This window comes from Haliotis rubra, unplaced genomic scaffold, assembly GCF_003918875.1.
Source record: "Haliotis rubra isolate DU_JTF1 unplaced genomic scaffold, ASM391887v1 Scf38, whole genome shotgun sequence".
NCBI lineage: Eukaryota > Metazoa > Mollusca > Gastropoda > Lepetellida > Haliotidae > Haliotis > Haliotis rubra.
The window spans coordinates 375,748-519,926 of record NW_025767057.1 but is presented as its reverse complement, the minus strand read 5'-3'; the positions used below and the strand labels follow the sequence as shown (position 1 = coordinate 519,926).

Genomic DNA, 144,179 nt, shown 5'->3' with positions numbered 1-144,179 from the left:
TGAGATTATGGACCATAGGATGGCGACGGAAATAGTGCTCAGCCTTTTCACGTGCCTTCCTTGCTTGTTTGCAGTTGTCATCAAACCATGGTTGTCGTATGTGAGCAACAGCAGAGGACTTAGGAATACATTCATCAGCAATTATATTTAGTTCATCAGAGAAACATTTTATGGGATCAGCGGTGCCCATGAAAAGTTCAGGTTTCAACTTGTTAGTGCAAAGAGTGTCATATAAATGCCAGTCAGCTTTTTTAAAATTCCACCGTGATGACGGAGGAACATCAGATGGGGACACAGCTTTCAAAATAGTTGGAAAGTGGTCACTTCCACAGAGGTCATCGTGGACTGACCATGTGAATTCACTCAACAAAGTTGAATCTGCAAGTGGCAGATCTAGTGATGAATATGTACCTGTACCAGGATGTAAGTACGTTTTTGAGTCATCATTAAAGATGCAAAGGTCGTTATCAGATATGAAATCTTCGATCACTTTTCCATTTTGATTAATATTTGAACTTCCCCAAAACGGATTATGTCCATTTAGGTTGCCCATGATGATAAAGGATTTAGGGAGCCGGTCGCACAATTTTTGGAGTTCAAGCTTCTGAATATTTGAAGAAGGTGAAGGGATAAGGAACAAAGTGTGAAGGTAATTTGCTGTGTAAGACGAACTGCTACAGCTTGGAGGTTTGTGGTCAGGGGAACAGGACTGTGAATAACAACCTGTCGCACCAGAACAGAAGCACCGCCGGTAGCTTTATCACCCGGTGGAGAAAAAGAATGAAAAGAATTATAGCATCTTACATCACAATTATCGGTATGTTTAAGGTACTTTTCCTGTAAACAAATAACTGATGGGTTTAGATCTAATAACTGCAGTTCATGGAAATTATGCCCAAGTCCTCTGCAGTTCCATTGAAGAAGACTGGAATGGCTCATGGTGGGTCTATAGGTGATCGCTCACGTGAACGTGAAGAGTAGTTATTACTACTCATACGTTCTGAAGATGGAGTAAAATCCATCTCGAGAGGGTAAAAAAGTTGTGTAGATCTACTGATGTTTCAGTAGGAGTGGCAATCTTAGTTTTAATTTTCTTATTTTGTTTTTTCTTTTGATTTTTCGACACTTAACTTGATACTTTTATTGGAGCTGTTGTTGCAGTAGCTGGTGTAGACTGAGACGCTGGAAAAGTGGCATATTGTTGACCGTCTTAATAATTCGTCTGACTGTTAGATGCTTTGGTAATAGGCTCAGTGTGTTCCGTTTTCGCCCACGTCAAGTCAGTTTGACATTCAATTGATCTAGTAGAGGAAGTGCGGGAAACAGCAGCAGCATAGGTTTGTGTTGAGGGAGGTAGCCGGCTAGCTACAACCATTTTAGCATCTTGAAAAGAAATATTGTTTTGACATTTTACAGTCAAAACATCCTTTTCATATATCCAGGAAGGTCATGTTGACCCTTATAATTAACACAGTTCAGTTCTGCTTTGCAACCAGAGCTTTCATGATTCCCTCCACAACGATGGCATATAGATGGACGATTGCAGAATTTGGAACCATGTCCAAATTTCTGACAATTGTAACACCGGAGTGGATTGGGGACATACACCTCCACTCCGATGTTAAAATTGCCTGCTTTAATGGATTTGGGGATAGCCGTCAGCGAAAAAGTGAACAAATAAGTATTTGTTGGGATAGATACATCTCCATCTTTTCTCATGAAACGTTTCACTGAGGTCACATGTTGTCCAGAAAGTTCTTTTAGTATTTCTTCCTCAGTCATTTCCGCGAGACAACGGGCTCTGTCGCGGATGATCCCTCGACTGGAATTTAAAGTTCGGTGTACTGAGACAGTGACTTCAGTATTTGCAAAAGTGGTACATTTCAAAGGATTAATAGCCTGTTGTCGTCGTGCACACTCCACCAAAAGAGAGCCGCCTCGGAGCCGTGAAACATTAGTTACTCCCCACATATGCCTTCAATTGCTTTGCTAATAGCGAAAGGGTTGATTTTCAAAGGAAGTCCATCTTTTGAGTAAACGACAATAAATCGTGCCCAGGAATTCGAATTTTGAGGAAGAGAAATATCATCATCAGATGACAATATCTCAGCATCCAAACGTCTCTTCTTTTCACTGCGAATAGAACTAGAATGATTGTGAGCCATGGTGATATAAAATTGATTCGACAACCCTGCTCCCCACCCACCATGCAGTGTCAACGAGGACGGTGTCTAACTGCATCGGGTCTCCAGCATGCACCAGGGATACAGGGATGTTATACTCAAGCAAATATAACTTGAATAGCTATATTTGTCCACTAAGTTAATTGTCAGGGTGGTTCTGCCCATAACAATAACTTAGAGACATACATTATTCAGTGGTCAACATCGCCAGATTGGCCCATGAGCCACCGCCTTCTGGCATAGGACTCTAGGCAAATTTCAATATCACATTTTATTGATGACATTCATTCTAATCAATCACAATAATGTTGAAATAACACAATTTCAAAATGAATGTTTCCATGCGAAGGGCATGGCATGACCAGCCGATTGATAGAACCGTCTAGGTGAAGTAAGGGGCGAAGTGGTGTGTTGGGCAAAAGGAGCACGGTTACAGGATCCTATTGCCCTCAACCACCAGAATCCCGTCCTCCACCGACACAGGGGCGCAACCCACGGCAAACGGTATGGTGGACCAAATATGGGGGTTGAAGAGCGCTTAGCGTTACCCAGCACCCACCACGAGGAGGTGGCTCTTCACGGGTGCCACAAACTGCTAGTGCATTGCACACCTGATGTACTTCCCTCATTAAAGAGAGGGGTCCTGTCCTGTACGGCGTAACCACATAAGGGCTGAATACGCCAGAATCCATCTTTACCTTTGCCCGTGCATGCACCTTGTCCAGTTTTGAAGGTCATATAGAGCGTGACTGTCAAAACGTCTTACGGTCAGCCTTTCTGACAAGATTAGCGTGTTAGATACACGATTATCGAAGGGTTCTATTCAAAGAGAATCCCCTAACCTATTTAGAAAGCTTTTATCAGACAAAATGGGAAGCAGGTGCCCCGATATTAGGCTATTTGGAACACTGAAAGGTCTTGATGCTATCATCCGACTATTAACCCAATTCGTGTCATTCTAGTCACTCTCTCTATCTTGCTAAGAAGATACTCGTGGGTCCCGTAACACAGTGAGGCATTTCCTTACTTTGCCAGTCAGTGAAGAATTGTGTTTTATCGTAGGACGCCAATCATGAGGATGACGTCGAATGGAGACGTTTCATTCTGCCCAATATTCTAAGAAACATTCAATGATTAACACTGTCCTTTCAATTTCTGGCTTCAGTCAGAGACCTTCACTGTAGCTTCAAGATTTCATGTTGTGGATTAAATCTATCATGAGCTGATAATTACAAGATTACATATTACTTTTGGAAATACATTTTGTAGACACAATAGGCAAAGTTTTGAATTCGTGAAAGGGTTTGACACTATATCATTTTACGGTAGAGGTTGCTAATGAAATACAGAAAAGAAAAGAAACCCTTATTGACATAAATACTGGAACGCAACTAGGCACATATGAGATATATCCGAATAACACGAGACTTACGCCATCCCGATGATAAATGGGAAAAAATAAACATATGGGACATGTATGACTAAATTGCTTTACTGTTGTAATGCATTTGCTTGATTCAATAGCAACTTGTATGCTATTCGGGTCCTGAAAATGGCCAATATGTGAGATCATTGCAGAACGTATTTTCTCCTTTTGTCTCCTCCACTTTCAAGAAAATAAACGTAAGTTTGACCTGTTGGATAACTGAAGTTTAGCTAATTAGATTATTGCACAGTTCTATCTTCTATCACAAGATTAGAGCAACAAATGAAAAGGAACCCTCTAAACCGTGTTCACCAAACGGTTGCCTTAACTGATGCTGGAAATAACCAAGCTTCATTCTTCGATCCATTTCAAGGCTTAGGCACGATAGATACAAGGTATATAAAACACTCACAAGTGTTGTGAGCACTTACTATGAATCCTATCATTTTTTCTCGTTGTGACACACACACCTTATACACGGGCAGTAGAGCAGTAATCTTGCGGTTAATCTCCGAAGACACATTGTCCATTGTGTGAAGACCATTTGTAGAATCCCTCATCGTGGCGTTGATGATATTGCATAAAGCAGAGGAGAACCACAATCAAACGCCCAATTTACAATAAAACATGCTTGACGAACGAATAGATGAACGTAAAAGAATATAAAACAAGAACAGTTTGGAAGTGTCATTTCAGAACCAAATAAGCATTATCACAGAACAATTGTCTCTAAATCATTGCAAAAAAGTGTATGCAGCACTGCCAGAAGTTCAGTCCAGCTCACTATATTTCCGTAATTAGGTTACCGGCCAAAATTACAAATCCGAGAAAAGAGTGTTAACAATGCTTGAGCACTAATGGTTATGTTGGAGGTGTTAACATATCATGATTTTAAATATTTAAATATATAACGCTTTCTTTATACCAAGAATTATGTATTTGGCAAGGCAGTTGAAAACAGCTGAATTATATTCCATGAATTGTATTATTGTTTTACGTCATGAATGATTTTCACAGAAATATTTTGGTAATATTACACATCTTAAATTATCTTAATTATCTTAAAATGGACATTAAATGATATGTTGGTCTTCGTACAAAAATGCATACAGGATACAACCTTTCTAAAGCTGGTATGTTTTGCTATCTATCGTCTTCAATCATCAATCCATACTACATCTAAATTTACACAAAGCTTTTCTGTATGCTTTCACCTTTATGTGTAATAAATATGATTTAGAAGGAGGATACAACTGGATAGTACGGTAGAATTGTAATTTCGAATACTAAGTATTTTTGTAAATCAGCTATCCACATTTGACCATCAATATTAACACATCTTTGAAACACTTATAAATTCAACACCTTGTTCTATCCAAACATATCCACGGCCTTCTTAACCTTAAGTGCCAAGCAGTCTATAAAACTGTTTCATAAAACTTTTCACTTTGGGTAACATTGTTTTCCCATGTACTTGCTTGATAGGTGACGGCAATATATCGTGATTTTTAAACAAAAACATCCCCAAAATTGTTGACCTTAAACTAAATTTCGTTTTGATTAATGTCCGACAGGTTCTAAGTTGCCGGGGAATTCCTCGATACGTGAGTCATCCTTTATTGACAATTGGCGATATGTTAACAGGCTCCCGGTAGAGTTAGAGTCAGACGGAACTCTGATTTCTAAGAAGCCTTGCCTAAAGATCAAAGACGCCGACAGTTCTTTACGTTGTGATAAAGTCCTCTTTATAGTTACGTCATGATGGGCTGACGTCACGACGGTATTCAAATTACCTACTGCCTGATCTAAAGTGTGCTTGAAAACAGTTCTTTTACTCCTGTCAATCAAGGTCTACAGTTATATTTCGAGCCGCGAAATAGTACACAGTTAAGGAATATTTTCAATGGAAAGAACGATGGCAAACTGAAGACAACCATAGCCCATGCAAATGTAAACCCTCATACTAAAACCATAACAACTAAAAATACCGCGGCTTCCACAAAAATTGTCAAAGGCCGTGGTTTCGACGACCGGTTGTCCGACTTCTTGTTTTTGTAGAAAATGGTGGCTGAGTGGGTTAGATTACTGACTTTCAGTGCTGGCGATTAGATGCCTGACTCTGGGTTCGAATCCCGGATGGGACTCAACCTAATAAAGTACTAGAATGTGTTCTTTACCGAGAAAGTGTCACTCTAATTATAGCGTGTGTTACATTTAACCACTTTCTAAGTGGCATTGTGTATTTATAACAGTTCAAGTCAAAACTATTCATTGTTACACTGCACATGGCGGTAGAGCAAAACTAAACTGACAAAATCGTGAAACCTTAGAGTTGTTCATTTCTTTTTCGCTTACTCTCGTATTCAATTTAAAGTGGTTAATTGTTGTTAAGCACTGAATACCTGCTTGCAAACGAGCCATAATCTCTATTTGTTCCAATGGTTACAAAGTAAATATCACAGGTAATATACAGTAACAACAAACACAGAAAAGGTTAAGAAAACATTGCTGTAAAGATGTAATCATAATTAGTTGCTGAATATTGGGATGAGTGAATTCCATTTATAATTGAATTTTTCATTCCATTCTTTATCTTTAATTTGTTTTCAAGAGAAATATCCCTTTTAATACTTTTTTTTTATAATCAATGGATTTTGGAATTGATTTTTAAATATTACATAAATTGACATTTTAGTTTTGGAAGACATAATGATTTGATTTAGCAATACATCATTATGTAATGCACCAAACCAAATCAAATATTTTGTATCTTTTACAAACTATGTGCGGAGTCATCTGGTGTTACATGTTTTACAATAGATGTACCACTGGTTTACGCCGATATTGGGGGTACAAGACGATTGAGCAAAACAGAAGACAGTATAGTGAGCATCACTGGCTCCACGTTGAAAAGCTCTCAGATGTGTATTATTCATATGTCTCAGTACACACGTGCAGGGGATTAAAACTTGAAACAATTTACTATTGTCATGAGTACAGTAGATGACATTATCCAACTGAATGATGAGTATAGATAGAAATATGTGAAACGTAATGTCTGCAGCCTTTTAGGAACGACATATATGTACAGAGCAGTGACGAGAGACACGATTATTTGAAATAACTCTTCTTTAGATCACTAGCTGTCATTTGAGAAGAAAGCGAGCGATGATAATCGTGATTTTATAAATCTTTAAATAAACTTATGGAATTACTCTGCTCAAAAAAGGTAACGGAAATATGGGACAATACATATAACAAGGCATGAAACATATTAAGCTCGTCTGGAGTCATCAGTATATATTATCTCAAGTTATCCGCTGTCAGCATCGTCGGAAGCAAAGTTTGGTCACGACACGGCGATAACACTGATTATGAATATGTACTCGCTCGCTCATTTGGAACCCAAATATTTTACGAAAATACAAACACATCATCTCCTTAGAAACCGCTGGATTACTGCAGCACTGTTTACCTCACTGAGATTCGGGACAGAATGGAACCTCTCTGGCAGGTTTCAGGTCACTGCTCGAAGTGTTGAATCTAAGAATGCAGAATCCTTTAAAGGAACTAACCTGTGAGAAGCATTCTGAAGTTATTTTAATACACAAGAAGAGTTTGGAACCTCTGAGTCCTTTGAGAGCCAACTGACATGAAACGGAGACTAACATGAGTGACCTGCCTGTTTCTGTGTCGTCCGTCTCCGGTCATTGCTGTGTCTGGTCCGGGCTTAGTTACTTACTGCAGATAAATGTAGTCTTGGTTACATTGGCTGTCATATTTGTCTGGCTCAACACATTAATTCACTCACTACCGCCACATACAAGTCATGTCCAACAGTGACATAAAGCTCTGCTATTGAATATCAAACAAATTCAAAATGCCGGATGTGTGAGTCTCAGAATATATCATGGTCAGTTGAGTCAAAAGCATTGAAATGAAATAACCTCTTCACTTAATACCGCTATGTACCGCCCAATATGAATGTACATGGCTTGAGAGGTTAGACGTGAGAAACCTCTTCAATTCGTGATATGAATTAAGGTAAAGCACAAATATTCCATTCTTGCCAAGAATTGTCGCCCAGTTTAACAAAATCTCCGGCTTAACGAATCATAGCGGTGGATTAGTGTATTTGTGAAGTCTGTACAAACAGTTATCTACCTGTAAGAGGGGTTCACTGCTGCAACTTGAATATTGCTCAATACGGCCATAAACGACATGCATTCTCTCCCGTAGCTATTGTGCAATGTTTTCACGACTACTCATAGTGTTCCCGGGTGTCATGGAGCGAATGATTACTTGCAGCCAACTTCCTTGGACGGAATATGGGGGACACTCTCCCATCTCGTAATTGAAATATTGGGCATGCCAATGTGAGAACATTTGATCAAGTCTATCTGCGGCATATCTTTATAACTAATTGGGTCCTTTGAAATATGAAACAGGGTTGAATTGAAATGATAGGTTATTGCAAGATTCAACAAAAAGATATTGAAAGTACATTTCGAGTTTACAGCTAATACCAAAAGTTCCATCCACAAAGTTTCCCGTCTTAAGAACCAGTCGGAATTTAGCCAATAGTCATTTTTCAACAGAATATATATTTATGCCTCGGGAAGATCTGACATTTGTGATGATGATATGTCTCTCAACGAGTAGAGCTACTTTAAATTCTTGAGTGAATGGGATTTAACGGCGCTTCCTTTCCAACAATAATCTGGCTGTAAAAAATAGCAATAGATTTCAAAACTTCTATTCCTAAATCCCCATCCTCCTGGAGAATACGGCAAGCGTCAGAAGAAAAAATATTTATAGAAATAGAATCAATAACTACTTAATCTTAGGTACGTATTCTTTCATTGTACGAAGTCGTGAATGAGTCTGACAAGGTTTCACAAGATGGTATCACGTGTGAACTTCTGGTAAGCATATTAATAAACGTTCTCAAAGGCTTTACACATAATTTACGGTTTGTCTGATTCTATCGTCACTGCATTTAGACCTTGAAACCATACCCTGCTCGTGCGTCAAATAGTATATCTGCTTTAAAATATCATGCTATGTAATGTTTCGAATGTTGTTTAGAAAGCAAGGGTTCACATCTGTTTTCGACTATAAGTTTTCTTTAATGCGTTTTATGACTCTTGCTTAAACTTAACAAGGAGTGTTTAAATGAACGTGGAGTTGCACTGAAAGCGTAAAACACTCAAAAGAAATATGTTTGTAGATGCACATTTGTAGCATGTTTCTATACCATATGAATGTAAGTACATATGCTGTAAATGAAGAGTTTTACTCCATCAAGAAATCACATAAAAGTACCGACGGGTCTCTCAGAAACCTTTCATGGCTCTAGTCCAATACGTGATCACCATTTCGTCACGTAGGTTACATTTATATCTCAAGAAATCTGCTTTTCAAGAAACTGTCCTTCTCATATAAATATTTTGTGCATTGTGTAAAATGAGGAACTCAGACCATCGTCCACATACAACTGAAAGGTTTCCATCACCTGGAAACATGTTCGGCTTTCACTCGCCGATCAACTGGCCTGTAAAGCTCGATGATGTACTAATATCCGTCTACTATGTAATGTTCCTAATACCTTAAGCATCCTTTTCTGTGGAAAGATTTTGAAAAGTATCAATGAAGCAAAATATGTAGTGTAGGCAAGTAATCCTGACCCCAAAAAATTCTAACCTTACTATCATGCTCTCGTCTATGGCTGTAGTTTTCTAGACTTTTTTATATGTCATTTAATGGTAAAGAAGCCGAAAACGTGTCAGAACTGCTACAGCTTCCGTCGTGAGGTCAGCTGAATACCCCAGGGCACTGTGCTCTGCTCTTTTTAGATAACATGTACACTCCTGACAGGCTATTTCCCCAGGCCAGTTGTCAGCGGGACAATTGAAGCAAATTGGCTGTACGAATTCCAGTCATTCACTTTTGATTCATCTGAGGTATTTATGGTCCATACCTTTAAAACATGCACGTTTACATGTACTCTATGTTGACATCATACTCACGTGTCGAGCGTTTTTGCCTACACCATTCTATTGTCTGTATATTGTTTTAGATATCTTATGCCTGTGTGGATTTGATATGGTATGTTTAATTATCCACGTCAACATCCAGCAGCCATATAGCCACAGCACAATCGAGAGACGAAGCCGAAGAGGCAAAACTCCCCATGTTTTCATTAACTCTATCGGTGGTCGATGGTCGGGTCTTTCGATCAAACTTATTCAAAACTATTTGTGTTAATCAATTGATTATCTTGCACCTTAAACGGTGCATATGAGCAAAACTTACCGTGTTAGACACGTCATTAAACATTTCATTCATTTCGTACATTGTTAAAATCAAATTAAATGTAAAATAGAGTTTAAAGCAAAAGCCAAGAACATTCGTTCCAGATCTTCTACATACTGATTTGCAGTTTATCGACAAATGCAAAGTTTTTTATGAAAATGGTTATTTGCCATTTGGAAGCCAGACAGATCCTTTGGGATACAGTTATGGTGCCTATCACTCCTAGCAGCGGGTCAAATGATACAGCGAGAAACTCTGAGGAAAATCTGATGATGGCCAAATGGCCAAGGCTCTCATCATCTAGTGAGATGGCCATTCACCTCAATCAAATATTGTGGCAATTCTATTCAATAAGTCATCCATTATGAAAAGATGTAGATAACTAAAGGATTGTAGACGCGCAAATTTGCGCTTTTTCAGATTCTATAGTTTTATTGTGTTCAAGGTTTGAACATTTTGAAATCTACCAAATGCAGAATACTTCAAATCCTAACTTTTCGCGATAGATACTTAAACTTGCACATAACTGAATATATTAATTTATTTTGGGTAAATACGGTACAGGTTTGGCTAACGCAGCAGGGTTGAGTTGCACGTGAAAGTGGTGTCACGAAGTCACGTGAGAGACAATAAGGACATAAAATGAAAAACTTTTCAACGTGAGATTATTGAAGAGACTGAACAAAGATCTCTTACTGCATTTAAAAGAGCTTACAAAGATTCTGAAATTCCTTTGTTCCGATTCAAATGAAATCAACTACAGTACAAGTTCAATTTTGGCCTATTGGACAAGATAGACACATCTTTCAGACTTATTAAAACACAACGTTATGCAGAGGGTTTAGAATCTCTGCAAACACTTTCTGCTGACATCCATAGGAGAAACAAACATATTAGGCTGGCTGATCGTTCTCCTTCTGGTTGGGGTGTTGTATCAGAGTTGGAAGGTGATGAAATTGCTTCAGGTTCAGAGGAAGAACGTAGGTTTGAGAAAGCGGAGACGAAAGCCTTGCGCAAACGACGTGCTTCCTCCTTCAGGCCTAGAGGAAAGTATCAGAATGTGTCTGCTACTGTGTCTTCTCCTCCTAATAATGATGTTAATGTTAATGCTCCAAGTTTATACCCAATGCAGAATCAGCCCTTTCGTTCTATCAAACGAGGCCCTTCCCCAAACCAACAATGTTTCTACTGCGGTGGATTCGGGCACTGGAGGGCGTCTTGCCCCCTTGCAGCTTCACAACGCGCAGCCCAGACAGCAAGTACAACCCAGCGTGAGCAGTCAAGCGAAACACTCAAGAAGTAGTACAACGTCAGATCGTAGAACAAGTTTGTCGGACCCAAGAGCGGCATTTGATATGAACCCATTCAGTTTGGACAAAGCGAACGGTCAAGTTCAGGAAAATGGAACAGTTGGTGGAAATAGCGTGGACATGGAAGGTACTTTTGCAAAACAAGATTCAGTTTGTTTACAAGAGTTTAGAACATACGAGTTTGAATCCAAATCTACAGTTATTGTCAAAGGTAGTTTAAGGAGGAATTTGTTGTTTTGGATTGACATAGGTGCTCCAAACTTTGTAATTGACACTATACGTGATGGCTACATCATTCCTTTTATTGAAAGTCCAGCTTCACATTTTGATTATAATAATCGTTCAGCCATAAAAATGCAGAGTTTGTTACAGATGCTATTCAAGAGCTCCTGAAGAACAAGTGTATTATTCAGATAGATACATTACCTCATGTTGTCAATCCTTTATCGGTTTCCATACAACGTTCAGGAAAAAAGAGGCTCATTCTAGACTTGAGATTTGTAAATCAGTTTGTGTGGAAAGAAAAGATTGTTTTCGAAGGTCATAAAACCGCACTAGATTTTGTCAAGGAGACCGGGTACATGTTCAAATTTGACTTAAAGTCAGGGTACCATCACATTGACATTCATCCTAGCCAGCAACAGTTTCTGGGGTTTGCTTGGAAGTTTAATGGTTGTGTAAAATATTTCTGTTTTACAGTATTGCCTTTTGGCCTTTCTTCTGCCCCGTACATTTTTACAAAGTGTTTACGTCCATTAGTTAAATACTGGAGGAATCATTCAATTAACATTGTGGTGTACCTTGATGATGGTTTTGGATACGATGAATCTAGAGAAATATCTTCTCAAATTGAACAAATGTGGTTTCGTACATAATGTTGAAAAATCAGTATGGGTTCCAAACACAAAAATGGAATGGCTCGGATTTGTTTGGGATTGAGATCAAAGTGTTCTTTCCGTTTCTGAGAGAAAAACAGAGGATATAAGATGTGTTTTTGAAGGTTTCGTTGCTGCTTTACCTAGATTTACAGCGAGAAGTTTGGCCAGTTTGACAGGGAAGATCATATCACTGACTCCAGTGTTTGGCGATATTTGTCGTCTGCTTTCAAGACAGATGCATGCAGAGATTCAGAAGTCTTCATCTTGGGATAAAGTTCTGAAAATGAATAATCCAGAATGTGTGTATGAACTTTTGTTCTGGAGAGACAATATTCATTCCTTAAAGCCTAGATCGTTGCCAGTGAGCTGTATTCCCATGATTGCTGTTTTTTCTGATGCGAGTGATATCGGTTGCGCAGGTCATATTGCAAACTCTGAACATGTATTTCAAAGTACGTGGGACTCGGAACAGGCCCATTTAAGTTCAACGTGGAGGGAAATGAAGGCTGTTGAATTAACTTTGTATGCCTTTTCAAATATATTGTGCGGAAGATCTGTAAAATGGTTCACGGTCAGTAAGCCTTGCTGTCACATTGCCTCGTGTGGAAGTTTAAAAAAAGACTTGCAAAAGCTTTCTATGTCAATATTTGTTACAGCGAGTGTTTACAATATAAGGCTAAAGTTCAGTTGGATCCCAAGATCGGATAATGAAAAGGCTGATGCTTTGAGCAGATTTCAAGATTCTGATGACTGGAAAATAACTGATTTGGTTTTCAGATTCCTGGATAAAAGATGGGGCCCACATTCCATCGACCGATTTGCAAATCACATTAACACCAAGTTAGTGAGGTTTAATTCCAGAGTTTGGGTTCCTGGCACAGAAGCAGTAGATGCGTTCACACAGCAATGGGTGGGAGATAACAACTGGGCTGTTCCGCCAGTACATCTTATACGAAAGACTATTCGGTTTGTTTTGAGTTGCCAAGCACAAGTAACTTTAGTTGTTCCTATGTGGACGTCTGCCCCGTTTTGGCCAATGCTGTTTTGGAAGGACAAACCTAGACATTTCGTTTCAGATATGATACAGCTTAGTGCTAACAATTCCATTACAGGTGGCAGCAGAAAAGGTCTATTTGATAAATTTAGTGGACACATTATTGCAATCAGAATTAACTCTCTTTGTTAAATTTGCAGATTTGTTTTCCGCTGGCATATGGAAGCAGCGTGAATCTTTGGTCCATGAAGACTTAATAAATCTGCCAAGGGAAATGCCTCATATTGTCTGTCAATCGAAAGCAACTTCTACAGTTCAGAAATACAAAAGAGCTTTTAAATTATGGCAAAAGTGGGCATCAACGTTTGATGAAGTGAGCAGTTTACCAGCAACTTCTTTTCATGTAGGGTTGTATCTTACTTCCCTAATTCAACAAGGCAAACATTCACCGACTGTAGTTGAAGCTATATATGGTATAAGCTGGGCTCACAGAATGGGGTTTGACAGATCCGTGCCAGAACGATCTTATCAAGAACATTAGAGAAGCAGCTATGAGGCATTATAGTGAACCAGTGCAAAAGAAAGAACCGATTGATACTGATATGTTGAGAAAGTTGGTTTCTGAGTTTGGTAAAACAGATTGTTCACTGTTAGACTTAAGGTTTCTTGCAATGTCACTTGTCTCGTTTGCAGGCCTTTCAGATTTTCTGAGGTTGCTAGTATAAGAAGGTCAGATATAACTTTCTGTGATGGATATATACGCATTTTTATAGAAACAAGCAAGACTGATATCTATAGAGATGGTAAACATGTTTTGATTTCAGCTTCTGGATCCGAACTCTGTCCTGTTGCTATGCTACGTCGTTATATAGTGAAAGCTGGAATTTGCGAACATTCACAAGAATACTTATTTAGAAAGTTAAGTTTTTGTAAAAAGCGTGGATATCACATACTGAGGGGAGACGCACCTATTTCTTATTCTAGAGCCAGAGAAATATTTATTGAAAAATTCAAAGTTATAGGGGAAGATGTTAAGAAAATAGGACTGCATAGTTTTCGTTCTGGATGCGCCACGACTGCAGCTAGTGCAGGTGTACCAGACCGTCTGTTCAAAAGACATGGCCGCTGGGCTTCTGAAAATGCAAAGGACGGGTACGTGAAAGATAATGTCAAAGAATTGTTGAGTGTAACATCGTTGTTGGGTTTGTAAGAATAAAATGTCCTAACACAAACACCCGTTCTTTTAATTTCGAGCTGCGGTAGACATAACCCTAATGTGTGTTTTGTTATACAAAATAAATATTTTATGTTCGGTTGATCGAAGAGAATTAGAACATAAATTAATTTATTTTGGGTAAATACGGTACAGGTTTGGCTAACGCAGCAGGGTTGAGTTGCACGTGAAAGTGGTGTCACGAAGTCACGTGAGAGAGGTTTCTTGGTGTATGGAGAAAAATGAACAATCATTCGAGGTCTTCGCACTGTGCAGGCGAGCAGCCATCTCCATTAAATTGACTGAGTAAATGATTCCGTATGGAAGTTGTTCATGTTGTTTGGCAGTTGAAACCTTATGGTACTTTTGCGTAAGTTCAAGTGTTTTTGAAGAGTCATTATCAGCCAGTAGACCATGAATGGGACGGCGGAGCTGGAGACGTCTGACGATATCTCGGAAATTTACAAGATAAGTATTCTTCTTTAAAATTTGATATATATATATATATATATGAACATATGAAATGAATATACAAATTATTGTGAATTGGAGTTTTATCCTAACGTGTATTAAGTGTTTTAATCATTCTCTTAAATATTGCAACTATCTGCTAATTCAAGTTAATTTTGCATACATTGTTTTGCAGGAAGACGAATGTACGGCCTAAGCATCGAGTAAACATTGCACATGTACTTTGTAAATAAACCTGCTCGTCTGCTCGTTGAGCTGCGGTAGACATAACCCTAATGTGTGTTTTGTTATACAAAATAAATATTTTATGTTCGGTTGATCGAAGAGAATTAGAACATAATTATAATTATGCTTTCTATACACGCGTATTACAGCCATTTGAAGGTGGTTTGTATGTAACAAATCGAGTCTTGGAATGACACACCTGTGACTGATATTACGTGCGTCCTCGGAGTTACGATGAGCCTGATCACTCAAGTATACTGAATCATTCGGTGCCCGGAATCTCGACGGAGCAAAATGTCCAGGCATTCAAGAAATCGTGTGTCGGGGGATTTCGATTATCACATAACTGTCATTTCTGTAATATATTCACCTGTTCTATGGTTCTATGAACCCACGCGCCTGTGAACTAAATGCTGATCCTATATGAGATATCATGTGTCGAAGAATTCGTGACTACTTATCACAAATTGTCATTTAGGTTATATTCATTGCTCAGCGAATGTACACGCATATGCACTAAATGTGAGATCATGTTCGTACTTGGCTTGAAATCGTAGTCCCTTTTGACTAATTGATCACAACGCTTACTGAAAGACCCGACAAACTGGGATCAGGTGTCACATTATTTGACCTTCCTCTTGGACATAAATTATGATAATAATAAATAATAATGTGTCCATTTATACAGCGCCAAACTCCACACCAGATATGCTCCAAGGGCTAACAATGAATAGCACAGCACATTATTACCCCGGATATCGCAAGCTGCCTGTTAGGCGCTAGAAGGTTATATATAGTCACATGACTTATCCCACCGGGTACCCATTTTCTGCTGGGTGGACAGAGGCAATTTTTGAACAAACCCAATTGCCCAAGGTAAGATCACATGTATCACATGTGCTTCGTTGTGGGGCAGGGCTGAAGTCCTGGGAACTCTCTGGATTCAAGCTGCCAAACACGGTCACCCATCCAAGAACTTTCCGCTCCCAACGTTGCTTAACTTTACTTGATTGTGACCTGAGCTCTATGCACATGACCACACACCACCACAATATACCACCTCGATATCATGAATCTGTGCGAATACTTTTATCCATTTGTTACTTGACCTCGGATTAGGCAACCTCTATGATATTGAAGTCAATGAAACTTCAAACATTATCTGCTGATTTAAGAATGAATCCTTTGTTAATGTATGCAAAACATATCAATCTGCTCCAAGTACTCATGACTAGTCCTCATACCGTGATTCAAAATGCAAATTGTTGAACATCTTATCATTGATGTCCCTCATCAAATGACCGACTGCCCAATAAAAGTCAAACATGCCATTCCTCATTACCAAGAGCATGAAGTGCTACTGTAATGCACAAATGATTTGCTGACCTCATTAAAGAAAGAGGAGGTGCCATTTACAGTATAGCTAAATTGAAGAGCTATAATCCATCTTGACGGTTTCCCGCACATGCACTTTGTCAACGTTTGAAGGTCATAGTCTAAACGTCTTATGATCAGCTTTTGTATCACGGTTAGCGTATTTGATGCATGAATATCGTAATGGTCAAAGAAAATCCTGTAACTGTAATTTCTTTTCATTCTTGGCAGTTTCTCAATGACCATATTCGTGAAGGTCAAGTGACATAGTGAGAATTTGTTTTATCCTTGGACGACGAATTATTCTGTAGAGAACAATGAACGGGTGATAATACATATTTTTTTTACTAAGATAAAATTTGCTTTCAAACATTATTTCCATGGCACGTTCTCTCAATTTCTGGCTTCAGCCCGAGAGTTTCACTGTAGCTCCGAGGTATGTTGTGGATTAAAGCTACATTATGTGAATTACATTACTGAATGTTACATTAGAAAATACACTTTGTACATTTGCAGAAGGGATATGACGCTGTATCATGGTACAATAGATCTTGCTAATGAAGTATATAAAAGGAAGGAAAGTGAGTGAGTTAAAATTTTAAGTCACATTGGCAATATTTCAGCCATATCGTGACTATAAACAAGTTGTGAGTTCACCGTAAATACATATAAATTATAAAAACCTGCCGACGAAGGACAGTAAATCCAACTAGACTATCACAGATATATACTTAAAACTATTAATTATATCTAAATACTTTAACTATAGAGGACGATACAATATAAAAACAGGCTATTGATCGCCAACAGCTGAAGGTAGATCACCATACTAGGGTCCATGGGGACTTACATTACTTTCGCTACCTGCATGGATCCTAGCTGGATTTACACCATCCCCTCAGCCGTTGGTGATTGTAGGATAATTTAGCCGAAATTTAAAAGAACAAAAATACTACGATTAAAATGTGGTAAATTTACATTTTACTTTGAAAGTTTTGGGACTTGCGTACCCTCTCAGGAGGACAAAAATTTGACAGTACTTTAACCCCCTTTGAGGGTACAGCCACTAACAATCTAAGTTACTCATCTAAACTACCAATAATAAAATATACATATCTATTTACAACTATTCATCAAAGTTTATCTAGCAAGTCTATTTCTTTTAAAAATTCAATGATTAAATGATAATTAACACTAAAAATATCCTTCACTGTTTTGACATTAAAATATTTATCCCTTGTGATGGCAAAATAAAAGGAAGGAAAGCCTTATTGACATAAATACTGAAAAGCAATAGTAATGACATGAAATATATCAGTCTCTTCACAATGCATAAACCGTCGGAACTCAAGGGTGTGACAGACAAGTTATGTTTTCTGTCTCTGTTCACCAAAGCATGAGATCGTCAGTGAACATGACTAACTCGAGACTCTAGCCATCCCGCTGATAAATGCAACAAACTGCATAAGGGACGGGTATGACGGCATTGCTTTGGTGTTGTAATATATTTGCCTGTTTCAATAGCAACTTGAATGATAGGAAAGCCTTATTGACATAAATACTGAAAAGCAATAGTAATGACATGAAATATATCAGTCTCTTCACAATACATAAACCGTCGGAACTCAAGGGTGTGACAGACAAGTTATGTTTTCTGTCTCTGTTCACCAAAGCATGAGATCGTCAGTGAACATGACTAACTCGAGACTCTAGCCATCCCGCTGATAAATGCAACAAACTGCATAAGTGACGGGTATGACGGTATTGCTTTGGTGTTGTAATATATTTGCCTGCTTCAATAGCAACTTGAATGATATTCTGCACATGTCTGGGTCCTGCAAAATGGCCAATATTTGAAATAATTGCATACTCCCATTTTTCCCCCACGGACAAGCTAATAAACGTAAGTTTGACCTGTTTGATAATTACAGTTTAACTAATTAGATTATTTTGATTCGAAATCGGACGCCATGTCCACATGACCAGAGAGATTAACCCCGTCAGCAAGCTGACAAGGTAAGGATATCATGTGTGGGGTGACTCCACGCCCTGTTACGTGAAGACTTGACAAACAGTAATCCACCTGTAAGAGGGATTCACTGCAACTTGAATATTGCTCAATGCGATCTTAAACGACATTCTGTTCCGTAGCTATTGCAACGCCTTCACGACTACTATTCTCATAGTGTTCCCGGGTGTCATGGAGAGAATGATTACTGGCAGCCAACTTCCTTTGAGGGACCATTGAGGACACTCTCCCATCTCGTAATTGAAATATTAGGCATGACAATGTGAGAACATTTGATCAGCTCTTTCTTCGGCTTATCTTTATAACTAATTGGCTCATTTGAAATATGAAACAGGGTTGAATTGAAAGCATAGGCTACTGAAGGTAATGAAAGTACATTTCGAGTTTACAACTAATACGAAACGTACCATCCACAAAGTTTCCCGTCTTAAGAAATGGCGAGAAATCAGCCAGTAATATACACAATCATTTTGCGACAGACTATATATTTATGCCTCGGGAAGACCTGACTTGTGGGATGATGATATGTCTCTCACAGTGGAACTCTCTCTCTCTCTTCAAGACGCTTTTCTTAGTAGCAAACTGGTTTCACTTCGAGAGTGAATGGGGTTTAACGGCGCTTCCTTTCCAAAAATAATCTGGCTGTTGAAACTAACAGTGGATGTCATAATTTCTATTTCCTAAATCCCCATCCTTGTGGATTATAAGGCAATATTTTATCCAAGAGGCTACTTAAGGCATCAGACGTCAGAAGATAAATATTTATAGAAATAGAATCAATAACTAAGTAACCTTAGGTACGTATTCTTTCATTGTACGAAGTTGTGAGTGAGTCTGGCTTAGTTTCACAAAGATGGTATCACTTGTGAACATCTAGTAAGCATAATAATAAAAGTTCACAAAGGCTTTACACATAATTCTCAGTTTGTCGTGATTCTATCGTCACTGTATTAAGACCATGAAACCATGCCTTGGTATTTGTAGTATAGTATAACTGCTTTAAAATTTCGTGCTATGTAATGTTTCTGGTGTTGTTTAGAAAGCAAGGGTTTCTTTATATTAACGACTTTTAGTTTCCTTTAATGAATTGTGTGACTCTTGCTTAAACTTACCAAGGAGTGTTAAAATGAACGTAAAGTTGCACTGAAAGCGTAAAACTCTCAAACGAAATATGTTTGTAGATGCGCCTTTGTAGCATATTTCTATATCAAATGAATGTAAGTACATACGCTGTAAATGAAGAGTTTTAGTCCATCAAGAAATCACATAAAAGTACCGACGGGTCTCTCAGAAACCTTTCATGGCACTTATCCAAAAAGAGATCATCATTTGGTCGCGTCAGTTACATTTATATCTCAAGAAATCTGTTATACGCAGCGCTTTTCCAGAAACTGTCCTTCTCATATAAATAGGTTGTGCATTGTGTAAAATGAGGAACTCAGACCATCGTCCATACACAACTGAAATGTTTCCATCACTTGGAAACATGTTCGGCTTTCACTAGCTGGTTAACTGGCCTGTAAAGCTCTATGATGTACTAATATCCGTCCACTATGTAATGTTCCTTATACCTTAAGCATCCTTTTCTGTGGAAAGTTTTTGAAAAGTATCAACGAAGCAAAATGTGTAGTGTAGGCATGTAATCATGAGAAAAGATTCTAACCTTTCTATCATGCTCTCGTCTATGGCTGTAGCTTTCTAGACCTTTCTACGTGTCTTTTAATGGTAAAGAAGCCGAAAAACGTGTCAGAGCTGCTACAGCTTCCGTCGTGATGTCCGCCGAATACCCAAGGGCACGGTGCTCTACTCTTTTTAGATAACATGTACACTCCTGACAGGCTATTTCCGCAGGCCAGTTGTCAGCGGGACAATTGAAGCAAATTGGCTGTACGAATGCCAGTCATGCACTATTGATTCATCTGAGGGATTTATGGTCCATACCTTTAAAACATGCACGTTTACATGTACTCTATGTTGACATCATACTGACGTGTCGAGCGTTTTTGCCTACACCTTTCCGTTGTCTGTATATTTTTTCAGATATCTTTTGCCTGTGTGGAATTGATATGGTATGTTTAATTATCCAAATCAACATCCAGCAGGGAGTGGGTGGAGACGTAATAACTGGGGTGGCCATGTAGCCACAGCACAATCGAGAGACAAAGCCGAAGAGTCAAAACTCCCCACGTTTTCATTAACTGTATCGGTGGTCGGGTCTTTCGATCAAACTTATACAAACCTACCTGTGTTAATTAAATACTGGATGTTTTCTTAGCTTTTGATCTTGCTCCTTGAACGGTGCATGTGAGTAAACCATACCGTGTTAGATACGCCCTTAAACATTTCATTCATTTCGCACATTGTTAAAATCAAATTAAAATTTTAAAGTCAAAGTCAAAGCCAAAAATGTTCGTTCCAGATCATTCACGTAGTGATTTTCAGTCTATCGACAAATGCAAAGTTTTTCTATAACATTTTTATAAAAAGGGTTGCGTGCCATTGGGAAGCCAGATAATTCCTCTAGGCTGTCAGTTATGGTGCCTATCACTGTAGCAGCGGGTCAATTGAAACAGCGAGAAACTCTATCTGATGTTGGCCAAATGGCCAAGGCTCTCGTCATCTAGTCAGAATGAAATCAGTTTGATGTTGCTCGAGCAGCAATGCCAAAGCTACCTCATAAACCAAGCCCGGATCAACTCTGACTTTGTGAAAATTATGAACAGTTAATCGGTATTGTTATTGGCTAAATCACCTATGGCCCTGTCACCTGGTTTGATTTTCCTTCTACACCTCGGGGTTGAACGGTTGGCCGTTGACCTCAATCAAAGAATGTTGCCATTATGTTCAATAAGTCGCCCATTACGGAAAGAGTTTGATCAGTTAATAACTTTAGGCACGCTTCTTTGCGTTATTCTTAGATTCATTGTGTTTACGGTAACGTTTTGAAATTAACCAAATCCAAAATGGTACGAGTGTATGGGGAAAATAAGGTTGTAAATATAAAATATTTCAAATACTCACCATTTGCGATATATACTTCAGCTTGTACGGTACTGAATATGTATCATTATTACAAGGGTATTCCAGCCATATGAAGGCGGTTTGTAAAACCTCTTGGAAAGCTACACCTGTGACTGATATTATGAGCACCCTTGAAGTTACGATGACACGTGAGTCTGATCACTCACATATCCAGGTATATCTTACGAAATTTCAAGGCAATAGAGAAATCATGCGTCGTTTATCACATAATTGCCATTTAGGTTATTTTCACCAGGTTCTCTGTGATTCTATGAACCCACACGCTTGTGGACTAAATGCTGAGCCTATCTGAGATATCATGTGTAGGGGAATTTGTGACTACTTTCTGCTCAATTATCACATAATTGACATTCAGGTTATATTTACCGCTCTGCGAGCATACACGCATATGCGCTAAATGCAAGATGATGGTTGTGCTCGGCGTGAGATCATACTCCATTTTGACTAACTGATCACAACGCCAACCGAAAGCCACGACAAATTGGGATATGGTGTCAGATTATGCTCTCGTACATATACTATCTCTGTGTCATTAATCTGTGAGAACACTTTATCCATTGGTTACTTGACCCATGATTAGGCCACCTCTGTGATGTTGAAGTCAATGAAACCTCAAACATTATCTACAATACCGTTTGTGTACCAAACACATCAAACTGTACCCACAACTGGTCCTTATACCATGGTACAATATAAATACTGTTGAACATCTTATCACGACTGTCCCTCATCAAGAGACCAACTGTCCAATAAACGTCCAACGTGCCATTACTCATTACCAAGAACATGAAGTGCTACTGCAATGCACACTTGATTTGCTGAGGAGGTGTCGTGTACAGTGTAACCAAATTAGGGCGGAATACGCCATAATTCATCTTGGAGGTTTCTCGCACATGCACTTTTGTCAACGTTTGAAGGTCATTGTCTAAACGTCTTATGATCAGCTTTTGTATCACGATTATCGTGTTAGATACATGAATATCAAAATGGTCAAAGACAATCCTGTAACCTACTTAGAAATCTTTAATCAGGTAGAATGGGAAGCAGGTGGCCCGATGTAAGTCTGTTTGCAACATTGAGAGGTCTTGATGCGATCATCCTACTATTAACCTAATTTCGTTTCATTCTGGGCAGTTTGTCTGTCTCACTGAACATATTCGTGAAGGTCCAGTTACACAACGAAGAATTTTCTTACTTTTGCAGTTAATGAAGAATTTAGTTTTATCTTAGGACGACGATTATGTGGATGACGTCGAAATGACACGGGTCTTCGGCGTGACGAGCGAACGCTTCAACCTTTAAGCTACCCCACCACCCCTGTTCTGTGGAGAATAATGGAACGATTGCCATTCCTTTTCACTCAGATTGAAGTTACATTTAAACGTTATCCCCATGACACCTTCTCCAATTGTCTGAATGCAGTCCGAGAGCTGCATTGTAGCTCGGAGATCATGTGCATTACATACACATTGCAGATTTGAATTCGTGCAGGGATATGACAGTTTATTGTGGTACTATAGATCTTGCTAATGAAGTCTAGAAAAGGAAAGAAACCCTAATTGACATAAATACTGAAAAGAACCTGTAACAATATGAAATATATTCGTCTCTTCACAATACATAAACTCAAGTTTGCGAGAGACAGGGTATGCTTTCTGTCTCTGTTCAGCAAAGCATGAGAACGTCGTTGAACATGACTAACACGAGACTCTAGCCATCCCGTTGATAAATGCAACAAACTGCATAAGTGACAGGTATGACGGCATTGCTTAGCTGTTGTAATGTCTTTGTCTGATTCAATATCAGTTTGAGTGCTACTCTGCACATGTTCGGGTCCTCAAAAATGGCCAATATATTAAATCAATACAGAACGAACTCTTCTATAGTCTCCATCACTTACAGGCCAATAAACGTAGGTTTGACCTTTTGGATAAATGAAGTTTTGTTAATTAGATTATTGAACACTTCCTGACCATCTTCTATCATTAGATTACAGCATCAAAGGCAAAGAAACCCAGTAGACTTTGTTCACCAAATGTCTGCCTTCTCTGACGCTGTGCGCACCCAATTCCCATCCTTCGATCCACTTCAAGGCTCAGGCAGCGTCTCATTGCCCTCTGTACGATAGATACTAGTCATTTTCTAAGGTGTTTTCAGGACTTACTTTGAATCGCACCCATTTCCTCGTTGTGCTGTGCATAGGGATGACACACCACGTCGACGTTTAAGGGCAGAAAGGTAGCCTTGTTAAAAAATGTTCGCGCGTCTCCCTGAAGGGTTAACGGCAAATGCACAAATCTCTTAATCTCACGAAACGAATTGTCACCTGCGTATCGGGTTCTCAGGATGTATATTTGCAATAACATGCCATGTTATATTCATGAATGATCAAGTGCAAGATATGTTTATCCCCTTAAGTTTCAGATACGTTTTTTATCATTTTGTAATCATGCGTAATTCCTTGATTCTCGTTGCTCTTTAATGTCATTGGCTGTGTACTATTTGGTGGGTATTAGCGATATCGTGATGAGAAATATATCAACAGAAAAACGGATTTCTAAATGTTGACCTAAAACCTGCTGATAAAAAAACAACATGTCTGTGGGGTTTAAGTCGATGGGGGAATAGCCGACTTGACTCAGTACATAGAACGCAGCAGAGAAACTGTCTCCCCGCCGAAAAGCTAAGAGGTATATTCCAATGTTTCAATACATGTGGAGGAGATTAAGAAATGGAAACGATGTACCTTTTATAGCATGAGACATGTCATGATGAGTAGAATAGATGACATTTCCTGATGGACTGTTTAGTATAAGGGATGGTCATATGAGACACTTAATGTCTGCAGCCTTTTAGTAACGACATATATGAACAACATCTATACACGAGGGATATGTTCACTTGAATTATGTACTCTTTTAATTACCAGTTGTCACTTGGGAAAAATGCAAATGAAGACCACAATCATGTAGCCTTTTAAAATACTGTTTCACGAAGTATGGCTGCTGTTAGAAAATACTGGATACGAATCTGAAAGACATACTAGAAGTTTAAGTAAAACGCAAATATTATGGATGACAACTTCTTCTTTATCACAAACTAAACTCTAGTATGGGGTTCTTGAAGGCATTTAGAAGTTGGTGTTCACGTAAAACGCAATATTATGGATGACAACTTCTTCTATTGTATATCACAACGTTTCTGGGCTATTCCTTGCCCCTTCGTTAGGTGAATTGTAACAAACAAGATACATCAATGAGTATATAAACTAAATGTACAAGAAGCCAGTGTTGCATGTATATACAATAACTTGGATAAGAAACGGGAGATGAAAGAGTGAGATGTACAGATGATGGGCATAGTTTAAGAAAAGTATATATACTCATTGATGTATCTTGTTTGTTACAATTCACCTGACGAAGGGGCAAGGAATAGCCCAGAAACGTTGTGATATACAATAGAAGAAGTTGTCATCCATAATATTTGCGTTTTACTTGAACACCAAGTTCTAAATGCCTCTCAAGAACCCCATACTAGAAGTTTAGTTTGTCTGGCCTTAAATGTGAGTTTATGTTATCGCAACGCGTCAGTTGCCAATAATAGCCTTTTATGAAATAGCTGGATTTATTCAGGCAGTCGAGTGGAATGAAACTTGGCGAAATGGTCACCTTCTGCTCTATGGTATTTTGGGAGTTTTGATCAGTACCCAAAATTCAACTGTACGTTTGTGAACTACGCCAGTTACCGAACGTGTGACGAAACAGATCAACATTTTCATTATCACCTGTCCGATTCGTGTGTATGACTGCCAGTTGTCACATTAAACAACACATTGACATCCTTTCTTGAGACATCTCTCGACTAGTGAACTGCGATTTCACATTCATAGTTGCCACCAATGACACTTGATGTCAAACACTGGAATGTCAGGTCCAGATTCAATTCTTTTGCAGACTGCCGCCATGTTGTTGGACATATTGCTGCGGTGTGGAACAGTAACCAAGCAAACAAAGATTATACCTGCATCTTTGTAAGAAGTAAGTCGGTGATTTTCAACCTTTCCACCCTGAAATGGTCGTTATTCAGTGAAGTAAGGTAGGTATTTCTACTATACTGAAAGCTGAAATTTCTCAGCCACTGCCCTTAAACTTGTAATGACGTTTGGTAGATGGTAGATGGACCGAAGACGTGTCTTCAGAACTTTAGATTCTGACCTTTACGTGACATTTGAACTTTGCACCAGGTACTTAAATTCTCTCAAAATGAATTGGCTTGCACTTTAACATTTCCTGCTCAGAAGCCACTTGGCTAATGATCTGAAGCTTCACATGCTTGTCACCAAATTAACACGTTTTTATGGCCTTTATTCACTACTTTTTTATCAATATGTAATAACATTTGGTACACGTGTAAGTAGTTAGTACAGTGCTGAACATACGTTTTTGTTTGTGTATATTTTGACCTTGTCTTAACTTTGCTTAAGGTGTTGGATGATTGGGCCAAAGAACTGGGTTCAGTTCCACACGTAGGTATAGTGCGTGCAGACATGTTGGTGTGTTCCCTGTCGTTCCACTGCAGAAGAGGTATAAACGCGTATATTGACTTACTATATTTTGCGACAGTGCAACATTCATGCAAATGAAGGCTTCATGAAAGATAATTGTGGCACAGCACCTCAACTCGGGCAGCGCGTGTTTATGTCGATGGGCAGTGTTGAATACGATGTACAGATTAGCTGTAAATTGAAACCCGGGGCAACACGGGCATCTTCAGAGTCAATTGGAAAACAAAGCTCTGTGTTTCAATGATAAGTTCCGCTCAATCAAACCGACTCTATCAGCCTGTTCGCGTCGCTCACTTATTTAATTAACGTCCCTGTTTTCCATGAACACTTACCCCCCTTACCTGTCAAAGCCAGTTTCTAACCTCTTATATAAATGAGATTTCGAGCAATGGTGGTTCGTGTTTGGCACTGTCGTTGTAAAAAAGCTGTTTGCTTTATTCGAATAGTGAATGCGTTTCGGAGATGTATGGCCAAACATTTCTGCGCCTTGTTACTTGTGAATGTAATTAAAGAGAGTGATAAGTGATAGCACCGTGGAGAATTGTGCTGGAGGGTTTTACTGTAAGGTAATACACTGTTTATTCATGGACGTACGTGGTTGCTTAGAGGCATCATTGTTTAAGCTAAGAACACCTTTTAAAAGATCTATTTTTTCACAGTCAGAACAATTCTTTTGAGGTTGCATTCATTTAGTAGCTCAGAGAATTGCACGAACGTTTTTCGAAAAGAACCTTATAAATACTACAAAGACTTTGATTTTTGATAATTACACAAATGTACTGATTGATTCTGGTATTTCGCTTTCCCTTGCTCAAATAATGGGGTTGTTTAAATATTGCGCGTAAATTTGGTTAAAGTGTCTTCAGGAAGACACGGGTGAGCAATTTAACGTATTGGAACCTGTATTTATTTCAAAGGGTTTGGAGAACGCTTTGCGTTTCCAATCTAATTATTTGCTGCATGTGCAGTGAAAGGTTTACGTTTCCGTGACCTTTAGATCTCTAATCATAACTCGGTGTTGAGCTTCAGCAACAAATCCACTATTACATTTAAACTTAATCACGATCATAGTGACGTTCAATTTAGGATTCACTGGATGCTTAAAAATTAAACATTTTAAGACTTTTAGTTTAATTATGTAGTTCTTCTATTTCTGACTAACTGTTTCGAAATACAAATTTTCTTGCGTCCAAGTGAGTATAGTTTTACGCCACATTTAGCAATATTCCAGAAATGTAATCTGCGTGTGACACTATAAATTGATTATATTTATTGTACCTTAGTATCTTCAGCGTGATGAGTCTAATCCGAGAGGCTAACCCACCGCTTCCATATCGTCTTAGTTACACATTATATGTCTCCATGTACCCTCATTGGATAACCACGAGTCGATTTGATTTCATTATGTGTTTCGTTAGGTTTAATCATTTGCGTGTTTTCGTTTTTCATTCATATGATATCTACCCACGCCTTCCATGGTCAACTGGAAATAATGGCCGAAAATAATAGAAGTCAGGAACAGGCGAACCAGTGATTAATATAGTGAACGTCATATGATTACAATGGTTACTTAACCAAGACACCGACCCTGACTAACCAATTATTGTTGTTCCCCTTTTACGCCCAGCATTGTTTGATGAGGACGTGTTGACCTGAAATTCACACATCTATGACCTTGAGGCGGAATGTACTGAAAGGTCCTGTATTATGCTATCGTGAGATGTTTTGTTTTGCCACGTGTAGAGTCTATTTCTTATGCATTGGAGGTCATAGATTCTGAATCATCCTGCAGAAGGTTCGGTCATTTCGGGAGATTTGTGTGTGTTTGATGTTGGTTTCTGTTTAACCTGATTTTCTTTTGTGGTTCGTCAGACTGGAGCTTTTGGCTCCGGTTAACGAAGGCATGTCGTGGGATGTTTCTGTGAGTGTACGTAATGCAAATACTTTATGCCGGTTGTGATTCCTCGTGAGTTCAATTAACCCCGTGATGGATGTCTCTATTTCAGCACACGGGTCACAGCTGGCCACAAAGCACTGGATCTGCAGAAGCTGTTGTGTAATTAATTATTGAAATGTAAATGTTGATTTCGTATCTTCCTGCTTCCCGTTTGCCGGTGTTTCCACCGTGTTTAATGTCCAGCTATGTATCGGAGCATTGTAGGATCATCAATCCCTATGACACAAAAACATTTCCTTCAATGTTGGAAAAAATCCAATATGGTAATAAATAACACTTCTGTATTTTGAGTCTACATATCCTTTGGCAAGCATATTGATTTTTCCTATAAAGTCAACATTCTCGAATGCTTTTTAAAGCGGATTTGATTTTCAAATACACCAACCCGTGTCTGCTCGATGCGGTAGGATAGACCGAAGTAACGCAAGATACAAACTATATTCTAAATAGTACTGAATACTTGTGTATTTAATTAATAACAAAATCATCACGTAGACCAATACAATTTACCTGTGATGCCAGGCACCAACTAAGTCAGCAAGACTGTCCACCCGACCCCGTTACTCACACTACAAGCATGCTGAGACTGGATTATTTTGATATCTTGCAAACCAATGTTCAACGTACTCCGTGAATATACATACCACGAATCCATCCATGATGTGCATATTCCCGGAGTACTGTTATTGATGCTTCTGGGTTTGGGTTTCTTCTACACCCATGTGGTAGTAAGTGATGTATCTACTGACTCTGAGAGCCTTTTAGTCCCTGGACAATTGTTCTCCTTCTTTCACAACAGAATTTATCAATTAGTGAGCAATGAAAACAGTGAGTTGTGTCGACAACCGCTTTCTAAGCATGAGCAATAGACAGCTCCTTAAAAGGTTTCAGATTTATCCAAATACAATGGATTTCCTATCTTAAGACCAAATTAAACTGTACCTTTCATTAACAAAAACCCCAAAGGAAGGCCGACTGTACACAAATACACCAAGTCATATATGCCAAAGGACACAATCAGCGATTAGCGTGAGATATATGTGAGATAGTTACTTTCATGCCTGTTACGTTCAACCTTGTACCTAGTTTGTTTGCCGATGATATAAGTCCTACTTTGACACTTGCTTCAGTCGAATTTACTTCATTTCGACCATATTGAATCTAATTCAACCAGAAATCCAATCAAACATCAAAAGAGTAAATTTGCAGTAGCCAGCCAGTGCCTGACTATGTTTGTTCAAGACATTATCCCTGTCCATAGAACGATTACTGCCATTTTCTTTTGTCTTGGGGATTTTTTCAACCTGATCAGATTCGTAGTTCTGATCTTTATCATTTGTGTTTTCTCTTATTACTTTTCATTTTAAAAATAATTGGCAATTGTAGAACACTTAGTTGCCAAGCAATGCTATACATAAACGTAAATGATACTATAAACGTTTTCAATTTCGTTTTTAAACAAAAGAAACGTGTGGTTTTATAAAGAAGCATAAGTCGTAGAAATTTGGATTGCTGGACATGTAAATGATAAATGTTTTCTTGTCTTTGTGTGCGACGTTGATGATCGTTTAAATCCAGTAACTTTCAAAAGAAGTTGTCATATTTGCTTATTCAGAATACAAATTAAACATGACGTCAGCGGTCATGTCAAATGTTTTCAAAGCGAAAGTGATGACAAGCGTCATCTCAACGTCTTGTATTTTAGGTTAAGTGAACCAGCGGTCCAATGCTCCTGTTGTTTACAATTTATATGTTCATGCATAAACATCATAAACACACAGTTATGAATGTAAGTTCCGAAAGTAAGCCTAGTTTTGATGTAAATCGTATTTTCGGATAGACAAGGCTGATTTAGAGGGTTGTATGCTGCCTCCATGGCTGTTGCCGTCGTTTCTGGACAGCATGTAGCCATGTCGCACGCACACATACTAGCACGCACGCACTCACGGACACACGCACACCCTTTCGGTTACAGAAGCTTAATGATCACAATGAAGCTGACAACTACAATGTACAACGGCCCTTGCACTGGTAGGCTGAGGGTGACTACCACTAAGTAAGACTGAAGCATCCGTTTCGCAGCAAAATCTTTCTCCAGCCGTATCCAACCATGCAGTATCAGGTCGAAATGTACAATGTCTTCAACCAAGTCAGCAAGCATTACCAGCCGATCCCATCAACCCTGATCTTCTGAGCACGTATGACATAATGATTTTATTCTCTTTTTTTTCCTCTAGCTTACCAGCGGTACCTGCTAGTGAATTGCTAAAGGGCACTTGTCTCCAACTGTGTGTATATCTCAACTATTAGATGATAACCAACGTTTCCGAAAACAACGACCTGCGAGCGTATGATTATAATGTGATAAAAGTTTGCTTATGACAATCGGCCCATGACATGCAAAGCTTGAAATTACAGAAATAATATCATATGTGAATAATTTATTAGCATTCTTTGTTTGAATTATAGATGATAGGTGTAAAAATAGTTACTGGTGTGTAATTAGAGTCTGACACTGTCGACACGAATACAGGTGAACAGAAACAGATACTGGTGTGTGGGGAGACTACTGATGCGACACGAACAGCAGGTGAGGAAACAGATACCGGTGTGTGGGGAGACACTGTCAAAACGAATACAGGTGAAGAAACAGATACCGGTGTGTGGGGACACTGACACACGAATACAGGTGAAGACGAATACAGGTGAAGAAACAGATACCGGTGTGTGGGGAGACACTGTTGACACGAATACAGGTGAAGAAACAGATACCGGTGTGTGGGGAGACACTGTCGACACGAATACAGGTGAAGAAGCAGATACCGATGGTGAAGAAAGACAGATACCGTCGACACGAATGGACACTGTCGACACGAATACAGGTGAAGAAACAGATACCGGTGTGTGGGGAGACACTGTCGACACGAATACAGGTGAAGAAACAGATACCGGTGTGTGGGGAGACACTGTCGACACGAATACAGGTGAAGAAACAGATACCGGTGTGTGGGGAGACACTGCCGACACGAATACAGGTGAAGAAACAGATACCGGTGTGTGGGAGACACTGTCGACACGAATACAGGTGAAGAAACAGATACCGGTGTGTGGGGAGACACTGCCGACACGAATACAGGTGAAGAAACAGATACCGGTGTGTGGGGAGACACTGTCGACACGAATACAGGTGAAGAAACAGATACCGGTGTGTGGGGAGACACTGTCGACACGAATACAGGTGAAGAAACAGATACCGGTGTGTGGGGAGACTGTCGACCAGATACCGGTGTGTGGGGAGACACTGTCGACACGAATACAGGTGAAGAAACAGATACCGGTGTGGGGAGACACTGTCGACACGAATACAGGTGAAGAAACAGATACCGGTGTGTGGGGAGACACTGTCGACACGAATACAGGTGAAGAAACAGATACCGGTGTGTGGGAGACACTGTCGACACGAATACAGGTGAAGAAACAGATACCGGTGTGTGGGGAGACACTGTCGACACGAATACAGGTGAAGAAACAGATACCGGTGTGTGGGGAGACACTGTCGACACGAATACAGGTGAAGAAACAGATACCGGTGTGTGGGGAGACACTGCCGACACGAATACAGGTGAAGAAACAGATACCGGTGTGTGGGGAGACACTGCCGACACGAATACAGGTGAAGAAACAGATACCGGTGTGTGGGGAGACACTGTCGACACGAATGCAGGTGAGGAAACAGATACCGGTGTGTGGGGAGACACTGTCGACACGAATACAGGTGAAGAAACAGATACCGGTGTGTGGGGAGACACTGCCGACACGAATACAGGTGAAGAAACAGATACCGGTGTGTGGGGAGACACTGCCGACACGAATACAGGTGAAGAAACAGATACCGGTGTGTGAGGAGACACTGCCGACACGAATACAGGTTAAGAAACAGATACCGGTGTGTGGGGAGACACTGTCGACACGAATACAGGTGAAGAAACAGATACTGGTGTGTGGGGAGACACTGTTGACACGAATACAGGTGAAGAAACAGATGAATTAATTGCACATCGAAAACCTGCATCGCTTCGACTTTACATAGTGTGGAGTGATCCAGGTATTGCAATGCTCAAAGCCTCGAGGTGTGTTGGGGTAGCTGCGTAGTTCCTGGTGCTCCCCATACTGCTTTTATTGTTAAAACCATCACTCAAAACATAACACTGATGTGTTTTATGCATTATAAATACATGTATTATATTATTAATGATGACAGACTGATGAATAATCACTGTATTCACGAATAAACTTGAAAACTTTTTCTTGCCTGTCATGTTAGAATCGTTTCATATGCGACAGTTTTCATCAGGCATATGAATGCTTACCACCACGCTATAGAATGTTTTTTAAAAGAATGCAAATGTGGAATCCAATTTGAAACTCACGCTTACAGCAGTGTTTATTTCGTATCATCGAGACCTGTTTGAAATCTGATGCAGTTTTCTCGACAGCTTTGTACTTGTCGAGGCTCTGGAATCATTACGACAAACAGTCATACACAGTGATCTGAAAGGGCATCCTACAGGTGTAACAGTATATCCTGTGTTTATTTTTACAGCAAATACAAACAGGTTTCAGCTGGACAGTTTAGATGGAGATACAAAAATGATTAACCATACACTCGCGAACAGTTTTATAAATGGAGAGAAACACGTTTTGCACGATCTAGCTAAATAAACAAGGAACGCGTGTTTATTTGTAGTCGCAACATTGGTGTTTCTCCAAGATATCGGATAACATGTTGTTGATTCAGTGTCATTTGAAGGATGATATTGACTCTGCACCTGAGTAATGAAGTTCGCATTAAGGAGCGTAGTCTGGGTGTAGTTATATAGGGTTAATCGATTGTTGTACTCCGCGCATAGATATGGGGTACACAACTTCAAACACTTTACACCAGCTTTTGTTAGAATGTGTGGTATTTCTATCTGGTTTCCATTTTTATACGTACGGCACGTTGACTTTGAAAAGAACACTTGGGCTTTGGAATTCTCCAGGCAAGGACGATTACATCAAAGCTGCGCGGTTGAAATCACCACTTTCTATCTAATTAGAAACCTATTTGATTACAAGAATTCAAGACAGGTTTAAGAGTAGGGAAAAGTTTGTCAAAATGTTCTAATACAACGATACCTTAACATCTTGCTACGTTTGCATTAATGATAACTGTTATTCATACAGTCAACACCACCCTACAGGTACAGGAAACATAGACGTCTTCATCAACTGAAACTAATTACAGTATCAAATGAATTATAAATGGGATTCAGATCGTATAGGAGAATAGAACTCGTGTTGTCACCATTGTGTGTGTAGACATTACAAGACTTACAACGATCCTGATAGTTAAACAGAGATTCGGATAACTGTAGTGAACATCGTATGGATAGAAGATGCCATCAAATACGTCCATGGCTGTAGCAAGCTCCGATCTAATTTTAGCTACCTCAGCCTTGAGGGCGATCTCAAATTCAGTATGCGTCATAAAACAGCTGTGTATTTCACAATGAGTGAATTATTCTGGAATACGTGTCCGGTTGGTTGTAGACAGGAATATGCCGTCTTAAGAAAACATTTATATAGGAACAGTAAGGCTTTCTGTGATCATTCCGACACATCAACGTTCTTAGGATCCACTTATCATAAGTTCAAATTCCAGATTGTACCCGATTATGTCCCTTGGTTGGCCAGCACAAACCAGTTCGGTTCTCCACAGTGGCAAATGTGTTCAGTCAATTATAATACTTTGTTCTCACTGTTCACATTATACTGAAACGTTCTGATATACTTTACTTGCAGAGAATATAATTATGTTTTCATAATTTATCATTACTGGTTTTCAGTTATCCATTTATATATATGTTGCTTTCCACAACAATTGGACGAAATCTGTCTTTGGTTACTTGAGGCTGGTTATTTTCTGGCAGCGACGTTATATATACTATTCACACTTTGCTAATGATCAAATCATGGATTCAACAGAAAACTATGATGTGGGGTCAAATTTGTTTAAATATCTAAGCTTATTGTAAGCATGGTTCCTAGGTTCCAGCATGTCACTGCATCTTGTGGATCCCATACCTGTTATTGGCAGGTGTTGTATATTTGTCAATGACTCGTTCCATGATTTGCAATATGGTTGATTGGTGCCATGAAACCCACTTTTATGGTTACTCTTGTATCAAGCGTATAAGGTGAGAATAAAGTGGCTGTCTGCCTAAAGAAGGGTTGCCATATTATTATTTATCCAGTTTTAAACGGATACAATTTCAAATTATAAATCTACGTTTAAGTAAAGTTGTGAATTTTTGTGATCCTTATCAAAGTGTGGGTAGTATATTAATATAATATATTCAAAACGTCCATAACAGATAATAATCAATCTCTGTCACCTGTGAAAAAGCACATTTCCTGCTCGAATAATATGAACGGCTCACACAAAATCAACGACGACACCACCTGATTGTGAAAAGTGTTATCATATCCTGCTCTGTCTGCAGCACCTAGTCTGAATGCGAACTTTATATTTTCATTTAATTGCCAAATAGTGCAACCTCTTAATTCTAGGATGATCGCGTTTTGTAAACATTAGCATGCTGCAACTTGCTGACATTCGTATTGTTTGTTATCACTTAATTCTTGTCAAAGTTCCATCAAAATGAAATCATTATCCCCTGCAGATGAAACCAGATTCATAATCATCAGGATGCTGCTTTGGGCACTACCGTAATGTGATGACCTTGTTTTCTCCACGAACTGTATATGCAATAACTCGTGTGTATCAAAAACATATTATGCGCACGCATTACTAGTTACTATGCATGTGTGTGTGTTCACCCACGTGCTCGAGTCTAATCCTGCATTTAACTGTGTCTTCAATCCTCTTTATGAGGATTTGTATAACAAAAAGTCTTCTCTTGTTCCGCCTCTTGGGCACAGAATTAAACCATTCATTTCTGCTGCCGGCATTGAGCTGGAGAATATATCTTCTTCTCGTCTTCTTTCTTCTCCACCTTGGCAATTAGTGAGACCACAAGTTGACCTCACACTGACAAAGTTTTAGAAAGCAGAAACTAATGAATTACAATATAAACAAGAATATAATCAATTAAAAAATAACTATAATACATACAAATCCTTATTTACAGATGGATCCAAGGATGGTGGCGCAGTTGCTTGTGCCACTGTCATTGGATCCCGAACAATATTTTCTCGACTACCAAATAACAGCTCTATTTTCACAGCAGAAGCTAACACCATATTAACAGCTCTTCAATACATTAATAAACACCGTAAATATAAACAATACATCATTTTTTCCGATTCTCTTTCGTGTCTGCAGGCTATTAAAAATCTTTCTTGTAAACATCCACTTTTATTAGAAATTATTGAATTGTATAATGAGCTTGCTATTGGCCAATGCGACGTCGTCTTTTGTTGGTTACCCAGCCACGTTGGCATTTCTGGGAATACAATGGCCGATCTTGCTGCTAAGGCAGCACTCAATAAATCTGTGACACCACTTCTTATTCCAAAATCTTATTACAAAGCTAGCATTAGAACTTACATCCGTGATCTGATGCAGAAGAAGTGGGACACACAAGTAGGTATTAACAAATTACATGAAATAAAACCTTATATTGGTTACACCTACTTGGGTTGTCAGTCCAGATTTGAGGAGGTCATTATACATACATACATACATACATACATACATACATACATACATACATACATACATACATACATACATACATACATACATACATACATACATACATACATACATACATACATACATACATACATACATACATACATACATACATACATACATACATACATACATACATACATACATACATACATACATACATACATACATACATACATACATACATACATACATACATACATACATACATACATACATATATCATACTCATACTCTGCATACATCAAAGGCATACATACATACGCGTTATACATCACATAATACCTATTAACATTTGTATAGATATCCAGCTCAGCTCTGTTTTTGGCCATATCCTCACAAATACCTATTAAAAGGTGAAGATCCTCCGTTTTGTATCCCTTGTGATGAGAGAACTACAGTCAAGCATGTCCTGCTTGACTGTGTTGAATTCTCCATCATAAGGGATAAATAATTCAATGTAAAAACAATGAAGGATCTTTTTACAAATGTTAATTATCATTTAATTATTATTTTTTTAAAAGAAATTGATTTGTTTGATGAATTCTGATTAATGTGGTTTGTAAATAGACATATTTTAAAGATTGGTAATTTAGATGAGTAACTTAGATTGTTAGTGGCTGTACTCTCAAAGGAGGTTAAAGTACTGTAAAACTATTGTCCTCCTGAGAGGGTACGTAAGGTCCAAAACTTTCAAAGTAAAATGTAAATTTACCATATTTTAGATGTAGTATCTTTGTTCTTTTACTGCCGGCTACATTTTCCTACAATCACCAGCGGCTGAAGGGATGGTGTAAATCCAGCTAGGGTCCATGCAGGTAGCAAAAGTAATGTAAGTCCCCATGGTTCCTAGTATGGTGACCTACCTTCAGTTGTTGGCGATCTATAGCCCGTATTTTATACTGTATTGTCCTCTTTAATTGAAATGTTTTAGCTTTGCTCGCTAGTTTTATTCATATCTGTGATTCTCTAGTATTTTTACTGTCCATCGTCGACAGGTTTTAATCTTCAAAACGTTTTCTCTTTATATTGTATAAATTGTTTTCGTCACGATATGGCTGAGATATTGCCGATGTGACGTTAAATATTAACTCACTCACTCACTCACCAACGTGCTGTTAACAGAAATAATTCATGTTAAGATATTAATGACGAAAGTAGAAGCAAGAAGTAGAAAAAAACACAGACAATATTCAATTTACAACTGAATTACCACACAAAGTATAAATACGCATGTCGCTATATATTGCTCTCATTGCTCTCTGTATGCACAAAACAGCACACTTGGAAACAATTGAACCTTAGGTATATGACAAGATCACGCTGATTGAACTAAGTGTTCTGGGCCTTAACGGTGATAGAAAACTAACGAAGTTCAGCATTTGAGGCGCTACACGTCTGGTTATCTCGACAAATCTTTGGGCCCGTAGGGGGGAGACGCTCTCATTATCTGTCTACAGTTCATGTAAGTAGCTCAATCCGGGACGAGGCACGTCCCAACTCGTGTAGGAAAAATATAAATCGTGGGTGAATATCTAAGCAAGGTAATCATGTGGGGAAAAACTCCAGAGCGCTACATCTTGATATTATGGATGCATTTTCGTGTCAAGTTTCATGTCGATAACATCTCGACGGGCCGATGTAGTGCCTGGGTTTCGCCTCAGTGTAAACGAAGTCCTAAATAACATACATGATTTTTCGTTATGTTGTTTTTGTTTGTGTGTTTGAAGATTTGAAATCTCATCTTGTCTTAAAGATGTCACTTATTCTGATGGTCTATTTCCTCTCTTAAACATTAATCGCAGCTGTGTAGCAAAACGTTTTCAAAGGGAAATGACGATGATTGAAAAATTGAGGCGACTTGCTGGCTAGTTGTAAAGTAACATTTATAACTGGATTCAAGGGTAATGAGTCGTAATTTGGAATATTTTTCACCTTTTAAACATAACCCATGCTTGCCGAAGGAGGAAACTAACGGGTACGTGTGCTTAGGCTCCCGAATTCGGTTGTCATCATAACGTAAAGGTTGAATATTTTGCCTCAGACCTTTTAACAATTAGCCCAATATCCTGCCCTTTACTAATTATATATTATAGTTTTGTTACCCAAGGCACTGGTGCCATAGGTCCGCAGCAACAGTGTCCAGCGAATAGCCTGGGGCAAGGGCAATAGGTCATATTAGGTACTAAGAACACCGTACGAGTTTGTAAAGAGGTATGTAATTGAAATAAATTCCAATACATAGTTAATTCATTAACATAAGTGATTTTGGCTGTTTTTAAAGTAATGTATTAGGTAAACCAAATTCAAAACATGTGTTTTGTCACTGTCATCAATCATTTTCACTGTACCATTCATCGCTGACTGTCCAATAGTACACTCAGTTGTAAAAACATATTCATTGCAATATATATTCTGCCTGGAACTTAATTTTAGTAAGGTAATTTTTGTGTTTAGAAATATCTTCTTAATTTTATCTGCCAGTCAGAATTGTCTCTAACCCATTACTAAATTCAAAATTCTACTTATTTCGAACCTCTTGATGTTAACAACCAACAGAACTCTGTTGCCATTTTATTCGAAATTGAAAAGTGGCTGTATCCTTGTCCCGTTTCTAAATTATCTTCTCGGTCAAAGCATCATGTTATCATCTGGAAGCAATAACTGCAGTCACGTCTTTTGGCTCTCTTCGGCTATTCTCGGCTATCCTCGACATTCTTCGGCTCAGTCCGGTTGCATTACAAAATAACTGCACCGGATGTAAATAATACTGGGCGTCATCGTCTGCTTCATATTTATCTTAACATATCAAAGCCTTGTACAAACTGATATCATCTTATCCGTTATGTACTGATGGATCCCGCTGCATATTTACAGCACATTTTTTTCGGCATTTGAATATCTTCAAACTTTGTGTGTTTTCTGCAAAGGGCAACTTTCACGTTCTTGGCGTTACGCAGTCAAACGATGACAGCAGGCTCTGTATTGACTATCAAACATACTAATTCATTCTGTGAAATAATAGACATTATTTCACAGTATTTTCTTGATCAATGTGTAGTTTTTCTACGTGATTTGATGTGAATCGTATTTTAGTTCCCCCCCCTCCCCCTCTCCCCCTTGCATTCAAGAGTAATTTGATACAGCCAATGATCTATGTGCAGATTGTAGTAATATAGATTATATCGACTGCTCTGATCATCTGACCCGTGAAGATCCGGGGTAGAATAGGTCTTCAGGAACCCATGTGCTTGCCATAAAAGGCTTGTCGTAAGAGGCGACTAACGGGATCGGTGGTCAGTTTCGCTGACTTGATTGACACATGTCATCGGTTCCCAATTGCGCAGATTGATGCTCATGCTGTTGATCACTGGATTGTCTGGTCCAGACTCGATTATTTACAGACCGCTGCCATATTGCTGGGATATTGCTGAGTGCGGCGTCAAACTAACCTCACTCACTCACTCACCCACTCTGACCATCTGACAGACAGTCATACCCCATTTCTCTTACCCACGTTTGTTCTGTCGTGGTCATTATTTCTGCCATTTAAAACCGCTTTTGTATAGCATATATATTCCAAATGGGTTGGGTAACTTTGGGTTTATGTATGTATTTGTATCCAATCCATTGGCCCATGTTTAAGTGACTTTTACCTCACCTCAGATGGGATCCTGCATGTATTCTCTGATAGAAGGGGCGTAACGGTTCGTTTGGAGGAGATTATGTTAAAATCATTGATGCAAATACTCATTGGGGTTGTGTGAATACGTATGTACCTGTGTGTTTTGCACCAGTAACATATTCTTTAACAATATCGTTTTCTCAAATAAGCATTATTGTTACATCCTATGTATCGTTTGAATTATTGGTAACTCTCAAAATTGTATTTTAACAATGCCTCTTTCCGCCTGCTCTGTCGAGGTGTCAACATACCATATAAATCTGTGGGTTGTATCTTAGGCGTCATCTGGACTGTACAGTCGCAACTTGCAAACTGTAACCGAGACTTCTATTACAATGCATTATTATTACTGTGTTTTTGGTGTGTTATCTTTGATTGAAGTACTTTGCGCAGTTAGCACACTTGCCCATCCCTTTTCCGTGAGACAATTTGGTTGTTGCTGGTTTATAGCCTAGTTTTAATTGTTACGAATGCATCTATTGGATCTACTCTCTTCTTATTTTAATTATGGTCAGATTGGTTTTATTTTCAAAACTGTGATATATACACCTATTTTACTGTCCTTTGTCGACAGATATCTTAAAATGATTACCTTATTTTCATCGCTATATGGCTGTAATATTGCCGGCGCGATGTAAAATTTTAACTCACTCACTCACTCACTCACTCACTCACTCACTCACTCCGTGATACAGTTATTACGTAACAATAGCAATTCACTAGGTCGTACAATAGATCACTGTTCATGATGTCAATCCCTGGAATTCCTGGTCCAGGCTCGATTATTTATAGACCATATTACAGTTAAACAATCGATTCTTATTACAGGTCATATTTGTAGGGTTTTGAACAAATCGTTCACAATTCGGCTTATGTTCAATAGCTTTATTTTGAGATGTTAGTGTCTTGAAGCCATTATCTCCGAACAGAAAGTCTAGATATAATTTAAAATCTATATTCTGTATGAATAGCATTACTTTTCCAACAATGTGTGTTTGAGATACAGATGTAAGCACATTTACTCACTAAATGTCGAGACTATACCTGTGTCTTGTATTTACCATACTGCAGGACCATGGACAACTGAAATGCGTCAACAGTTCGATCACACTGTTCATATTTATTTTGTAAACCCTAAATTGAGCAATGTTAAAGCTGTGTGAAAATGACTTGAATTTAATCGAAACTGAGCCAGACAATCATATGATTGATATTGAGAGCCGTCTGTGATCGATGACACGCATGCACCAACATCATACTATCCAATTCTCGCCTCAATCGGCATAGTGTGCTGTGGTTCAAGTCTAATCTGAAATTCCGACGTGGATATATCCGTATTCCACAATGCCTTTTTAACAGTATTCAGATATAACAATGTAATATTTGGGATTATACTTTCTCAGTTACAGATTCTAGTAAGGCACCTAAACTCCAGCACACAAAGTCTGCGATCTAACCCACCCAGCCTCCATATCTTCCTCTGGACACTTCCACTTACATGCAGGATATTTATATCTCTTTAACTTCACATGTTAATGATGAGACTATATGCGCAATTATATTCCTTGAATAATACCTCGTTGCTCACAGACATGTGGTATCCATAACAACATCAACGTCGATCTTTATGTGTAGGAACTTTCAATCATGAGTTTACTTGTAACCTGATCAATATAACATAAAATTCAATAGACAGTTGCTATATGTGGATGTCATTTGATATAGAGGTCCACAAACGACGGTTACAGGTGTGCATTCCATTGTAATAGTACCTAGTGATACCTAACAAATCTTTGCTAGTTCTTCTTACTTAGAGCAGACTTTGATATATCACGTTTCAGCATTTCGCTCCAATGAGCTTTATCTGCACTAGAATCCCTGCGTTGTTTTTTTAACAAAAGCAATACTTTCTGTTATTCTAGTTACGAGTCGATGTTATCGTTTTATAACAAGATAAATACATGTAGTTATCTCATAAATGTGATATCATATTTCAAACTTAAGCCAGTATTGCACGATTTAATGAACAGTGTAGTAACAAACACTACTTGCATAATGTACACAGCACAGGCATAACAAAGAGGAAATGATTGCGAAATATTCTTGACGCATCGGGTGAGAATTTCAGTTGATGTTGCGCTGCAAATGTTTCTAAAAAGCCACGCTGATACTAGTAAAAATGCAAACACACAAGGAGGTACAGCATGGAACCCAGTCTCTACGGTCTAGAATATATATCTATTTTCCATACCGGAAAACCTCAACCGCCATCACGGTCAAGGTGACAATTCACCCAAAGGCTTAAAACGTTTACGGTACAGTAAGTAGGATGTTCCAAAAAGGTAATTGTACAGGCAACATTATCGCAATGATCGATGCATATTTAATCTGTTTGGATAGGCAATGAGCATAATCGTAAACCTTCACAGAGTGCATATTTCTTTTCAATTCATTCTGTCCAAGGTGTCATATGGATTGACATATTTTATGTATTTGTTTCACTAGCACAAAATATCATTCTGATGCACATTTGGTTACATAAATGCGGCTGCTTGACGGTAAAACAGATCCTTTCTATCCTTTCTTCCAAATAGTGTTGGCAGAGAAGAAATGAAAGAAGTTAGGATTGCTTTTAACTGCATCCGGCCGAGGAAGTAAAGTGCACGGCAAAACATTGATAGTTTGACTGACTGCACTCTTAACGTCAAACACAAATACTTACATTGTTGAGATTCCAATATTAAATTCTGAGAAACGATGAGCAGATCACATAAATCTGGCATATTTTCATGCTTATGGCCTCCTTGACATCTCGAATATTCTTATCGCTGCCAAACATTTCTGTTCCAAACAATCCCGAATGTGGATTGCAAAACGTTTAGGATAATTGGCACTGTCATTCAAGAACGTATGACCAATGTTAAACAAAGGCATCGGAGATTTGTGTTTACTTTCCATCTGATTGTCGTTGATTAGAAATTTGAGATCAAGGCATTATTCTATTTTTGTCCCGTTTCATCTCGTCGCTACAAGCACGATCATCACGGTGTGTGACCGAGTTTCAAAAGCGCAGCACGATAAGTGTTTTTAATTTATAACTATGTAGTAGTAGTAGAGGTGGTGATGGTGATGGTGATGGTGATGGTGGTGATGATGGTAGTAGTAGTTGTGTGAGGATAATGTTCTAGTAGCAGTAGTGGTGGTAGTAGTGGCAGTAGTAGTGGTGGTGGTGGTAGTGGCGGTGATGTTTTTGGACGAAATATTATACGATAAATATCACACAAACGATCCCAGAAACCCCACTCTTTCGCAATCACGCATATTTACCCACTGTAATGGGATGGTCTTCGTGGCATAAGTTTATATTGCAATTTGCACTCATTTATTTGTCTGATCATCATCCATGTGAAGCATTTGCAAACTTCATTTTCTTAAACGTGCCAAAGATGTGACATAATCTCAATGTCAATGTTGATTTTGTCGACGGTTCTGTACTGATGTACGTTACAAACACGAATGTCAAACAAGCGAAGTGCCATATGAAATCAGCACAGGCTCTGATTGTCAAGTGAAGGCTCTGTTAACGACCATTGCATCGAGCGTGCACTGCGTTGGAGAGAACAGCAACACTGCGGAATTCTTAGCTCAGATCAAATCGCCTGGCCTGAAAAGTGAAACAGAAGGCGTTCCCTTTGCTGCCATGAACTTATTGAGACTGCCCAACACCTTGTCAGTGGATGTTCGGTTTTGACAGACACAGACACAGACACAGTAAGCGACGTAATTGTATTACCATCTTTACCATTCGTGTATATCGAATCTTTGAGGAATCCAAGGAAATCGTCATTTCACAAATTCCTTGTCACTATTGACACCAATGTGATTCAGGGAGGAACAGGGCAAATACCTCGCTTACGAAATGTAACAACTCAAGCGCCAAGTATCCCACCAAATGGATTTCACTCGTCACAAATACATTCAAGGGCAAGTCACCTGAAACTATACGGTACATATATTATACAATAGGGAATTGACTCGGACATAACATTGTCACTGATACAAATACTATAAAACGTTTTGAAACCTTTACGGAGGTCCATGATGCTGTTACTTTAATCACACAACGTTCGCGCAAGGGTCCTAGGGAGCTGTTTGAAATCTAGGTAGTTTTAGCACAACCGTAATTCTACGTTGAAGTGTGAGTTTGTTTCTTTTGTTTGTTGTTTAATGCTGTATTCAACAACATTCCTGCTATATGGTGGTGGTCTGTAAGATATTCTTCCTATCAAAGGTTTAAACTCACTAGTGTAAATATAGCCACTTACTTAAGGCAAATGTTCTAAACTAAATTTTGCACAATATCGCATACTGTTTAAAGGTACTGTTTACACATGAACTGATGTATTGTAAACCAAATTTGTAACGTTGAAAAGACTATTGTCCTGAGTTAAATAAATGATAAAAATCAGTAAAAATTGGCGAATTCTTAACAAAACTTTACACCACAACGCAGCTGTTCACGTGCACAATATTTGCACATGCTTTTCAGCAATTTGATGCATGATCCTCGTGCAATTCATCTGCATAAGGTTTGCAGTTGGTTCCGTCAAGTTAGAGGAGAAATCAATGTTCGATGTATACATAACGTATAGTGAGTGTTTTAAGTGAGTCTAAACTTTTGACAGGAAGTATATAATCCAGTCTGGAATTGAAGTGTTAGAGTTCTGCGTACGCATATTTTCATTGGACATTACTTCATAGCGACGATTCGTCAATCGGTTAGTTCATTAATGCTGATGATGTAGTCATAGTAACGGAACCCGTAATTTACGAAGCCCCGTTACCACAGAAATAGCAGTTAAAGTAAAGAATCCAGTCCACTGTACGCAGGCATTCTATAATATATTTACAGGATATGGTTATCGTTTTCGCAATCACCTGGTGTCATATATATACTTTCTACCTTTAACGGCTAATGAAATATCTTTCGGCAGACACTTCCCTGTCGTGGAGGTAGTGGTGGTGGTGATGGCGTGAAAGTTTTAATTCACAAATACAACAAGCAGGATCAATACCGTCCACAACAAAGCTGCTGGTAAGAACTCGACGTATACAAAGACACTAAGGTATAGGTGTCTAATACTGGACATAAGACGCGAAATGATGCGGTGACAATGTTAGTACATACTTCGTTACTCCAAACTTTTAATTTAATTAAATACAAGTGACAAAATTATAATTATAAGAAATCTCCGAAACCATTCCATGAGCAGGTGTTTATGAATCACTATGAAATAGTGATATTAGTAATTATACCAGGATCATAATCTTCTTGGTGTGTATTCAACGTCTTGATATTACCATAAACTAATTCTTTTGTAAAATCAATAGTGTTTGTGTCTATTGCTTTACTGCAGGTGAACTGCACATTGGTCATGCATACCAGACAATGCATATCACCTTTTAAGCATGCATTAATCGTCTCAAAGATGTATAGAGACGAACAAAGCAGAATCGCTTCAGAAACCTTCAGGTTGCTTTTTTTATGTTTACAAGATTCTTTAATACTGCGTGACGGGTCACGAATTGCGTCTTTATATAATGCATGAATGGTCTCTTAAAATAGGGGCAAAATACCTATACCAGTGGTGGTGGTGGTGGTGGAATTGGGTTTAACGTCGTGCTTGAGAATATTTCGCTCATATGACGACGTGCATGCGTGTGTATGTGTATGTGCGGCTGCTTGTACTAGCCCAGACTGAAGCTGAGATACCATGCCGCAGTGAAGCATGAATACCCCACTCAGACACATCATACTGACTCCGAGCCGACCAGTCCTTGTTGTACCCATTAATGCCGAGCGCCAGGCAGGGACCAACAAGTACCATAATTTAACGTCTTTTGGTATGACGCGGTCGGGGATCGAACCCGCGACCTTCCGCACTCCGGGCGAACGCTCTAACCACTACACCACGGAGGCGGTCCCTATACCAGTGATGCTAATATTCTCAATGTGATTTTCGTATAGATTACTAAGAATGCATACAAACAATTTGAACAGATATCAACGTTAAATTAATATACCGTTGAAACAGAATGAAAGGCGAGATTTTGAAGTACAAGCGTCTGTGGCCCGCAGCACTTCGTGTGTGTTCCTACTAGAAGAGAGCACTCCGTACAACTGAAACATTACAATTTGAGACCCCATTACGTTATGAAAGCTGAAGTGGAAACAAATGGAGTAACAGGACATGCATCAGAAATAAGTCATGACAACTGAGACATTTGGAGAACTATACATCCTTGAAACATGGCGACTTCATCAACAGACCAACACATCGACGTATATATGTTTTCAGTTTCATCTTACTTACAATCTACTGTATCACATTCATTCATTCATTCATTCATATATATATTTATCTATTTGTGAAGTATACTTACAGTACCAAGTTACTCCTAACTCAATCAGTATTATATTGTAACTACAGTTCAAATTATTTGACATTCAACGCTAATTTCCTGCCGCTCACAGTTAGAACTAGGAAGGTCCCACACTGAGCACCAGTCATGGAAACGTCAGCACGTTATGCTCTGCGTCGGAAGATACAACCGGCAAGTCTTTTATCTGCAAACGTTATTCCACCTCACAAAGTATGGTCTTATCTCCTAACAGCTGGCAGAATAAGCACGTTATAACGAGGCGACGGAAGAGGCGAGGCATAGGCCCGTGCAGTATTTCACTGTGACGTGGCACACTCTTACTGGGGGAAACAAAAGCGGGTGCAAAGATAGCAACGCCTTTGGTCTTCCCACGCTGACTGCTCCGAGCAATCTGTCATACCCAGCTTGCAAGGCTGCAGTCTGGAATCTTATATTACTCCCTGATTAAATGAAGAAAGCGAGAGAACTCAATCTCGTGCCTTCAATGCCCGCTCCCGTTGAGATATTGGCTGTATCGATAAGTGAACATTAGGGAAACAATATAGACTTCCTCCGTCGATTTGTAGCACGGGACTTTTCCTTTGCGTTCTCAATTCCATTTACAGCCTCTCGAATCTGTGCTAAAAGACCCAAGCGAATTCACGTATCAACTTCATAGCTGAAAAAAGACAGAGCGTAGACTTTTCCTCCGTTCAGTCTGCGCCGTCAGGGGGCGCTACGTCGGATTTATGAACCAGAGATTGGTTAGATTGAAGTAGGTGCTGACTGCTCTGTCAATGGTAAGACAAATGTGATTTGGAAGTTTATTCGTGGACGTTTGTAAAGAGCAGGGAGCTCTTGGATGAAGCTGTGGTGAAGGATGTCGACGAAGATGCTGTGTGTCTTGTTTGTGATGATACACCTATGCCTCGCTCAACACTCAGGTAAGTAGAACGCTTAACACCTGTTGCTTTGATGTTGCCGACGGCTTTAGGAAACACTGAAATGTTAGGCCTTATCTGTATAGATGGGCACGGCCGGAAAGTTAATACAATACAGGTGCGCAACATGTTGCAGTGATCACTGTGTATGTATTCCTATATTATTAAGCATGAACATCGTATACATTAAAAATATATAGACTGGGTACATTACCTTTTCTTTATCCGTCATTATGTCATTGATCACATCGTAAATAGAAGTCACATATTTTACACTTTTCTTTTAAATTCTGTGTGTGTATCTAAATTGGTGCTACGAACGTATTGGTAAATTAAAAGACTCATCTTGATGTCTCTGTGTAATCTTCAATTACAACCATATATGATAGATTTTCTCTACTGAATGAAATTGTAACGTAATAAAAATAATCAAGATTGTTTCCCCTGGCATATTCTAATCAATACTGTCCAAATCGCCATTTGACCACTTGCGTAGTCTGTGGTCAATCTGCACCGGAACGTATAGAGCTGCTGTTAAGTACAAATAGATATTTATTACAGATAAACAGTTCTCATATCACACATTCATCTAATCTGTAACAAACCGGAGCGGGTACTATCAACATTGTAAATGATGTTGACAAAAGCGATCATTCTACCATGTATAAAAACGACAATGATAGCTTTGTTCATGAACATCGCATCAACAGCGCACCATTGCTACACACCGGTATGGTTAATAGACTGTGCTGTGTTGTCTTAATGGAACATCTCGTGTTTAATCTATAGTGCATTCCTTATTCCTACAGATTTATTCCAATTACAAATTACACCGTACAGAGCGAGCTGTCAAGACGTGAGAGACACATCGCTGTCTCTCTACGATACACACTTCGTGTTGTTGATACTACACAGCCTACGGAAACGGTCGTTCAGTTCCATCCAATGTCATATTCTTTTCATCGATCAGCTTCCTGATTTATGTTGGAAATTAAAACCGAAACCTTCTCACATGGACGATGATAGAAATTAGATATTGATAATCCCATTTCTCAAATTGACTGTGCAAATACACAGAGCCTCTTGTCTTGTCTGTGTCAATTGCACGCTCGAAGTATGGCGCTAGATTGATCCGAACCGGTTAATTAATGACCTATAGAGAGCTCATATATCGCACAGTGTAGGGAAGTGCAACCAAATTCATCCCATCATGATCCAGACGAGACAGCGCATCTATTATATTTCTCTTCGGACTTAATCAGACGTGGAAGAAGTGATGTGAACAAATTTACCCAGATATGATATGAAATGAATTCACCATAAAAATGAATGTTCTGCGTGGACACTTTGGACAAGTAATTGGGAGTTAAGATTACAATGGTGGAGAGGCGTGTTTGGTTACATGTACAATTTACCAGAAAAGGCAACCATGAATCAAGGCAACCTCGACAGTCGCATCATGTTAATATTTACATAGGTCACAGAAACCGCAGGTAAATATTTACACAGATCCAGCCTTTTACCCTTTTATCTACGTCCCCGCAGTGTTGGCTGCAATGTTGCATTACAGTCGTGCTTCTCGGTGTCGGCGATGTTGCTCGGCACCGATGATGAAGCTGGCGCTGAAGATGATGGGGATAATAGTTCGCTCGTTACTGTGGTGAAAGTCAGTACATGCTTCCCTCAATTGCATCATTACTCCCAACTGTACCATTCCAAACTACCTGTTTTCGACGAGTCTTTACGTGGTACTGAGCTGTACTACGCGGTACTACGGATGTATGTGGTTCCCACATTGCTACCAGTGCGAGGAATCGAGCCTGGTCTCGGCTTAGTTAGAGAACACGTGAACTACTGGCCCTGCTTCAAGAATGCAATACAATACACACCAATCTTTGTGAGAGAATAACACGACAGGAAATAAGACACCAACTATTCTAATCCAAAATCAAATCGTATAAAGGCAGTAAAACCAGACATTATAAGTGACATCTTATGATTTTCTTTAAATGGAGTTCCTTCAAATATATTATACACAATAAAAGCAATGAATTAATTTTAACAGGAGATACCGATCCGCATATCCTAAATTGAATGAGACAGATATTATAACTTATTACTGAAATGAAATGTTTTTGCCGCTTAATTCAAATTCTACATGACCGTACGTAGGAACGTAGGAAAATGTTGAACCTCATTTTCCTATATTCAGGCTATCGAACGCGTGGTTACGCAATGTACCAGCCATAAAGACAAGCATTCGACCTTCTTCGTTATCTCTACACAATGCTGCAACCAAGAGTGCTTTGAAGGGCTGTTCAACCGATACTACCGTCTACGTGCTCAATCTATATTCAGTATTGTACTTAAAACATAAACACGGACGCAATAGCAGCCTCTATAGTTCTCTATAAAACTCCACCAGGGATAAGGCGATGAGCACCTATAGTATGACGGTCGTTATACATGAAACTCGGGTTATAAAGAAAGTACACGACCCATGGCAGTGTTTGCTTAAAAGCATTTGATAATCTGAACCTTCTTCAAGAAGACCCTTAGAGGACTTTGTATGCCTAATCTCCGACGTGATCTCTTATTATATCATTACAACGGGTTTGGAAATGGCTTCAGGTTAGTATGTAATGCCAAGAGTAGTGATTTATATGTGGTTAAAAGCGTTGATAGGACTAGAATCCGTATATCGCCAAAGACTAAGCTGAAACATTGTCGGTAAACAAGTTTAATATCGGGTTTCGAAGATGCTGTAAAGAGAGGAGTAGATATGCGCGTATTTCCAAAGTGTCACTACGTACACGTGTCTTCTTTAATTAGGGCTTGATCCACAATAATGTATGTCTAGAAAGTTGGAACTCTAATGTTGCATCTTCAGCATGCTCAGGAAAGGGCTCATGCTATACTGCAGCTGTTATTGTTTGTGAAAAAGTTTCAGAAGGCTCTACAGGTCTACCAAGATGTGATGCGATTAAAACCCATGTGTCAAAAGGTGTACCACGCCACATTGACTATACTGTTACAATGCATCTTGAAGGAACATCAAAGAAACGTTTCTCCTTTGGAACTGTCTTACCCATAACACAGTTTTAGTGTTGGTACTACAATACTTATAATTTCTGCTGTATACAGTACACTACATCGAACACGGTTATAACGAACAAACTAAAGCAAATTACGAACTGATGTTATCCCGAACTCTTTCTTTAGTCGAAATGAAATTTAGGTTATAAAGTTATAAATTCAAGGTAACCTGGGGATCATTGTAACCACAGTTCACTGTATATGATTCTCCTACTGGACTAATGCCATGTAACCTGCACGCAAATTCATTCAATCTTTTAAATTTTACGATAAGACGGCATGAATATTTGAACAGATATGATGTTGGAAACAAAGCGACTGTCAACTTTAATGCATTATCTAATTCAAGGTTTATATGACAGAGTATCACAACAGTAGCGGTTCTCTTCCTAAAGCTAAAGATCTTAGACAATCCCAATCATGTAGATGACAATTATGGGAAAAACATGTGGATAAGAACCCGTTGTTCCTGGAGGTAGAAGTGATCATGACAACGAAGCATGCTGTTCAGTTTGGCAACACTAATTAAGCAAGATCCGCGTGATAATGTTTCCGTTATTTGTTTTATTTAGTTAGTTTTTTTCTTTAATCCATCCGCGATAGTGCTGTTTGGCAAATACAAAATACATGCAGCTACAGTAAAATAAACAGTAGGTACATATCTGTACTTTCACACTGGTCGAATACAAAATATGAACAGTGTTGCCTCTCCAGTGATTATGTGATTCAGTTGTAACGTTGCATCATCATTCCAAGGTTCTTGCCAACGATAGTATGTTGACAGTTTCCTTCTACTTACTCGTCTCCTTGAAACCTGACCATATTCAAACTTTTGAAAGTTGTTTAGCAAAAAGAAAAGCTTGTTTCTAGTATTGAAATGAGAATTCAAATCACATCACATTGTGAAAACATACATGTCCATGGAACGCAATTATCTGAGGCCGTTTAGGACCAGAATAACCCAGAAAAATACCGCAATTCTCTGTTATATAAGTGTTAATGTACCAAGAGTTACATATGTAGAAAACATGCATCTGGATATTTGAAACAAAAATATTCTTTAGAGGAAATTGTCGGATGTTTTTAGGCGCTTCAAACTCAATTAAACACAATACGCGTTGAATCCGATTCTCTATAATCTCAAGCTGGTTTATAATACGGTACCTGGGTGTTTTTGTCAAAACTGACACCCGACTTTCAGCGCTAATGAGAGGAAACGTACAAAAATGACACAATGCTTGCAGGTAAAACCTACCAGGGTTATGTAAACACGGTATTTACACAGATTATGTTCAGAACAACGTACAGAACATCATTATTAACCCTTTGGTTTTTATCGAACATTTGGCATTTTGTGTCAGTTACAAAAACTTTATTTCAAAACTAATATTAATTTTACGTATCACATATAGCTATGTATGTGAAGTTCAGGTTATTGTATATCATTTGAAATATTTCGCGTATTTTAATAAACATTATAATTTCGTTTGAAGCTTCAAATGCCCAGAGCCAGACATGGACCCCACAGGATGGTACAGAGCAAATATTAACTTCTTTCTGTCTTAGCCTAACGCAGCGTTATATAACAGCATGTCACTGTCAACTCCCTCCGGCTGCTCTGAAGCAGATATAAGATGTGCTTCGTGAAATATTGCATTTTGAATGTAGATCCCGCTTCGTCATTAGAGCTTGACATTTGGAGCAATTTCCACTTTTTCCAATATGTGTGGGTGCACTGAGCTCCGAAACACCATCAAACGCCTAAAACTGGGATAGCGGTAGGTCTTCTCTTGCAATCGCATTGTGGCATCTGTAGATCGTCAATGTGTCAGCAATTCATAGTCGGTCGCTTATCTTGGAAGCAAACCCAGAAAATACAAAGGGAGGTTAATCTCACGGAATCACCCTAAGCATTTAGATAAATCGTCCCTAAAAGCTGCAGTAGACAACTTGATGACTAGATTTATCATCACACAGTTATAGGAGAGAAGGGAATCGGTATGTTATCACGACTTTCAGTAAGACAACAGGCGTCCTGGACTTTCGTCGCATTACCAAATACATATTACGATATTTGAATGCCCTCTGGGTATCCTCGAATATTATCAATAACTAAAAGTGCAACGGTTGGGAAATCCGTTCGTTGCAGATGTCTTTTTAGTTCATGTTCAACATAGGTATACATCCATAAATGTCTTTTGTAGCAGTTTCAATTAATACCAAGCGTTGAAGGATATTCAAAGTAGTGCAACAAGTGTAAGCTCTCCTCTCGGAGCATTCATTTAACACATCTCTTTAATGCTCAAGTGCGGTGTATTATCACTGAATCTTATCTCAAGTAATCTTTGGGGCACACTCTTTGAAGTCAGTGACAGTGAAACCCTTAACGAAGACTGCTTGTCTTCTGTGAGAGACCTGTGTGATAACAGTGCATTTATATTCTTGATATGGATTGGTTTTCTCAAACTGTTGAGTGAGCATTGTGAATTTTGAAATTAAACACTATACCGATTGTGAGTAGAGTGTTTTGCGGGACATTTTCCCCATTTGAAAGTTTTATATCAGTTTTAAAGATACTTGACCGTATGCCATACGTGCGTGTCAAAGGTGCTGACATTAACCTAGTTAGATAATAAGAAACATAGGATTTGTAAACGCATCAGTCGACATGATTCGTGGAAAGCAGCCATTGAACCAAGACTGAATATATATTGCCTTACACTTGAGGTTGAGATCTGGTTGAAACTACAATATACCTTTTTATAATGTCATTCGTTCATGGGCGTTTACAAGGTGAAAGATTTAACTTCTGTAACGTTTCAAGGCTATTTCTCCAACCTTCATAAGATGAATACTGACTAAATGCGACTGTATCAGCCTGTATATATCACACTTCAATACGTCAGCTACTCAAGAATCATTTGGACACCTGGATAGGGAGGGTTACTGGGAGGACAAAAATAACCTTAAAACAATGTTTCAAATGCATGAAAGTGTTACGCTTAATCTCTAGAATACAATTAACTATCTCCTAATATTTGCCTCATCCAATCCCTGTTGATGTGTGTGTGTGTGTGTGTGTGTGTGAGAGAGAGTCATTATTTTGCATCTTATTCAAAGCATCCAAAAAGTACATGTATTTCAATAATCATAATATTTATCTGCTGAAAGGACAGTTCAATGTACGATTCCGATTGTATTATAAGACACGGTTTTAATGAGTCACTACCAAATCACGGAGTTCAATCACTCATGTTCATTGACACCAATAAGCAATAAGTCTACATCACAGCTAAATAGGGATATTTTGAATACATTAGAAATTATCACTTTGAACTTTCCACCAACGCTTTCAGCTTTGAGATACTGATGCACAAACTTGTCTGTGGTTGTGAAGGAAGCAAAAACAAAAAATACAAAAAAAATTTGCAAAGTACGTTCTCCAACCACGCACCTGCTACAACAATCCAGTGTAACATAAATAGATCCTTGGATTCCTATCTGTTTATGCGCTTATCAACATACATCTTTTAGTATTTGTAAAACACAGACATCGTTGGTACACAGGAGACGTTTTGGCTGGTACTTGTGGCACCTTACATGTGGAATACCACACAAGATCCGGTAAACGATGAGGTTTACCATTCTGAGCATTTCGACTGGTAAGGGTCAGTGGAAAACCGCTCAAATATATCATGTTTATCGCCATAACACTGGCAACGAGAAACCAGCCAGCGTGTGATGTACGTGATCGGCACTGGTAGGCCGCAGCGACGACTCCAAGAGTCTAAGAAGAGATGGAATTACTAACCTTTGACCACATGTACTGGTTAGGCATTCCTGCAATGCATAGCACATTGTATTATCTTAGTTCTGGGTACTTGGTAGGTCTTTAATACACAGTTGAAATAATGAATTCATTCTGTCTACTGCATAATAGTTATATAAATTGTGATGTTACAGGCGACGAAGGTCGAGATGTCACAACGGTTATAAAGTCACTGGATATGGTGCGTTTATAATATAGTTTTTAGATATGTTTCAACCATGCACAATATTATTAATCATAACTACATTGTTGGTTATCGTTTCACCGGATATGTGCAAGCCACCTGAATTTACTAGTTACTGTCTCTACCTGTATACATTTGTATTTTAATAAGTTGACAAATTGATACAATGGCCTTTGTGTAATTCGTTTTAACTACAAAAACAGGTAAGTGAATGATCTGAAGCAGTGTAGTGTTACGTCTTTGTAACGGGGATGTACAAACATGACTCAGACAGACACAATGCGTACAGACACAAATTTTGTAAAAGCACGAGCACAGAAAAGATGTAAACAAACAACATAGGATAATCGGAACAAGTTTTGGATTCAAACTGGTGGTCTGCGGATCCGGATTCAGTCTGGCTACTGAATCTGCACAGCGATTACAAATTGATGGATAATAACAATGTTATTCTGCAGTTCGTAATGAATGATCAATGATTCCATATGAACACTAATGAACACAACAAATGGAAGCACAGTTATACAACACCCTTTTAGCGGTCCGCGAACATTGTGGTAGGAGATTTGAGTGTCGAGAAACTAATAACAGAAAATCAGTCGATACATCCTTTTGTTGCATTCTTGTTTTGTGAATGTCCATGGTAATACACCGCATCATATTACACGGATGCCAGTCTCATTTTCCCTCTGCATCTGACCAATGGACAGCTGTATGACTCTCCTGCAAGTCTGTGGAAATGGTGACCACTTTCCATCGTAGTTGACGTGAGGGGTCTCACGGCAGGCCATTACCGGTCGGTGTTAACTGCGTTACTGCTGTCTGAGCGCAGATTAGGTGGTGAGTCTACGCTAGGGTTATTTAACACTTGATATGCAGATTGCCTTCACAAAATTGGAGTTCTGCCGTATCAATTCTAATAAATTGCACAGGGTGATTTGCAGTGATAAGTGTATAATACCATAATAATTGTTTCGGTTCAGATTCGGGGAGATTATTCCATGTATTGTTAAGATAACCACAATATTTATTAAAACATGAAAACATACTAGAACTTTCGATAAAATATAGGATACCTTAGTATAAATCTGAAAGAATCCGAGTTTCTGTGGGTACTATCTACGATAGGTAGGGGCCCTCACGCCACCTCCATTAGTAACCAAATACGACACATCACATATTATTGGACCGATCCATTCTTTGGGCATTTCTATTGACAGGCAAATTACCTTCTAGTTCAATAAACACCACCGGTCATAACATGGTCAGTATATTATATGGAGTCCAGATTCAATTACCTTGACATCACGTCGAGAAGAACTAGCACATTTAATCACGTTTGACTATTCCTACCATGTCCCATTCCTTTCGCGCATGCATGCCCCAATACCTGATCCACGGAAATATTCTTCGGGTCATGTATGGTTTTTATCACCTTGCTTCAGGAAAACATATCTTTGTTCTAATTTTATTTATCCAGTAGATGAACTAAATCCAATTTTTTGTATGGCGTATGAAACTACCTTCGGTTTAGAATCAGAACAGAATTATGCTTTTGACATATTCGGTACCGCCTTTGTTTAATTAAAAGATACAGTCGTATGTGTGCACCGTTTCACCTTACCCGCTACCGTACACAAATGGCGTGGACCTTTGATCATGTTTTCAACCACAGGTTGTTTATTGACTCAATATTTCAGGTTATAGTGATCATGTTGTTGTATTGCTGACTTCTGACTTTTTTAACTTGACATGAGTGCTGGCTCAGAGGGAATTCCTGTGCACAGGTCGTCCATGCCATTTCTGATTCAAAGGTCAATGCCATAGGGATACAGACAACTAAAATGCCAGCGCACGCATAGTTGTCAAGACAAAGGATTACATTAACTTTACTTCACACTTTTCCTTCTGTCCCTTCTGATCTTACTAATACCACGGCTTATCTAACTCAGCCTCTCTCTGTCTCTCTACCTGTCTCTCTATCTGTCTGTCTGTCTGTCTCTCTGTCTCTCTCTCTCTCTCTCTCTCTCTCTCTCTCATTTCACCTCTCAATAAACATTCCTACTCCCCTTCCTACACATCATTCCATTCTACATGTATGTAAACTCTCATAAAAGATATCTATCGCGCACTACCTCCTCACATATCTGTCTCCCTTGTTTCCCAACATCTCTCTATTTCCAAACCTCTTTTCCAATCCCCGCAACCAAACTCTTCTCCGCCATCACTCGCACCATTCTCTGTCTCTCCCACAGACACTAGCATCGCGATATACATATAACGCCAAGCTACCGGCCACACACAGTAAGTATCCTTAAACCCCCACGAGAGCTGTCCACGTCTACCATACAGAGTGTTCTCGGTGTACTCGAGCCACAAAAGCCATTTTCACAACTGGAAAGTTAGTTTACGTATGATATTAGGTTTCAATTTTCTGACTGATGAATTTGCTAGTTTTATGGCACAAAAATGCGGATAATACACACGGGAACTAAACTTCATAAGCTTCCGTCACTTTGTCAGACATTCGTCGAGGTTTGGAACTACCACAATGGTAGAAGAGATTTGCTTTGTGATATTTTTGTTATAAATGCCAACAGGCTGATTGATCGTACACAAATGGAATTGCCATCACAGTGATCGTACACAAATGGAATTGCCATCACAGGTTTTATCACAGACGACATCGATTTTGATTTCTCTCAACCCTAGACCATTAATCATGTCGTATGTCATAAGCTTACCACATTTACGAATGTTTCTAGACGCATAAGAAAACAAATTGCAGGAATTGCATCTACTTTTAACCATATATGTATTTGCTATGTCCGGCATGGGTTGTGTTTATGATAATCATGGTCATTATTGTTTGATCTGATGTTCGCAGGGGTTTAGGGGGCAAACATATTTTTATCAATGTTTGAAAAAATATGAACAGAATTAATGGGACCGTGTACTGTGTATCCACGGAAATTGTATCTTTATGTTCACATGGCTATTTCTGTCTTTCGAAGATACATCGTAATAGCTAGTACAACATGCTGACATGGCCAGTGCTGTGTTTGATGATTCTATACACTAAGCGTGATATAGCGCCTGATATTTCATACGTACTTTGCGAAGTCTTATCACTTGAATGTTGTCAGAAATGGGGTAAGTAGTGAGGATATCTCTCCCGGGAAGGTGTCATTAATCTTCACATAGCTTGTCAAGAAATCTTGAAAGGTCGATAGCATGCCTTTTTAGAAAATATTTGCTAAATCGGACCGGCATTTTAGGTCCCAGATAATCTTGTCACAAAATGTCTCTCAAATTTTGTAACGGTGTACATTTTGGTTACTCACTAGTGAAACCAGATCGAAGTCCGGCATGGTTTACTCTGAACAAACCCTAAAGATAGCATACTGAACACGAAGTTAGGTGAAATCTTTCAAAAAGCAGAACACCCACGTGTATATGTACGAAGTGTGTGTTCTGAACCGGGTTATCCATAGCCGACATATGTTTTGAATTGTGACCTTCAACTGAACCTGTGAAGGTCATTTGTCTTGTTGGTGGCATCCGTCTGGCGGAGGTGTATGGTTATCTTGGAGGTTCAATCATGGAACAGGTATCTAAACGTCTCTACCTATTTATTTACTTCAAGGCAAGAACATTAAAAGTGAGTTTTCCTACTCTGTATTGCACTGTTATGACCGACAATGCCAACACAAATCATATCGCATAATTATTATGCATTGATTGCGTATGTGAAGATTTAATACATACGTAAATTAAACAAATCAGGATTTATTTAAAAAGAGGGGCAGTACTATTAAATACTTTGTAATTAGGAATTAGTTTAATCAAAACTAATAATTTTAAACATCAGATGCTAAGCACTACAGATGCGTTTCATTATTACTTTCTTCAGCATCAACCTATATGTACTTACTACATATTATAAGGTTGAATATATATATCATGAAATAATTACAGAGGTCTGTAAGGACTTCAAATAGAAGAATAATCTACAATTGGTCAGAAAGTCTGTCATTAGGTATATCTTCTGACATAAAACTAAATATGAATAATGCATAAATGTAGATTTAGATATTCGATGACATCACTTGACCAGCGTGACTTTGGTGTGTTTATGTTATACCTAATGAACCATGTATGTACCTAATTAAAAGCTTCATTCTCCCTAATGATGAACCTAGCCCATGTTCGTACTCACTGACATATCACACGAGCAACCATCTCCACTTAACACCCAACTGTCTGATGCTACACTTAACCTTCAGGACCTGACAGAAGGACATTCTGTCAGTTCACAGGCAATCTTGTTCACAATCTAGCCATGAAGCTCTGTGCCGAGCCCTCCATCACAAGGGCACCCACACCTCCAGCTTCAGAGACATAAAGGTACACTGTTTATCTGTGACCGTAAATCCAGCCCCGTTATTATGTGTTTACGCCCCAATCTGGTTGTTGACGGTTGATACGGACGTTGTAATTCTATTGATTTCTTACTATCATATTTGATGTGGCGCGTTCGCCAGTATTCTTCCCACATTAATGGCGGTTTTATGAAACGCCGTAAAGCAATTTCCTTACAAGTAAAGATTTACGGAGCTACTTCTTCTTTGTTATAATAGCGTATTGATGAAAGGATACATGTTCTAATTTCCATATCCTCCAGCTTGAACGAGTCCTGTAGGGAGTGTTATATACGACCCTGGGCTGCTCGTGTAGTTAAAGGTTTTACGGGGGAAGTGACTGTGGGATATTCTGGTGTTCCATAAGAAGGCGACAAACCGCAAAACACACGACTGTGAAATGGCCTGTCTAAATTACACTATCAGTATGTGCTTGAATGGCATCTCAAATAATTGGATAATCCAATATTAAGTGCTAAATTATAATTTAAGGAAACCAGATCTGGTTATCGGTGAAAAACAGAAACGATTGAAATGTTGGTATATAAAAAAGAGGTCAAGAACCGCAATGATTTGGCATATTCTCAGGGCTAAAAAGCATTGTCTGAATCCCTTTTGGAGCCATTATCAGCTTTCGTGCATTGGATTATATCATTGATTAAATTTTGTATAAGATTTGGTTTGTAAAATTCTGGTCATTAGCTTTTTTATGTTACATGCATTACAATTCCTCAGAGGACAGGTACATTCATTGTAAAGGTGAAACTAAGAATTTAGACAATAGTTAAAGTTAATTTTCTAAAACCTTGAAAATAGATATTTTGTGCTGGCGATTACTTCCTTGCTAAGTGACCCGTGAAGATGCGGATTAGAATTGAGCTTCAGCAACCCGATGGCATGCTTGTCGGAAGAGGCGAGTAACGGGATCGGGTGGTCAGGCTCGCTGACTTGGTTGACACATGTCATCGTATTCCAATTGCGTAGATCGATGTTCATGCTGATCACTGGATTGTCTGGTCCAGACTCGATTATTTACAGACCGCCGTTATATAGCTGGCTATATTGCTGAGCGCGGCGTTAAACAAAACTCACTCACTCTTTGGTATTATAATCATGACAGCATGAATATACTACACATGTGAGTGACATGACGAGGTTACCAACTGCACATGTATGCGACAATGGTGTTGTTATTAGTACAATAACATTCAGAACAGTTAATGGACACTGGATACTAAACGTAGGGACCGCCTCCGTGGTGTAGTGGTTAGAGCATGCGGCCGGAGAGCGGTAGGTCGCGGGTTCGATCCCCGACCGCGTCATACCAAAAAGACGTTACAATATGGTACTTGTTGGTCCCTGCCTGGCGCTCGGCATTTGTCTTTCGAGTGAAAAGAGTATAATATGAATCTCCATATTTCCAGTACATATTTGCATCTTGATGCCTGTGGTTGACTGGCTTTACGTTCGTATAACTGCATGAACTGGCATGCCTTAGCCACTGTGGTTCTACCAAACAGAGATATCATTCTTTGATTATATAAGCGTCACACTTGGTCTCAAATAATGAGACAGCCTCCGTGGTGTAGTGATTAGAGCGTCCCCCCGGAGAGCGGAAGGTCGCGGGTTCGATCCCCGACCGCGTCATACCAAAAAAGACGTTAAAATATGGTACTTGTTGGTCCGTGCCTGGCGCTCGGCATTAATGGGTACAAGAAGGACTGGTCGGCTCGGAGTCAGTATAATGTGTCTGAGTGGGGTATTCGTGCTTCACTGCGGCATGGTATCTCAGTGAGCTAGCACTATAAAACCAGCTTAAGTCTGGGCTAGTACAAGCAGCCGCACATACACATACATACGCATGCACGTCGTCATATGAGTGAAATATTCTCAAGTACGACGTAAAACCCAATTTCAACTCACCTCACCTAAACGTAGCTATAGGGTGAACGTCCATGTTAGACAACAGAGACACGTTGGCTTTCATATACAATCTGATACAACAAGAACACACATGCGAGACAAAAACCATCATTAAAGTATCCCACTCCCATAAGAATATATATTCTGAGAAAAATATCCCCTGCATGTATTATGCTCATTATTAACAAGGTGATTATATATCAAAATGAGACTCAGGTATGAAACCTAAGTACCGGAAGACGTGATAAATCAATATTTATTTATCTTAATCGAGTGTTATGAAGGCCGTTGTATCTAGAACGTGTTCTTTCACATCCTGCATGGTTCTAGTACATTTACATAAGACGTGCATGCAATGTAAATTGATTGTTTGATTGGCATTTTAGACAACTTACTTATTCTGTTATAAGGAGACCGCAAAATATTGCTTTTGCTTATCAAATGTAGACGTAGCAAATATCTGACAGAATATCCCTAAATGTCAGTATTTCTTTATCGAATCATTAATATAACGTAGTCATAGTTTGGTGTCGTTCATGTCACAGTGGCAATAACAAGAGAAAGCCTATGGTTGCATATAACATTATTAACCTCCATTAGGTTACTATCCCCTGCCCAAAGAGTTGAGTAGCCCTTTTCAGTTCCGTCATCTTGTTCTTTTCATGAATGCGCATGGCGTTAGTCCTTGACGGTAAAGTAAATAACATTCCTTTCCCCAGAATTTTCTTTCCTTTTCAAGGTACACGTAAGCCTAATAGTTGGATTTCTATAGGGTAAATTATCAACCAGATAATTGTTTGGCTGAGTAGGTTTTACTTTGTGAAAAAACGACTCTTACAGACACAATTTAGCCTTGCGAACGGTCTCAGGGCTAACCAGAAATGTTGTATAACTTCGTATTCAGTATGTCCGGAAGAAGGCCGTGTCCCGTTGCTTGGATGTCGATGTCATCGAACGCAAGAAATGTCAACAATACATTTGCCATTGTTACGATCATGAGGAACTACAATTATATTCTATACGGAGCCTTATTAGTGTTCTGTACCATCTCATATAGAACTACATCAAGGTTTATTAGTTTGAAGGAGTTTTGCTACAGCTACCGTACATAACAATATGTTAAGTAGTCTAATATTATCCACTCAAGACAGGTAAATGAAAGCACAGATTGCACGTTGACAGGTCTGATTATGGATATGACAAGTTTGGTTATGACGAGATACATTGCCAATTCTAGTCTATTTATATACTGACGACGAATAATTTAGGTGTATTAAATTTGTTCGTGTAACAAGTTTCCTCAAATATCCTCCCCTACCAAGGATACAGTGTGAGTTTACAAAAGTTTAAATTGTGCGTAAATTAGCCATTACAAGGCATGTGTTTAAAGCGATACTATTGATGTAAAATTTGTCAAACATATGCTATGCAGATTCTTGTATCTATTCTATCTATACATGCATAGTAAAATATACTAAATATAAACAAATATCTTAACCATAACACGTTATCACTACCTTAGGACTGATAAATATGAGCATGTGACCCAATATCTACAAGCGATGACACCAGGTGCTGACAAGCAGGCGAATGCACATTGCCTCAAGTACTCAAATTTACGGCAAGAGCAGATTACACAAGGGAACATATGCTACATTGTATATATATACTAGTATATAAAGAGGAACGTGCACCGGACACCACATGCATCGGACACCACATACATCGGACACCACATGCATCGGACACCGCACTGGTCACTGATACGTCAAACGTACAACACACATCTCTTTAACTAATAATTAACTATGACAATAATACTCTTTTGTTTTAATTTTTTTAAAATATATATATGATTTGTAGGTATGGCGTGGTGTAACATCATGTACATTCTTTTCAGAAATCCCGACATCATATGAGTGATTTTTTCCATGGCAACGGTCCCCTCTGGCATCCCCCATCTGGCTAATCACATCTAATAAGAATATCTTTGGAAATCAATTGACCAATAAAAGGTCATTTCTGAATAATCTGCTTCGATTCCCCACAAAACAAACACTGCATTTAGCTCCGAGACACAGAGAGCTTGCGATACTGATTTGGTATCTACATATAGAAGGCTATTGCCAGGTGCAATATAAGAGCATGATGTTGCGACATGCAAACACACAGACTCCAGATGAATGGCGGTATTGGGATTGTGTCAACTGCAGCCTTAAGCTACGGGATCAGAGCCAATGTATCATTGTCTGTGTTCAGTATTGCAAATAGCACGCTCGCATATCTTTGATGGTTACAATGCTGTGAATACAATACACATTTCACTTCTTCGCCAGTTCCTGTCCCTTGAGCACAATACGACGAATAACCTAATTGATGTTCATTACAATATTCGGAATACCAATTTCATCTTATCTTCAGGCGGAGGTTAATGTCATAAGATCTCTTTCTGTTGCTGCTATTATACTGGGAATTCAAAAGGATGTTTTGATATGTTGGCAACAAGCTTGGTTTTTGTCTGCCTGGCATCCGTTGGTTTTACAGTGTGAAATAATATTTTATAATGTGCAAGCATTGTGTTGACCTCTATGGTATTTTTCTGAACACATGCCTTAATGAAGCCTGACCCATGATTACTAGTATCCTTTTGTAAACCTCTGGTTCAAGTTATGTTCTTTGAGTGTAAACCATCGATTGATGCCAGAAGGATGGCATGTCCGACAACATATAATGGATGTCATTTAGTGTCATGTCACCACCTGAATCTAAGTCACACTCAATGCGAGTGTGTACCATATGACGACACAATTTTGAGCGCATGCAAATCAATAGTGAGTTTTGTTCAGCTACCGTAAGATTTCATGTATTTACTGTGACAAAAATGTTTTCACAAAACATGCCAACGGGAATAAGAATGATGAATGGAATCAGGTTATAATTAGTTCTCCAGATGGAAATTGTCCCCTGTTTGATGAAGATGCGTCGGTAATCCTGCATCACCTACATATATAAACTCTCAATGTGAGTCCCACGGTATTCTCGTCGAGTTGGTTGGCATTTCACACTACCTGTAATGCTTTTATCTTCAGCCACGATGTCTCGAACTTATATCGTTTCACATCATTCACCCTATGCGGTATTTCTGGTAAAATAATAGACTGACCTCGTTCCATGCAGTTTCGTTAATCAGAAGTCCACTCTTCCAGATATAGTAAAAAGGTTATCTTTGTGACATATGGTGTCGCTGTTATCATTGCACGATTGATACTTATGGTTTTGATCCTACGGATGTTGAACGTACATCTACAAATGACCAAATACTGTAGCAGAAACGAAACTACCGCTTACTGTGCATTCAGGAGTATATTGACGCGTGTTAACGGGAACCATGCCGATGTTGTGAGGAGGAGAAGATGGAATTGTTCTATAATTTAGGTTCGCTTTGTATTTGTTTTGCTTTCTGTTGTTTTGTTCTTTGTTGTTGACTTTTTGTTTGTTGGTTTTGTTTTTGTTTTTTGTTGTAACAGTTGTTTTTTTGGGGGTGTTTTTTGTTTGTTTTTATCTGCTTTTTGTTGTTCTTTTTAGAGGGGGACTTGTAGGGGTAGTGCTTATTCGTTGATGTGTTGTTCCTAACAAACACATTAACGTAATGGTCTCCACAAAATACAAACGATTACATAACGACATTTCATGCGCGTGTAAGAATGATTTTGGCATTATATTGCCACTGTTAATGACGCGCTGCCTTCAGAATTTGTTGATCACCTTCACCAGTATGCGTAGATATTTGAAAAATATGACTTCAAGCTATTTTATCGCAAAGTAAATTATAAGAACGATAAAATCCAATAAGATTCCCCATTTCACGGCTATCGTCATGTACATGCTGAGGCTGAATTACGACATTCCTACAGTCCATTTTTTCTGGTCCTCTTCAAATTCCTAGCTACCCAATTACTTCAGTGTCTAACCATATATCATGATTAAGTGCTTCCTCTCAACCCTGTAAGGAGCTCCACTCACTCCCCTCTCTGAAATTCCAGCGTATCGGTAAAGATGAAAGATCCTTCGGTAAATGTTGCTGGGTGAAACTCGGGCTTGTGGTTCCATCTGTTCATATTCAAAGCACGGAATACGAGAAGGATGGAACTAAGCAGGAGGTAAAGTCAGAGGATCCCTTGTTTTGGCTTGTAGCCTGGTCAGGTATTTGGAAAAGCCTCAGTGAATCAATAACGACGAAATTCAATAGTTCAAATCCCGTAAACTGATGTGAATGTGCGCCCTCGTGTCGTATAGTGTTTTTTAGGATATTGTTTTCAGAAACTGCAAACTAATGCTGGCAGATTTCCCACTCTGCAGGGAAAGTGCGTATTTGCACATCTTTTGCACCAACAAGTGTTCATTCTTACTCAGGTATTCCTTCTACTAACGGTCACAAATGCAAGAAAGTCCAATTTAGTAATGCTAATAATGAATATGCTATTTAAATTTCTTATTCCAGGAGACCCGTGAAGATCAGGGTTAATATTTATATCCAACAACCAATGCTTGTCGTAAGAGACGACTAACGAGATCGTATCCGAATTGTGACGATCGATGCTCATGCTGTTGATCACATTGTTTTTGTCCAGACTCGACTATTTACAGACCTCCGCTATATACCTGCAATATTGATGGATGCGGAGTTAAACAAACAAACAAACAAACAGTGCAATGTTCTCTGAAAGATGGCTGTCAAGCACTGTACGAGGTACCCAGTGCCTTCTTGGCAAATACATCCTTACAATGTTCTTTCTTTGACAGATGCCAAACAAATACCTATGTCAGCAGATATATCACGTTGTTCCACTAAATTCTTTTGCCAAGTTACTCTCCAGCATATAGGAAGTGATCGAGGTTTTATACTGAGTTTGATCACGACAAGAAATGATTCTTTGACAATGCCAACCACAAAACCCATACTTTCTAAATGTCGAATAATCATCCGCACACAATGTAGAATGTCTTTGTTTACGTCACATTGTGTAGTCTTGGACAGTTTATGTCATGGTGACTGTATGAACGCGAACATATTTGAAATAGAAAGTATTCTGGTAAAGGACGCAATGAAATAGATATTGAACGTCAATGAATTCTCGACTAGATTCCACTGGGCGTCAATAAAGCCGTGGAATTACATGAAAAGATCGCGGAAGTCAGTGATGGCACCAAAGGAGAAAAGTAAACTTGTCTTGTCCTACCAGTAGCATACTCACACTGTTAGCATATAAAAGTAAGCATTTGTTTGTTGACTGTAGCCACACAGCAGTACTAATGGAATGGCGTGGTCTTGGAGAAAATCCAGTGGCAGTTCACAGCTTCTGTTGACAATATTACCGATGTTATAATTTTGAATTAAGTATACTGTGTAAATGGGCTGGGTGGGTATGTTGCCATGTTCTGGGAAGGGGATTTGTAATGAGAGAGAGAGTTGGTAAATGGATGGATGGGTGGATGGGTTGATATTTAACGCCGCATTAGATAGTAATTGAGTTACACTTCTTGTGTGTTCTTTATGTGATAGGACAGTAAAAGTGATGCTGGCCTCCAGGCATAAACTGTTTTGGAAAAGATACAACACGAGCTCCGATATTCTGCTGACCTAGAAACATTAACATTGCACGCGCTGATTCGAATCCAGGATCACGGGTTCCTGTTTTGTCAAAGGGACACAACTCTGGGAATTGCGGTACCACGGTTATTCAAGCAATTAAGGCAAAGACTGAACACTGAACTGGGCTGATATGTACTGCTGATTTCGTTGCCCACACAACGGACTGGTTTACCACTAAACTACACCATTCACCACCACTCCTATTTATCCCTTTTGTAAAGATACACAAGAACGATTGTCTTTCCATTGGATGATATGTTTCAAGATAAATGTTCAATCGTACTTTTCTATCCCCCCAAAAATGGCATTAGGCCAAGCTTGTGTGTTTATTGGTGTGCTAGATTTTACATCAACAATATCTGCCGTTGGCTTCAAGTCACATGATCACACGATACGCCATCCCTGTGCAACCTACGCCGTCAGCAGCAGTATCCCAACGAAGTGGTTTGATAACGCGATTTTGAAAGAAGAACAAAGATAGCCAGGCACCACTATACAGTTAACCATACACGCTTTCTGCTCCTGAACATCAACATGTCTAGGGTTTATAAACTTTAGACTTATCTGTCTGTGATAATAAAAGCGTTTAAACTCTTAATCTTGTCTAGCGTGTGATTTGCCCAGGCGTATTATGACACTTAACACCGAGAAATCTATACACATGTACATTCCTGATTTCCATGTGTAAATATATCTTTACATACACTTTCAACGAGTAAACGATTTTCTTTCACAGTAATAACTGACATGCATATAATATCAATTAAGGGGACACGTATTAAAATGTTAGAGAAATGCTGTTTTTATGTCACATATACGTCTTCTCTTGGTCAACAAAATTGCACTGTCTTCTACATGGGTATTCAACTGTTTTCTCCTGTATGCATATTTTACTGTTTTCTCCTAAATGCATATTTTACTGTTTTCTCCTAAATGCACATTTTACTGTTTTCTCCTACATGCATATTTTACTGTTTTCTCCTACATGCATACGTTACTGTTTTCTCCTGTATGCATATTTTACTGTTTTCTCCTACATGCATACGTTACTGTTTTCTCCTACATGCATACGTTACTGTTTTCTCCTGTATGCATATTTTACTGTTTTCTCCTAAATGCATATTTTACTGTTTTCTCCTACATGCATACGTTACTGTTTTCTCCTACATGCATACGTTACTGTTTTCTCCTGTATGCATATTTTACTGTTTTCTCCTACATGCATATTTTACTGTTTTCTCCTAAATGCATATTTTACTGTTTTCTCCTACATGCATACGTTACTGTTTTCTCCTGTATGCATATTTGACTGTTCTCCTACAAGTATATCAGGCCGTCTTCTCTAACATGTAATTTGAACTGTCTTCTCCTACATGTAGTTTGGAATGTGTTCTCCCACATGTTCATTTTACTGTTTTCTTCTATATGTATATTAAACTGTCTTCTCCTATATGCATATTAGACCGTCTCCTCCTACACGTATATAGAATATCTTCTCCAGCATGTATTTTGCATTATCTTCTACATTTATTTTGCACTGTCCTCTCCTACAAGTATATTGTACTGTCCTCCCATACATGTATATTCGACTATCTGGCACCAAAAACCATGTATACTATCTTCTCCTACATGAATATGGGACCGCCTCCGTGGTGTAGTGGTTAGAGCGTCCGCCCGGAGAGCGGAAGGTCGCGGGTTCGATCCCCGACCGCGTCATACCCAAAAGACGTTAAAATATGGTACTTGTTGGTCCCTGCCTGGCGCTCGGCATTAATGGATACAACAAGGACTGGTCGGCTAGGAATCAGTATAATGTGTCTGAGTGGCGTATTCGTGCTTCACTGCGGCATGGTATCTCAGTGGGCTAGCACTATAAAACCAGCTTCAGTCTGGGCTAGTACAAGCAGCCGCACATACACATACACACGCATGCACGTCGTCATATGAGTGAAATATTCTCAAGTACGACTTTAAATCCAATTTCACCTCACCTCACATGAATATGCACCCATCTAATCCAGCTGCGATTAATTAAATATTGAGGTAGTATAACTGCCACTTTAACCACAAAATGTGAGATAGTTACACTCTGTGATCTTGATAAGACGCTCACTGACGTCAAGGTAGCGATGCATGTAAAAGACACTGCAGGAATGTTTCCTTTTTTCGTGTGTTTTTTTTCAATGTTGTTTGAAATCATTTGCTATGTTAACAGATAAATGCGAATAGTGACTATCACACAGATTATTGGTCACTACTATAAAAATGAATGGTCACTGTCATACATTTGAGTGGTCACTACTACGAACTGATAAGCACGAATAGTCACTGTCATACTGGTAACTGGTAACTACTATAAACAAGAATAGTCACTGTCATACACATAGTTGGTCACTACTATAGACACGAATAGTCACTGTCATACAAACATCTGGTCACTACTATAGACACGAATAGTCACTGTCATACACATAGTTGGTCACTACTATAGACACGAATAGTCACTGTCATACACACATCTGGTCACTACTATAGACACGAAAAGTCACTGTCATAGACATAGTTGGTCACTACTATAGACACGAATAGTCACTGTCATACACACATCTGGTCACTACTATAGACACGAATAGTCACTGTCATAGACATAGTTGGTCACTACTATAGACACGAATAGTCACTGTCATGCACACATCTGGTCACTACTATAGACACGAATAGTCACTGTCATAGACATAGTTGGTCACTACTATAGACACGAATAGTCACTGTCATACTGGTAACTGGTAACTACTATAGACACGAATAGTCACTGTCATACACAACATCTGGTCAATACTATAGACACGAATAGTCAAAGTCATACACATACTTGGTCACTACTATAGACGCCAATAGTCACTGTCATACACAGTTGGTCACTACTATGAACATGAATAGTCACCATCATACATATGGGTGGCCACTACTACAAATACGAATAGTCACTGCCATGATACATATAGTTGGTCACTACAATAGACACAAATAGTCACTTTCATACATATGGTTAGACATGAAAAGTCACCGTCATATGCATATTTGATATTGCAATAAAGACGAATAGTCACTGTCATACATACATGTGTAACTACTGTAAACATGATCAGTGTCATAAACGCAGTCTGCCACTGTGGTTCGGTATTACCTTAATCCTAAAGAGGTGCCTTCTCTATAATTTCAGCTGACGTTTAGCATAACTGCCTAAATGCTGTTGAACAAACATTTATTCGTTATGTGACAAAACGATGGAAGTTAATCTGAGTAGTTATAAATATTCATCCTGATCAAAAGCGGAATTTGTCGCTTCCATTTATGCGGCTAATCGAATTCCTTTGGCACAAACGTCATATTTAAAGGGTAGTGTATACTTGCTGGTATTTTGGAGGCTGACATGTACATATATGCCGTGAAAAGGCTTTATAAATATATTCTAGTCATGCATGCGTTTCACATGTGTACATTAACAACGTTTAAGGTACAATCCATCATGCCTTTCCACCACGATTTCGAGGAGCGTCACATAACTGTTTCTGATAAGTTGTTTGACGAGGGCTTTCGTGGAACTTTCAAAACGATTTTTTATGGTACACTGGTGGAGGACATTTCCATAGCTGACGCACAAGTTACAAACACATATTTTCAATGCGATTCACTATTTTGATTTTTACTACTTGATTTCCTGTTTGTTCTCTATTTAATCACTAGACTCACCGGTAGCCAAGAATACGTTCACCTTTTCGCGAACACCTGGTATCATCACAATTTGACGATTGTGGTTCATCGAAATTGTACAGTGTTGTACTATGTGGGGTTTTTTCATTTGATTATAATTAGGGCTTTGTCCCTTATATTTTAAATACGGGTGGAATACGCGGCAAGACTATTTCATATAAATCACACAATTCAACTTTTTCTTTCCTCGCATTTCATTAATTACCCCATACGATTACAGATCTAGAGAGTGCTGTGTCATTTTCAATTTCAAAGCTTAATAACGAGTACTATAGTTCCCGATGAGGCAATTCTGGTGAGGCTCCATCGTGTTTCTTATCGGAATGAGGGGGGTTATACAAATCCCTCTCAAGAATAAACATCTCGGGGCATAATGCTGTATCTATTGCGCCTGTCGCTATCCCACACCGAGTCCCTTAGTGCTGAGCCATTAAGCCCTCGTCTCCTTTGTTTTCCGATGCGTCTTCATTTACAGATGGTGTACATCACAACGATTTTACACAGTTGGGACAAAGTGAGGCTTTTACAAGTTTTACGGATAAAGACTCTAATTTTGGTAACAAAAGATAACCCGCTACACTATATTTGAAATAGATGGTGAATAATCCATGATAAGCTGTTAGCATGAAACATCCTCTCCTTAATGACAAAACCAGATCTGTCTATGCTTCATCCTGCTATATCAAACGATTTGCATTATGATAATGATTGTATCTGATGTCATCAACACACACACTCTCTCTCTCTCTCTCACTCACACACACACACACACACACACACACACACACACACACACACTGTCTGCATAATGAACGCAGTCATTCGACAGTAATTAAGTGCCTGAACTATTTAAGTAAGGAATCACAGCAACTCCATGTCACCTCCCATGTGTTTGACGAGTTTAGACACAGGGTTTATCGAGGTCATCCTTTTAATTATACTTTTATCTTCAACAGACCAATGCATATTTTCCAAAGTGTATCTGGCTTCGAAATGTTATCTTGACTGTCTGCCTGTGGATGTGATGTTCCCCAGGCAACCTCGCGATGCATTCGGCATCATCAGTGATGCTGTGTTAGGTGCATGATAGGTTACCTCGCCAGCGTTGCAGTTAACGTACAGATAATTGATTGAATAGAAAAATGTATACCGTTTTACAACAAACGTACACTGCTGGCCATTCTCACCAGAGTTGAATTGAAGGTACATGGAAATATTTGAACCGTAAGTGGTACTGTTTTGTAACACGCGTACCCTCCGGGTTATTCTCACCAGAGTTGCGGTTTACGAACATTTCAGAAAATTGGTTGTTTTGTTACCAGCATCTCACACCGACTCAACACCGAACATGCGGTTGACGTATGCATCTGCGTGGGAATATGTTCTCTCGTTTGGTGCGACCCAACTGCCCCTTTATACGTAAACTTAGCCTCCTAATAATTCTGATAGAAACAGATAACTCCTTTCACATTGACAAAGAGCTCAACAGAAATAGGAGAATCAGAACCAGAAGAAAACACAGCTTTGCTGACTGGGCTGGGTTTTAGGAGAAACAATGTGTGGATCGGGGACTCTGGGGCAGATAATTCATTCGATCGTGAAAGTCGTAAATAAGGGATAACCAATACTAAGAAACAATATTCTAATATATATTCACCGATATAGCAAATTTAATCAATATTAGTGTGCGCACGTTAACTATACCCTAGAGTTTCACCAAGCTATTGCTTGCTTACTTCTCTGAAGATATACCAATCATCAACATGCTAAGTTCTCATTAACAGGGGCGGTGGGTCGCCTAGTGGTTAGAGCTCGTCAAGCCGAAGACCCGGGTTCGAATCCCTACATGGGTACAATATGTGATGCCCATTCCTGATGTCCCCCGCCGTGATATTGTTGGAATATTGCTAAAAGCGGCGTAAAAACCATATTCACTCATTCACTGTCATTAATACCCTCTCCATATATACTGGAATAATACCAGGCCTGTAACTGTTTGGCATAACTCACTATGCAGAGAGATTACAATTAGTTCAGTTATGTCTACTTTCTGCATCTTTTTGGGTGTGTCAGAAAAGTATGATCGTGGGGTCGAATCTCGGATCGCATTGGTTATGTTTTCAGGTAACACCACACTAAATACGTTGTGTTTGACTATAGTATGCTACAGCTTTTTCCAATCTTTCCACACGATGGAACAGGAATACCGTTTAAAATAGCCTCTTTTTCCAAACTCATTTCCTCTACGTTTATTTTCAACGTGAAAGCTTTGCTCGTCACCACAACATAATGTTTCGAATTGGATGCATTGATAGACTAGTTTAGATAGAGCTTTACTTCCTGATACCCAGAAAACACATGATCATGCACCGTGCACAATTACCAGTGTCAGGATAGGATGAGCTCAGCTGATAATGAAGATTAGGTTTTTTTCTTTTGGCGTGTACTATAAATCAGAACAGAGCAAGACACCGAACCCAAATCATCTCAGGTATATGACAATCAGGAAGAAATGCAGTATTTGATTGTATTCTGGTTTCTATCCACGCTTTGAAGTCGAAACATGTAACGATCCGGTTTCTATTACCTACTCATTGCAGAGCGGACTATCCAATGCCGAAGGCACAGGCCTATTACGTCCGTTGATAATGTAGTATATCGATGCATTAGGCTCCGGAATTAACCCTATCTAAAATAAATGTGACGTCATTGATACCATTGTGGAAAATATTTATTTAGCATCAGTACTTACCGTGTTAGCATGCTTGTATTACAGGGGTCTGAATCGTCGCATTTGCTAAGTTGTTTGTTTGTTTGCTCTTGAACGACTTACATAGCACTACTCCAACTGTAGGACGGCAGTCTATAACTAATTAAACATGGTGCAGACAATCCAGTGAATAACATCATTGACATCCGTCTACGGATTTAGGATACGATGATATGCAACAACCACATCAGCGACCCTTTCTTTACGTTTCCGTTAGTTGCCCCTTACAACGAGCTCGAGAAGCAAATCCTTTCTAACCTTCATCACGGGTCAGTACACATTTTTATTGAGGCGCCCGAAACCGCTTTTAGGGCTCGCAATTAAATATCGTTCTTGATCTGTCGGCGCCATTACCCTGCCTTACTTCAAGGTCCACTGCACCAGGCTAACTGACACACGACAACACACTCACTCACAGATAAAGCAGAATCATCATTACGTTACGGTGTCATTCAATAAATCTTCATTTCTGAGACCAATATGTCTGCCGTTGGTCCACTAGGTGTTTCGTTAGCTAAACCCCCTCTTTACTCAATGTGCGCTCATGTTGATGTACTTGTACATAATTATATCAGATCTGTCCAAACAATTTCATTGCAGGTTTCCAAATTCGCATAAGTGTTTTACGCAAGGACCTATTAACCTCGAAATGTACATCGAAAAGTGATTAGTTAACGCTGAAAAATGCAAGTGGAAAGTGTGTGTGATTGTGTGAAATGCGGCGCAATGATGGCCCATCAGTATTGTTTATTCTCCTTTACTGAAGCACGAATGTAGATCACATTTGCTTGATTGGAATACATGGCCGAATAGTGTGTTTTAGATTTAAGAGGATTATGCTTCTAAGACGCAGTAATCTCAAAGATATATGATAGAATTTAGTTTAACCGAACCGAGCAAATTTAACCAGTTAACCGGTTCGGGTAATCGAACGCGCCTGTCGAGTGGTGCACGATCACGGTGGAGCGGCTGCAATTTGTTGAACTTCGTCATTCTATTACTTGCCTGATTAACTGACAACTGAAACAAATAGCAATCTGTTGAAGAATACTTGCATGCCTCTCGCATGCTTTGCAGAAATGAAACGCTCTCGGATTGAGTTTAGCTGTCATAGAACGGTAAACGAACGACTAAATGCTCCTCAGCCGAGATTGGTGTGGCTAAGTTTAACATCCTAAAAACTGCAAAAATCAATACTGGGACGGCTATTCGGATGGAAGATGTGAATGGGTTTGATTGGAACTGTTCCTGTAGTTCTCAGGATACCCCGAGTAGAATGAAGAGTGAGTGAGTGAGTTAAGATTTAAAGTCACATCGGCAATATCTCAGCCATATCGTGACTAAAAGTAGTTCTAAATTAGAATGAAGAATATGTATAATGTACAAGTGCAGGTAGTAGAAACAATCCATACAAAGAAAAGTTAAAATTCTTTTACGTTATTACTATGACTGGAATGCAGTTCAGAGGCATTAAACTCACTCAGTCACACAACAATATTTCTTTTTTATCAAATCTGCCTCTGACATATGTTTTTGTAAAGAAGTCAGATGTATCAGAATACTGGTGATAGGGTCTAACGGTTTGCTGTGCAGAGTTTCGTCCCCTGTGTATGCCACCCACCAACATTAATTCGAATCCCTGTCCCCCACGATATGTTTCAAGGTTTGGCTGCACCAATCCGTGCCCCTGAGTTTCACCGATGTAGTGAACGTAGACCTGCGCCACTTCGGGCTTTTCTCTGCAGAAAGCTGACAGGCAGATATATAACCTAATGTTGTTCAAATGGGAGTTAACCTATCACCTCATTAAGTGTTTGATCGGCATTATATAAGTTTGTGAGTCAAGAAAGAAACATACAACTTTATGGACAACAACTTCTTGTTTATTGTATAGAGTGACGTTTCGATGTAGATTCCTACACCGTTTTCAAGCTAAAAGTGACTACAACCATAAGGTTGAGACGTATATACACAAACGTTATGTTATGACAAACAGCAGATTAACATTAACAACAGCGTGTAAGCGGTACATAATTGGAAGAGGCCAGTTGGGGACTAAGCTGGGGACTATCACTACATAGCAGGTGATTCAGTAACACTGGATGCGCTGATTTGTTCCATAACCCGAAACACGAAACAGTCCTCGCCCACAAAAGGGCTACTGTTCCCAAAGGGCTGCAATATTGCGCTGAAATGAATATGGCTGATTTCGATTTTATGTCTGCATTTTTTGGTGTTGATGACTAAACTGCATTGGCACTATTATTGATAACATGCGTCTTCATTAGAACTGACTCTAGTATGGTTTTGCAAACGATGTGCAAGGTAAACTTTGTGTAAATGTGCTTCGTTGATTTACACAGTATGCAAAATGGTGCTTACGTTTCCTCCTTCATAAACTTAAAGCTATTGGAGCAAGATTTACAATGAAATGTATCGTCATAATGTCGTCATACCTGTTAATTCTGAAGTACATAAGACTGGGCGAAAAGTTAACTCTATCCAAATCGAAATCAGAGACGTCAGTGAGTCGCCATCGCCTCAAGAAAAACATTAAACTGTAAAAACATATATATTTAGTTAAAATACCTGGAGTCTTGCCTGCAACATACATTGTTGATCACATTAATCAGGAGTGTTCCTTTGAAGTGTACAATAACAATTATTCTGATTTCAACAAATATAACTTCATTCAGATCCGGTTTGAGTAAATGATATTCCTGTAACTCAGTGACACAAGAATGCATATTCGAAAACAGTGGATTGATTGTGCTTTGTAAATGAAATTGGAGTTAAAAAAGGAAATATGATATATAGATGCGGCCATAAATCTGGAGAGTTTTTCATGTCAAACTGAATCGTGTATTGCTCACAGGCAGTTGAGAAATCGCTGTAATCAGTAACACTAACCTGTAGTACAGTTATTCCGTGTGTAGGTTCGATGTCTATGGAACAGATATGACACGTGATTGGAAAGAAACAACATTTTATCAAGTATAGCGTTCCGCACATATCATGGTTGCAAATTCAATTCTGACATATTCAGGGCTGATACATTATCATCTGATCATAGATTACATGAATATATTTTCTTACAATAAATCATAAACAGATAAATCGTAAAGTAATATTTCATCAATATCAAAATTTAATTTGAAAAATGATTTAGAGCAATAATAATGATTTTGAAGGTCTGTAACAGAAAGAGAAACCTGTAGTTTCGTAATCGAGAAATTGGCACATCGACTATAGTGATGATGCGTCATAAATGTGTTTAATATTAAATTTTATATTTGTCAAACTGCCTGAAGATTATATTGATAAATATCACTGATTGATAGGGGCGTGATCTCTCACGACAGTTAAGCAATTGGTCAGATAAATAGCACGTATAGTAAACCACGTTTATAACCAACTTACGGACATAACGAACTATGTTAGGAAGCCCCATAACCTACTGTATATTTTAGTCGAAATACGTATGGCTAACTAAGGGTATAACCAACCAAAATATGTGGACCCTTTATAACCACTGAAACGTAACAATGCCATGTCTCAACAGGTATGTGTAATACACAGGTTTACCTTAAGGGAACATAAATTTGAAATTAACAGACGGTTTCGGAACGTTCAACTAGTTTCTTTTTTCTTGTCATTTAACGTCAAACTAAATATTATATGCATGATGCCATATTACGTCGGATCAACATTTGGTTGATATCACAGACAACGTCCCCTTAGTCAAGGTAACCCCACATACAATTACCCATGGCAAAACCTGACGTCCCTGTCCATTAAGTCAACCCCTACAATCGAGATTTGTCTAATTCAGGTACCTTTGAAGCTAACCACAATCTATATAGCTGAGATGAAAAGGTGCGTGACGTTTCCGAGATACATCGATACCATTATGGCATTTCAAGTTCCAAGTTCCATGTACACACTGCATCATGCATTATGGACAAGAACTGGCCAAAAGAGCCAGGGATGTCTAAATAAAGACACCCCCTGTAACGATAAGCACAAGATTAGTTGGTTTACGTCATAGCGTAAACTAAACACGGACGGTAATTAATTTTCCTTCTGCAGTTATAACCTTCACCAGTGATCTTTATGCTTATCATGAGTTCATGATATTTTAATAACATGCATCCTCACACTGCATTGTAAAAATGTAGCAACGCTTAGCACGCTCGTCAGTCTCGTTGGTAAGGATTGTAAATCGTTCCACAAGTTTGTTGCAATAACCCGGTTATTTCGTTTCGTTGTTCATCCAACTTTAGATACAGCTTAAAAACCTAGCAGAATCGCATGTTACGTGATGCCTGATGTATTGACAAAAACGTTATTTACCCATATGTACATTATGGCTAAAGATCCCTTCTGTATCTAAAACCGATGCCAAAACAATGAATACTTTTCCTTTGATCTTCGCACTTGGGACACTCGACATTAGTTTTAACGAAAAATACAAACGTACTTGTAATACTATTAATTTTCATTCCCAATCAAACGAATGTCTGTTAAATGGTCCTCCTTGCTAACATCGTTATCTTCGAACCCGGAAGTACATGTACCGCCCGTGCAGCACCAACAGCACTACGTTGGTGTAAGTGAAATCTGAACAGTCGCTTTTGTGCTTGAATGTTTTAACTATTTATAATGTTGAACAACAGCGTTGGCGCCATTGAAACACTAAAATATGGCTCGTTTCTCTACATCGTGGTGCCCGTTAAACAAATAGAGTAAAAACATTCCAATTACCGATTATCAATCTCAGGGGAGTTTAATAAAAATGTCACTAGCTAAGTGTGACTTTGAACATTTATTTCACTGGAGTCAGATAATCCATATCCTACTGCATTAATGCAGTTTCATAAAAAATGTGTTTCTGATCGTTTTTGCTCCTCAGATCGAGCCAAAGTAGAGTGAAAACTTTATCGTATTTTGTTACGAAACACGATATTGAATCTCCCCTAAAATACAAAACAAAAATTGACATAATCAACATATGTCAAGGAATTTACAAGTTCGAATGCACTTAAATAACTTTTAAATCAGAGTGCTTATTTTATAAGATTGCAAACAAATCGCTTTGTAGACTTCCTTTAATAAATCTCCATCTTCAGTGAATCAGGTATAAAGTAACAAAGCGTTCACATAGTTCAATCCTCTGTAATCAGCTTTTCATATAAAGTCCGGCCAAACAACTTTAACAGGTTACATGAGATTTAAAGAACAAACGAGTAATTAGATTTTGTAACGTAACCCTTCATATCAGCTAGTAATTTGTATGTTATTCCGTGTATGCTTCTTTACATAATTATATATGGGCCACAAAGGTTTACCATCAATCTTGCTCTTATTCAGACCGTTCACGGACGTCACAGCCCTTGGACGTTTGTTTGTTTGATGTCTTATAATGACCGTGAACCACTGAGTTCATTACTTTAATGTACACCGACATCTCTGACTTTCACCCAAACACCATCAACATCTTATGGCTTTCATTTACGTCGCGGATGCTCAACAAATATTATTCACCTTTATCGAGCTTCAGCAGCAGCCTACAACTGGTATAAAAATTGTCAAGGGTATTTCTATTCGTATCTTTATGGGAATAAAACGGACTACCAAACAAAACAGAAGCCTGATATTTCCAGAACATACACTAGCGAATCCATGTAAGAGTTCTAGTGATGACACCTGATGTTCGTGCTAGCACAACACAGTTTACTTTAAAGTGTTTTTTTGTCACTCGACTAAAATCTCGGAGAGCCAGTACCGAAAAGAAACCTTCGCAATGCTAACATTCGAATGATTATGCAAGATCTGAGTTGGAATCTATCATGGCTACCTTTGAATTGTTATCCAGTGGCTTTATGAGAGAAACAGTGGCGCCCAAACCAGTCACAAAACTGAAACATTGTGTATGTCCATAGAGGTATAAGTCGATGGAACAGCACATGCCACCTTGCTTATTTCCAATTTGAAAACCATGAAGTGCACATGGGTTCGAAGTAGTGTTCAGGACTACCAAGCGACGCACATGCAAGTACTACATTATAACGTCTTTTGCATGCTACGGCTTGGGATCGAACCACTCCGTAGACGGTGGGTCTATCCACCAGAGCTCTGAGCCGTTCTTGGAAGGACAACGGCCGCATTATTTGAGGTGAGGTGAGGTGAAATTGGGTTTAACGTCGTGCTTGAGATTATTTCGCTCATATGACGACGTGCATGCGTGTGTATGTGTATGTGCGGCTGCTTGTACTAGCCCAGACTTAAGCTGGTTTTATAGTGCTAGCCCACTGACAAACCATGCCGCAGTGAAGCATGAATACCCCACTCAGACACATTATACTGACTCCGAGCCGACCAGTCCTTGTTGTACCCATTAATGCCGAGCGCCAGGCAGGGACCAACAAGTACCATATTTTAACGTCTTTTTTGGTATGACGCGGTCGGGGATCGAACCCGCGACCTTCCGCTCTCCACGGGGGACGCTCTAATCACTACACCACGGAGGCTGTCTCATTATTTGAGACCAAGTGTGACGCTTATATAATCAAAGAATGATATCTCTGTTTGGTAGAACCACAGTGGCTAAGGCATGCTAGTTCATGCAGTTATACGAACGTAAAGCCAGTCAACCACAGGCATCAAGATGCAAATATGTACTGGAAATATGGAGATTCATATTATACTCTTTTCACTCGAAAGACAAATGGTCGGAAACCTACACTCTCGCAGTGTTCTGATGGTGAACAGATGCATCATTTTAATTAATTATTATTCTGCAAATTGCAACTTATAATATTATGTGATCAATTGATTAATACTTGCATCTGAACTGAAACCTCGCATTTAAAGACACAGAGGCGTTGCAGTGGACACATTATATTTTCACTGATACAACAATTTCGACAATGCCACATTATTATTAAAGGTGTTGCTATTCGTATTGCACTCTGCATCTTAGGAGTTTAAGAGATATTCAAGGCACTCCACGCTTGCATGGCCCATTTGTTTACCATCAGTCTCAAATTCGTCGATAAGATATTTTTCCCAATCTACGTGATTTGCTAAGGATGAATGCAAATGACTATGACATTGCTGGTCGATAAGGTTATCACTTTGAATATAATAACTAGGCATCCATCTTCTTATCAGAATGTGTCTTGGCGCCACACACAATCACCAGAATCGGGCTCTGCAACAGGAATCACGTGTGATAAAAATCTATCGTCAAAGGGTGCATTGGTTTCAATGCCATTTTATCGAATGAAAAGAACGAAACTCTTTTTTAGCCCTCGTCTCTCTCATAGATTGAGAACGTTTGAAAGTAAAGAAGGATCTCATGATAAAATGATGAATTTCACTTTGCAGGATCGGATAACTCATTTTGAGGACACAAAAGGCAGTTCCAGCTAGTAGCCCAGGAATCATTGCATTGATTAAATATAATTCTAATTTGGCGATTAAAAAATATCATACGACTGAAGTGAGGCTTATGAGGCTAATTAAGAGCATTAAGGAAAAGGATCTCTTCTTGAATCGTTCTTGTATAATCTTTTCAGTATCCCATTACGTGGGGAGAAAGCAAAAAAAATTCTCTAGTCTGTATTATCAATAATGATTAAACGTTACGGTGTGAATTTGATCTTGTTTCGATTTCCCCTCACATATGTCATTCCAGTAGAAATGTTGAAGTTATTTCCTTAAGTGTACATATATCGAAACTAACATTACATAAATGAGAAATAGCAAATTATAATTGTTCTTTACGCCAACATAATTCAGTTCAACTTGTAAAGTAACATTATATTGCGTTTCGGAACGACTGCGAAAGTGAAAGTGAATTGCTCACTACAACCGAAACATACACATATCATTAGCATTAAAGACCATCATACACAATTGATAACAATTAGAAATCAGACAACTACGCAGGGTATATTAGGGATCATGATGCTATTCGGAAAATGTGAGCGTATCTTTACCTACAAGTGAACATATGGCAGAGGTCAAGACAGGAAACCGGTTTCGTCAACGATGCGTCAAACTTGGAAACGTCCTCCTCCACATGCAACGTTCTTGAAAGCCAAAAATCGAACTTGCATGGTGTAGAAACTCGTAACCTGTAACATCTAGGATGAAATCGTAACTGGAATATTGATGTGATCGTTTTTTTCCAACCTCAATTCCTCCACTGCAAAGGATACACTTGTCGTGCCGTTGAAACGTTGATGTCTATCAGTGGTGTCCCCCACATGTCTATCACTGGTGTCCCCCACCATGTCTATCATTGGTGTACCCCGCCATGTCTATCATTGGTGTCCCCCACCATGTCTATCATTGGTGTCTCCAACATGTCTATCATTGGTGTCCCCCACCATGTCTATCATTGGTGTCCCCCACATGTCTATCAGTGGTGTCCCCGTCATGTCTATCATTGGTGTCCCCCACATGTCTATCAGTGGTGCCCCCCTTATGTCTATCATTGGTGTCCCCCACATGTCTATCTTTGGTGTCCCCCATCATGTCTACCATTGGTGTCCCCCACATGTCTATCAGTGGTGTCCCCCACATGTCTATCAGTGGTGTCCCCAACATGTCTATCAGTGGTGTCCCCCGCCATGTCTATCATTGGTGTCCCCCGCCATGTCTATCATTGGTGTCCTCTACCATGTCTATCATTGGTGTCCCCGCCATGTCTATCATTGGTGTTCCCGCCTTGTCTATAATTGGTGTCCCCTACATGTCTATCAGTGGTGTCCCCAACATGTCTATCAGTGGTGTCCCCCCACATATCTCTCATTGGTGTCCCCCGCCATGTCTCTCATTGGTGTCACCTACATGTCTGTCAGTGGTGTCCCCCACTTGTCTATCAGTGGTGTCCCCGCCATGTCTATCAGTGGTGTCCCTCACCATGTCTATCATTGGTGTCCCCCGCCATGTCTCTCATTGGTGTCCCCACCTTGTCTATCATTGGTGTCCTCCACCATGTCTATCATTGGTGTACCCCGTCATGTCTATCATTGGTGTACCCCGCCGTGTCTATCATTCGAGTACCCCGCCATGTCTATCAGTGGCGTCCCCAGAGTAGGTTCCAATGACGTGTCAGAATCAGAAGATCGAACACTTTATTCTGAGAGCGATTCATGAGGAAACCACATCTGTTTCCAATCTACGTAAAGATTCAGGATTACAAAGCTATTAACATGACACGAGCTGTGTCTAGATGGGTGGTTTCAACGTTCAATTAGTCACTTTTAAAGTACACTCAGCCATGCTCCTTCCATGAAACCTTTCAAGCTCTTGCGCAAACGTTGTTTGATGAAGGTTAAAGTCATCGGCAAAGGTTTCATCTGCTTAATGTTTCAGTGAGGTTTTTTGTCAGGTGAACAGCTAACCTGCGGTCTTAAATGTATGTGGCGCAAGCGCAGAAACCTTTTCGCAAAAACCTGGTAAAATCACTATTTAATTGTAATTTTGGTCTTCAAACTGCAGTGGACTATGCTTTGAGCAGCGTTCGGTGGGTTAGGCAAAGAAATGTCTTGCTTATGGTTTTGTAAGCATCAGACCCGATTCTGGTAAAAGTGGTAAAAGTCTTGGTACTACAGCTCTTATGACTTACAAATGAGACAATAACTGGTAGTGAGTTGAGTTTAACGCCGCTTTCATAGGCATTCCATTTACATCACATTGTGTTTCTTAGTGTTCTAGGACGTGATTTCAGTGTTGGATGTTTACCATTCCGAAGAAATTAACGATCACGAGTGTGGTGTCACACCTAGAAACATCCAGAATTCGAACCCACTTAAACAATGCATATCAAACTACTTGGGTTACGATAACGTATAAACTCAATTCGGCCATTGTAGGTACACGGTTTTGTTTGTGTCTGTGATGTGGCAATTGATTGCAAGTATATTATGATTACTTGCCGATCACATCACAGCTGCAACATATATTGGCATATCCATACGATATAACTATTACTCACTTCGCTGAATTATTGAGTTCCAATCCGAAATGAACTTAAGTTCCAGTTTGAGTATTCACGAAAAACATGACCATCATCGTGTATTTAACTATTGACGTTTCATCAACGAAACTTTATTTGTTATTCTACAACGATGGTAGATGAGTCATGTGTCACCTCTTTGCCATATTGGCAGAACCCCGCCATGTGCTATGCTGTGGTATACAGTTCTACGATTCACTTCACTGAGGTAAACCAGATTCAACAGAACACTACAAGTCGCCTCCTCGCCACAAGCGCTCATTAAACGAGGATTCTCAGAACACAGCTCATAAGAGCTCTACAGGCATGTTCGAGGTTAATCTTGATTGTCACATCTGACACTCGCTGACAATATCAAGCAACTTGACGACGACGGATTGACCGGAAAATTGATAGGCTTGCTAGACTCTTCCAGGCGATGACTACCGATCAAGGCCTACCGGATCATAGCGGACATCTTCAAATAACATTAGCCATGTAAACCCAGTAGGGCTTCAAATGTATCTGGACGGCCGTCGGTAATGTGAATCTTCCCATGTCATTTGTTTCATGATACAAGGTATTCAACAAAGCTAACACGTGATAGGAACATCCACCAGAGACCACCTGGTACCACGAAGGTTGACTGATATGTCCTAAGGTTCACAAAGAAAGCTTTGCGTCCGTGTTTCTCAAATGACACATCATTGGCATACGCAGGGTTCTTTGATATTTGCTTTTAGCAATATTCCAGCACATTGTACCCGTGTGGGGAATCGATCCCGGGTCTTCGGGGTGACGAGTGAACGCTTTAACCACTGACCTACCCCATCGCCCCTAATCTTTGGAATAGAGACGCAAAATTGCGGTGCCTTCGTCTGCCTAGCCACATGTAAAATTCTCACAGTTAGTTTATACTTTGTGCACAAAGAAATCTGTTTCGCCGGATAATCGAAACTTGTTAATCTTTGGCACTTTATATTTATGGAAAGTAATCCATGGCTTCTGTGTCTATTTTAATGTAAACATGTTATAAGAATGCACACAAACGGAATTCGTGAAGGTCATTTATTCCCTTTGGATAATGATTTCTACAAAACAACAAATGTTAACGAAATATTGTTTTCAGCCAAATGGTCATTGTCACCTCAACGTGTTATCTTATAATTATCTGTCGAAATTGTATACTTTATGATGATGACTTCATACATACCTATTCGTTTTATATTTTCTCTGTATGTCGAGATCGGAGCCAAACTATCTCGGCGTGAGTAACTCAATTCCAATTAATGGCTATCAATCAGGGTCTATATTTCTCTGGTGTGAACCAAATGGACATTTGAGAGATCTGAAATATTGCAGGAAATATTCAATTTGTCTCCATCGGAGTAATTAAATTTGAACTAATAACGCGTGGGCTAGATGAAACAGTTCTCTCCATTTGAACCAAGAATCGTTAGCAGATATTAGTATCACTACAAATTTGTTAAAGCATGTTATTGTTGTTTTTAGGGGAGATTCAACATGCAAATATTTTAAGAAAGAAAACTCATCTAATGCCTGGTATCTTAAATTTCAAGATTGAATTTCAACATCATTTATAACTAAATGTATGTTATATAATGACTATGAATTTATATCAAGCACAGTTAGATTTATGATTCATATTTCGCATTTTGCACTGAAATTACCATAAAAGTGAGGATAACTTCTTAATCTCCGATAATGACGAACTGTTTTGTGTGACATATCACTCTTCAAGCTTCAGAAATATGGGAACGTGAACAGAAACATATAGTTTAAACATTAACATACCAGAGAGACATGTACCCGTGGGGCAGCCGGTGATATACTGGTAGGATGAAGATGTCTGCTTGCTTCTGGTAACACCTTCTAATTAATTGGAGAATACCAAGATGCCTATATAGTTTTAATGTGTTCTGTTTGAAGAACAAATTCCAACACCACACATGTGATCTGGGTCGGTGTGAAATGTCATGAAAAAGTGAGATAAGCTCTGATAAGCCAATAGAGTGTCTGTCTGGACCCGATGCATCAGTTGCTGCAGATGCGAAACCAACGAGTCACAGTATACTCACATGAATCACTGTCAGCGCCGTCACGACACCAGGTGTTTGGTAAAAGGTTCACGAAGTCCTGTTTCCGGCTTGTTAGTGTTCCAGCCTAATACAGGTGGCTCCCGAGGCAGAAATACTCTTGACATGCGTACTGTCATGTGTTAACCGGTTATCCGTCTATAAACACGAAAGGATTTTAAAGGAAAAAACAAACCACTCAACTTAAGTGTAGGTCTTGACTTTTTCTGCCAATGGTAGACACTCAACGGTGAGTGTCTATCATTGGTATCAAGTGCCCTCATATGACTTAATAAAAGACTGGAATGTTTTGTCAGTGAATAATTGCTTGAATATACATGATACTCAGCTAGTATACAGTGGACGAACGCGGCATGTTGACAAATATCGACAAACTGAAACAATTGTAGGTGCGTGCATGTAATACGAGGGGGCGGTACAAAAAACGTCGTTTTGAGCAAAACATATATAAAACTCAAATATTTCTGAGAGCTTCAAAACACTCCACTTAAATGCATCTGTTCCATCCTTTCTCCAGTTATCCGTGTTTTGTAGAATGTCAAATCCTGACCTGTCAATCAGCCTTCCACAACGGCATCCAAATGGTCCTTGTTGAATCTCTGACCATACAAGTGTTTTGTTTTTTTGCAAATGTTAAACTAGGCGGTAGTCACGAGATGACCTGAACAATTAAAGGTGAATTAAGTGGGTGGATAGAAATTGGTATCCACATTGCAGTACAGCACCCATAGCCACATTGGTGGTGGAAAGCGTTGTCATCACGGACTGCAGCCGTCCATGGAACATAATATTATGATATGATACTAATTACACAAGATAGTCATGTGATTGGCCAATCTTTCTACAAACGGCATCCAGCCTGTCATTAATATATATTTCGGCTGTTGAATATATATGTTAAAATAGTGTTGACTACCTTAAACTTAATTTTGTTTCTTTGACTAAAATTGCCTAATGATGTTAATGACGGATGCCAAGGGTGGGGCAGGATATACTCACCTTTTCACGAACATGTTGAATCATCGCTATTGCGAAAGTGATTGAAAACAGGTGCTCATAAAGTCTGCTTTGTTTGTTTGTTGTTTAACACCGCACTCAGCAATATTCCAATTATATGGCGGATGTCTGTAAATAATCGAGTTAGACAATCCAGTGATCAACATCATGAGCATCGATCTACGCAATAGTGATACGTCAACTAAGCCAAAGAGCCTGACCACTCGATCTTGCCTCTTAATCGCCATTTACGAGACAAGAATGGGTTGCTGAAGATCAATTCTAATCCGGGTCTTCACGGATCTTGTCATGAAGTAGTCGGCATTGTACAGTCGACTCTGCCTTTAGCAGAATTTTCTTTTAGAGGTGGACATGATTATGCTGCATATATTTGTCCTCTTTAAAGCTCAAGGAGTATGTATTCAGTCACAGGTCTTAAAGCACGCTAACGTATTCAACCCTCCCAGGCCAACACTGATACGTTCAAACTTAACCATGGCTTCGGAGTTCATGACCCATGGTCCCTGGTATGGTGATCTACCCTCAGTTGTTGGCGATCTATAGCCTATTTTTTTATTGTGTTGTCCTCTATAGTAAAAATGGTTTTAGATTTAATTGCTAGTTTTACATTTATATCTGTGATGTTCTAGTTGTTTTACTGTCCTTTGTTGACAGGATTTTATAATCTATATTTACGTACTCTTAATCTATAACCTGTTTTAGTCACGATATGGCTGAAATATTGCCAAAGTGACTTTAAATTCTAACTCACTCACTCTGAGTTCATGAGAAGTGTCTTTTATGGTCAGAAAACAAATTAATAATTTGATGCGAGTGTAAGGAACATTGTCGTCTAGGTTATGGCACATCAACACAAAGGTACTCCGCCCGTACTGAATATACCTCGTATTAATCATGCGTGGCAAATAGTCAATAAGGACTCGCTTCTACTCAAACCTCTGCTCGTATATATCTGTGTAGACACTTTCAAGTGCGGATTGCGATATGCAATAAATCCCTGGACACTGCTGGACACTGACGAAGGTGTAATTAATATAGAACGTTGTCCCTCTGATCAAATCCCAGATGAATCGCAACAGTTGCCATAATCCCTTCCATATATGAGATAAAAGCGAACACTATGATACTGACTTCCCCCCTGAAAGTCTAATTAATGACATATAGAGTGTTTTAAGTGGACGGTTGTATAGTAAGACCTCTTGATTGCCGACGGAGAACTATACGGCTACAAAACTATGTCACTGATGACCTGATTGGCATATGGGTACCTGGTAATATAGCTTAATGAATTACTAGGATGTCATTAAACAGATATTCACTGATAATAATGCGTGAGTTGGTTCACAGATCTAGGGCAGTCAGGTTCGATGAGTCTGACGACCATCGTTTCATAGGATTATGGAGAATGATTTTATCACTTATGTCTGAATGTTCAAAGGGAACCTATGTAAATTTATGTCATATATGGGATTACACTTCCTTCATTTATTTGGAACCTATGTATGTTGCTAAATTTCTTTACTTATACACTAGACAGGTTCCATACCATATTGTATGATCCCCAGGGAGTTGAGATTGATAATGTGATGTGCCGTTTTGATAATTTTGATAATTTGATGTGACCGCGCCAATCCCATCCACGCGCACACATGTGTTCGCCATAATATTCACTGCACTGTGAGTTGTTCTCTCGTGGGTCATGGTTCTTAGCATAACACACCGGTTTGTGTCACGTTTTGTCATCTTCAACATGAGAGGAAAATATAAACTTGGGACATATACGTCGTTGAAACCCACATATGTGTAGACCAAGGATTATTTTGGGAGCGATAGTCCCGACATTCAGAAGATACTACTACTACTACTACTAATAATAATAATAATAATGTGTCCATTTATAAAGCGCCAAACTCCACACCAGGTATGCTCATAGCGCTAACAATCAATAAGGTATTATTGAAGTCCATAGAACTTTTTGTAAAGAAAGGTTTTGAGATGGCACTTAAAGTTTTCAAGGGTTGGAGACAGCTTAAGTTCATCAGGGAGGGAATTCCATTTGACTGATGCCATGTTCTGGTAAGACTTGCAGCCAAATGATTTGAGGTTCCACTTTGGTACACAGAGCAGATTAGCCGAGGATGAACGCAGAGTTCAAAGCAACGGGAGACAACTCTGCACAAAGAAGTCTTCCAGTAATTTGTATTAAGTGTTACTGACATGGGACTATACCATTTAAACCTCGCATTAACAAAACCTTACTCCAAATCAATATAGATAGATAGATAGATAGATAGATAGATAGATAGATAGATAGATAGATAGATAGATAGATAGATAGATAGATAGATAGATAGATAGATAGATAGATATTGTGAATTCCTAGATTACCTTGACACGCAGGTCGAAAAACTGCTAAGAAAGTCAGACGACTTGGAATACCCAAGCCAATGACATCTGTAATAACTATTCTGTAGTCTTAAATATGCCTCCAGGTAAAGTACACTATCAGACATCTCCTATCACGCTAATCACCCAAGGGGACTCTGAAATAGAATAATATGTTTATGTTTAGAACAGACTAAAGAATCTATTCTCCGGAAGAACCAAATGTGTTTCTTCTTTGGTATAAAATATTATGAGACTGACTTTTCTCAGCGTGCAATTAATTATCACTATAAAACCAAACCCTTTTATACAACGCTATGTAATATTGGATTTTGTGGAGTAGAGCATTTTCATTCCCCTAAATTCAATGTTGGCAATGTCGGATTATTCTCTTTGATCTTTCGTGTACTGTCTTTCAATGTCCTGTTTCATCACAAGCATATTGACTATTTTATTTTCCGACATCGCAGAGTTGTAAACATATGTTTTATGAAGGTGATTTGTGGTTATTTCTATTTTCTAGTGGTTCTGTTCTCTCTAAAGCATACATCAAAGCGCTTCAGGTTTTTGGCTTAAAATTAGTCCAATGAGTCATGATTAAAAAAGAAAGAAGAATGCAACAAAATTAAAATTTCTAACTTACATTAGTACCAGAAAGCAAAATTATGCCTTATAACCCTTTTTAAGATGTCTTAGTTGATATTAATATTTTTATTTGAATTCAAGAACAGTTTCAGTTACATTCCGTTTCCACATAACATAATGAATTTGACACTTCTGATGAATTAAACACGCTATTCTGTTTTAAGTTCCGTTTGAGTTATTCAACACAGCAGACATGTTATTTCCGTTTCTAACAGCGAGCAGGAGGAGTAAAAAAGCTTTTTGAGGTATCCTCAAAGGCAGACCCCTAATGGGGCCTAATTAGTCCCATGGAGATCTCAAACGGGACTCGAAGGAGAACTCGAACGCAAACAGTGTCTGACACTGCTGTATCGTCGCAGCAGACACCGACGCTGTCAGATGAAGTCCATTCAGCGTTTTTATTCTTTCATCTTGCCACCATTGTTGCTGGAAAGGTCAGCCAACACACGAGCTCGACAGTGTTCCTACAGGAAGATGGCTTAAAGACGTTTTTTAATCACTGGGGGTCCTAAAAGTTATGAAGATGCTTGACAGAAGATGCTTTGTTGCTTGATGATAGTGACATTTCGCGAATTCTGTTGTTAGCTCAGCTATGAAAGAAATTAGGCTAACAAGTATAACAGTGTTATTGTCAGTATGTACATAGGTCGAGACTGCTTGGAAGCGCGCATGCGAAAGTCTATTGCAATACGATATGTCCTTCTTATACAAGTAGTGTTGCCAAAGCAAAGGGGACCAATGTCAACACAGCTATCTGAAGGTGAAACAATGTTCCGAAATCCTACAGAATTGGTAGCACATACATCCACTAAATAAAACTAAAAATGTTTTTGGCATCAAATATTCTCAAGTTTGAAAAATACTCTGCGTGCTGCAGTCCATGTTTAATTACTCGTTATGTACTTATTTGGCTAATACCTGACATAATATATTTTTGCTTCCTTTTGTTTACCCGGTTCGGCAAAAAGAAAGGATTGTGACGTCATCCGCTAATTACCGATATCACTGCATTAACCGAAACTTTATAAATTCGTTCATTTGAGAGTACTGACGGAAAGTGAAGTCTCAAGCAAATTACAGATAATATAAGTTGTATGCTTCTCTCGAGGGTAATACGGACTGATGTACGCCGGTAGGCGAGGGATAGCACTGCTACAAAATACGTACATCAGACCGTATTACCCTGGGTAAAAGCATACAACGTATTTATCTTACCGCCATGTTAAATGTACAAAATATCATTTTATTTTATTTTGAAGATCGCTACGGACTTAATGAAATGAACACAAAATGGCGTCTGTTTCTCGACTGGATTTTTTAAAATCAGTTAAACGTATTCTGACAAGCTTAAAACTGCTATTAAAATGGTTAATTATGTTTAAGTTGAATGTGGAAACGATTCCATATATAAACTATGGAAGCCGGTAAAATAAATGTGTACATAGTGAACTCAAAAACAGCTAATCGAACGGTTTTCGAACTCCGTGCACTGCATGCGTCATATTATGACGTCATACGATTGTTAGCGATATAGCTTCTCGGCGGAGAGTTTAGCGGTTACCGTGGCAGCGGGTAATATTTTTGTAGACAAAGGACAAAAACACCAGAATTGTGGTACAAAGTGGTAGACGTGCACAACTGCATAATGCTAGGGTAAGTGAGTGAGAATGGTTTTACGCCGGCGACGCTTTTAGCAATATTCGAGCAATATCACGGCGGGGGGACACCAGAAATGGGCTTCACACATTTTACCTATGTTGGGAATCGAACCCGGGTCTTCGTCGTGACGAGTGGACGTTTTAACCATTACACACGAAACAGCTACGGCGTCGGCCATGATGCTGACAGCGACGCGTACGGTGACAAGACATTGGGTCACGAAACATGCAGATTCGTAGACTCAGAATCCGAATTCAATTTCATTGAATGCTTTTAAAACGTAACGAAAGCAGAAAGTCTGTGAGATAAGGAATTCGACCAGCGTTAAAACGATGCAATAGAGAGTTAAGTGCCAAATCTGATTGAATTTGGAACCTATATTTCTATTTCCAGAGCTGCTTCTTGAGTTCGCGTGTAACAGTGCACGTAGAGGGCAGTATACAACCAACGTAGCTCAAATGAAGGCATGGCAGCGCTATCGGGTGATCAAGATTGGCAATTTGATAACATCCCAAAAGACATGTTCTCTTTATTAGAAGTCTCCTAGGCACCTATCGCCAGCCTGGCGTATTAACACAAGCTCACAGACAAGCCGTAGCTATGACAACAAACTCATCATGGCGGTGAAAGGAGTCCCTTCCTGACCATAGCACCTGACTTTGTGGAAAGGCATTAACAGTGATTGGCAATATGAACCCAGGTAAACTGGGGATGGGGGTTTTAATGCATCATGGGAAATTTCACTTTTGTGATGAGATATATAAACCAACAGCAAATAACGGGATTTCTTCGTTCAATTTGCATTATCTGTATTATGTCCAAATGACGTCCTGTTGGTTCTGTGGGCTTTTAACCAAATTACTGACCAATCATGCGGCTTCATCTCTCATCTTCTGAGAGATGCCGTGGCCCCGGAGTGATTTTTATTCCATGAAATGAACTCTTGACGCTGTTAGGAATATGAGGCATATTCCCTGTTCCACATTTAGTTGTTCATTAAGTTACATAACCCCAAGCAAGTACCTATTGGTGGGTGAGCTTGGGACAGCGTCCTTTCGTAGCATCATTTTAGCCATTTGACGGTGGCTCAGACCAGAAATTAGCTTTACATATTGTAACCAGCCTGGAATTCAAACCCTAGTCCCAAGCGTGACGTACAAACGCTTTAATCAGTACGCAGCCTTGGATTTTATTAATTCAAAATATCAGATTTTATGTTTTCACTTGAACGTAGTAAAACAACATCACGCTACTAAAAAAGGACTTTGCACATTATAATTTCGTACACACCATACACAATTTACAATTGTTTTCATAAATCGGGCGAAATAGGTAAAATATAATTTCAAACATTGAGTTAAGTGAATAAACATGAATAATATATACACTTTCTGAACTGCTGTTCTCTGTTAAAAGTTTAATTCACACATGGAAATATGGATGAGTCATTTACTGTGGTAGCAGCATGTTTCTAGGAAAATTACTTTCCGAATTGGATTAGAAGTTGACCAAGAGAGCCTTTCCTAACAGCATGCCTACAGTGATTATTAGGATGAGAAAGTCACAATAACTCGGTGCGCCTAGTGGCTGCAAGAGTTGTATACTCCCAAAGGAGTTGAGATTCATAATACGATGTGCCGTTGCGATTGACATCCGATGATGGAGGAGAAAAAATACCAGCGCCTAGAGCATGCACTAGTTGCATGCATATGTGCGCTATATAAATATCCTATGATAATAATAACAAATAATAATCAGATCCAGGTGAAATACCTGTTTCCCTGACCTGGTTGTGACCATATAACCAAACATAATTTAAATTAGCATAGTTTGTAGTTATTTCATTTAAAATATGAATCAGTTTAAATTTTCCTATTTGTTATTTATTAGCTTACATTGCTTTAAAAACTACAGGTACAACAAACGCCAACCACATTTTTGAAAATAAATATCATATTACCACAAGTGATCAGCATGAACTATATACCAGGAATTTTCGAGTGTAACAAAGGCGACATGTTTTTACTATTTTGTTAGCGAACGTTTTGTTTTCCCTGGTTTTATTTGAGAAAAGATCCGTCTTTTCCAACATAATTAAACGGCGTTAAGTTACATGACAACGTCAAGGCAGTGTTGCAATTATTGATTTTATACATTTAATAAGAGAATTGCGGGACGGTAGCACGGTCTGCAGGAACAATAGCATAGGGTCTGGTCACTGCTACCAGAATAGACTATTTTAGTGCATAATTCAGGCGTTTGGGCGATGAACGTCAGTAGAAACCATACACATTCAGGATGTGGTACATAAGAAACTCAGACTTTGTTTGTATTTTGTCAAACTTTCAATTAGACACGACCATGCATATCAAATGAATCGAAAATAGATTGTACAATCGGGTTATTGTGTTCATGTTAACCAAACCAAACCAACATGTCCATCTTTTCAGTACAATGGTGAGATGACTGTCACACCGCCGCCGACGAAGAACTATCCAGACACTCTCTAAGAATTATTAAGAATTGAAGAGCTTAGGTCTCCTCTCCTACAAATGTATTTGGACGGTTCGTGATTCGCCATTAACCTGCATGAAATAAATAGAATTTGGTATAGCCGTAGGTCAGAATTATTCCAACTTCTTTTAAAGCTTAGCAGAACACAGAACGTAAGCGCGTTGCCCGTTTCTTCCAGTGAGTGGGCTGACTGCTAATTGGAACTTTACAAGAATGGGATCTATTTGTGTTACTTGAATGAAATAACAATTCCCGGTGTGTATTTCTATGGATTGCTTATGAAATAAATATATTCAACATTTGGATTGGTACGTTAGTTTATGTGATTCGAAATGTCTTAATAACATGTTTGAACGGCTTGACAGGTTTGGAAAAAAAACATTTAATTCCGTGAATATTGTACTCAGAACAGATGTATTTTGTTTCCGTTGCCTCACTTAACATGGAATCAACTGTGCCCTTGTGTTTAACAGCTTTGAAAACCATGTCTTATCTCTTCAGGGAAATATGCTAACAGCTAGGAGGTAAACACGGCAAAACACATGCAGGTTTCTAAATTTAAATCAGGTTGGAAATGCGATGGTTGGCGTCAGCCGCATATGAAAATCGTGGTTGTGGTTTGGATTTCATGTATGTCTTACTTGCGTCGGATACGGACTTAACGAGATAAACACAAAATACATCCAAAAAGTTTTACATGAATGCTGAGCTGGTGAAATAGACATATACGACCCGCTTCTGCCTCAGGTAACGTACGTAATTCTTCGTGAGTTACATTAGTTTCTGTGAGTAATTCGGACAAGAGTGTGAAAACAGAGTTATCTGCGTGGTGAACACATTGCTGTGAATAGTCTTATTTGATGCGATCAACATTGTGCTGTGGATAGTCTTATTTGATGCGATCAACATTGTGCTGTGAATAGTCTTATTTGATGCGATGAACATGTAGCTGTGAATAGTCTTATTTGATGCGATAACCATGTAGCTGTGAATAGTCTTATTTGATGCGATCAACATTGTGCTGTGGATAGTCTTATTTGATGCGATGAACATGTAGCTGTGAATAGTCCTATTTTATGCGATGAACATGTAGCTGTGAATAGTCTTATTTGATGCGATCAACATTGTGCTGTGAATAGTCTTATTTGATGCGATGAACATGTAGCTGTGAATAGTCTTATTTGATGCGATGAACATGTAGCTGTGAATAGTCTTATTTGATGCGATCAACATTGTGCTGTGGATAGTCTTATTTGATGCGATGAACATGTAGCTGTGAATAGTCCTATTTTATGCGATGAACATGTAGCTGTGAATAGTCTTATTTGATGCGATCAACATTGTGCTGTGAATAGTCTTATTTGATGAGATGAACATGTAGCTGTGAATAGTCTTATTTGATGCGATGAACATGTAGCTGTGAATAGTCTTATTTGATGCGATCAACATGTAGCTGTGAATAGTCTTATTTGACATGATCAACATGTGACTGTAAAAAGTCTTATTTGACCCAATCAACACATAGCTGTAAACAGTGCTATTTGACAGGTGAACATGTGACTATATATTATGTTATATGATGAAGACGCGGCAGTGAATAATAGTATTTGACGGATGAAAATTTCGCTATGAATATTGGTATTATGAACATGGTGCTGTCGTAAACACGTAGTTATCTGACATGGTGGTCACGTAGATGTGAATAGTGTTATCTGACATGGTGGTCACGTAGATGTGAATAGTGTTATCTGATATCGTGAACACGTAGGTGTGAATAGCGGCATTTGACGTGGTGAACACGTGAATGTGAATAATGTTATCAGCTATGGTGAACACATGACAATTCAAAAATACAATGATACCATAATAACCAAATCTTGTTCTGAAATAAAAATATAGGTAACCGACAGGTTGAAGAAGTCTGTCAGATCAGACAACAGGATTTGATAACAATATGTCATTCAACGAAGCCAACAGCTAAAGTTTACGCAGCCCACTTGCAACGTCGAGGCCTATACCTTAACAAAAAGTTATGACAGTGTGGTGCTCTGGCGTGGGCTTGCACGTCTGTAAGAAACATCGCCTCAACAGCAATAGCTTGCCTTTGCCTCTCGAGGCTGATAAGTTTGGAGGCAACCGCTAGTTGCTCTCATTATAGCCCAACGCCTGTCTCCCGATATTAAAATGACTAACATATGTGGTTAATACTTCAGCGAGATGATAGCCATTCCTGCTTAATTGCCACAGGCCAGGTTCAGGTGCATGTCAAGTCGTCATTGTTTAAAGTCATCATGCATCTCTTACAAACCTGTACGCCGAAAATAGTTCAGACTCCCCAATTTTAAAAACATAAACAGGAATTTCAACATACGTCATTGATTTTTCATACTGAAGTGAGACGTTATCGGTAGAGAAATTGATATAAAATACGACACTTTAGCCATGTCTTCATCCATCACGATTCAAAATAAAACATCCGATTGTATATTGGCATATACTGTCGCCATCAGCTGATACGGAGGATCGAACGATGTATACGGAAATGGTGTCGTAATGAGCCCCTTTAACGGAACCTGGAGGATGCGCCATCGGTTAACTTTTGCCCCTGTTCCTAATGCTGATGATATTGATGAAGATAGATACAGAGCACTGCCGTAACTGCGGAACCGCTGCACGATCACACATCAATTCATTAAGTCGTCTTCTGCTATCAAATTTAGTGGATTTCCTGTCACAATTCATGCAGTAAAAACTTCGATTGATCGATGATGGCGTTTTTGTCCAATAAGGGACACGTGGAACAGCGGAGGTTTGAACTCCCAACACTGCAGACATTAATAGGAAAGCGAATCCTCCTCTGTCATTCTCAGTTAATTAGCAAAAGGACTTTAGGTAAGGAGAGCACAAGAATAATAGCCTCTGTGAAGGACTGGAAGTCCAAAGTAACACCTTAACACCACACACTTTGCCGAATGCATTAAAGAAATGATCCACAAGCAGTGTTTATATTAAAAACAGCCGCTAGGGCATTTGAAAGTTACATAAAGGCACAAAAGTGTATTATTCTAGGATTCCCGTCGGGAGAAAATCTATGCATGCATTCTTTTCCTAATCTTTATTCAGTTTTGCTCTGATGAAAAGTTTATAAAGGTTAATGGAAAGATTATTTTAATCATGTTGGGGTTAGCGTAAGATTAAGTGTGGCACGTCAAGTATGTTTGTGAAAGCCTGGGATTTAGATGAATAAAATGTCCTATGCTTTTACTAATATCAATAATTGAAGTGAACCGTTAATTACTACCTGTCTGAATGGTTAATGTACAGGTACATCAAATATTGAAGCTCTGCGCTCGCTTGCGGATTACTGATTCGTAGTGCCCTGTGCATATACGAGTCTGTACCCATATGTAACTTCCCAGAAGCAAAGGTATTCGGTCTCATGTGGTCTTTAAATGTGTGCAGTTTTACAGGAATGCTGCTTTAAGAGGTTGGGATAGGGCGTGTTTTTCGAGTACGTGAGTGAGTTGTGTTTATCGCCGTTTTGAATAGTGTTTCAGTTATATCATTACCATAACTGATGCAGGATTTAGATATTAACCTCTTCAATGCAGCCTACGAGTGCGATTATGAAACTAACAAATCTAGTTACATAGTCAAAGCAAAATCGGGATTCGAACCCACGATCTTAGGTTTCTGTCATATCAAAGGGACACGACTCTACACATCGAACCATAGCGCCTTAGACGATTTGACCACTTATACCTCCTCCTTTCCGAAAATTTTACGTAAAGTTATATAAATTTATGTTATGATGTGTGTATTCAGCAACATTGCAGCCTGCGAACATGCAGCCTGGTGACAGACGTTGGACTGATAGCAAGAGCAACTGTCAACGATATCACTGGATCATTTGTTCATAGGTCACATATCAGATGTAGAGAAGTAATGTTGGTCGCGAAGAGTCCTTGGATGGATGACCCTTTGTGGTAGCTTGGTTCCTGGGAATTCCTGCGGCGTCGGTCCTCTCCAACACTCTTCAAAAGCACTTACAACACATGTGTTGTCTCACCGGATATGTGATAACATTATGCCAGGAGTGAATGGGTACCCGGTTTGATGAGATGGTGCTGTGTAGGTGAAGCAATAGAGAACGCCTCGCTCGACGTGCCAAGACGAGCTCGCTCCTTGCAGTAGAAGTATCTCAGACTACTTCATGGGAACGTGGTGGTACCTTAGACGACGTAGAAACACTTGCTCCCTGTCAGTGGGAGAAGCAATAGAGAATACCTCACGAGGAGTGTGGCGGAGGACCGTCGACGAGACAACCCATACTCGCTTCAAGTTGGTGAAAGAGTAGAGCACGCATTACACTGTACCTGGGGGCACCTGCGACGACGTAAGACATTCCTGTGCTACCAGTAAGTGAGGCCAAAGAGGACCTTTGGATCATGGATTATTTTCCCCTGGTTTACGAATACGTGAATTGTGTCCAATGCCGCTGACAGCAGAATTCCATCAATGTCAAAGGTACTGGAACATAATCAGACCAGAACCAATCAAACTCATGGTTATTAAACCTTGGATTGTCCAACGCCATCGGGACGCTATGCCACGTTATAATCCACGTCACTGATCCGGCCCGCTTCTAACCGAACTCACAACTAAACCTTTAAGTTCTGTCCTTGATCCCACAGGAATCCTTGTTGACTGAGCACAGAGACAATAGATAGTATTTTCTGGCCTATGATGAATGTATCTCCAACATATTGTCAGACACAAACAACGAGTAAATTCGAAACAAAAACATAGTGTTCTATGTCTATGTGACAATATGGACTCATTGTAGCGTTTGAGTGAAACCACAACTTTGTGGAAGAAATGTTTCCTGAAAAAACAATTAACACAAACATGTTTTCTTCATCTCAGGTCATTAAAAGTCGAACAGTAATCATTTAACAGATTGAGTAAATGTCAAGAGAAAAAGAACAGAATTCTCGCTGAAAATAAACATAAATATCTTCCAAAAGATATTTGTCATTTCAAATTATTCCTGTCCATCATCAAGGCTTGTTGCAAAATATGTTTTTAGCGTCAAACCATAGATAATACAGGAGCAGAAATAAAATCATATCCGTCCTTTAATCTTAATATTCAGCGAACTCAACGGTAAAACCAATGCACAATACTTTAACAGCACTAAAATCAATACTTGAGGCATAGCACAAACCTCTGTCGGTAGTTGGTAGAAATACGCAGTGTGCGTAGGAAATGTAATAGCCACACTCACACTGTTTCCAAACTCACATATCCAGAAGAGACTGCAATAGACAACGGTTTGACTGAAATAACTTTCAGTATAATAACATTGCCAGCATGGGCACACATCATTGAGTACGCCAGCACATACGTGATAAACAACGATACCTCCCACTCGTCGTTAAGCGGCAGTAACGTTATAGGAGGGCCCTTTCACAGACGCCTAGTGGTGTGCAATCATGTCAGGTTAATGTGGATGGGAGATGTTTCTCCTCGTTAACCTATGTGTGAAAGTAGGAAGGGAAGGAGTAGAGGGAGGAACAGACGGAAAGAGCGAAACAGAGAGAGACACAAACAGATAGAGGGGAGCGACAGACGAAATCAGAAATAGACAGAGAAAACCACACAAAGAGGAAGAGACAGACGAACCCAAAAGGAGAGACAGAGTGAAAGAGAAACAGAAAGGGGAAAGACAGACAGAATAAAAAAGCGAGACTGAGAGAAAGAGAAGTGAGAGGTGGAGACAGACGACCTCAAAAAGAGAGACAGAGAGAGAGAGAGAGGAGAGAGAGAGAGAGAGAGAGAGAGAGGTTGAGACAGACGAAATAGAAAAGAGACAGAAAGAGAAACAAAGGGGAGAGACAGACGGAATCAAAAAGAGAGACACAGAGAGAGATATACAGAGAAAGGAGACACAGGGGGACTCAAGAGCGAGGGATAGAGGGAGACAAATAGAAATATCAAGGGGAGAGAGGCGATAAACGCCATGCATTGGAATGAGTACCTGTTATTTCCATAACATTACAGAGAACTACCAGGTTTTGGATGAGCGTCGGAAAACCAGCCAACCCGAATGCTCACCTGATAACTCACACTCGGCATGGCAGTTTTTTCTCACGTTGCCGAAACATCACAATGCAAATGCAATGGCGTTCCTGCTTCCAAGAACCCTCGTTGCTGATGATGCTGTATCAACGATGTAAATACCACGATCCTGACATGCGACCTGTGACCTGCAATATGCATGTCTGCGTTAATAGACACTGGGAGATGAACCCATCTCACTAGGGTTCAAGACTCTGTACTCTTGGAATGGCAAAGCAGCATCTCCATGTGCATCCTCATCATGATTACATTTTTAAGGAATGAACCATTTATCTCAAAAGACCAGCGTAATGTTCTCTGGGAAGTGTTCGGGTGGAGAGAGTAAAAACCCTCTTATTATGTGTACCGCGCGTTGATAAGACAAAGCCTGATTTTTTTATGTTCCCGAAATGTTTATTGAGATTATTTGAGGTGAAAGTGCGTTTGCCTGGGTAGATCTGCTAAAGTATTTTACAGTTTCTTTCCACGCGTTTGCAGTTTTATCGGTGTGAGCTTCGTGCACGAATATCAGATTATGTCAGGAAAAACGTTCCTGGGTTAATGCGTTGTTGTCAACCAATTTCTGCGTACGCTCTCGCTGTTGTTCTGGGGTCACTCTGTGGCCCAGACTGACGGGTACGCTGACAGCAGAAATATCGGAATAGGTCATTGTAGGGCACGTTGTTCCTGGAAGAAACTGATGTCGGTGACAAACACTGTGGGTAGTGCGTTCGCTCGTCACCATGAACCGCGGGTTTTGACCCATTCTTGAGTTTCCCAATGGTTTCCATGTTGCTGTATGTGAAATCTAAAGTACAATCAGGGTTATTTAATACTGGAAATGGCGTTCTGAAAACATGTAAATCCGATAGTAGCTACGTGCATTTCTGACTGACAGTTTTAATGTTTCAACCATTTGTATTTTTCTAAACCGAGCAGGTCAACTGAGCCATAAAACAAGAGACAAATTTGTGCTTTTGCACCTGAAACTTTCCTTAGAAATGACATGGGTCAATGACTTGATCATGCTCGTTTTAGCACTTTTAGCGTTAAATCTGGGGTTGTTGTGACCTGTGAGGATCCGGGGTACAATAGGTCTTCAGCAACCCATGCTTGCCACAAAAGGCGACTATGCTTGTCGTAAGAGGCGACTAACGGGATCGGGTGGTCAGGCTCGCTGACTTGGTTGACACATGTCATCGGTTCCCAATTGCGCAGATCGATGCTCATGCTGTTGATCACTAGATTGTCTGGTCCAGACTCGATTATTTACAGACCGCCGCCATATAGCTGGAATATTGCTGAGTGCGGCGTAAAACTCACTCACTCACTGGGGTTGTTGTAATGAATACACAAGGAAACTGTTATTGTAAGTTAAACACAAGTACTGAACGGATGGCAAGGATTCCTCGTATACATTTATACGAACGTGTATGATGACAACATTAACAGTTTCTAGTGGTATATTTTCTAACTCATCCAGGTAATGTAGGCAAACCGGTGATCTTGTCATAACTAGTCCAAAACTAGAAACGTCGTCAATCGTTGCCGTACAGCCAATGTTGTCGTAAGCAATTTCTTGTGATTGATGAAACAGAGTCGGAGGCATTGACAGATGTATGTTGCGAATGTATTTGTATGTGTGTGTCCTACCATCGGCTTCACCTTCCTGGTTGTCTATCTACATAATAGAATGTAAGGCCAGAAATAGTTCGATTAAAAGCCACGTGAAGCCAGGAGCTATTGCGGTAGAGCAAGAACTTTCGTGAACTCGTTCCATCCCATTCCAACACTTTGTGAAGCTATCGCTAGCCGCTAGAGCATGATGAGAGATTTCCTGGGAACTAGACATATGCTAGACATCGGCGATATCGATCAGCGATTGGGGATGATCGGCTCTAGAGTTTATCTCCGAGTGTAAACTCCACATAGCGTTTCTGGCCATAATCTTGAGTAAATATGGCTACTTTGGAATTTATTGTGATATCAATCTCTCAGTTAGCACAGGTGTTGATATCTTTAACACAGTTATCGCTTGGTTCACAGACTACTGGAAGAATTCCTGTACTATCATAAAGAAATATATGCTTTTATATGACGTCTTTGAAAACATGACCTACAAATGCGTCTATCTGTTCCGATATAAGTCAATCTGTTCAGATTAAGGAGTTTGCCTCCTTCCCCCACTTCGACAAAACTTTCCCCAACCACCAAGCCACACCTCACCCGCTGATGCTTAAACAGCTATGTCTATCATTAGCTGAGCGAATCTTGGATTCTCTTTTGTCTCGGTGCGCGCAATTCTAACGATAGCGTGTAATTAATTAACCCGAAATTTATTAAAAGTTTCCTTATCTTTAGATCACTCTGTTTTATTTATGACTCATACATCCGCAATTATAATATCCGCATATGCTCGACTTAAGTTATTCCGTTCATACTATTGCCAGTTCTTAATACGACCATTTGAAGGCAGTTGAATGGTGTTGAAAAAGTCTTCCGAAAGAGATGTTTCTAAAAAATCTATATACTAGTAACTTAATGTCATAACTCTCTTGCCCGTCTTTATCAACTCAAAGATGATGGACGAATACATCACCCGTCCACTGACATCCCTACTGGTCGTGTAATGACCATATACTCAGCGGTGAACTGCAGCGGTGAACTGCATGCATTCAGTTCGTTATATGTGTAGGGGTTATACAATAGGCGCAACTGACCTTTGAAGCGACTCATTATATTGTGCACATGCAACACAGGGGAACCACATAGGGAGATAGTTTGACAAATAACAAATGTTCTTATCGTCCGTGCGTTATTACTTGGTGGGCCATTTCAACAACCGATGCTTGTCATAAGACGAGACTGACGGGATCAGGAGGTCAGACTCATGGTTTGGTTGATGTATGTCTCCGTACCCCAACTTCCCAGATCGATGTTCATGTTGACAATCACCATATTGTGCGGTCCCGACCGATTATTTACAGGTCAATATAAAGCTAGAATATTGCTGCATTAAACAACAAACAAAAGAGGCATAATTTAAACGCATATATAACGTTTACGACTTGTATTTGTTATAAACCCACAGAATATAATCGTCTTGCAGAGGTTCTTTCTGAATGCGAGCCCCAATCATTTAACTCTTGTTATGCGATTCTTGCAATGTTAAACAATGCCGTTCTTATTAAACGAGAATTCCGTCGAGCCAACTTCTCTGTTGGAAGACTGAAACGCAATATCCGATGTGGTACAGTTTTAAAGTCTGCGAAGGATGGAGGCATGTAGATGTTGATTGCTGGCACCCAGTAGTTATTTCAACAGATTGTATTTCCTCAAAACATCACGAAACATCCCGAAGATCAACAGGATTTTATTTGTTTACCTGCAAGGCGATATTTCATCTGATAAGATATGTTTGAGTGGCTGTATTGAGTTGAATGCCGTATTGAACATTATTTCAATTACACGATAGCGTGTCAGCATGAAGTGAAAGGGTTGATAAACCAATGAAGCAGACATCGGTGGATGCTGGAGAAACAAGGACCATGATCAGCGCAATCATGTCTATATAAGATTCGAGCCAACGTCGGATCGCCGACTCCAGGCCCGCTCAACACGAATGTAAACCTTCTATTCCTAAATTACTTGCGATATTAGAAATGGTATATCCATTAAAGTAAGAACTACCATCAGCAATAACTATAGTAAGGGAGTGAGTTTATTTTTACGCCACTATTAGCAATATTCCAGCAATATCAAGACGAGGACACCAGAAATGGGCTTCACACATTGTACCCATGTGGGGAATCGAACCCGGGTTTTCATCGTGAAGAGTGGACGTTTTAACCTTTACACGCGAAACGGCTACGGCGTCGGCCATGATGCTGACAGCGACGCGTACGGTGACAAGACATAGGGTCACGAAACATGCAGATTCGTAGACTCAGAATCCGAACACCGTAATAACCATGATGAACATGTATATTGACTATACGCTCACCCTTTCGAAAATGATTGGCACTAACGATAATTCATAGCATTGGGGTTTTGTATTGATTTTTATTACTGATTTATAAAACCAACCTTACAGTGAGTTTTGTTTGTTGTAATAACGGTGTTTAATATACTTTTTTATGTGTTTAAATCCAGACCTAGACTTATGATTATCCCCTTATAATTACAGTGTCCGGCTTGTAATAAATATTGTACAGCAAGTTTCTCGTTCCTTAGATAGTTCCCTTCGTGAAAGTGGTTAACCTGTGTCCTTTTGTTGAATGACGGTCGCAGTTGGAACTTAGATGAAAACTCAACATCCCTCACATAAAAAGTCCATAATGGGCTTGTGGTGTATATTTAAATTCACAGACGGTCTCCTGGCCCGGTATTAGGTCCCGCTACGTAGGAAATCATTTCTCGTAAGCAATATTTCAGAGTAATTGCAACAAACGACAAAGCTGAACTTCCTTGAACTATTAACAGGCAATGCAGAAAGCACACCGTTAGCGGTCTGTGTACTCTTACTTTTTTTCAGTTACTGTTTCAATCTTAGGCGTGGGCTATTGCCTGAGTTAAACTGCCTAGATCGTTTGTGTAAATCTGTCAGATCAAAGACATCACTATCGAGTTTTCTTAATTCATCAAATCCTCCGCATTTTAATTAGTCTTCCATAAAAAAGTTTGTAAACCCTAGTCTCTGCATCTTAGAATGATCGTATCCTGTGAATCTTCACTTTGTGCGGAATATAGCCACGTTGGTTGCCGTTGGACACCAGACTAAATCGCATTAATATTTACAAACCATTCTTAACGTGTAGTATAGAGAAAACGCGACATTACTAAGAAATTAATTACAATATAATACCAGGCATTTCCCCATTAATATAAACTAGTGCCCAAAAGAAAGTATACAGTGTGTTTGACCAAATTTGAAAATAAAAGAAAAGCATATATAAGTGAACATCTGCTGAACGCAATTCGGCGCTAAACGACGTGAACATCACACGTCGCCAATCACGCATATGCCAACGTCGAACTCACCTGGCCCATGTCAATCAACAACGTCGGTTTTGAGTCAGATTGCACTCCGCGGTAGGGTCGACGCGCTGGAATACCGTCGCCTGTACACAGTATGTCGACTGATACGGTGTCCTAGTGCCGTCACTGCCTTTGGCGTCGCCATTACAAAAAGATGTCTCAGATGAATTGTCATCACCGGGCGTTGTCACACTATTCCTAGGCCTGTCTGGCGTATTCCATGTTTGTTTTAGTCTGATGACAGTTGTTCTCTTCTCTGACGGTGTGGTTAGTTCTCTCTCTCTCTCTCTCTCTCTCTCTCTCTCTCTCTCTCTCAGCTCTCTCTCTCTCTCTCTCTCTCTCTCGCTCTCTCTCTCTCTCTCTCTCTCTCTCTCTCTCTCTCTCTCTCTCTCTCTCTCTCTCTCTCTCTCTCTCTCTCTCTCTCCTCTCTCTCTCTCTCTCTCTGCCTCTCTCTCTCTCTCTCTCTCTCTCTCTCTCTCTCTCTCTCTCTCTCCTCTCTCTCTCTCTCCCTCTCTCTCCTCCTCTCCTCCTCTCTCTCTCCTCTCTCTCCTCTCTCTCCTCCCCCTCTCCTCCCTCCCTCTCTCTCTCTCTCTCTCTCTCTCTCACGATCCTTTCTTATATACAAAGAAATACATTTGCTGTTGTGACTTTTATTGACGGTTTCGTAAAACGAATAGTTTCAGCGTGACTTTAACAACGTTAGGCTGGGCCGTCGTCTTGTGGGAAGCCATTAAACGTGACGCCACTAATGATGTCGGTATGCCGACATTCAATTGTTACTGGTTGTACATACCATATAACATATGTACAACATAGGTACAATAGTCGGCTATATATGGTCCACAAGTTCCTAATGACAGGTGTAATATCACAGGTGAATATCGTTGACAATATTGTAGAGAGCAAAGTTATATATACACGTCCGTCTGGAACTAGTATATATAGAGAATCAATACAACAGTAATTAACATTTATATAGCATATAACATAAACTTCATGACAACCCAACTCTATATCCTGACTACGTCCATGTCTGACCACTCTTTAGGTACTTTGATGATAATTGTATCAGGGAATCTGCTACACAGATGTGATGTCGAATTCCTGATGAGGCATTTCCTTCACAAACAATGCCCAATCCCGGCAACTCTCCTGTGTTCAAATTCAAGGAACTGCTAGGAACTGATCAATCGAGCAGTCATCTAGGTTTGTTTGATGTCTCATATCCTGTGTTGATGCGAAAGGCGCCAGCTTAAATTGTGTTCACCTTTGGACAGATCTGCCTTGATTTAGCCAGTCATTTCACTACACCCTGTTTCCCAGCGTTTAGGCAACAGTTGCTTCTCGTATTAATTATAATTTCTATTTGCCATTCAGATTATCCCCGACGCACGTTTGGCGTGCCAATGCCAATCCCGCTTTATCAAGTATTAATCGCCGATCACGTTGTCATATAATTGTGGGGGTTTTCTGTAGGAAGTATTTTTGTCTGTTTATGTACCTCATAGGGTCTACTGAAATTATTCGTACTGCCTGTTGAAGGTATCTCTTAATAGTAGCTATTCGCCATCATGAATTGTGTCCCTTAACCGTGTTCGGATCCGATCAGGGCGAGCATGCATCCTAGGATGGCATTGACATTACGATTGAGATTCAGGGAAGGGCATACTTGATTACTGTTTTGGTTGATTCATACCTTTAAGTTAATACAGGGCATTGAGTCCCTGCACGTACTTGTAATTACTTACGTGTTTAGGCTTGAGGACTGGGGTGATATACCGCGTCGTATCGAGATGTGAATGGCTGTTGATACTGATCACCGGATTGTCTGACCGTATGTCTGATATTTGATTGTATAAAGGGCACGATCGATCATGTATATGACACTCACGCCAATGTGTATCTCACCACAGACAACTGTTTTCAGCATAGTAACGTTTGCAATACCTTTATCAAATCCAAGTAAAACAAGACATGAATTAGAAATGTATTTGAATATAATTAATAATCCTTAAATTCAGTAATTGTCTTGAAAAACTCAACTACGGATAAGAATGGAGATCGGCAGATGCCGCAAGCAAGGGAGAGAGTTTGTCTCCTGTCAAATGATATAAAGAGGATGAGTACCATTTCACCCTTGTGTGTCATAATTAACTCTTCATCAGGAACTGGTATATGCCATCAACATTCCGTGACAATTCTTCTGTAAATCAATCAATATGATCATGTTCACTCACAAGTGACGAAATTTTACAGAATATTGCAATGTAATGTCTAAACGTCCACACAACTAAGTGAGTGGGTGAGTTTGGTTTTACGCCGCACTCAGCAGTATACCAGCTATATGGGGGACCATACAACTAAGAAGAACTGTAACAGAACAGCGTTGTCTCCCGTTCTGTAACAGTGAAATACGGGGGTGACAAGACTTTATGGATGATCAACTTCTCTATTTTGATCATCCATAAAGTCGTGTCATCTCTATACCACCAAGTTCTAGAATGCCACTCAAACAAATCAATGAAATACTGACCTACACACCTTTGTGATTATATACAGCCGATTAAAAACAATCTCTATATTGTCATTATAAAAATGGACCCTTTGATCAGCAGGGATCAAGGGCTGTATATCTTGTCTGCCTATGAAGATCTAATCAGGCAACAGAACCTTTTTGAGTTAATATCCAATCAGCTTTATCACAATCCTCTAATGCTTATCCTTGCTCAACAGCTGGCTGTGTGTTGTTCTGTGATGTGGTTATTCTTACCTTACCTGACTTTATCAAATTACTTGCTTGCTACTAGTTACGTATTATCTGTTGTCGTTAATGTTAAGGGGCGCTTGGGTAGCCTTTTGGTTAAAGTGTTCGCTCGTCACGTCGAAGACCCGGGTTTGATTCCCGATATGGGTACAATACGTGAAGCCCATTTCTGTTGCCCCCGCCCTGATATTCCGGGAATATTGCTAAAAGCGGCGTAAAATTAAACTGACTCACTCACCGTTCACGTGGCACTGCTGCTAATCATAATATATGATGCATATAGACCTCTGGTCACTTGTTTGCCGTCATTCCAGCTGCAGCATGATAACGTAGGATAGTGATGGAAACTTTGCTATATGCAACATAATACATTGTTTACAAGCACAAAGTTGAACTATTCCCTATATACTCTCCGACATCTACAATGCTTAACGGTTATATCGTTGTTACCAATTGTACCGTATTCCTGTTAACATTAGAGATACAAGGTATTTGGCTCAGGATCTGAGTATCTGGGGCAGCTTCTGTGAAGCGACTCCAATCCATGTCAGTCCAAGAGACACTATCGACATTGTTTGGTTTGCTATTTCCCTCACGGCAAAGTCTCATATCGTTCATCCTCAGTGATCAGTGAATGCGTTTGATACAACGCCGTTTCCTATAATTCGAACTCATGATAGCCATATCCTGGCACAGGAAGGGACACAACTCTTACGTTGAACGACATACTAGAGTGTGTGCAACACCTACACAAAACCAACACCCTGACATATTGTTCCCAATAAATATTTAATCAAACACTGATGTCCATTCGGTCAAATCTCTATCGGTATGTATGTCAATACTAAATATTGTAAGTGACGTTTACGCAGAACTTACAATCGCAGCCACAGGGAGATAACTGTGCCACTTCCATCACTTAGAAATGTCAGGAAAAGCCATGTTTCGTCTTAAGTGTGATGACTAGACAATATGGTGCCATGGCTTCAGGATGCTGATGCTCCGTTTGAGCTAATCGGATATTCTTGCTGTGTGCTGTGGCTTATCCATACCAACATCACCTCATCAAAACAGCGTCCTACCCACAACAGTAGATCTGTGAGGTGATGAATCGGACATGTGACATGAATTCCTCATGACCTGAAGAATTTTAACAGACAAAGATAATTCTACCCCACCTGACGCGTTTTTAGAAAGGAGATATATTAAGGTAACCCAAGCTATTGGTATTTCATGTGACCATACCTAATACTATTTTGTATGTAATGCATCTCTCTCAATGTATTTCACAAAGTGCATTGTTCGTACACCATAAACCATCAATATGCACCATATGTGAGGTGAGGTGAAATTGGGTTTAACGTCGTGCTTGAGAATATTTCACTCATATGACGACGTGCATGCGTGTGTATGTGTATGTGAGGCTGCTTGTACTAGCCCAGACTGAAGCTGGTTTTATAGTGCTAGCCCATTGAGATACCACGCCGCAGTGAAGCATGAATACCCCACTCAGACACATTATACTGACTCCGAGCCGACCAGTCCTTGTTGTACCCATTAATGCCGAGCGCCAGGCAGGGACCAACAAGTACCATATTTTAACGTCTTTTGGTATGACGCGGTCGGGGATCGAACCCGCGACCTTCCGCTCTCCGGGCGGACGCTCTAACCACTACACCACGGAGGCGGTCTGCACCATATGTAATAAATGTACATCTATATCACACCATATACCGTTACAACGAATTAATCTAACGTGCATACTTTCCATCTGTCTCGCTTCATTAGGATGGCTAGCAAACCGTAAACGTGCCAAGAGTTATGGCCCTTAGGTAGCAATCAGCAATGCCAACTGGGTAAGCTCAGTCCCAGTTGATATGAATACAGTTTCGAGATAGTTTCTTCTTATCTTTGTATCCGTATGGTCGGCATTTCCAATAGGACAAATGTATATTTTTGTATTCATCAGCGGGATATATTAAATTTGTACTTTATGTGTCTGTCCAGTGTTGTATATGAAATGTGCACATTATCTATCAGCGGCGTGTATTTAATGAATGTTGAGCTGTCTCTAAGGCACATGGACAGTAACGAAACAATAACCAGTTCACATCGTCCACATGAAATATCATTTTCATACTCTCCCATTGTCATTGTAATACATAAGTTCGTAAAATACAAGATATTATTAAATTTGAACTTTCAGCATTTACATCACCACTTGCAGAGTATTTTATTCATGCATGCACCTCCGTGGTCCAGTTGGTGTCAATTGCAATTCGGGCCAAAGACCGGATCCGGATCCCGATAAATGAGCCATTATTTCCCAATCAAAAGTTCACCTACATCATACAGACCTCTAATATATAATTCTTTTCTACAGCGTTTGATGTCCTAGAGGTACACGAAAAGGAGGATGAAAGATGCAATTTTGAGGGTGTGTTCATGTGCCACGACATAGAGACGCCCTGCATAAACCGGACACTCGTGTGTAATGGGATCAGCGAGTGCCCCGATGGGAGAGACGAGAGTCCATTGGAGTGCGGTAGGTATTGTGTTGATGTTTGAGTATTACGCATGAGTGGTGTTGTGTGTTGGCTATAACGTTGCTATAAAGAGTACTCCAGCTATACTGTGAGAGCAAAGCCTGACCAGGTACAGAGTTCGTGTTGAAAAGGCTGTAAACACAAGCGGGGTTAAGCGGGATTCGAACGCACTAGCCATAGGTCTCCGGCATGCTCAAGGGACGTAACTCGGTACAGCCAATTACGGCGCCATATAATGCAGGATGTGTCTACGAGTGTTTTCACTGCTTCTATCTGTCTGCAAAATGTGAGCAACTTCATGCTGGGGCACACCAGGAAGAGCGATTTTGCCCATGTGAGACGCGTGACGACCAAACGTTCTGCCCATGAAATTACATCTCTTGTCAAGGCGAAGTGTCTCATAAAAATACATGTAAACAATAACTGCACCTATAAGACAAAATATTATGGATGTCAACTTGTTCTTTATTGTATACACAACGTTTCTGGGCTATTCCCTGCCTCTTCGCCAGGTGAATACTAACAGTTGTACAGGATATATATACTAGTAATGTACATGAAGCCAGAGTCATTTTAAGCATGTATATATATAATAAATAGCGGATTATTGGGCTATTCCTTGCTCCTGACGAATATTTTGTCTTATACTTGAATACCAACTTCTATATGCCTCTCAAGAACCAAATAACTGCACTGTTAAAATGTGTTGAGATCCTAGATAGAATATATTTGGAAAAGAGACACTATTTGTTCCGTAGAAACGTACACTACTTCTAACAACAGACTCGTCCAGATCAAGCACCATCCACTCTTTTATATGACAAGTACGGAAACACATGTATACGCTTTGAAAACCAAATTAACGGATTACAATGGTAAGTTACATATCATTTATTCTGATTAAAGCAAAACAAAAGGAATACTCTGAGAGGAATAGACAAAAGACTGAATACTGATAATGACTGAAATTATGGCCAAGTGACTGACTGACTGAGCGTGGTGTTACGCTGTTTTCAGCAATATTCCAGCAATATCTCGGCAGAAATTGGCTTCACACAGTGTATCCATGTGGGGAATCGAACCCGGGTCTTCGGCGTGACGAGCGAACGCTTTAACCACAAGGCCACCCCACCGCTCCATGGCCAAGTGAAGATGCGTGTGATCTACATATATGTACCAGCATGTGGCTTGTGATCGACACGCCACTGTGACCATAGGTTCAGCTTGGATACACCTCACTGTCTTCATATCAACGTTTCAAACCGTTAAAAACCAAGGCCACTTCACATAAAGCGATACTAGGGTTAAGACCACCATTGTTTGTCATTGACTTGCCACGGTAGTGGGGATCACCTTATCTAATGGTCCCCGCCCAGGGAGAAGAAGGTTAGTCATTTGATTCTCTGGCATCGTCATATCAGGAGATGCTGATATATCATAGACATGTTTTGCCAGTGCTAGTTTTACAAAGATGGTTAATGGGGTTTGTTGTTCACTTTTTTTCTGTAAAACTTTATTTCCGAAGCAGTTTAAACATAGTCCGAAGACTGGTTGTATTGTGATGCTTCCTATTCTCAATCCAGTGACGTATGAGTGCCCGAGCACCCATTTCAAGTGTAACAACGATTTCTGCATTCCGAAAGATAAAATGTGCAACTTCATCGACGATTGCCAGGACAACTCGGACGAGATCAACTGCAGTGAGTATAGATTTCCTTATGCAATGCGGTTTCGTGGCTTTTTAAAACCTTATTTGGTATTAATTTATAGTTACGTTACACTTCTTTTTGAATGATTGATACTACTCAAAATTAAATCTGTCCATGATTGATCCATGGTCGACTATTGACCATTTGCAGAAACCAATTGAAGTTTTGGGTACGTGGTACACGGAATTTTGCCAGTACAATAAGTCATGGGGGCTCAAACAACTGATTTATGGATCAAGACAATTGTTGGGTGTAGCAGGTATCATAGTCACGGTAACGAAACAATTATGAAATTCTTCAATCCATGAACCTGGATTATAGCATAAATACATTGTAGTTATTCACCTATTGCATGAATATTTATCAATAAACGACTTCCTGTTGTTACAGTTAAATCATTCACAAAGTGATCTTATTGTCAACCCCGCTGGAATGGTCATAGGGAATAGGTCCCAAGAGCATGTGTTTTGAAGATCCAACTGAAAAGGGGATCGGGTGTCCAGGCTTTGTTTTTGTTGATTGTATGTCATTATACCCCAACCATTTGGAAGCTGGTCATGCTGTGAAATAATGGCTTGCCTGGCCGGACCCAACTGTTTACAAGCATGTATATGTTGTTGAATGCTGTGCCATATAAGTGTCCACTCGTGCATTGTATCTTTTCTACCAGACCGGCGAAGTTGCTACCAGACTGAGTTCAGATGCAACAACTCCGAGTGTATCCCTGCTGCATATCTGTGCGATAAGCAAAAGGATTGTTTGGATGGATCTGATGAAGACTTTCAAAGCTGTCGTGAGTTACACCTCTTATTCTTAATGATTCAATGAACGGGTTAGTTTTAATACTCTATTAACCGTACTTCAGCCGCTGGCGTGTCAGTATGACTGGTCAAGTGTTGGTCTTAGACGTTATCCACTTTAAGAAACCTCCGACCATGCTCAGCCATCAACAAAGTTAACAAATCTGAAACTCGAACCCACGATCGTAGGATACTTGTTCCTAACAGACTACCTTAAACGCCTATGGGTTATATATATGTTGTCCGATGTTTCTGTTTAATGTATCAGACCCATGATTGTGGGGTTCATGTAACGGATGTATGTTTCCAGTTCATCACGTGCGCTGTGACATCGGTCTATATGTGTCAAGTGAGCAAGTATGTGACGGATGGGTAGACTGCTTCGGGTCACAGAAAGACGAAGCTGACTGTAAGTGTACTTATAGCTTGTCTATTCCATCTGTTATATCACTCTCGTGTTATATGGTGGTTGTATTAGCATTAATACAATACTGTTATCATAATTTAACTCTTGGTTAATGTGTTACGCACACATGACTTTCCCGTGAAGTCTTCTAGAAGTGACATCTATGATATCAAAACAGAGTGAGATTCCAACATTCCCGTTTGTAAATGATAAGTGATGTAATTTGATTGTTACGATGTCGTCACACTTGTCACTGTTATGCGTTTCATTGCATTTGAAACCAACCAAATTGGTATCTCCTTGTGATAAATAACCGATACCTCCATTTACCAGGTGGACCGTGTTCCCCCCAACAATATCGCTGCAACAACAATCGATGCATACGCGAGGCCAACGTCTGCGACGGCCATTGTGACTGCTTCACATGTGAAGACGAGCTTAACTGCGGTACGTCCTGAAAGTGATGGAACGGTTATTAAGGGAACGATTGACTGAATTGTTTCATGCACCGATCTATACGTATCACGCCGAGGTGACCTTTTTATGGCTTTGTGCACTTGCATGTGGATTCGCATCTTTGCATCAGACAGTGTACATCGGCCGTACAAAGCAACGCCGGCGATTGCTGCCCTGTGTACGACTTCTCAATAGGATCATGACGCCCTTTTGGTTATACTTCGACCTTTATCTCTGATTTTATTCCCATATCAGAAGTGATCTATCTCCAGCAGAAACACCATTACAAGAAGCGATCTTTTATTCCCTGGGGGTTAATGGTGCCCAGTTGTCTAAGGTGCCACAATTGGCATGAGAAGAATTACGTCAAGTCGATGTGCACGGATCCGATGCTCATCTGATTAATAGCCATGCTTTTTCACCCTGGTACCTTTGTTCGTTGGTTTAATCGCGCTATGTGTCTTGCCAAATCACAGCAGCTATAGGGCCCTCACTCACTGCATTTCTGAGATTGCCAAATGTCATTGAGTCGGTTAGTATGTTGAAGAAGACACGTGAGAAGATTCATTGAAATACCATCTGAAAGATGCTCCTAAAATCGTAACTGTTAAAGAGGACAGGCAATAGCAAAATGAGCAAGTAGAAACTGATTCCGCTGAAACGTTAAATTTGGACTTATTTTCTCTCTCACGAGCGGGTTTAAATGAATTGCCAAGGACAAGGATATGTACAGTTGGCGTTTAATTTGAATAATTAAGCAATTTTTTCACCACAGTGTAAAATTGCTGTCAAAGTAATTTTAGTGTTCAAAACCGTACGCTGCCTGTTTAGCTTGGTCAAGTGCACAGCCTTCCGGGATGTCTTACAGAGGCGATTTACTGGTCTGTTTAAAGCTATTGCTGTCTTGGAACATTCTGCATACATCACCTATTCTGTTTTCCTTATTCAGAATTTGCTTTGGGAATGGTTATTGTTCCACCTTAATTATAACTGTTACATTCTTCTTGTTTATTGCAGGCAGTATAGAATGTGTACGAGGAAGTGGCTTCCGATGCCGCAGAAATGATAAATGTATTGACAACAAGTACCTGTGTGATGGCGTGAATGACTGCCAGGACTACAATGTGGGCTCAGATGAAAACTATTGCTGTAAGTTCAAACTCCACATTTGACAAACCTGATCACTCAGATTAATTAGATCCCAGCTTCGCTTCTATCCATGTGTAGTCCAACGTGTTATGGAGCTATGATAGTCGGAAGTCGATGTTAATGTATGGCACTTACGACCATCTTAACACTAGGAGAGCTTCGAAAATCTAGGTCGTAGCGCTACGTCATTCGTAAGCCTATGATAAACTATAGAGTTACGACATGTCCTAACGTTACGAACGCTTTGTGGATATACTACAGGTATATCCAGGTATATATCGGTATATGCATGTTACGTTGAGTTCTAATGTGAACTGGATTTGTTTTTCTGCATTCAGCTCAGAACATCAGCGATGTGTGTGCAGAATTCCCCCGTTCCAGTCGGCATTTTGCATGTCCAGATGGTCAGTGCATACCAGCTAAAGGTCAATGTGACTACATCGCAGACTGTCTTCATGGGGAGGACGAGAGTGGATGTGGTATGTATACAGACACTGTTGTGGATATCATAATGGTCTTGGAACAGTAACGAGCTGTTACAAAGCGGATGGTTTTTCCAGTGTCACTGCTTTATACAAGAACATGGCACTGCCAGTGACCATTATGTCCATACATCCATATATCTTGTAGCGGATATTTGGCAAGTCCTTTTTTGGTTTATTCAGAAAGATATGATTATTGTGTCGAATTCCAGGGTTCTCCCTGAACGATTGTCAATGTTTGTCATAGGTTTCCCGAAGGATCAGTATCATTTCCGTCTTTTCTCCCAAACCAAGCTGACACCGTGATATACTGAAATAATGTTAGAAGAGGCGTTAAACCCAACTTATTATTTCTCAGTCGTGCCAGTTTTGTTTTGGTTGAATTGTTGGTGCACCTTGCTACCTAGTGTGCTGCTTGATATAGTGTTGGTAATTGGTTAAAATCTCATAATTGATGATTGGTTCATTACAACCGATCAATCATCGAAAATAATTGGTTAGCGTCATTTATGAAATGTGTTAATGCACAAAGAAATAAGGAAAAAAACATGTAGTTCTTTGGGGTTTTTTGGCTTAATTTCACATCTTTAAAGGATGACTAGTATGGAGGAACATAAATTTCTTAGAGTCTTTAAGATAAAGTCAATCATGACTTGGAATGAGCTTGTAGTGCTTATGAAATGTAACAGACAAAACCAACCTAGGGAAAAGTACTGTCAATGAAAACAAGTGTTCGATTGCTTGGTCGTTTAGTCACTGCGACCAATCTTCGATTATTTCAATTAATCGGACCACCACTAGCTTGATATGCATTGGCTATTATTTCTGAAACTGGCATTATCCATAACAAGAACAATTACTCGTAACATGATTGTCTTGATGTTTTCGTAATTGTGAATGAATAGGTGTTTTACCAGGAGAATTATAACATGTAGAGTTAATGGTTGTCGATTTATCCGGTGAGATACAAGAATGTTGGTATCATTGTTTTCAGTGATGTGTAAATGTGTAAATGTGTTTCGCATATGTAGAGAGTAAAATAGGAAACATATTTAAGATCGATGGTACTACAGTAAACTGCTTTTATAATTAACACGCTTATAACGAACTGACTGATATGACGAATATTTGATTGATCCTGTGTAGTTGCTGTATTTTAGTCAAAATGCGTATAACGAACTACAATTATAACGAACTAGAATTAAAGTTCGTTGAAATCCAAGTTTACAATAGTACCACCGCCTTCAGCTGCAATATGCTATAAACATAAGTGACATTAAGCAGAGGTGATTTACTACATGTTAAAGTCCCTTCACGATCTGTTATCAGATTTTAAGCAGTGCGCCGATGGCGATTTCCGGTGCAAGAACGAGCAATGCGTCCCAATGATGAACCGCTGTGATGGCGCCTTTGACTGTTGGGATCGTTCAGATGAAGTTGGATGCGGTATGAGTTCAAATAGTTTACTCAGGCAAACACAGCCGTTCATATACTGCTGTGAATACTGCGTAGATTCACATATACCCGACAAAAGAATAGTTATCACAATACGAACAAAATGACACCAACTGCATTTGAACATATAACTTATCATGACAACAGCCACATCTTAAATGATTCTATTTCAACTTGTTGGTATTTTATCACAATTACACTTGTCACTTAGAATCAATAATTATTTGAAATGTTATTAATATTTTTTACTTATAAAAGGTAACTACGAAGCGGGTCCTTGAAACACGAACTCATTTCACACCTTCAGAGATAAATGAGTTTTGAGTTCAGCGATGCTACAAAATCACAATATGACCTATTAGAATGTGATCACTATTACTATCGACATTTAGCATAATGCCAAAACATCAGTATTAATACTTCCAGACCTGTTGTCATGGATACAGAATAGTTATTAAGATTTTACCAGAAGCGGAAAGACTCATGTCAAGTCAATGTCATCATGAAAGTATGTCAGCACTTCTAGCAAAGAGTCACATTATGTCTCAGCTTGCTTGTGCAATATGAACTTCAGTATACTCAGACAAGTATTATGATTTCTGTGTGTCTAATCCCATGAAATACATTGAACTGTGACTTTATCATTTTTGAGAGGGCCGTGGGGTAGCCCAGTGGTGAAAGCGTTGGCTCGTCACGCAGAAGACCCTGGTTAGATTATTCACATGGGTACAATGTGTGAAGCCCATTTCTGGTGTCCCCCGCCGTGATATTGCTGGAATAAAGCACCAAGCGGCGTAAAACCCAACTCACTCACTCACTCATTATGTTGAAGAATGTATATAAATAGAATATAGAATCATTTAGTGAGACCTACTGAAGTTTACCAGCGAGAAGACATGTATGGATATTTGTATAACAATGCATCTATATGTCTTGTAGAGGTGTTTGCTTGTAAAGATGGCTACCGGAGGTGCACAGCTGGAATGTGTGTAGAGGCAAAGAAGTGGTGTGATCACGTCAAAGACTGTCCTGATCAATCGGATGAGATCAACTGCCGTACGTTCTGCCGTAGATCAATCTCTCAATTCATAAAGACTCTGTTATATGTAACCCGTGAAGGTCCGGGTTAGAATATTGACCTTCAGTAACCCATGCTTGTCGGAAGAGGCGACTAACGGGATCGGGTGGTAGCGTCGCTGACTTGGTTGACGCATGTCATTGGTTCCCAATTGCGCAGATCGATGCTCATGCTGTTGATCACTGGATTGTCTGTTCCAGAGTCGATTATTTACAGACCGCCGCCATATAGCTGGAATATTGCTGAGAGCGGCGTAAAACTAAACTCGATCACTCACTGTTATATGTAAGCCGAGAGGCAAGCACACATCTTTAATTGATATTCATTTCGTAATCTGCCGTATGAAAAGAAAATATATGCTAATGAGATGTGCCGCACGGCATACAGCTTCGGTGCAGCAATCATTAAGGTGAGAAACGTCCCTCATCTCGCTGTCTAGCGTGTCAGGATCCGCTTAGAGTGGGTTCAATTCAATATTCATCCGATTATGGTCCTTGGTTTGTCAACATTACAGGCTCTCTCTCGTTTCACGAAAGTGGTAAATGACGATCTGAAACAGTTCGGCCCACATGAGGATCCGTGAAGATCCGGGTTAGAATTGGTCTTCAGTAACCCATGCTTGTCGCAAGAGGCGACTAACGGGATCAGGTGGTAAGGCTCACTGACTTGGTTGACACTTGGTTGTCATCGTATCCCAATTGTGTCGATCGATGCTCATGTTGTTGATCACTCGATTGTCTGGTCCCTAATCGATTATTTACAGATCGCCACCACATGGCTGGAATATTGCTGAGTGCGGCGTAAAACAATAAACCAAACCGAACCGAACTTATATAGTTTTTAGGATTTGACACTACAAAGAGAAAGTTTCACAAATTTATACTAAGCCCATACGGCCAACTTTTAAAATGTACCAGTGATTTGGCCGCCAAATATATAACATGTCTAATAACTTAATATGTTATTCTGATTGCAGCATATAGAGAATGTCAGCCCGATGAGTTCAGATGTAACAACAAGCAGTGTATAAGCCGGGAGTTTGTGTGTGACTACTCTAAAGAAACTCGCCAATTTGGGTGCACTGATGACTCTCATCTACTCAACTGCAGTGAGTCTTAGATGCTTATCATCATCTTCATTCAGTCTATTAGGCCAATACCAGTGAGCCATAAAAGTGAACAACAGACAAATTTGTGCTTTTGCACCTGAGACTTTCCTTAGAACTGACATGGGTCAATGACTTGATCATGCTCGTTTTAGCACTTTTAGCGTTAAATCTGTTGTTGTTGTGACCTGTGAGGATCCGGGGTAGAATAGGTCTTCAGCAACCCGAGCTTGCCACAAAAAGCGACTATGCTTGTCGTAAGAGGCGACTAACGGGATCGGGTGGTCAGGCTCGCTGACTTGGTTGACACATGTCATCGGTTCCCAATTGCGCAGATCGATGCTCATGCTGTTGATCACTAGATTGTCTGGTCCAGACTCGATTATTTACAGATCGCCGCCATATAGCTGGAATATTGCTGAGTGCGGCGTAAAACTAAACTCACTCACTCACTATTCGGCCAAAGTACGATCCAGAGTAAATCATTGTTCATTGTCTTGTCCTGAAGCGTATCCGTACTTATAACAGATGGTGAACAGAATATGAATTTGTAGACCGGGTTTTACGGGCCCTTGTTTTACGGCAGCAGCGTAAAACAACATACAAACGGTGACACCAGAGCAGGGCATGCTGAATATCCTTTTGGCAAACACCTGGTGGCATCACCGATTATGGATGATCCGTATATTATCAAATGTTCTTTTTCAATTGGAATCTGCTTCGACAGATAAGCGAGACTGATGTTCTAGAGTTGACATTTCGTATTATTAAGTTAAACTACATATACCGACTACAAGAGAAGCATCACACCGATAGAGGTTTCTTAAAGCGCACACTATAATTCGCTCTAATTAACAATCAAAACGGAGACAGTTATAGTTCACACATTTTCGGGAATCACATTTGAAGTTCACATAAACAAAATCACCAAAAATGGTACCATTAGGATACCTCAAAGTCAAAATCGTGTGTGGCTTTCTTAAGAAAAAAAGCATTTTGCCGATAACGCCAATTTCGATGCTGAGTTGCCCACAACAGTCGGTTTTGGACAGGACCACGATATGATCTGTGACAGCAGACTCTGAGGTTTCTTCCGCGCAAAAGTATCGGCACTAATGGGTCTGTTATGAGTCCCAATGGTCTGGTGTGCTGTTTCTGTCGCTCTGGTTGCGCACAATCCGTCGGTCTTGACGTTGTGATGTTACTGAAGGTCGTCCACCGCGTGGATTTTAGATTCTGTTAGTGGTCTGATACCGATCCTGCAGTCGTTAGATTTCCTAACATGAACGTACATTAAAATTATTGGCTACCATCCGTGTAGTCTGGCCAATTTGTAATCGGCCCAAGGCTTGGTTCCTCTGATCTCTCGTAATTCGTGGCATGGCGATTGTCAAAACAAGAATGATTTCTGGCGAGTCTAGGACTCGCTTTGATAAGGGTTGTCACGATATGCACGTGCATTTTCATTTGGCATACAAAACTTTTTACTACGTACATCTATTTAGGTGCGTTTGCTCGATATGCTTTTTCATCAGAAAACACAATGATGTTGGTAATAACTGCCAATTTGGATTGAATATCATGTTAACAAAATGGTAAAATCATAATAAAAATAACACCTTCTAAGAACAAAATTTTGTATTTGGTTCTGAAAGGTGACGTTTCTTTTGCGGTTCAGTATGTATTACCTGCAGTGCTGTTTACAGCCGGAATCAGTATTAATGGTTACATGTTGAATTTTACCGTGACTACAACAAATATATTTGTTTAAGTTAAACGTGTCTGAATATGGAATTAGTTTCACATATTGAATAGAAACAAAGTGTGTGCTGCATAAATATTTTGATGAGCATATGCATGAATACATGTATCATTCTGCTCGTTGTTTTCCAGCAAACAAGATCTGTAAGCCAGGGCAGTTCAAGTGTAGGAACAGCTACTGCATATCCATTCTACAGAAGTGTGATGGCCACATAGACTGTGCGATGACCTACTGGGACGAACAGGGCTGTGGTGAGTCATAAATTGACATACCGTAATTATATTTAAGTAGCATACGATGAGAGTGGGGTGTTTTTCGGAATTTACCAGCCCAAAAAATATTTACTCTTATTTTAGTAATAGTTACTCTCTGAAAATTGGATCTAGGCCATAATGGACAAGATGATGTAATGAACAAGGGGGTTACGTTTGGTATTTTCAGACTATTGTCACAGACATTAAAACCATAAAAAAAGAGTATGCAGGATTGGTTCTCAAATTTACTTGCAACTACGTCGTAGTGGTCACAGTAATGTTCCCCCAAATAGTCTGTGCTTCAGTACTTCAATTTCTGAACTGTGGTTTCATTGTGCATCAAATGTTGTATCTTTCAAGAATTCCCTTGCCCATACCAGGACGATAGATGTAAATGTCTACACGAGTCAATGGATTGCAGTAACCGCAGTTTGCACTCCTTACCAATCATACAGGATACAGCTCTCTCCAAGTTGTAGGTAAAACAGTGAGATACTGTAATATTTTTTCACATTTTATATCTGTATAGTGTGTGTGGTCATCATGCTTGCTTGATGTCAAAAATGAACAGATTGATACTTTGCTGATCTCTTTCGCTTGGAAAATGTTAAGCACAATCTCCTAGAAATTATATGTATCTTATGTCAACTGTCAATGCCTAAGACGCCACTTATATCCTTTGTACAAGAACTGTATTTCTCCAGATAACCACGTAAGCAAGGTCATTTCATTTGACCTTTGAGGCAAATTAATGAGTAGCCAAATAACAATTGACTTGGAATAATTGTCAAATAGGTCAATCTATCATCATTTTCGACATTTGTCTAACGATATGAGTGTGTCAATTTAAAAGTAAAAATCCAAACAAATTAAAGTGTTGCGTAAGCAGGTTAATATAGCATTCACTATGTTACAAAAATGATTATTAATATTATGTTCTGACAATGTGGAAGGCGGTGCTCAACATTTGTTCATGTCCATAACATTAGTACAGTGTTTGTGTCAGTGGATATGAACTTAGTATGTAGCATTTAGTATGGTGAGTGACCTTAAGTCTCGGAACGTCCTGCTGGGTTTTTTTGTATTTGTTTTTGTGTTTTGTTTTTTTCTTGTGTTTAATTTTTGTCAAAGCCTTTTAGCAAATACGATGTACGACATCGGTTTCTTTGATAAAGGTTATGTCTTTTGAAACGCAATTCATGCACATTTTATTGCATAGTTTCTATCTCAAGATCGGAAATAACGTTTTCATTCGCTTCCGTGATCTTGTAACTGCTGATGTGAACGGAATGTGTGTACGGCAACGGTGCCTTGTTTCACACTGAAGCAGATGCTATGACAGATGCTATACTGACAGCTGAATGACGTTTGAATGACAGCAGGAAATAGCATGCTTGGTTGTAGTTGAAATCAGGTACATGGTAAGGATACATCTGACGTTAAAATTCATTGAACTAACTTCAATGATAATTATTGTATCCCAAGCGGAAAAAGATAGTATAACAGTTGCATTGTAATCTTTGTGTGTGGTGTGAAAAGGAGGGTGTACACCTTCAAACGTCAGGTCCTGAGATGGTCTTTAGGTAATGTCTTTGAGTGACATCTAGAAGATGATGTGATGAACAATGTGTATAGCTCATCAGCACTTGTTTGATGACGGTGTTAGCATCAACGTCAATACATCGCATATCACCCTAGTTAATGATCCCTTAACATGAAGTTCTTGAAAGACATGTACAATTTGGACGAACATGAATACATGATACGTTTTATGGACGACAACTCCTTTTTATTCTGCATTCACCTGCAATACTTAGCTCTGAAACGTCGAGATAGAATATATTTAAGACGTTGGTATCCACAAACCGAGTCATGTATACAGGTCCTGTGACATGTGTGTACCTTGTGCGTTGTCGTAGTTCATCCTCGCTGTCGCCTTTCTCGTTTAACCCCTCCAGAAGTTCTAAAACAATTTTATACTTACAAATGATTAAGATTATTCATATGCATTGGGACTGCTTTCACATAAATAACATAATAAAATCAGAAAAGTACCAGTTTACGTTGTTACGAAACAACTAATTATCCAGAAACAGCTCTAGTTAACTTTTCTTGTTTTGTGACAGGTGCCACGCTGTTTCGGAGATAAACGTTCGGAGTTGTTTTGTTTTTCATTTCATTTCATAATATTACACATACGTCGCTGAGATGGCTTGTCCGTTAAATTAAAATTTACGTAAACTACGCATTAAAGACTCTTTTGTGGTAGTATAAGTGAAAATCTATGACATTTTTCTTTTACAAAGATATTCATAATGTGTATATAACATGTGTGATCTATTTAATGTTTATTATGGTTTCAGCGATCTTTCAAATAACCAAATAAATATCACAAGTGATACCTTTGCGGACCTTGATCGTCTTACGTACCTGTGAGTATAAATAAATGTCTGATGCTTTCGAGACGATCAGTCAAATCAGAGAAAACATTTTCTTTCAGGTGTAACATGTATACTATCCCAAAAAAGAAACGCATAGGCATTTTGTATTTTTAAAATCTATTAAGTACCTATTGTGTTCAAACAATCGTCAAAATATGTAACAAAAGTGTTGATAATATGAATTTACACAACTGTACAAGTCAAAAATCGACTTTACCTGAAAATGTTGATTTTGATGAGATTTCTTACAAGGATTAAAAAGGCATCGCCACAACGCAACAGAAAAAACCTTCCAGTTGAAATTGTGCACTGTCTGTCTATAAAACTCCAGATTACTTCCGGAAATCGACATTCGTTTTGAAGAAGTTTCAAGGTCAAATCACTACGCCACGTCTTGACGCTGCGACACGGAACATCGCCATTGATAGAATGCACGCCGGAGATTATCAACCTTCTGTTGCCAGGCGTCTGAATATTAGTCTGAACACGATATCACGGCTTGCAGCTCGTTACAACCAAACAGGTATAACAAATGACCGTCCCCATACAGGCAGACCTCGAGTCACCACTGCAGCCCAAGATCGGTACATCCGGGTACTACATTTGCATGATCGTCCTGCAGCGGGTGAGATCACAGCAGGCAGGGTGCCTGGACTTCGGAGGATGTCCGGTAAAACGGTACGGAACAGGTTGAGAGAGATTGGACTGAGAGCCAGAAGTCCCGACGTCGGGAGCGTGCTACGTCGTCGCCATCGCGCTCAACGTCTCCGTTAACTAAAATTATCCACTTGGTTGTATAAACATTACCTTCTCCTAAACTGATGCAAACATTCATATACTAAATTTTATTTGTGGATGAGTTATAACATGCTTAAAATACAACATTTTCGCAACAGATTTCTGGGTTATGCGTTTCTTTTTTGGAATAGTATATTAGAGAAACAGAACTGGGTTTTTTACATCTTAGAATGAATAATGAACACTGGATTTCTGTTCACGAAGTGCTAGTATTGATAGGCACAGGGGTTTGGCCACCATTGTTCTGCTGCACGCAGAATTTCCAGGCGTCATCTTGGGGGATTTATGAATGGTATCACCACATAACAGTATAGGAATATCGATAATCAACAGGTTGTTATTTATTTGGATTTTTATTACATTATATTCCAATTTCAGCGACCTCAGTAACAATTCTATATACCATCTTCCTGATGGCTGCTTCCGAAACCTATGGCGTCTCGCAACACTGTAAGTATGCCCTGAAAGAACATTACATGGGCTCCTGCTCTGAGGTTGATTATTACAACATTCAAGGCGTTAGTCAGGATTCTCAATAGGTGTATGATAAACATGTTGAGGAAATTTCAAATTTGATGCAGCAGTGACGTAAATTTTGTTTTATGGGATTTCCTGTTTTGGCTTTGACGGTAGGTTACCGTGCTTTAAGGTGCCTTTGCGTGTGTTTGTAACTAAACCTGATATCATCACTCATAATGATGCAAAGAAAAGTATAATCAACTCTTTTTTAAATGGAAATGTCTTATGATTATGGAAACTATTCGCTGTCAGTTATATGTACTTTCATACAATTATGAGTTACAGGCATTTTGCAGAGAATTTACATACTGAGTACGAGGTGTTTCGGAAACGAAATGTTCCTTTAGTGCTTTGCTTAGCCCATTTTAAGGACGTACGGCATGCCATGACTAAATATATGCCTCTCTTGATGGCTTTTTGGTATGATCGCCAAACACACTGAAAATGCAGTCGGCTAGTATTGTCTCTTTATAACTGATGTCGTTTGTGTTGATACACAATCAGTCATATGTCCATCTTTTGTCATATTTACCTCAAGTCTCTGTATACATTCGCAGCCAGAGCAAGGGATATTTGATCTCTCTCTTGACACATATGAAATCAATAGATCTCCTTTAATCATAATCAGCTTGTACTTGTTGGTACAGCATGTATATACAACCGCAAGCGAGTATATATTGGTTGACTGGAAATGCTTCCGAGAATATCACATTTATATTCTTTGAGGTAATATGAGATTCCGATGATAGTGATGCATGTTTCGGCAAAGAAGAGTAAATACAGTTGTTTTCCACAGGTTGAAATAACTTTAAGAGTGAGTGAGTTTAGTTTTATGCCGCGTTTAGCAACATGCCAGCAATATCACAACAGGGAAAACCAGAAATGGGCTTCACACATTGTACCCATGTGAGGAATCGAACGCGGGTCTTGAGCGTGACGAGCGAACGCTTTAACCACTAGGCTACCCCACCGCCCACAAAAGCTTTAGGATCTATGAGTGTTTCTGATATGAATCTCCAGTAATGTAAGCCTAGACGAAGAACCTGTCCAGTTTCATGAAACAGTAGGGTGTCATTATCAAGGGAATGAATTAAAGGGATCTTGTTTCTTCAGTGTATCACAGTTTGTATCATAGTTCCGGGAAAGTTTGAGCTAGGTGCATTGATCGCCTCTTTGAACAGTATTCCATGGCCAGTGATATCATGGTTTATCATCCAAAACTGTGTTCCACAGTAGATATCGCTTGTGTGAGATCAGACGATATCTCCTAGGAGATATCGTTTTGACAGTAGATTTTGTACAATGCCCTGACATTGCTATGACGTCATTAACTTGTTGACGTCACAATGTTATGACATCGCTGCAGTGCAAATCTAATGGCATTACTGTGTTCAGAGAAGTACATTTTTCATTGAAAACTAATGAAGAGTGATTTTTTATGATAAATAGAATCTCACCCTCGTGTCTTCTGATATCCAATATATCAACACTCGTTGATAAAAGTAAAAATATCCTCCGCAAGCCTCGGATATTTGTTACTTTATCAACTCGTGGTGATATATTTGATATCAAAAGAGGGCGGTGGGGTAGCCTAATGGTTAAATCGTTGGCTCGTCACGCCGAAGGCCCGGGTTCGAATCCCCACATGGGTACAATGTATGAATCCCATTTCTGGTGTCCCCCGCCGTGATGTTTCTGGAATATTGCTAAAAGCGGCGTAAAACCAAACTCAGTCAGTCAGTGATATCAAAAGACACTCGGGTGAGATTCTCTATGTGTCATATATATGTGTGCGTAAATCCGAAGTGGTGCAGGTTTAGTCGTTTTTAATTTTGGTGAACCCAACAGGATGGCACTAACAATCCTTAAAACATAATCAACGCGAATCGCGAGTCTATCCAACGATGTGCCGGGCCTGCCAAAGGGAAACAATTCTGTACAGCGTGTTCAGTGCTCGCCACCTGTACCTCCACACGCTGTTTCAACCCTAATGAGGATTACATTGTTGAGACATCTGGTACACACCTAATGATCACATTAGCACAAATATCCGTTGATTATTGTTCAGAAAACAACGGAAGTCAAAGTGCACATGGGTCTCCCTATCTCATCCCAATAATCTAGTGGGTTTCTAACACACATGAACTGTTGGGTGGCCTTGAAAATAGCAATACGCACTTCATTCTATGTTGCGTAATCACTATTTCCCGTTTACTTCTAATCTTACACATTGACCTTGAGCTAAAATATCTAGCGGTTCATAAACTAAATATTACTGTGAATCTTTAGACATTGAACCATCTGCAGTTCTGATAGAATGGGTTTCCTTCGTGTTTGATTTGTTCTGGGTTTATGGTGGCCCAGTGGTTTAGATTGCCTTCTATTTCAGGAACCTGGAAGACAACCTTCTAACGGCACTGAGCAATGCAACTTTCTATGGTCTCTCAGGCTTACGGCAGCTGTAAGTATTGGAGTTAAAGACAAAGTAGTGATTGTTGTTTCACATAAAGTCATAATGATTGTTTTGTTTTGTCTGTGAAATGTGCAAATACATAATGTTCAATAGACAATTGGCTAAGTTTGGAATCAAGAACACAAATCATGGCGAATCGGAGATCACGGGATCCTGGAGCCTATGCACAATGGATTATGATTCGACACTCAATAAGTCTGTCCAAGTTGTATGTTTCTTCACGATTTAAAAACTATTTCATTACAGGCATCTTTCTGGTAATCGCATACAGACGATCTATCCCGATGCTTTCTTCGGCCTGTCAGCTTTGAGAACATTGTAAGTGCATATTCTTAAATGTGAGTGTTAGTATTCTAATGAAGGGAACCCAGTTGGAACCAATATCCGGGATTGATCTGGACGTTCCCGAACAGAATCTGACGTAGCTGACGTGTTGACAATACAACAGTCGATAAGAGATTAAATTTACAATTCTAGGCACGATTATACATAGTCAAACATTACTTGTTTAAACAGACGCATGTTATATTTCCATACTACTTTTGTTCCAGAGACCTGAGTCAGCAACAAATAACAGCACTGCCACTGGACGCATTCTTAGGATTACGGAATGCCTCTGCATTGTAGGTGGACTATGTCTCCCATTTGATTCCATTAAGAATACTGGGTTTCTTTGCGATTAAGTCATAATTTTGTTCAGGTTTATAAATAATATACAAGGTAAATACATAAACTGTAGATTCTTATTTGTTGTCAGTGGAAGTACATGTATTTCTTGTTCTGATGCTGATGTGTTTGTCCTTCTAATCGTGTTGATCAGAACTTTGTTAAAAGTAATAACGCACTGTAAATGAAACAGCTATAGCGGAATAGGGGGAATATAATAGACGCGCATGATGTCAACGCCAGTATTTACCTTCAGGAACCTCTCCGGAAACATAATTGACTTCATAGAGGGCGGCGCCTTCAACGGCTTGGATAAACTTCAAGTATTGTAAGTTAAATATGCTTTATTTTTAATACCTATAATTTTCCGTACAAATCCAATAAATGTCTCTGCATTTTAACACTATTCCAGCTGTATGGCGACATCCTGTTTGTGGAAGACTCTCGCCCAATATAACCAGTCATTGATGTATATTAAAACCCGAATCAACGATTCACCAACCCACCAATCACCTCTTACGAAGTGCATAATTTGCCTTCGGCCTGTTTTGCTATGTAATCTCATTATCTCCTTCGGTGATACGTCACTACCACCATGTCCTCAAACCATCAAGTATATAAAGTAATCATGATAATTAAGTCGAGGTATGATTGTATAAGGTTTCATGTATGTATTGACCAATATTTTCCTCGTGGTTTTGGTAGTATTCGTAATGCTAAATGTTGTATCAATAAGTTCAAATGTTTTCGCTCTGCAGAGACATCAGAGGCAACAACATCTCTACCATAGACAAATACGTATTCCGTATACGCAACCTGGATACACTGTAAGCATACACGATATGATCATTTTATGATTGATATGTCTTCTTGAATTAGAGGGGACGGTGGGGTAGCCGGGTGGCTAAAGCGTTCGCTCATCACGCCGAAGACTCGGTTTCGATTCCCCACATGGGTACAATGTGTGAAGACCATTTCTGGTGTTCCTCGCCGTGATATTGCTGCAATATCGCTAAAAGCGGCGTAAAACTAAACCCACTCATAAACTCGCCATAACCATTTGTGACTAAAAACGATCACAATGCGTCAAATAAAAGACATTACAAGATAACACCTGCACACCATAACTGTTTGATTAGGGCTAATGACCACGTGGAAATGAAAGACCAGTAAGGTTTAATGTCGTCTCACGAAATGTCGGATCTGAAAGTATGGTCGTGTAGAAAATAACAAACGTTTTGTGGTCTGGCAATCACAATTACTCATAGATTTGTGTTTGTAGACATTGTATTCGGATAACCATTGAAATAATTTGTGTACTTCTTCATCAGGTACACCGATGAGTATAGGTTTTGTTGTTTGGCGAAGGGAGTCCGCAACTGTTACCCACAGCCTGACGAATTCTCGTCCTGTGAGGACCTAATGTCCAACTATATACTACGAGTCAGTATATGGATCCTTGGGATGGTAGCCTCGTTTGGAAACCTGCTTGTGATTGGATGGAGAGCACGTGATCTACGCGGGGGCAAGGTGAGTCAAAATATGCTTAAAGTACAATACACATTCTAAGGACTGGATGTGCCATAAATTTGCATAAAGTCAACTCCCAAGAGTATCCAGGCTGGACTGACCCGAAGGGGATTCCATCTGAGCATAACAAGCTAAAAGGTCATGAAAATTTTATGAATGAATGAGTGAGTGAGTTTAGTTTTACGCCACACTCAGCAATATGCCAGCTTTATGAATGAATCCGAAACCAACAAAGAAGATAACCTACATAAAGTGTTCTGTGCTACCGGTAACACAGGAATGATTTGATACTAGGATGATTTTCGAGAGTGGTTCTGTAGGACACATTCACTGTACAGTGACATTAAAAAGGGACATTTACATTTTCATCAAAGAAAACATATTTTGTTTGAACAAAGTTTTACCAGTGCCTGATTGTACAAAAATCGGTTTTGTTCAAAGGTACATTCGTTCCTGATCACCAATCTGGCTATCGGCGACTTCTTCATGGGCGTATACCTCATGATCATCGCCGTCGTGGACTCCTACTACCGCGGTGTCTACATCATCCATGACTACTTCTGGCGAGCAAGTAATCTCTGTCGATTTGCTGGCTTCATCTCCACCTTCTCCAGCGAGTTATCAGTATTCACCCTTACAGTTATCACCCTGGACAGACTCATCTGCATCATCTTCCCGCTTAGACTTAAAAGACTTGGACTTAAAGAGGCCACTGTGGTCATGATCCTGGTGTGGGTGGTGGTGTTTACCTTATCCATCTTGCCACTAATGGGATTAGATTACTTTGAACATTTCTATGGCAGGTCCGGAGTCTGCCTCGCCCTCCACGTGACGCGAAAACGTCCTCCTGGCTGGGAGTATTCAGTTGCGGTGTTCCTCGTCCTCAACTTTGTTTCCTTTGTGGCTATATTCCTCTCCTACTTATGGATGTTTATAGTGGCAAAGAGGACACGGAAAGCTGTTCGGACAACAGAGTCAAAGTCCGATGCTGCAATGGCCAGAAGAATGACTTTAATTGTTATGACGGATTTTTTCTGTTGGGTGCCCATCATCTTATTGGGATTTGCTTCTCTTGGAGGCGCACATGTCCCGTCCCAGGTATTAAATTTACAAAAGCTATGTGATATATGACTGACTGACTGAGTTTAGTTTTACGCCGCTTTTAGCAATATTCCAGCAATATCACGGCGGGGGACAACAGAAATGGGCTTAACACATTGTGCCCATGTGGGGAATCGAACCCGGGCCTTCGGCGTGACGAGCCAACGCTTTAACCACTGGGCTACCCCACCGCCCCTTATGTGATATATGAAAATAGACATACATAAAAGTCACTGCATTTCTGTTGCGCATCCGTTGGATCACTTGTAATGATTTCCGGAAAGGATTTTTATCAATTCTTCACATCTACAATTTTAAGAATATATCTCTGAAGTAAATGAATCTAAAATATCACTAAAATAGGCTTGAGTGCTTCCGATTCGTTGGTCGTCGTAACTTTTTCTCATCCCAAAAGCCATGAGACTTTCTGAGCAACGTTGAAAATGCAATTTAGTTGGTTTTTATCTTATTTGTAGGTTTATGCCTGGATCGCCGTGTTTGTGCTGCCACTCAACTCGGCCATCAACCCTGTTCTTTACACTATTTCTACAGCTCCATTTCTCGGCAACGTCAGGAAGAGAGCATATCGCTTTAGGAAGTCCTTCATGAGCTCACTCAGTATGGACACGAAACACAGCTATGTTGGTATGAATCTTTATTATTTCGTGACTTCATGCTTCGTCACTCGGGAAATATTATTATACATTTCAGTCGTGTCCTATCTTAATCACGTCATTTTCAAAGAGAAACAAGTAGTTACGTGCTGATACAAAAACCCTGACGAAAGTAATTCCAAACACGTCAAAGAATTCCAAAGCATATCCTAACTGCACATGTGGAACAGATATATGATCATGATCAGACGCGCATGGAACATTTTAATTGCCCCATCGTTCAATTTACATTCGAACATTGGAAAGGAAAACAGTCTGTTCTAGTGTTTCCTGCCTTCTCTTGCTATTGATTGTTTATTTGGTGAGTGAATGAGTTCATCGATGTTCATCGTCCTTTATGATGCTTCTGTGTGAGTGATGCTATTTCCTGTTCGGTAAAATATATGATATTAGTGTGACAAAGACAGCTCAGGTCTTTGATTTGATTTTCACTTTATGTGTACTCTGATTAACCGTTATTAGTTTTGCAGTTCTATTTACAAATTTCAAAACAGCTATACATTATTGTACAATGATGAGGGTGTAATTAATATATTTGTGAACATTCTTATACGCTGTGAACTAGGGCTGGGAGAATTCACCGATGCACTGATACATCACGATACATGTTAGTTTGATACAGCTATCGTATCGTCGACTTGTGTATCGATACAAAACGATACACAACTTTTTTTTCCAAACAGTATTCTCTTAAACATGTTAAAGTACTTATGTGGAGAACGCAAATATATACGCAAGTAGGATAGAGATACTTGTTCCTTTATTACAATAGTGTTATTGCTATACACAAATACCTTCAAATAAATCATTTTAAATCTTAATACTGTGTCATTCTTTCAAGGTGTATGTATCGTGATACGTATCGTATCGCAGGTAAAATATCGCGATACGTATCGTATCGTGACATAGTGTATCGTCCCAGCCCTTCTTCAGTGAAAATGTTTCTATTTTCTAATCACCATTGCACACATATGGATTTAGTGGGATAGGTGGATTGCACGTAACTGTTAGCAATGTCCAAGAAATGGGGACATCAAAAACAGACTTCACACATTGTACCCATGTAGTGAATTAATCCAAGGTCTTCGGCGTGACGAGGGAACGCTATACAAGTTAGGTTCCGAACATATATTGCGTAAAGTTGCATCTATTGCATTCTCTACTTTCAGATGAACGTTCAACATCAGTTTGGGACCGGAAGTCGCCGTACAGGCATATGGACTTAATACGCATGCGTAATATGAACAATCGATCCGATGTCCAGTCGCAGTCGGATCAGTCAGATTACTAAGAGGCTCTGGAATTCAAGATCCGTGTGTTTAAGCGACGCAGATGCTATTTGTAAAACACGTACAGGCGATGGTATCTTGTAATTCCTAATTTGTTCTGCACCATGTGCAGCAAATGGGTTTTCCAAATGAAAAGAATATCAATAGGATCGTTTGTTGTCGCTGAAACACATGGATATGGGAAACTGGAGCATATTGCCTGAATCATGGTCCATTGTTACGGGGAATGGTCCCAATGAATTCCATCCAAATTTGTAAATCACATTTTGAGGAAAGGCACCACATTATCAAAGTTTTCAATGACATCCGAAAGCATAACCACGGTGTTAACGATGTACTTACTGTGTAAATGTCTGTTTGTTACTGAAGAACGTTAAAAGTCTATAATTGAAATATCGTTCTGAATATGGTATAACGAATATTATACTTTTTATTGAACTGGTCACGAATAACATCTTTGTTACAACCAGCTGAGAAAGCTAAGGAAAATGACGTCACAATGTGTTACATGGCTCATTTTTTTATAGTTCCTAGAATCGTTGCCGATGATCCAGGGCCCCGTTTCACAAAGCCGTCGTAGTGTTACGACAGTCGTACCTCCTGGGCTGCAACATAGACTTACGACCGTCGTAGCGCTACGATATCTTTGTGAATCGAGGCCCTGGGTCATTAGCAACTATTTTAGACTATGTCCATGCTGACAACATGTATCAAGCGACATTCATCAACTCAAACAAGACATTCAAGCAAGACACTCATCAACTCGAGCAAGACACTCATCAACTCAAGCAAGACAGTCATCAACTCGAGGAAGACACTCATCAACTCAAGCAAGACACTCATCAACTCAAGCAAGACACTCATCAACTCAAGCAAGACACTCATCAACTCAAGACACTCATCAACTCGAGCAAGACACTCATCAACACAAGCAAGACACTCATCAACTCAAGCAAGACACTCATCAACTCAAGCAAGACTCTCATCAACTCAAGCAAGACACTCATCAACTCAAGCAAGACACTCATCAACTCGAGCAAGACACTCATCAACTCGAGCAAGACACTCATCAACTCAAGCAAGACACTCATCAACTCGAGTATACATAATGCATGCTATCGTCATCAAGGGAAGGAGCGATCTAATCATCGTCCACAATAGTGATACTTTGACGTTTCCTCTTCGTGGAATATATGAATATATGGGTGTCTACGTGTATATCAGTTTACAAAACAGTGTATTTTTCATATGGCAGGAACCAGAGCAAAGTACGTTATTTCCTCTTATGCAGCTGGTTCCATTATATATTATGATAACTTTGTACTGGCTATTTACATTGTGTTATTGTGGGGATAGTGTATGGCGTGACATTCATGGTATCCATTAGAATAGATGCGGTTAGTGATGTAAAGATTATTTCGTATATATAATGAATAGCCGATGCCACATAACAAATTGCATGAACTTACCACCTTGGCATTATATATGATTACATCAACCTTCTTTAGCATTATGAATATGTTGAATAGATGTCATATGTATTTACTTAAACCGCAAAATGTTATGCAATGTACAAATCGCTTATGCTCATTTATATGATGTGGATTTGTTGTAGGACCATCCGAGTATTGTGTGTAGGGTTTGTTTCGTAGCTCGTACATTCGATCAGAACTGGTAATATCCGTTGTTAGTGTTTGAATGCCATATACAACAGTGTAATATATTACCATTGTATTTATTGCATAACATTATATGTTTATATTCATGCACATGGTGTGTGTATTTATTGATGTAATCGGAACGGAATCATTTTTAAAATATATTGTTTTTGTTACATTACAATACAAATTGTACTTAAGTGTTAAGAAAATATGAACTAACACATGGTGTTTTTATGTCACTACAAATCGTTGTTAAGAATGTTATGACAGATATGGCCAGTTATTTGGTGTATGCTAAAAAACGGCTGTGGTAAATGTGTCAATGTGCCTCATTTACTTTGCTTATTGCCTTTATGTAAGTGAGTGTGAATATCGACACAGTTACTTGGTATTTGATACTTCTGTATGGAGATACGTGTACAATCATCTTCTACGGGACACATATACATGTGAAATGTTTCATGTTTAACATCTTCTTCCGGTTGACTCTGAATGGTCATATTTGTACTTCGACGTTACGTTAAATGTTAATATATTCACGATTATATAATACATACATGCCATAAACAGTCGTATATTCATCACGCAAGTCCTGCTTGACCCCTGTAAATAGTTGTTCTAACAGTACCTGAGATGACAGCATTAGGTTGATGAGACTGTTTTGTTGTTCGTCGGAGATTTGATCGTCAGCGGTGTAATGAACATTAATCATGCATTCACAATGTCTTATAAAAACGTTGGATACTTATCAAAGACAATTACAGACAGTAATGCAAACGTTGTACTGAAGTGTACAGAATCTCAACTTGTTTACAGTAAATGAGCTGTTCTACATTGTAACATGATACATGGCCCAGATTTCTTATGTTTATGCAAAATGTTTAGTTTCTTATATTTATTAAAACAACAAGAGGTGTCATACAAACATAATCATGTCACTGTTTTTTCGGATATTTTTCATTTGCAACTGACTAACATAACCGCCTCAGATGAGCTTTTGACATTCGAGAGTTGGTTTTCACATTCAAAAATGCATTCATATGGAAACATAGTATGGCAGGTAAGTATGATTTATTACCAATTAACTGAGACCCAGTATCACACTTGATATTGATGAGAATGTCTAGACTGATACTGGTTTCATACTAGACCTGACTGTATTAAACATGATAGCTGGCATCATGTGGTAGAATCACTGTCATCTGTAGATCTTCATTTTCATTTCGTGAATTCCTTGAAGTACGAATATTCATCTGCTCTCATGTTGTAGCACCACTATTTAATGATTATCCTCGGTAAGGACTTGAGAGTGAGACAGCAAGGCCCTTATCGTGTGTATGATATAATAGTTGTGTTCAACAAGATTGCAGCAGTATCTGACACCATGCTATTGTTGGAGTATGTTATTGTGAAATAGAGTGTAGGGCTTATTGGTGCAGACAGTAGAGTCTTGTCAAGTGTTGAGTTTTTGTACTATTATGCTCAAAATAAAGCTCTATTTTCTAATATTTTCTGAATTATTCTCATTTGCGAATAAATTGCAAAACGAACATGCATATGTTCTTTCCTTTTATGGATGAAGGATATCCCGGATCCTGTCACAGGCCATAAATGCTCCATTCTCGATATCATTCATTCAATGAAGTTAAATAACTATTTTGTACTCTTTAATAACGTGCGCAGGAATTCAGTAGCGCTTTCTGATTGTAATACAGTGTATGTGGGGACATATGTGTTCGTTTGTTGCTTTAACACCGAATTCAGCAATATTGCAGCTATATACCAGCCATAATCCAGTGATCGACATCATAAGCGTCGATATCTGCTATTGGGATACATTCACATGTTAACTGAGTCAGCGAGCCTGGCCTTTACGATAAGTACGTGTTGCTGAAGATCAATTCTGATCAGGACCTTCACGAGTAGTTGAGGCAATTGAAAGCGCTTGACGATTGACTTCTTTTTGTTGTTTAACGCCGTACTCAGCAATACATCAGCTACATGGTGGTGGTCTGTAAATAGTCGTGTCTGGACCAGACAGGTCAGTGATTGACATCATGAGCGTCGATCTACGCAATCGGGATACGATGACATGTGTCAACCAAGTCAGCGAGCCTGACCACTAGATCCCGTTACTCGCCTCTTACGACAAGCATGGGTTACGGAAGATCTAACCCAGATCTTCGCGGGACCGTGCCGATTGATGTAGAGTGTGTGGGGGCAATTCGACCTGCTTTCTGATTGATGCACCGCGTGTTGATTACTGACTTAAGGCAGTTGATGGTAGGTGACATACGTGAGTACTACACCACTCAATGTTTGTAAAAGACTGCCACAATACTTAACGACCTGTTCGAATTTTTATGACAAGAAATTCTGACTATTTCTAAATTAATGTTTAAATCATGTGGTAAAATTTCTGAATACATGTCATAGCCAAATCGAACAAGGTCTTCCAAGTTACTGTAAAATGCAAGCTTCTTTAAATGACATAGATTTTCCTCCCACCTTTGGATTTAGGCAAGCATTAAGATGTATTGTTTAAGGGTCAAGGTATAATACATTGCACTTAGAATATCCCTCACAATAAAGAAGAACGTTTCAAAGTAGTTAAAGAAGATAATTGTAGCTGCAGCTAAATGGAAGTTATTACTATTTATCAATTTTAGCTAACAAATATAGTTCTATCATATCTAACAACGAAACATGCTCAAACGTCTCACACTGCACCGAACTCAATTCGAAAGGATTACCTCAACAGGATTCAGAAGAATAATCTCGTCTTTTATCTGACTCGCCATCAGTGTGCTCTTTACTCATAACAGTTACCCTACATGTAATACCTTCTTGATGAGGTATTCAATGTAATTGTGGTGCGAATATAGCATATCAGAACATAATGCATCGAAAATAACACGTCTCATTAGACATTGTGGGACAATTACAGTTGATGAAAGGAGTAGTCCATTAATCTCTGGATAGGTTCTTTTGTAGTAGTCATAAAGGGACAAAATGACAGGAAACCAATCAATTCTCGCTTGCTAAACCACTTATCTACGACAGTGTATGTATATAGTTCCATTGCTGACCCATCAAACGTTTGTGCGCGCTTTTAGCATGCCCCTTTGTGGTATGGAGTACTGCGCAGTATAATTACCCTCATTATTATTATGTTTTACAGATGTAGATGAAATATGCAGCAGAGAGGGTTCGGGTGATCCTGGCACAGTCAGGCTGGTAAGGCTCATCATCATCTCAGGGCCCTTGCCTCCTCTACACGCAGCCCTGACAGCGAATGGGACTTCACCCAGAAAACACTGCCTAGTCGAACCCACCAAGAACTTTCCAGAGAATATGTAGACTCCTCAACACTGCATGCAGCCTTCTGCATTACCCAGAGTGTCAGAAGGGCTGTGCTCCCGATGGAGACCCGGGCACTCTCCTGATCTGCGTCAAGATATCAGGAGGTACCAAACCAAGGGCACCGAGAACAGTGGGGAGCCTGACGACAGTGTACTTGGGATGCAAGCGAGAAATTTCAAAGGCGAGGTCCGCATACTTATCATGCTATTCCTGCTTTCTGCCAACCACGTTGCTGTCAAAAGGGACAGAAAATTCAATGATATGAATAAATTCATTAGCTTTATCAAAAAGGACAAGATCAGGTTTGTTGGCAAGAATTCTTCTCAGGCTGTATATAGGTCTATTCCACAGAAGTTTGAAAGCATCATTTCCATGACGCCCTGGACATGTTCAGGGTCGTACCATGGATGGACCTCGGGTTCAGGGTCGTACCATGGATTATTATTATCACACAAGGTATTTTGGCTTCAACATTGCATATGTGCCCTATGTAGTAATCATCATAGTTACGGACATTTTGAATAATTACATATTTTAAAACGTCTTCGCTAAAAGATCAACGATGCTGACTTTATCCCGTGATGACGTATACATCTTGAGTAACATCATGACGCTGTTGGAGCGCTCCATCTACCCCTGATCGTGACGTAACATGATTGTATTGAAATTATGTTTTTCTTAATCAGGATGGAGCATGCGCATCAATTATCTGTCGGTGATAACGTTTCATTAAACTTGTCGAATAACTGAATATTATTGTGTGGGAAGAAATAATGGTATGGCGATATCATGATCATGTCCCTCCCCCACCCCCACACACACCACACACACACCCATGCAGCGGGGTGGGTTAAAGTACAAAGATAACATACTATGAAGCCATTTAGCTGGTTTAAAGTACACATATAACGATGTCAGATAAAGACGATGATTATAGCACAATGGAGTACACACTGGGAAGATGCCTTCGTCTCGGTTAATGGCTAGCTTCTTTCTTTGGATTTGGATGCTTCTTGAAGTTGTTATCCATAAAAAGTGCCATGTATTCATTTTCATCCAACTTATAAATGCCTTTCAAGAACAACATGATGATATTATATTTATGTTACGAGTGGCGCTTAAAATGTTAAATGAAATAAACTCTGTCAAAAAAGAAACGCAACCCCTGTATTTTAGAGATTTTGATCTGAAGTTTTAGGACGACACGGCATTTTGATTATTTAAGACAGAAGTCTGAAATTTGGCAGAATAATAACCCAGATGGGCATGTTTAAAATTGTCATTTCAAAAGTCATCTCACAGACACCAGTTTGTCACCAGGGGGGCGTCTTTCTCAGTATCTCGTATGAGCACCACGCGCTGCAATCACTGCACGGCATCTCCTTGGACAAGAACGGATAAGACGCCGGATTCTTTCCTGGGGAATGGCTCTCCACTCCTCCTGCAGTGCAACGGCGAGCTGTTGCAGCGTCTGTGGCGGCGGCTGACGTTGACGTACGCGTCGATCCAGAGTATCCCACAGGTGTTCAATAGGGTTGAGGTCTGGTGATTTAGAGGGTCATGGCAAGACATTGACGTTGGAATTCTGCAGAAAGTTCATTGTTGCACGTGCAGTATGAGGCCGGGCGTTGTCCCGTTGAAAAATCTGTGTCTGTTGGTCAATAATCGGGAGAAGGTGAAGCTCTAACACGTGGTTGATGTAACGTTGGGCTGTCAGGTTCCCTGGAACGATCACCAAGTCTGATTTCTGGTTGTATGAGATGGTTCCCCAAACCATGACGCTTTCTCCGCCAAATCTGTCCACCTGTCGGACGCAGATGGGCGCAAAACGTTAATGACGTCTCCTATACAGACGCTGTCTTCCGTCGTGACGTTGCAAAAAGAAAACGTGATTCATCAGAAAACCAGATTCGCCTCCAGTTTTGTAAAGTCCGTATCCTTACGTTGTTGCACCACCTGAGTCGTCGGCGTCGATGTAGGGGGCGTAGTACAGGTCCAACAACTGGTCTACAGGCACGTAAACCCGCTTCTTTCAGACGGTTCCTAATCGTTTGAGCTGACACTCTCCTCAAACCTGGTATTTGTGTGGCAGTCACGGTTGGTGGGGCATGCCGATTACGCAGGTGATGGACCCGGATGTACCGATCTTGAAGGGGGGGGTCGTGATTCTTGGCCTTCCACTTCTCGGGCGATCGTTGGTCAAATTGAAGTTGTTGTAGCGGCTCCAAAGTCGGGATATCGTTGTTTTGTGAACATTTAGGTGCCGTGCAACAGTTCCAAAACTTTCTCCGGCTTGAACACGACCAATGGCGATATTTCGGTCGGCAGCACTCAATCGTGGCATTTTTAACACAGCTTTTCGGCGACAAATGAATGAATATAATACGGAAGCACATGGGCTTTTATACACCCCTACATTAACTGCCATTTTCATCATTTGCATGTGTTTTTTTGTGCGAAGTCACCATGAGGGTCATTTCATGCGTTGTGACGGAATAAGCAATAAAATTCACTTATGCGTACAAATGCAGTTGTTTGGATTGTAATCTTCATTAATTACGTGTATCATTTCAATACATTCGAATAAAATTTAGTTTGGAAGCAATAACTTCATTCAAACGAATTTTTCATATCTGAGGACAGGGGTTGCGTTTCTTTTTGACAGAGTTTATATTTTACGTGAGGTAACTCTTAAATATGAGGTTGGAAATCTGAGAGCACGACCCTTTAAGGAAATGGGTGTCTACCTTTGATGGTGGCGATTTTGTCTTTTTGACATTAAAAATATTTTTCGCAAAGAAGCGACGTAAGTACGTTGCCAACCTTTGCTCGATTCACTCGCATACAAGAAGACTGGTCATTTTTCTCTATGTTGCGCAACCCTATTTGTGCTACAGTTTGCCCGTGCTATAACTAGACACAAAATCTCTGACAATGTTAGCCTTTGTAATATCAGTTCTTCCTGATGTATTGTAAGTACGCTTCGGTCACCTTTGTGAGCTTCGGACCAGTTCACACTCACGTGGGCAAGGTGATCTCATATCATCATGTCGTTCTTGAAAGGCATTTATAAGTTGGATGAAATAGATACATGGCACTTTTTATGGATAGCAACTTCAAGAAGCATCCAAATCCAAAGAAAGAAGCTAGCCATTAACCGAGACCAAGGCATCTTCCCAGTGTGTACTCCATTGTGCTCTAATCATCGTCTTTATCTTACATCGTTATATGTGTACTTTAAACCAGCTGAATGGCTTCAAAGTATGTTATCTTTGTACTTTAACCCACCTTGATTTTTTATTTCTACATATATTCAATCTGTGCACTGACTCAGCATCCACCAGATGAAGGAGCAAATAATTAGCTCTGAAACGTTGCATAAAGGACAAAAAGAAGTTGTTATCCATGAAACGTGACCTGTATTCATATCTTCATGTTCTTTCGAAGCATATTCCTAATGACAAACATTAGCTTGGCCCCAACAAGTGACCTTTTGAGGCACATGTTTATATAGACTTAAATTAAGGCAGTTCATTTTTTTAATGGAATCTTTTATAAGAACAGATAATAATATGTCTCTTATAAAATTAAACAATTCCCCTTTCGTGAGGATATAAACTCTGTCAAAAAAGAAACGCAACCCCTGTATTTTAGAGATTTTGATCTGAAGTTTTAGGACGACACGGCATTTGTATTATTTAAGACAGAAGTCTGAAATTTGGCAGAATAATAACCCAGATGGGCATGTTTAAAATTGTCATTTCAAAAGTCATCTCACAGACACCAGTTTGTCACCAGGGGGGCGTCTGTCTCAGTATCTCGTATGAGCACCACGCGCTGCAATCACTGCACGGCATCTCCTTGGACAAGAACGGATAAGACGCCGGATTCGTTCCTGGGGAATGGCTCTCCACTCCTCCTGCAGTGCAACGGCGAGCTGTTGCAGCGTCTGTGGCGGCGGCTGACGTTGACGTACGCGTCGATCCAGAGTATCCCACAGGTGTTCAATAGGGTTGAGGTCTGGTGATTTAGAGGGTCATGGCAAGACATTGACGTTGGAATTCTGCAGAAAGTTCATTGTTGCACGTGCAGTATGAGGCCGGGCGTTGTCCCGTTGAAAAATCTGTGTCTGTTGGTCAATAATCGGGAGAAGGTGAAGCTCTAACACGTGGTTGATGTAACGTTGGGCTGTCAGGTTCCCTGGAACGATCACCAAGTCAGAGAAAATTCAATGATATAAATAAATTCATTAGCTTTATCAAAAAAGGACAAGATCAGGTTTGTTGGCAAGAATTCTTCTCAGGCTGTATATAGGTCTATTCCACAGAAGTTTGAAAGCATCATTTTCCATGACGCCCTGGACATGTTCAGGGTCGTACCATGGATGGACCTCGGGTTCAGGTTCGTACCATGGATTATTGTTATCACACAAGGTATTTTGGCTTCAACATTGATTATGTGCCCTTTGTAGTAATCATCATAGTTGCGGAAATTTTGAATAATTACATATTTTAAAACTTCTTCGCTAAAAGATCAACGATGCTGACTTTATCCTGTCATGACGTATACATCTTGAGTAACATCATGACGCTGTTGGAGCGCTCCATCTACCCCTGATCGTGACGTAACATGATTGTATTGAAATTATTTTTTTCTTAATCAGGATGGAGCATGCGCATCAATTATCTGTCGGTGATAACGTTTCATTAAACTTGTCGAATAACTGAATATTATTGTGTGGGAAGAAATAATGGTATGGCGATATCATGATCATGTCCCCCCCACCCCCCACACACACCCACCCACCCATGCAGTGGGGTGTGGGTGCCCAAGATACCTTTGTAGTGATTTTTTACCACATTTCACATATTGCATGGCCTTCCCACATAAGCGCCATTTCACGCCACAAGCCGTCGATTTTTAAACCACTGTGTAAGCTAGGCAACCCCTGTCTCCTATCATTAGTGGGTGAAAGATAACTTATATTTATGTTACGAGTGGCGCTTAAAATGTTAAATGAAATATATTTTATGTCAGGTATCTCTTAAATATGAAGTTGGAAATCTGAGACCACGACCCTTTAAGGAAATGGGTGTCTACCTTTGATGGTGGCGATGTTGTCTTTTGACATTAAAAATATTTTTCGCAAAGAAGCGACGTAAGTACGTTGCCAACCTTTGCTCGATTCACTCGCATAACAGGATTGGTCATTTTTCTCTATGTTTCGCAACCCTATTTGCGCTACAGTTTGCCTGTGCTATAACTAGACACAAAATCTCTGACAATGTTAGCCTTTGTAATATCAGTTCTTCCTGATGTATTGTAAGTACGCTTCGGTCACCTTTGTGAGCTTCGGCCCAGTTCACACTCACGTGGGCAAGGTGATCTCATATCATCATGTCGTTCTTGAAAGGCATTTATAAGTTGGATGAAAATGAATAAATGGTACTTTTTTATGGATAACAAGTTCAGGAAGCATCCAAATCCAAAGAAGCTATCCATTAACCGAAACTAAGGCATGTTCCTTCCCAGTGTGTACTCCATTGTGCTATAATCATCGTCTTTATCTTACATTGTTATATGTGTACTTTAAACCAGCTAAATGGTTTCGTAGTATGTTAACTTTGTACTTTAACCCACCTTGATTTTTTTTCTACATATATTCAATCTGTGCACTGACTCAGCATACACCAGATGAAGGAGCAAATAATTAGCTCTGAAACGTTGCATAAAGGACAAAAAGAAGTTGTTATCCATGAAACGTGACCTGTATTCATATCTTCATGTTCTTTCGAAGCATATTCCTAATGACAAACATTAGCTTGGCCCCAACAAGTGACCTTTTGAGGCACATGTTTATATAGACTTAAATTAAGGCAGTTCATTTTTTAATGGAATCTTTTATAAGAACAGATAATAATATGTCTCTTATAAAATTAAACAATTCCCCTTTCGTGCTGATATATATTGTTATGTTGTATATTTCGCGTTTGGTTTCCGTGCGAGCGTGCGTGTGTGTGTGTGTGTGCGTGCGTGCGTGCGTGCCTGCATGCATGTGTGTGTTCATTATCATTATTACAGCTATAACTAGATACTAAAATCTCTTACAATATTGGAATTTTTTCCGAGTATCCCTGACTATTTAACAGTATTTCAGAATCGTGAAAAGGAATGTTAGCCTTTGTAATATCAGTTCTTCCTGGTGCATTGTAAGTACGCTTCGGTCACATTTGTGTGCTTCGAACTCGCTTGGGCAAGGTGCTATCATATCTTCATGTTGTTTCGAAACATATTTTTGACGACAAACATTGGCGTTGACATCCTCAGTGTCAATGTAGTTGTTCATGTGTGCATTACAGAAACATATAACATTCTTTCTGCACTTTATGCCACAGTTGTTGAATACTACGGGTTCGTTTCCTTCAAATCACAGGAATAACATATTCAACTGTATTTAGGGAGAAGGCGGCCATAAGTGATGCACGTGTGCGTAATCCCCTTGTCTTTTGGACAATATAATATGTTTAAACCAAATCCCAGTCTCATCGCTGATCTGTCATTTTACATCTACGGTAATCATTGACGTTTCAATGAAGGCGTGTCAAACGAATTACAGATATCGTTGCATCGTTTTTTTAAAACATATATTTAAAGTATCTCGGATGTTGTGATATTTATTTACAAAAGGACCCATAGCAGGGGTAACAGTATCAAAGGTAACCTCCATTAAACATAAAGCGGAACACTTCACAAGCAGCTGACAGACAAACATTGATAATTCTGAAAACAGTGTTATTCCGGCATCCCGCATCCTGCATCCCCAAAGGGTTGCCATAAACAGATAATGATACAACTGGATGCTTTCAACAGGCTCTACAGTTTCGAAAAAACCACCATCCCGTAGGACATAAAATAATTCAATTTGTATGTTCAAAAGGGATTTTGAAAAACACACACGCAAAGTTTCAGAAATGACATATCCACGATCAGTGATGGCACAGTAATATTAGAAGCTTATACTTAATTTGTGTAAATCAAATTATACCCATGTATCTTACCCAGGGGAGTTAAACACTCTCACCAAAACAATGTTAATATCACATTGTCCGGTCGCTCCACTACAACGAATTAAGAGAACACAGCAAAATGGACATTGGTTTTAAGTACAAGAAAATTCATGAAAGCATACTCAAACATTTCTAAGCATTCATGTCCTGCAAATATGAGCTCCGAAACGCAAATAGATGCGGAGATACGAGTATGGGACAATATGAACCAGACTGTTAATAACGGAGTGTATGTATGAATATACTACTTAAAGTAATACTTTACTGAGTAAAGGTCACGAATGATCAATTTTTGCAGTGTCAAAGAATCAGGTGCCCTTCGGACTTTTGTAGTGTAGTTTAATATCACAACGCTCTCTACCCATGCGAACAGCGATGATCACACCAGTGGCTGAAATCATGAGTTACAGTGCCCATGGGCTCGATCACAGAGTACATCTTCAAAAACGGAAAATGGTTGTTTTTCGTCATGAGTAGATTCTTCCTCGTGCCCAAAAGCATGCGTGTTAAGTCATTGAAAGCAATGTAAATGAAATAAATAATATGACCATTTTTAAACAACGTTAAGTAGTCAATAACATAAGTATTATTCAACAGGGAACTGATTACGAACCAACATATGTCCGTATTGTCAACCATAAGATAATAAACAAAACGAATTCGGCAAAATTTACCGGTTGTGGAAATCG

At 39.5% G+C, this 144,179-nt stretch overlaps 1 protein-coding gene across 1 annotated transcript; it reads left to right on the top strand.

Annotated features, from left to right (window-relative positions):
* The first annotated feature begins 46,274 nt into the window (after positions 1-46,274).
* On the top strand, positions 46,275-131,848 carry LOC124286240 (G-protein coupled receptor GRL101-like). Its single transcript, XM_046722584.1, has 24 exons — positions 46,275-46,792; positions 109,090-109,251; positions 110,836-110,952; positions 111,632-111,754; positions 112,072-112,170; positions 112,501-112,614; positions 113,641-113,772; positions 114,111-114,251; positions 115,584-115,700; positions 116,649-116,765; positions 117,764-117,895; positions 119,786-119,905; positions 120,269-120,383; positions 122,272-122,340; positions 123,526-123,597; positions 126,056-126,127; positions 126,386-126,457; positions 126,691-126,762; positions 127,062-127,133; positions 127,564-127,632; positions 128,137-128,335; positions 128,777-129,433; positions 129,913-130,081; positions 131,280-131,848. The coding sequence occupies exons 1-24, from the start codon at positions 46,729-46,731 to the stop codon at positions 131,399-131,401; spliced, it is 3,198 nt and encodes a 1,065-aa protein (XP_046578540.1). The 5' UTR covers positions 46,275-46,728; the 3' UTR covers positions 131,402-131,848.
* Positions 131,849-144,179: the final 12,331 nt, after the last annotated feature.

What these genes read in the sequence shown, in the direction of transcription:
- LOC124286240 (XM_046722584.1), top strand. Translation starts at nt 46,729, where the DNA reads ATGTCGACGAAGATGCTGTGTGTCTTGTTTGTGATGATACACCTATGC. An exon ending in GGAGGACGAGAGTGGATGTG is followed by an intron (nt 114,252 to 115,583) that starts GTATGTATACAG and finishes ATCTGTTATCAG; the next exon opens with ATTTTAAGCAGTGCGCCGAT. An exon ending in CTGGGACGAACAGGGCTGTG is followed by an intron (nt 119,906 to 120,268) that starts GTGAGTCATAAA and finishes GTATCTTTCAAG; the next exon opens with AATTCCCTTGCCCATACCAG.